The 124,530-nt window shown below is 31.6% G+C and overlaps 6 protein-coding genes, 1 long non-coding RNA gene and 1 pseudogene across 17 annotated transcripts; 3 read left to right on the top strand and 5 right to left on the bottom strand.

The window, feature by feature from the left end:
* The first annotated feature begins 57,801 nt into the window (after positions 1–57,801).
* On the top strand, positions 57,802–60,156 carry LOC149512478 (uncharacterized). 4 transcript variants are annotated; one of them, XR_016332010.1, is made up of 3 exons: positions 58,115–58,462; positions 59,096–59,617; positions 59,911–60,156. It is a non-coding gene; the product is annotated as an uncharacterized LOC149512478 (long non-coding RNA). The 4 variants fall into 4 exon arrangements; XR_016332008.1 differs by having other exon boundaries at positions 58,116–58,462; positions 59,919–60,156; XR_016332007.1 differs by lacking the exon at positions 59,911–60,156 and having other exon boundaries at positions 57,802–58,462; positions 59,096–59,843.
* A 112-nt stretch (positions 60,157–60,268) lies between these two features.
* On the bottom strand, positions 60,269–61,492 carry LOC111307707 (endochitinase EP3-like). The gene is made up of 2 exons (XM_022905819.2): positions 61,018–61,492; positions 60,269–60,832 (listed from the first exon to the last, which is right to left on the bottom strand). Exons 1-2 carry the CDS (start codon positions 61,427–61,429, stop codon positions 60,426–60,428), a joined length of 819 nt encoding a protein of 272 aa, XP_022761554.1. The 5' UTR covers positions 61,430–61,492; the 3' UTR covers positions 60,269–60,425.
* Positions 61,493–63,777: 2,285 nt separating this feature from the next.
* LOC111307706 (endochitinase EP3-like) lies at positions 63,778–65,125 on the bottom strand. The gene is made up of 2 exons (XM_022905818.2): positions 64,792–65,125; positions 63,778–64,308 (listed from the first exon to the last, which is right to left on the bottom strand). The coding sequence occupies exons 1-2, from the start codon at positions 65,075–65,077 to the stop codon at positions 63,902–63,904; spliced, it is 693 nt and encodes a 230-aa protein (XP_022761553.1). The 5' UTR covers positions 65,078–65,125; the 3' UTR covers positions 63,778–63,901.
* Positions 65,126–67,439: 2,314 nt separating this feature from the next.
* LOC111307705 (endochitinase EP3-like) lies at positions 67,440–69,239 on the bottom strand. Its single transcript, XM_022905816.2, has 2 exons — positions 68,791–69,239; positions 67,440–68,041 (listed from the first exon to the last, which is right to left on the bottom strand). The coding sequence occupies exons 1-2, from the start codon at positions 69,197–69,199 to the stop codon at positions 67,635–67,637; spliced, it is 816 nt and encodes a 271-aa protein (XP_022761551.1). The 5' UTR covers positions 69,200–69,239; the 3' UTR covers positions 67,440–67,634.
* Positions 69,240–70,648: 1,409 nt separating this feature from the next.
* On the top strand, positions 70,649–71,641 carry LOC111307007 (uncharacterized; annotated as a pseudogene).
* Positions 71,642–73,103: 1,462 nt separating this feature from the next.
* LOC111307704 (lysine--tRNA ligase, cytoplasmic-like) lies at positions 73,104–80,539 on the top strand. 5 transcript variants are annotated; one of them, XR_016331920.1, is made up of 18 exons: positions 73,104–73,274; positions 73,409–73,487; positions 73,951–74,019; positions 74,107–74,272; positions 74,384–74,477; positions 75,498–75,583; positions 76,200–76,309; positions 76,392–76,454; positions 76,882–77,007; positions 77,099–77,381; positions 77,497–77,593; positions 77,682–77,838; positions 78,610–78,753; positions 78,843–78,911; positions 79,005–79,148; positions 79,310–79,361; positions 80,157–80,239; positions 80,334–80,539. XR_016331920.1 is itself a non-coding variant. In XM_089751498.1 (17 exons), the coding sequence occupies exons 1-17, from the start codon at positions 73,189–73,191 to the stop codon at positions 80,159–80,161; spliced, it is 1,830 nt and encodes a 609-aa protein (XP_089607624.1). In that variant the 5' UTR covers positions 73,104–73,188; the 3' UTR covers positions 80,162–80,539. The 5 variants fall into 5 exon arrangements, 4 of the variants coding, with proteins under 4 accessions (XP_089607624.1, XP_022761550.2, XP_022761548.2 ...); XM_089751498.1 differs by having other exon boundaries at positions 80,157–80,539; XM_022905815.2 differs by lacking the exons at positions 80,157–80,239; positions 80,334–80,539 and adding an exon at positions 79,616–79,892.
* A 708-nt stretch (positions 80,540–81,247) lies between these two features.
* LOC111307006 (5'-3' exonuclease family protein) lies at positions 81,248–103,573 on the bottom strand. 4 transcript variants are annotated; one of them, XM_089751262.1, is made up of 17 exons: positions 103,420–103,573; positions 102,589–102,840; positions 101,847–102,063; positions 101,253–101,332; positions 100,714–100,752; positions 99,403–99,421; positions 97,097–97,150; positions 91,766–91,893; positions 91,612–91,680; positions 89,663–89,748; positions 88,258–88,367; positions 86,505–86,555; positions 84,973–85,031; positions 83,757–83,801; positions 82,310–82,384; positions 81,889–82,044; positions 81,248–81,662 (listed from the first exon to the last, which is right to left on the bottom strand). In XM_089751262.1, exons 2-16 carry the CDS (start codon positions 102,745–102,747, stop codon positions 81,925–81,927), a joined length of 1,311 nt encoding a protein of 436 aa, XP_089607388.1. In that variant the 5' UTR covers positions 102,748–102,840; positions 103,420–103,573; the 3' UTR covers positions 81,248–81,662; positions 81,889–81,924. The 4 variants fall into 4 exon arrangements, with proteins under 4 accessions (XP_089607388.1, XP_089607390.1, XP_089607389.1 ...); XM_089751264.1 differs by lacking the exon at positions 97,097–97,150; XM_089751263.1 differs by lacking the exon at positions 100,714–100,752.
* Positions 103,574–116,425: 12,852 nt separating this feature from the next.
* LOC111307005 (uncharacterized) lies at positions 116,426–124,202 on the bottom strand. Its single transcript, XM_089751775.1, has 5 exons — positions 121,686–124,202; positions 120,446–120,961; positions 119,991–120,324; positions 116,949–119,880; positions 116,426–116,866 (listed from the first exon to the last, which is right to left on the bottom strand). Exons 1-4 carry the CDS (start codon positions 124,185–124,187, stop codon positions 117,005–117,007), a joined length of 6,228 nt encoding a protein of 2,075 aa, XP_089607901.1. The 5' UTR covers positions 124,188–124,202; the 3' UTR covers positions 116,426–116,866; positions 116,949–117,004.
* Between the last annotated feature and the right edge of the window lie 328 nt (positions 124,203–124,530).

The following is a 124,530-nucleotide window of genomic DNA, read 5'->3' as shown; positions in this document are numbered from 1 at the left end:
AAAGATATGAGAAGGTAAAAGTATATAATGGTGATTCACACCAAAAAGGAAATGTCCTAAAAATGCATCATATCTACCACTTTTATTAAAATAATAAAAAATAAAATAAAATCCTAGTACATAAAAAAGATCATTATTCTAAAGAAATCTCAAAATGATAGGAAATTTTGATCAGTATTTTCGTATCCTTTTCAAAATTATGCCCTTAAGTGATCAGACAGAAAGCTTTTTATTGGCATTCAACTCTCTTGATTTGTTGAAGTTTATCGAGCTTGCTCAGATCAAACTTTGTACCTTATGCTTGAAAGTAGGTAGGTTTTCTATAGAGTGACCACATTCTTATTATGGTAATCATATGTGGCATTAATATTGGTAATCACATTTGGGATAAGGTGACTTCAATGGTTCCAAATAAATTGAAGATACTAGGTTGTTTTTAAACAACTTTGAGAATAGCTCAGTATATGTTATGGGTATAGGATCAATGTGAGCTTTTTTTTTGTTGTTTCTAGATCTTCTCAAATAACTCACTTGGTTGTTAAGCCTTCAAACTAATGTAGTGACAAGATTAGGCCCCTATATAAGTGTTTGAAAGGCTAGTTGGTAAACGAATGTATTAACTAGTTGTAGAATACGTAGGTAATGGACTTGTGCAATATTATTGATATTAATGTAGTAAACAAGATGAACAGGTTGTAGATATGGAGCATAACTTTTGAATTGTTGCCTATTAAAACTCACAGTTTGGGCTTTAACTTCTTTCTTTTTAGGCATCCCACCTTTTTTGGTACTGCTGGTCATTTCTTCCGCAAGCTTGCTACTTTTGATGATATTTTCAATAATCTCTCTTGATATCACCATATCATCAAAGTTCTTTTTATGTTTCTTATCATTTTTTCATGATAGGCTACTTTTAGAGTGTTAATAAATAGTACTATTATCTCTTTCTCAGTCAAAAGTGGTTAACTGAAGCAACCATATCCCTCCACCATTGGGCATATTCTTTAAAAAATTTTGTTGCTTTGTTTTCCATGCTTTGTAAAGAAAAACGATCAAGAACCAAGTCAATAATGTGATAGTACTAATTAATAAATGCCTAGGTTAGCTCCTTCTAAGAGTGGATGTGGTTTTGGTCTAACTAGATATATTACCTTACAACTGAATCAATAAGGCTATCTTGAAACACGTGCATCAATAATTTTTCATTATTGGTGTAAGCAACTATTTTTTTTTATAGTATATAGTAACATATGTGATCGAAAACTTAGTATCATCTTACTTTTCAAACTTTGAAACCTTAAATTTTAGAAAAATCATAATATCTAGGACCAAACAAAGCTAATAGCATCCATGAAGCCATAAAAGTCTATACCTTCAATGACCCATAATCTTTCTTCTAGCAAGTTCATCTTCTATTCAAACTTTAAGTCTTCTAAACTTTTAACCATTTTTAATTTCAGCTTTTTATCCTCATTTGGGTTATTTAAGTTGGGGATTAGGTTTGAAACTGGTTCAATTGCCATTTTTGTGAAGACAAGATTAACAAAACTTTGAAATTACCTTTGAGTCAATGCAGATGGTATCTAAGGCTGGGTATATCTCGCAGGGAATGTGAATTGTTATGAAAGAATTCTTTGAGTGGACTGGCCCTGATATAGACCATAGTCTAGAGGATACAGAGGAGCAACAATGTCTTACGACATATGGTCTTTAGGGCTAGCATATTCTTTTATAGCTTTCCCTCTATTTAGCTTACTCAATGCTCAAAAGATTTTGCTTAACTTTCTTTTGAGCTCTTTTCGGGCCCTTTCTATTTTTTCAAAACGGTTCATGTTCTCTTACTCCATTCTTCGACTTGAACTTTAGTGTTATACTAGTGATAAGTTGGTTAAGCTATCCTTGAACCTTAATTTATCATAATTAGGATACATATTTAAAGTAATGTTTATGAAATCATCCAATTATGCATGAGAATGAATGTAGGAATGCATGAATGCAATAAGGAGAATTTACCACATAACAATTGTTAACAAAGAAAATCTTTATTAAATTAATCATTATTTCTAACCAAATCCAAAATTCATGAAAAGTCTAGAGTTTATTGAGGAAAGAAATCTCTAATTTATCAATATTAACTTTACACTTCATTAAGGAAATCTAATAGTTCTTGGCCATGTGCTCCCACTGGTGGCATCTTTGTCTTCCATTCTTCAACATTTTCTATTATATCCTTGGTTTTGTAAGTAGCCACAATGATTTGGTCAAATAGGTACTCTAATTGGTCATGCTTTCTCACTTATACCTCATTTACTTGCTCACATTCTTCAGTCACAACCTCTATTTGTGTATCAATTTCAACCACAATCCCATTCAACATTTGAATGTGCTTTTATGCCTCAGAGAGTGCTTCCTTACTTTCTTGCAACTTTGCATGCAACTATCTATTTTCTTTCAAAAGTTAGGCCAGCTCTTAAATGATGGATGACTGTGTTGTGTTAAGGTCAGCAAACAAACTTTTTCATTCATCCTTTTCTTGCTTGAGTACTTGAACTTTCCTTTTCAATTTTTTGTTTGCAAGCTTTAACTCTTCAGGCTATCTTTTCAGGCAATTAAAAGACTTTACTAAGCTTTCCATAGATGTAACTAAGATTTTTCTTGTTAAAATTATTTTATGACAATTACTCCTTATGATAAATCTAATGATGTGAATGCATGCATAATAAAAGAAAAGGGTTGTGTACACATAATATATACAAAAAAATCAATACATAAATGCACAATCAAAATAATAATAAATGTATCATTATATGTCATATTTAGGATTTTCTAACTTAAGGGGGGTAAGGGTTCTAACTTAAGTTTGTACCTTTAGAATTTATTTACATGCTAAGTTCAAAGGTTTGACAGTCTAAACGTTCTCAAATTATTCCTTATATCGTTGTCCACTATAAACTAGTAAAGTGCCCCAATCATTGCCCACTATAAACTACAAATGGAAAGAGTTCAATTTGAGTGGGAGTATTTCGCTAGCCCATGTAGAGATATGAAATCTCACGAAAGTGTAAGTACTTTAATCCCTTCTAAAAGACAAAGCTCAAATATAGAGCTCATGTTATGCATATACAAGTGAATAAAAGATAAGAGAACTAATAATAATAATAAATAAATAAAACATAGACAAGAAAAAGAAAAAAATTTTAAATTTATTAAGTTAGACTTGGATAACAAGAAATCATTTATTGGCCTGACTTTTACCTATCTCTAATAGAATCTCCAAACTATCATAACGTATAGATTTGTAGACCTATCACTAGACATCGATTTAAGAAGCCGCTACCAATATTTTTTGTTTATGTGCGATTAGCCACCTAACTAAATTTGTCCTATTTTAAAAAAGAGTCCTAGCTTGACTTAAGTATCTTTAAATGGTAAATTCTAATATACAAAACTAGATTTAGATTCAAGTGTGTGATTACGTGTGAGGAAGGTTATAGCACCCTCACAACGCCTATCCAAAAGATGGCATCAGTTTGATTTCAAGTTATCGAAGCATTAAAACATCTTTATAGTTTACCAAATAATTTAATTATTGGAACTTGATTTTAAAATTACTCAAATAGTTTGATAGCAATTTAAGATAATTTTTGCATCTCAAGAGTATGGAAACTAATGTCCCACCCTGAAAAAGTTTCGTTATTGAATTCATTTAATTTTTGTAATAACAAGATTTAGAATCTTAGTATCAAAAATTCTTATATAAATTCTCCAATATGTTGAAAAAATTTAGAAAATATTTTCTCACCTAAAAATTCACATAGATATTGTTATTTGCAATGCTATTAGTAATTCCATCATTGGAGATTCAAAATCTAATTTCTATAAAAAAATTATTTTTAGAATATCTTCTAATATGTTGACAAGATTTTTGGTCAAAAATTATCTTCCAATATGTTGGTAGAATTTTATGAAAACTTTTTTTTTCACAAAAATTAGGTTATGAAATTTGTCAAATTTCATAATGTAATTTTTATGAAATAAAAATAGTTTTATAAAATTTGATAAATTTCATAACCTAATTTTTATGAAAAAAAATAGTTTTCATAAAAAAATAGTTTTCATAAAATCCTACCAACATATTAGAGGATAATCTTTGACAAAAAATCTTATCAACATATTAGAAGATATTTTCCAAAAATAAACTATTTTTTATAGAAATTAGATTTTGAATTTTTGATAAATTTCATAACCTAATTTTGTGAAAAAAAATAGTTTTTATAAAATCCTACCAACATTTTGGAGGATAATCTTTGACAAAAAAATTTTATCAACGTATTGAAAGATATTTTCTAAAAATTTATAGAAATTAAATTTTGAATCTCCAATGATTGAATTAGTAAAAGTGTTACAAATAGTAATCTCTATGTGAATTCTTAGGTGAGAAAATATTTTCTAAATTTTACTAACATATTAGAGAATTTATATAAAAATTTTTTATATCAAGGTTCTAAATCTCATTACGACAAATAAAAGTTTTTTAAAAAATTGAATGAATCTAACGTAAACGGAGCTTCTTCAAGTGGGATACTATTCTCCATAAATATTCTTGAGGTGAGAAAATGATTTTAAATTGCTACCAAACTATTAAAGTAATTTTAAGATCAAATTTCAATAATTAAATTATTTGCTAAAGTATAAAGATATTTTAAGACTTGGATAACTTGAAATTAAACTAGTACCATAATTTGGATAGGCACTGTGAAGGTGCTATAACCTTTCTCATGTGTAATCGCATTTTCAAATTTAAATATAGTTTCGTATACTAAAATTTACCATTTAAAAATACTTATGTCAAGCTTAGGACTCCTTTTTAAAATAAGACAGATTTAGTTATGTGGCCACTTGCACTTAAACAAAATATTGGTGGTAACTTTTTAAATCGATATCTATCGATAAGTCTATGGATTTATACGTTATGATAAATTTTACATTGTTTATTTATTTATTTATGTTACAATAATATTTTTTACAATTGTTTTTACCTTCCATTAAGTTTATAATTATTATAGCTCTTTCTTAATGTGTATTACGACACTTTTTACTTATTTTATGTCAAATGATATCAATTTTATATTTTTTTAAGTTGATTTCGTTGTTTCTTTGTTTTTTTTAATTTTTAGCTATTTTGTTTATACATTTACAAAAACAATGAATAATTAAAATTTTACATTGCCTATTTAATTTACATTACAGTGATATCTTTTTACAATTGTTCTTACTTTTTATTACATTTAGAATTGTTATAACACTTTTATAGTGTGTCACAATTCTTCTTACTCATTTTATCACAAATTATACAAATTTTAGATTTTTCTCACTTGTTTTCATTACCTAATTGTTTGTTTTTATTTTTAGCTATTTTCTTATATATTTATAAAAGAAATAATCGATTAAAAGTTTACATTATCTACTTAATTATTTATATTATAATAATATTTTCTTATGTTTATTATTCTCCTATATTGCGTTTAGAATTGTTATAACTCTTTCTTACCAATTTTACATCAAATAATACAAATTTTATGTCTTTTCTTACTTGTTTATGTTACCTATTTGTTTTGTAATTATTAGTTATTTTTCTTATATATTTATAAAAATAATAATTAATTAAAATTTTATATTGTCTACTTAAATATTTACGTTACAATAATATCTTCTTACATTTGTTCTTATTTTTCATTACATTTAGAATTATCATATCTCTTTCTTAATGTATAATGACACTTATTACCCATTTTATGCCAAATGGTTTTAATTTTATATTTCTTCTCACCTATTTAGGTTATCAATTTATGTGTTAATTTTTAACTATTTTCCTTATATATATTCAATAACAATAATTAATTAAAACTTTATATTATCGTTATAATTGTTTACATTACAATAATATATTTTTTACAATTGCTTTTACTTTTCATTATAATATTTAAAATTGTTATAGCTTTTTTGGAGTATTACAACATTTATTATTCATTTTACTCCAAATGATACTACAGTTATATTACTTCTATTTTGTTTATGTTATCAATTTCTTTTTTAATTTTTAGCTATTTTCTTATATATTTACAGGAATAGTATTTAATTAAAATTTTACATTATCAACATAATTATTTACTTTATGATAATATATTCTTGTAGTTATTTTTACTTTTTATTATATTTAGAATTGTCATAACTTTTTTTAATGTGTTACAACATTTTTTACTCATGTTACGTCAAATAATATTAATTTTACATTTGTTCTCACTTATTGCTACCAACTTATTTTTTAAATTTCTAGCTATTTTTCTTAGATATTTCCAAAACAATAATTAATTAAAATTTTACATTGCTAATATAATTATTTATGTTTTAATAATATATTATTATAGTTGTTCTTAATTTCCATTATGTTTGGAATAGTCATAACTCTCTTTTAACATATTACGACAATTCATACCCAATTTATATCAAATTATACTAATTTTATGTTTTTCTTACTTGTTAAAGTTACCAATATATTTTTTTAATTTTTAGCTATTTTTATATATCTACAAAAAAGAATTAATTAAAATTTTACGTAGACAACTTAATTATTTATTTTACAATAAATTTTTTATGATTATTCTTACTTTAATTATATTTAGAATTGTTATAATTTTTTCTTAGTGTATTACGATACTTTTTTACCCATTTTACATTAATTATACTAATTTTATATTTTTCTCACTTTCTTATATTACCTATTTTTTTTCAATTTTTAGTCATTTTTCCTATATATTTAAAAAATAATAATTAGTTAAAATTTTATATGGCAAACATAATTATTTATGTTACAATAATATCTTCTTATGATTGTTCTTATCTTTTATTATATTTAGAATTATCATAACTATTTCCTAATGTGTTACGAAACTTTGTACTTATTTTACATCAAATGGTATTAATTTTATGTTTTTTTTCACTTGTTTGCATTGCCAATTTATTTTTTAATTTGTAGCTATTTTCTTTATATACACAAAAATAATAATTAATTAAAATTTTATAGTGTCATCATAATTATTTAAGTTATAATAATATATTTTTACAATTATTCTTACTTTTCACTATAGTTAAAATTGTCATAACTCTTTTTAAGTGTATTACTATACTTCTTACCCATTTTACAATAATTTATACTAATTTTAGATTTCTTACTTGTTTACATTATCAATTTGTTTTTTAATTTTTAGCTATTTTTCTTATATATATACAGAAGAAAAGTGATCAATTAAAATTTTACGATATTAATATAATTATTTACTTTACAATAATATCTTCTTTTGGTTATTTTTACTTTCCATTACTTTTAAAATTATTGTAACTCTTTTTAGATATGTTACGACATTTTTTACTCATTTTATGTCGAAAGATACTAATTTTATATTTTTAATATGTTTAAAATTATTATAATTTTTTTTTAGAGTGTTATGATACTTCTTATCCATTTTATATCAAATGATAGAAATATTATGTTTTATCTCACCTATTTACGCTACCTATATTTTTTATTTATTAGATATTTTCTTTATATATTTATAAGAATAAAAATTAATTAAAATTTTACATTGCTAACTTAATTATTTACATTTCAATAATATCTTCTTATAGTTATTCTTATATTTTATTATATTTAGAATTAGCATAATTCCTTTTTTGATATTATAGCACTTCTAACATATTTTATGGTAAATAACGCAAATTTTATGATTCCTTTTACCTGCTTACATTAATAAATTTGTTATTATTTTTATTCTAAAATATCATTTCTTTTGTGGTATTCTCTTTCTTTAAAGGTATTTTTTAACTATTTTTTAATATAGTTATAAGAAAAATAAATAATTTAAATTTTATGCTGTTAACTTAATCATTTATGTTAAATAATTCTTCTAACATTTTTTTCTTACATTCAATTATATTTAAAATTTTCATAACTCGTTTTTAGCGTGTTACGACACTTTTATTCAATTTTATACAAATTGATATAAATTTTATTATTTTTCTCATTTATTATGTTAATAATTTTTTTAGTTTTATATATATTAAAATATAAATTCTTTTAAGTTAATTTTTTTTAAAAGAATTTTATGTTAATAATTTTTAATTTCTTTAGATTTATTTTTTATTTTATAATACTTTTTAGTTATTTTAGAAGATAACAATTAAATTAAATTTTTAAAAAAAGAATATCTTTAATTATTATTTTTTTATTTTGAAGTAATTTCATGAACATGTTATAAAATAAAAAATAAAAGACTATTATATAAAGTAAAAATTATTTAAATTTTGTAAAGATTTCATAATTTTTATTTTACAATCTCATTACCTAATAATACATTTTATCCTTTTTTACTTTTAAATTTAATCAATAATTAATATTTAATTATATAAATATAATAATTATTATTTACGAACCTCATTGTAAGGCTAAAATCGTAAACTTACAATAAAATCTCCCTATAGCAAGTTGTTACAGATTTCAAAAACTTAATTTACGGTAGTAACAGTATTCATAAAATAAATAAGTAAAAGGCCAAGTCTTTTTTTTTTTTTTGGAGATTAAATAAAGAGGTCACATCTACTCTTTTTTAATATATAAAATTTTTTTATTTATATATTAATTAAAGACCTAGAGGCTAGACGTACGCAGCATATTCGAATTTTTTTGCAACAATTTGTCATTTTTTTAATTTTTAATATAGTAAGAGAAAAAAAAAAGTATAAACAAGTTAACAAATGCCTATGAATTTAGAGTTGTTTTAGCATCAAGTTCGTTGGCAAAACTACAAACCAAGGTTACAAAAGACCTCAGAGGTTAGTGATAAGTAACATATTCATAATTTTTTTTAATAATTTGTCATTTTTTAATATAGTAAGAGAAAAAAAAAGTATATAAAACAAGTTGTGACGTTTTATTCAAGAAGAAGAACAAGTCAATGCTGTAGCAAGCTACAATTGTTACCGACGGCACAAATTCGTCGTAACTTAAATCAAATTTTTGCAGATTAAATAAAGAGGTCACAATTACTTTTTTAATATAAAATTATTATTTATTAATTAAAGACCTAGAAGCTAAAGGTACGTAACATATTCATTTATATTTATTTAACAATTTGTCATTTTTTAATATAGTAAGAGAGAAAAAAAAAAAGAAAAACAAGTTGTATCAAAACAAATGACTATTAATTTAAAGTTGTTCCAGCATCAAGTACGGCGGCAGAATTCCAAACCAAAACCAAAGAGGAAGGATTCTACCGGCATTGTATTGATCGCTATAATCTACGTGAAAAAAGAACAAATTTTATGTGAAGATATTTGAATAAAATTTATGAAGTTTTTTTTTTAAAAAATAATTTAATAAAAATTTTAACTAAAAATCTAAATTGATAAATTAATAAAGTTAAATGTGAAAATCAATAATGTGTAATAAAAATTATTAAGAATATTATTTATAATTAAAATTTAATTGATACTTATTCAATAATATAAATTTTATCAATATTTTTACTAAAAATATTTATTTAATAAATATATCAAAATTTATTGTTTGTCGAATTTTAGATGCTTAGTTTATTTGGCAAATTTTTTTAATTTTAATTTTAATTTATTCTCTTTTAACAAAGATTTTTAAAAACTTCACTTATAAAATTTTATATAAGCTTTTTCTGTAAAAAGTTGCATAGCAGTGCACTGCAAGTTTTAAAGGACCACAGCAAATGGAATGGGAAAAATTAATGCTAAAACAAGTCTAAAGAATTAAGAAATGAAAACACACAGCTGCTCTAATATCATGTAAAAAACTTCTATATTTAAAATCTAGAACTGAAAATTTGTATTATGAAATTTTCAATTAATTAGAAGATTTTCATATAATTTTTTTCACAATTTATTTATTTATATTTATCCAATATGCTGTTGTTCATACAAATCATATGATGTTAATGTAGTAAATATCTTAATATTATAAAAATTGCACAACATAAATATATATATATATATAACATAGAATGTAATTTGTTAGCCACAATATTAAATCATATGATACAACTCAATTGAAAAAATTATAATGCAAATATATATTAATAAAGTTGTAATAGTATTTTCATTGTTTTAAAGTAGAATGAGACTTTAAATGTTAAAATCAACCAATACGCTTTTACTTGTTTTTTCATTTTAAAGCCAAGTACTTGTAGTTATTTTTTGTGCCTTTCTCGATTGCGTATAGACTAGTATGATCGAACCACAGTATTCTTTAAATTCTTGACATTTACCTTATCTATTATTAATTCTTTTTACTCTCGTTATCTTATTTATTCTCTATCATATTACAATTTTTTAATGAATCATTTTCTAGTAACATACATATTGTGTTTTATTGGGTTTGTGGTACGAGTCAAATGAATCAACTCAGTTAAAAATATACTTAAAAATCAAAATAAAATTATAAAACTAAAAAATTAAGACTATTTATATTTATATATATATATTTTACTAAAAACACATTTAAAAAAAAATTTGCTTCTTTAAAAAACATTATCATATTTTTATTATGTAACTCTACATTTTCTTTGAAAACATAAATAAATAAATATATATATATATATATTTAAAACACTCATTACTAAATTCTAGAAATCCATATAGTGATTATACCAAATTCTAATTAATTAGTAATGTTATATTCTAGAATTTGGGGGAAAGGCCTTTGCCCTAACTATCATTCGTCACTGAAGATAATTAATCTTTCTTATAATTTTAATTTTCTTTTTTGATATAAACTAAATATGATATATGATAATTATCATCTTATTTTATTTATTATCTAATGCACTAAACATAGATTGTAACATAGGTTGTGTTTGGTTTTTCATCAACCTATGGGGAGTTGATTGGAGGTGGCAGTGCCACCTAACTTTAGAGTTGCTTGATCTAGTTGATTATTTCTGTTTTAAAAGGTTACTTTGGGGTGGAATGACTGGTGGATTCTTGGGTGGCTAAAGCCATTTATTTATTGGAAGCTGAGGCAGTCATTGTGAGAAGTCAGAGATGCTTTCAATAGAGGATGCAGTGAACAAAAGCTTGCTAAGATTGAGTGACCATATGCTTACATGTTCGAGGTTCTATTACATTATGGTGGAGTATTTGGAGCTTTTTCTTCATAACTTATGAGTATAGCATCTTGGCCATGATTACTGTTATGAAAAAAAAAAAAAAACATAGAATGTAATGAAACTAAAATGACTAGGAACCCCAGATCCTTGCTTTTATTCATGGGCATGCTACATCATTTGATTTATCAAATTATGTAAGGGACTATTCATGTGATTTCTATATCTTCTTCAAACCAAACTATTGATTTTTTTATTGAATACATTTTCTGTGTATTTCAAGAGTTAATTAACAATCTCAAGTTAAAATCTACTGTACCTCTGTAAATTTAAAGATGAATGTTAATGTAATTATTATAATTTAAAATTATGATACAATTATTAAATAATCAGTTTCATTTTATTTAAATTAGTGAAATAATCTTGTAAATATAAACTCTTATACAAACTTTTTACATTAGAATACAAAAAATTCTTTTCTGATAACAAGTGCAATTAATCATGGTAGATATTGTTTGGTCTTTGGTGCACCAAAAATTTAAAAAGATTTTGATTGGTCCCTATCTTAATGATTCGACTAAGAATTTGGCAGGATGCCACGACGATGGAATTTAACTTTTAATATATTGGTGCAATTGTGGAATGTTATGGAATTTGACATGAGTCGGACTAAAATTATTTATTCAAAATCCACTCATTCATCATGATAAAGACGATTATTCTCTAAAGTGCTTACTTGGAGAAAGGTATTAGTTAAATATATACTATTGAAACAAAGATTTTTTATGGCTATCATTTTTAAATTTTTTATTAAAAAAGATTTTCTCTCTTTTTTTAAGTTAAAAATAAAAGCATTAATCAATAAATCCAATGTTCGAATGCCTCTTATTATAATTAAACAAGCTACCGTAAAATCAAAATATTATATAATTAATATGTGTAGACACCTAATTTGGTCCAGACACAGATCAATTGGGCCTGGTCCAAATAGGGCAAATTGGCCCAATTTTATTTTTATTTTCGTTTTTATTTTTTATTTTTTAAGGTTATTTGTTTTGAAATTTTTTTGAATTATAATTTTTTAATATAATTTTTATTCTAAAAGATAATGGAAAAAAACAACAAAAAAAAGAAGGTTTTGCCGATTGGTAGTAGAATCATAGATGGATTAAATTTCTCTAGGATAAGGAAAAAATTTAATCAAATGTGGGACTTAGAGTTAATTTGAAAATCTTCTAATTTAGCCTATAAACATAGGCTTGAATAGAACAGAAACACACAAAAGAGAGAAAACAGAAGCAAACAGTGTTTGGAAGGGCTAAAGCAATTTTAGAGTTTTTTAGGAATTTTTCAAACTTTTTTTTGGTGATTTTTTTCTAGAAATTTTTTAGAAAATTTTAGATTCCGATCAATTTTTTGGCAAGATTCATATTTTTTGGTGTAATTTCCTAGTTTCCGACATTGTTTCCTAGTTTTTGGTAGAACATTCAACCGGATTCTGGGATTTTGTAGAGAGAAAAGAGATAAAAGAAATGAGGAGAGAGAGAGAGAGGGGAAGGGGAATTCTGGTAAAAAAACTGAGATTCGGGCATATATACCCATTGCAAAGTGATGTCATTTTGTCATTAATAAATCCCAGAGGATCCGTGCATTTTACTTAGGTCAACCCAACCCAAGCACCAACCCGTTTGACTGACCCGCGTTTCAGCCAGCCTCTTAGCTGAGCTGTGCACCCCTGAGTCATGTTTTTAAGTTGTTTTCTCTGTCTCGAGCCGAGCCAATTTAAGAAGCAAGCCGAGCTGTTTTTTGGTATTTTTTATTTATTTATTTTATGTGTCTATTTATTTTTCTTAGTATTTTTACATGATTTAATTTAATAAAAAATAAATTTTAAGAATAAATATTAATTATCTAATGACGGAGTTTATAGAAATTTCAAATGGTAAGTTTCTATAAAATTTTTAGGTGAAAAATTTTGTCTAAATTTGTCCCAAATGGTAAAATAATTTAGATAAAATTTTAATAGCAATAATTAATATTTATTTTCAAAAAAATATAAAAATATAAAAATTTTGGAATTAAATACAAATTACCCAAGTATGAGATTCTTAAAAATTTTAAAATGGTAAATTCCTAAGAAATCTCTAAGTGAGAAATTTCTTCTAAATTTAGCCCAAATGATGGAATAATTTAGATGAAATGTCAATAAAAATAATTGTATTATTTTTCAAATAAAAATTTAGGTTGAAAATATTTTATAATTATCCAAGGATGAGAGTCTTAGAAATTTCAATTGGCAAATTTTTAAGAAATCTCTAGGTAAAAAATTTTCTCTAAATTTGTCCCAAATGGTGAAATAATTTAAATGAAATTTCAATAAAAATAATTGTCATATTATTTTCTTTCCAAGAAAAAAAAAGAAAAAAATTTTCTAAATTTACTCAAATGGTGAAAAATTTAGAAATAAAAAATAATTAAAAAGAATTTCTAAATAGACCTAAATGGTAAAAAATTTAGAAATTTCAAAAGAGAAAATATTTTTAATTTGGCCCAAATGGTGGAATAATTAGATATATTTTCAATAAAAAATAAAACCAACAAAAATCTTTCCTACGATAGAGCCTCTTCAAGATATCAAATGGGATTCTTAAATACTCTTGAGGTGATAAAATATTTTTTTTAAGATTTCTACCAGATTGATGGAGAATCTTAAAAATTATTTTCAATATTTAACATAAAATTTAAAGCCATTAGATTCAAGACCTTATGATAAATTTAAAATAATATAGTACCATCCTTCGAATGAGCATGTAAGGGTGCTATAACATTTCCAATGTATAACCAGACTCTCAAACTTTTTTCTGGTTAGTAGACCTAAACCTATTCTTTTAGGGACCATTCATCAAGCTTAGGAACTCCTTAGAGGAATAGATTCCTTAGGTGGCCAATCACACATAGTAAAAAAGATTGGTGGTGACTTTATTTGTTAAATCTAGCTATAGATTTACGGATCTATATGTTATGACATTATGGCGACTTCATTGGGGACACTAGAAAGTCAAGCCATAACTTTTGAATTTATCCTATCCTTTGGTCTAATGGTTTTAAATTGTGATTATTTGTGTTATTTGTTTACTAACATTTTTTTTATCTTGTATTTTATTTTTGGGGCATAAAACCTATATGTTCCTTCACATACATTATCACATGCATTTGCATTTCATGAGCTCTATACTCAGGCTCTGTTTTTCTTAGAAGGGAGTAAAGTACTTACGTTCTTGTAAGATGATAATATTTGCAATGGCTAGTGAAATACTTTTACTCAAATTGAATCTTTTTTGTTGGTAGCCTGTAATGGGTGAGGATTTGACTGTCTTGCTAATTTCTGATGGACGATGATGTAAGGAACAATTTGAAAACTTTTAGTGGTTAAAATCACTTAACCCTGCATATACTTCACCTATAAAAGGCCAACCTTAGGATAGAGCCCTTCTTATCCATCAATAAATATAACCCAAAATTAGAACATAAGAAGGAACAGTCTGTTATCTAATCATTTTGTTTGTTTAATTTTATGCATCTTTCATATCATTTTATTCTATGCATCATTTTCATCCTCATGTTTTAACATTATCATATTATTTCATTCGATGCATTATTTTTCATGATCATGCTTTAACATTATCATTTGCATCATTCTCAAATAAGAAATATTTCTTGCATATCAGTTATTGATAAATCAGATCTTCCACTTATATCTATGGAAAGTCAAATGTAATCAAAGTCTACATCAGTCCATTATGAGTATGCTCATTAACTAAAAATCAAGTCAAAAAAAGGTCAAAGAAAATAAGAAAATTGTTTGCCTGAAGGTTTTATCTCATCGTTGCCTAAGAGAGTTCATCTCGAGCTACAGCAAAATGATCTAGCTGACTTAGGTAATGTCTGGGGATGCATGAGTAGAACAAGGCAGGAAGCATTTGAGAATAGATATGGAGACATAGCATCACTATTCCAAGTGGATGTGGATAATAATCTGATTAGGGCCATCATCCAATTTTGGGACCTTCCGTATAGGTATTTCATCTTCAATGAAGCAAACATGATGCCCATAATTGAAGAGTCTATGGTCCTACTTTGTTTTGATTTGCCAAACCCGAACAAGATCTGCTAGTTAAATAAGGTGGGCTATCATAAAAAGCTAGTGCAAATGCTTGGACTTAGCTTGCATTAAGTTGATGCATGTGTCAAGACAAAAGGTGAAAGCAAGGCTATCCTATAAAGTTTTCTATGAGATTTCATCCAGGGGCATATGGATGATGATCAAAGGTTAGTGGCTATGGCTATAGCTTTATATGGACTAGTGATTTTTTCAAAAGTCATCGGGTATGTTGATATCACAGTGATAGACTTTGTTGATCAGTTAGCATACCAAGTCAATGCAACACCAACTACTTTGGCAAAAACAATTCATTTTCTAAATTTTTGTCATCGAAATGGTAAAGGTCAATTCAATGGGTGCTTACAGTTACTTTATGTATGGATGAATAGTCACATTGAATGCAAAGAAAGTTAGTTCTGTAAACCATACCTTTATTTTAGTATCCCAATAAAGGAGTTTATTGTAGCACATGACCTCAAGCAAAGTCAAAAGAAGAATAGGTTTCCTACTTTTGAGCCTTTGATGGTCAAAGGATAGTTTGGAAAGCACTTTGGAAACGTCATGATACAGTGTTATACAATTATGGGGATCAACCATGGGTGTTCCTATTAGGCCTATGGGGTGCTGTTACTTATGCCTTAACTTTAGTGAGAAGACAATCAGGATGTGAGCAATTCATTTCAGAAACTTATGGACTTAACCAGTGGGAGTTCTTATTCACTAATAAATGAGCATATGGAATGGTTGAAAGGATAAAAAAGGCATGGAAGCAAACCATTAGGGTTAACCAAAGAAGGTTTACTTACGACATCACCCCAAAATATAGTGTGTGGCATGCGAGGAGGGGTAAGGACATTATGCTTCCTAGTGAACAAATAAGTGACTCCTCAAAGTGTCATAACGTCTAGATCCGGGGATTTATCGTTAGACATTGACTTAAAAGAGTCGCCACCAATCTTTTTTTATCTAGGTGCGATTGGTCACCTAAAGAATCTATCCTTTCAAGGAACACCTAAGTTTAAGGGTCCCTAAAAGAATAAGTTCGGGTCTACTAACCAGAATAGAGTTTGGGAGTTCGGTTACATGTGAGGAAGGTTATAGCACCCTCACAACGGCCATCATAAGATGGTACCAGCATAATTTTGTATTATCCAATAAGCCTTAAAATTTTACCAAGTAATTAACTATTGGAAATTATTTTCAATTGACTCTAATACTTTTAGCAGAAAATTAAAAAAATTACCTCACCTCAAGAGTATGCAAGAAAACTATTATTTCACTTTTAGAGGCTCCATCGTCAGATTATTTTAAAAAAAATAAAAAGAAAAAAATGACTGTTTTTTTGCAAGAAAAATTGATACTTTCAACTTTTCCCTAAAATATTTTTTGAAAACTTTGATTTCGAGAAAAATTGATACTTTCAATTTTTTCTCAAAAATTCATTTTTGAAAACTTATTTTTAAGGAACATTGATACTTTCAACTTTTCCCCTAAAAATATTTTTTTGTGGAAAGCTTAATTTCAAGGAAAATTGATACTTTCAACTTTTCTCCAAAAATATTTTTGAAAACTTTAATTTCGAGGAAAATTGATACTTTCAACTTTTCCCCGAAAATATTTTTTGAAAACTTTAATTTCGAGGAAAATTGATACTTTAACTTTTCCTCAAAAAAAACCTTTTTTGAAAATTTATTTTTAAGAAAAATTGATACTTTCGACTTTTCCTCAAAACTTTTTTTTTAAAAAAATTTATTTTTAAGGAAAAATATTTTTTTTAACTTTATTTAAAGAAAATAAAATAAATAAAAATAAAAAATAAAAAACGAAAATAAAAAAATAAAAAAAATATTAAACAATCCTAATATAATAATAAATAAATAAATAATAAAAATAAAAAACAAAAATAAATAAATAAAAATATTAAACAATCCTAATATAATAATAATAAATAAATAAAAATGAAAAAAAAAAAAACTTGGGAACGGTTCGGCTCGGCTTGAGGAAGAAAAATAGCTCGAAGACTCGGCTCGGGATTCTAACACACCAAAACTCTTTTTTAACTTCTGTTTCTTCTCTGTGTCTGTTTTTTTTTTTTTCTGTGTGTCTTCTTCTGTTCTTCCAGCACCTATTTATAGGGATTGATCAGAAGAGCTTCTGATCAATCCCAACTCTTTCTGGGATTTGGATTCAATCTTTGAATCCAATCCCAACTCTGCTAATTCCCAAATCATAGCCAAATATTCATTTCAATTTTTTTATCCTAATCTTAACTGAAAATTAATCAAAATAAAAAAGATAAATATATTAATAGATAACAAAAAAACAAAAAAATTAGATTAATAAAAGAAATAGATAAATGATAATAAAAAAATAGATAAATAATAAAAATATTAATAGATAAAATATATATATAATGAAAATAAAAATAAAAGTCCATTGGGGTAAGCTAATTGGACCCTAAATCGGGTCCAATGGGCTTAGACTCAAATCTTATTGGATCAGGCCCAATAGGCTTGGGTCCGGACTGAATAGGGTGTCTACAGCTGCCCCTCTTTACACATTTTCTGTTAAGCAAGAATTATGCAAAGACGTAGATACCCATTTAAGACTCAACTTGACACTTTTTTTTGTTTTTATTTTTTTATTTTTTTTGTTTTGTTTTGTTTTTTTTTCTCCTTTAAGCAGAGGCTTAATGACTTTGAGAAACATAAACAAAGCTCCTCTAATCAGAGACTCCATGACTTTTGAAAAATAAATTGCTCTTCTAAACAGAGGCACCATGACTTTGAAAAGTAAATTGCTCTTTTGAAAAGTAAATTGCTCCTCTAAACAGAGGCACCACGACTTTTGGAAAGTAAATTGCTCCTCTAAACAGAGGCAACGAAACTTTGAAAAGTAAATTGCTCCTCTAAACAGAGGCAACGAAACTTTGGAAAATAAATTACTCTTTAACAATCATATTCAAAGGAGTTATAGATCGTGACTGAAGGAATTTTGTAATAGGAACTCAAGAATTCACAATTTGAGTTCAACATTCAGAGGTTTAGATTCGCAAGAACCTTCCAACTTCATAAGAATTTACTGAAATTTGATTCTCAAAATTTCAGTTTTGTTCAAATTTGCAAGATCTCAAGATTTGTATTTGCAACTTGCAAGACTCGCATTTGAATTTTGGAGATTCACATCCAAAAGTTTGAGGCTTTTCAAAGATTCTCATTTTGCAAACTTGGAATTCATATCCAAAAATCTAAAGCTTTTCATTTGAATTTTGGAGATTCACATCCAAAAGTTCAAAAATTTGTTCGACGATTCACATTCGACAAACTTTAAGGTTTCACTCCTCAAAGATTCTCATTTGAGTTCTCAAAAATTTTCATCAAAATATTCACAATTTTTTTTTCAAGTGACTCAAAAATTTGCATGAATGAATGTTATGACCAAAGATGCAAATACCTTCTTAATGATGCAAACGCGGCAACCTATATTTTCATAGTGCCATGCATGTCCAAACAAAGTTTAATTCATCAAATTATGTGCATGTACTATTCAAGCGATGATGCCACCATGATGCATGTAATGCGAATGTCAATAATGTCATGAAATCCTAAATAATTGTGGTAATATGGCTCTCAAAACTCCACCATTTTGTATGTCTTCCTTGTTCAGTTTCTCAATACTTTGGAATAAGTTTCATCAATCGATCATCACTTGACCACCATTCATAGACGTCTCAACACTAAAAAAATTTCAGAACAAGTTTCATCCACCATCACTGAGTCATTACTCATAGGTGTCTCAGCATTAACCATTCCAAAACAAACTTTGTCCACTGATTGTTTTCATCATTCAATCATAACTTGCAAGTCATATCGACCAATTCATCCTTGTGCTCATCACTTAGTTATACCACTTTTCAAGATTTGCCCCATCATATTCTCCATTTGGTCACATCATATATCCTTCCAAATCATCTCTTTTAGGTTTCTACCATTTTTTCATTTTGTTACCACCATCATCTTAGATTTCTTTTCAAATGAATGCAAGACTCTTTTAAACACATATTCATTCATTCATTATCATTTCAATTCTTGATAAATACAATGCAATCAGATATTCTCTCAATTCATTATAGGGGTGTAACAATAAGAGAACACAAGGTGAATTATGGTAAAGATAATCAATGGAGAACTATTTTGGTACAAAACAAATGGGAAAGGAAATAAATTGGATACATGTCATAAGGATGAATGGTATGTCTAAATGATGAATATTCAGACAATTCTCAACATTAATCTAGGATTCTTTTTCAAAAACTCATTCCATTTATTGTTGGAGTCATTTTGAGCTTGGCGAACTTTGTCCCAATCTTTGAGGGGTCTTCAGATGTCGTTGATCTTCCATCCATGTGAACCATTTGACCTGAATCTTTTTCTACCAAAATCACCCTTTCAGGTTTTCAATTTGAATATCTTTTTTCATTTTCTTTCTTTTTTTTATTTTTATTTTTTATTTCTTTTCATCATCTTTTTTTTTTCATTTTTCATCCATTGTTGATATCTTTCATACATCAAACTTTAGAGTAATGTAGCATGATTCCATTGTTTCATCATGAGCATGTCTTTGCCCAATATATGATCATTCAATTTGAGCATTCACACTTGATCCAAATGGACTTTTCAAGGTTGTAACGTAGGTCAAAGTGAAGGGTTATGAAAGAAATGGACATAATAGGCTCAAAACATGTATTAAAAAGGTTCAAAACCAATGATCATTTGATGCAACTTGGCATTTTGCCCCACATCATTTCACCATTTTTTTTCTCACACAAAGGATTCTCATTATTTTACCCCAAATCATGTGTGGCATTTATTTATTTTTTTTTTTTGCTTTTCTTTCTCTTTCCATCTTTGAGAGCTTTTATGATTTTTTTTTTCAAAAATTACCCTCCAGTGTAGAGGGTGATCCTTGGTTGGGGTTCTTCAGAAAAAGAAATCATAATAGGCTCAAAGGGGTAACAATAAATAGTTTTTCGAATGGTAAAAAAAATATGGCTATTTTTCATCTCAATTGTGAATGCCTTTCTTGAACATCATCTATTGAACAAAGCTCATGAACCTGTATAAAAGATTGCATATCTTCAAGACATATCTACTTCACCTCTGGTAACAGCTTACTTTTTTGCTCAAATCATCTCCTCATATTAACATGGATGAGTTCTTAAAATTAAATCCTAGAATTATTGTTATCATTGTCTAAATATTCATCATCTGAAATTTGAGAATGGGAATGTAAATTTATAAAAGGTAACAGAGCATGGAGTAATGGTCGAGTGAAAGAGAAAATGTAATGAAATGCATTAACTTACCTTTATTAAAATGATAACAAGTGAAGTCATATTGCAAAAAGAAATCTAACATTACTCGAAAAGAAATCCTAAAATGATAAAAAAAAAACCTTTAACCAGCTTTTTCTCCATTCTTCAAAATTGTCCCACTATGCGATCAGGTGAAGAATCTCTATTGACATTTTGCCCCTTAATTCATTGTGACTCTCCGGACCCTTTCTGTTCTTGACTTTCATTCAGAGTGTTAACATTAGGTGTTGTTGCTTTTCCTTGATCAAAACTTACCATTCCATCATTGATTAACCATTGCACCTTATGCTTTAAAGTAGTGTAATTTTCAATAGAATGGCTAGTAATTCCATAGTGGTAGTCGTAGTTGGCTATAAAATCATACCACTTAGGATAAGGTGGCTTAAGCGGCTCCATATGGTTGGAGGCAATCAAATGGCTATTATAGAGTTCTGATATAACTCTGTATAAGTCACAAGGATTGGATCAAATACAGGTCTTTTTCGAGTAGTCCGTTATTCTCGTGAACCACTTGCTAGGTTAGTAGAGCGAATTTGGGTTCTTGTAAGAACTTGAATGTTAAGGCTATATGTAAGATCTTGAGGGCTAAAAATTGATCGGTATGTGGATGAATAAGGTGGTTGTGGAGCTAGCTGGTATGGGTAAGATGAGGTATTATTCACAGCAGGATAGTATGAAGAGTAACCTTGGGGTGGATAAGGTTGATAACCCTTGAATTATTGTCTATCAAAGCTCATAGCTTGAGCTTGAGCTTCTTTCTTTTCTGATGCCTTCTTAGTTTCTCTTCCTTTTAACTTGCCATTTTTTATGGCACTTTCAATAATTTTTCCAAAGATCACCATGTCGACGAAATTCTTTATTACATTCCCTATTATCTTTTTATAATAAGGAGATTTCAAAGTGCTGACAAACAACACTATAGTTTATTTCTCAGTCAGAGGAGGCTGTACTTGAGAAGTAATATCCCTTCACCTCTGGGCATACTCTTTAAAAGTCTCATTGGCTTTTTTCTCCAAGTTTTGTAAAGACAAACGATTAGGGGCCAAATCCATGATATGTCGATATTGACTGATAAAATCATGGGCCATATCGCTCCAAAAGTGAATGCGGGTTCTGTCCAGCTGAACATACCACCTGCCCGCTGAGCCGTAAGGCTATCCTGAAAGACATGCATCAAGAGTTTTTCATCATGAGCATGAGCTACCATTTTTCGGTAATACATGATGATGTGGGTTTTAGGGCACTTCGTACCATCATATTTTTCAAATTTTGATACTTTGAACTTATGAGGAATGACCACATCAGGGACTAAGCAGAGCCTAGCAGCATCAACTAAACCATAGAAACCAAATCTTTTCACAGCCCGTAACCTTTGTTCTAGCATACTAATCTTGGAGCTTTCCTGAGTTTCCACCCTTATCTTTTCTTTCTCCTTCTTTTTCAAATAATCTAGGTCAGAAATTAGTTATACTACCTTTTCAGTAAAAATAGGATTTACATAGCTATGATAATGCCTTGGGTTGGAAGCTGATGGCATTCTAGGATACGTTGGATATGCGAAGTGTTGTGGTAGAACCTCTTATGCAGATTGGGCTTAAGGTAGGCCAAAACCTGGAGGATACAAAGGATCAGCCATTTCTTGCAATGAGGGAACTTGTTGGCTTGTATTTTCTTCAATTCTTTTTCTCTTATTCATCTTATTGAGAGCATCTAGAATCTTGCTCAACTCATTTTCCATCTTCTCCTGTGCTTTTTCTATCTTTTCAAATCTGTAAAAAAATTTTTACTCCATTTGTCTAGTTCTGGATCTTGTATTGTATCGATGGACAGGGTTCTTGTTAGATGGAGTTATCCCTGAACTTTTAGCACCATAATTATGATTAGAAATGTTATGCTATGCTTTATGTATGATGCTTTGATGCACGAATGAAATGTATATTTTTTTGAATGAAATCTAATGTGAAATGGATGCAAATTATTATGTTAAAACATGATCGTGAAAGTAATGCAGATGCATACAATCAGACAAACAAAATAGTTAGTTCCATGAATGAAATGAAAGTGATGCTGATGCATAATGTTACATATGATAATGAAAATGATGCACAAAGTTAAATAATTAAAATGATTAGATAAACACCCTTTTTGTGTCTTAATTTCAGGGTATATCTATTATTGGATAGAAAGAGCTCTATCCTAGGTTTAGGCACCTCTAAGGTTCACTATATATGGTTCAAGGCTAAAATTTAAAGGTTTCCAAATTGCTCCTTGCATCATTGTCCATTACAGACTAGTAAAGCACCCTAATCCTCACCCATTACAGGCTACAAGCGAAAAAATGTTCAATTTGAATGGGAGTATTTCGCTAGCCACTGCAGAGGCATTAGACCTCATGAAAGCAATAGGTACTTTACTTCCTCCTAGAGAGACGGAGCTTGGGTATAGAGCTCATGTTATGCATATGCATATGAATAACATAATTAACAAAGTAAATAAACATGAATGAATAATAACACATATATACAAAAAGGTTTAATTTTATTAGGCTTTTTGATAACATAAATTATTTGCTGGCCTGACTCTCAGAGTCCCCAGTGGAGTCGCCAAGCTATCATAACGTCTAGATCCGAGGATCTATCATTAGACATTGACTTAAAAGAGTCACCACCAATCTTTTTCTATCTAGGTGCGATTGGCCACTTAAGGAATCTATCCTTTTAGGGAACACCTAAGTTTAAGGGTTCCTAAAAGAATAGGTTTGGATCTACTAACCAGAATAGAGTTCAGGAGTTCAGTTACGTGTGAGGAAGGTTATAGCACCCTCACAACGCCCATCAAAAGATGGTACCAGCATAATTTTGTATTATCCAATAAGCCTTAAAATTTTATCAAGTAATTAGCTATTGGAAATTATTCTCAATTGACTCTAAAACTTTTAGCAAAAAATTGAAAAAATTCCCTTACCTCAAGAGTATGTAAGAAAACTACTGTTTCACTTGCAGAGGCTCCAACGTCGGATTATTTAAAAAAAATAAAAAGAAAAAAATGATTGCTTTTGTGCAGGAAAAATTGATACTTTCAATTTTTCCCCAAAATATTTTTTGGAAACTTTAATTTCGAGGAAAATTGATATTTTCAACTTTCCCCCAAAAATATTTTTTTGTGGAAAGCTTATTTTCAAGGAAAATTGATACTTTCAACTTTTCCTTAAAAATCCCTTTGAAATTTTATCTTTAAAAAAAATTGATACTTTCAACTTTTCCTCAAAAATATTTTTGAAAACTTTAATTTTGAGGAAAATTGATACTTTCAACTTTTCCTCAAAAAAAATCTTTTTTGAAAATTTATTTTTAAGAAAAATTGATACTTTCAACTTTTCCCTAAAAATATTTTTTAAAAACTTTTAATTTTGAGGAAAATTGATACTTTTAACATTTCCTAAAAAAAAACCTTTTTTGAAAATTTATTTTTAAGGAAAATTGATACTTTCAACTTTTCCCCAAAACTATTTTTTGAAAACTTTAATTTCTAGAAAAATTGATACTTTTAACTTTTCCCTAAAAATATTTTTTGGAAACTTTTAATTTCGAGAAAAATTGATACTTTCAACTTTTCCTCAAAACCTTTTTTTCTGAAAATTTATTTTTAACAAAAAATATTTTTTTATCTTTATTTAAAGAAAATAAAATAAATAAAAAAATAAAAATAAAAATATTAAACAATCCTAATATAATAATAAATAAATAAATAAAATGAAAAAAAAAACCTGGGAACGGCTCGGCTCAGCTTGAGAAAGAAAAATAGCTCGGAGACTCAGCTCGGGATTCTAACACATCAAAACCCTTTTTTAGCTTCTGTTTCTTCTCTGTGTCTGCTTTTTTTTCTATGTGTCTTCTTCTGTTTTTCCAGCACCTATTTATAGGGATTGATCAGAAGAGTTTCTGATCAATCCCAACTCTTTCTGGGATTTGGATTCAATCTTTAAATCCAATCTCAACTCTGCTAATTCCCAAATCATAGCCAAATTCATTCCAATTTTTTTATCATAATCTTAACTAAAAATTAATCAAAATAAAAAAGATAAATATATTAATAGATAACAAAAAAACAAAAAAAAAATTAGATAAATAAAAGAAATAGATAAATGATAATAAAAAAAGTAGATAAATAATAAAAATATTAATAGATAAAATATATATATATAATGAAAATAAAAATAAAAGTCCATTGGGGTAAGCTAATTGGACCCTAAATCGGGTCCAATGGGCTTAGACCCAAATCCTATTGGACCAGGCCCAATGGGCTTGGGTCTGGACTGAATAGGGTGTCTACACAAAGCCCATTCTTCAAGATCCTTTCGTTAAAGTGGAAACAGCTAAGAAAAAGCTCCAAACCGAAAAAGATGAGTTAGAACAAGAAAATAAATGATTAAAGTTAGAAATGAAAAAGAGTTCAAAGCTTCAAGAACTAAAAATTTAGAGCCTTATGGAGCAGAAAGACCAATAGAAAGCCTTATTTAATGATTTAGACATGACACATTCATCAGTCACACTTGAGTTTGCCCGACTCTTAAAAGAAAATGAATTGCTAAAAGCGAAGGTGGATGAAAGATAAAAAGCTACTGTTAGGGCATACAGACATAGTCAGATACTATAAAAGATAGTGGATAGACACACAGCACAAGTAGAAGCTTTGTCTAATGAATGCAGAAGGCAAGCTAAATAGAGTGAGTTATAAAAAGATATATGCACAGAAAAACAAAGGCATCTAAGGCATTTGTTCAATCAGTAATGCATTGTTGCAGATAAAGTATCAAATATGAAAAAAAATGAAAGATTTAAAGGCTATGGTGCAATCAGTGGGAGCACATGGGTGACAATTGCTTAATTTCCTAGATGAAGCACAAAATCATTACCAACAAGCTATGAAATTTATAAGGAGACATTAGAAACAACTGAAGATGTTTAGGACTTTAGAACATTGCTTTGACTTTGTTAGGATGTAATTTTGAAATTTTATTAAACAAAGTTTTAAGTGGAGATTTCTTTTATCAATAGTGGTGATGTGGCAAATATTAGTTTATTTTATGCATACATTTGCATACCATACATAGAACACATAATTTCTAATAATCATATAATTATGGTACTTAAGGTTCAAAGATAGCTCCATCCAGCAGAAACTTCACTCATTGATATAACACAAGAGCCAGAGCCAAACAAATGGAGTAAGAAAACTCTCATCAACTTGAAAAGATAGAAAAGGCAAAGAAAAAGCTTGAAAATGAGTTAAGTAAGATTTTGGATGCTCTCAACAAGTTAAACAAGGGAAAGAGGATAGAAGAGAACACAAGCCAATCCCTTCATAAAAAAAAGTGACTGACCCCTTATATCCATCTAGTTTTGATCCACATCAAGCCTAGTCTACACATGAGGTTTCACTACAACAATTCATATATCTTATGTATCCTGGAATGCCATCAGCTTTAAACCCAAGACATAACCATAGCTATATGAATCCTGTCTTTACTGAAAAAGTAGTAGAACCAACTTAAGTTCTTGATTTAGATGAACTGAAAGAAAAAGAGAAAAAAAAAAGAAAAAAGTAGTTGAATCTCAAAAAGACTCAAAGATTTGTATACTAGAACAAAGGTTACGGGCTGTAGAAGGAATTAGTTTTCATGGTTTTGTCGATGTTGTTGGGCTTTGCTTAGTCTTTTGAATGTGGTTATTCTTTCGAAGTTCAAAGTATCAAAATTTAAGAAATATGATGATACGAAGTGCCTAAAGACTTATATCACTATGTACTATTGAAAGATGGCAGCCTATGCTCACAATAAAAAGCTACTAATACATGTTTTTTAAGATAGCCTTACGGGCTTTACCATTAAGTGGTATATCTAGTTGGACAAAACTTGCATATGATCTTGGAGCGATATGGCCCATGACTTCATCAATCAATATTGACATATTATAGATTTGGCTCCTAATTGTTTGTCATTGCAAAACATGGAGAAAAAGGTAAATGAATCTGTCATAACGTCTAGATCCGGGGATCTATCGCCAGACATTGACTTTTGGGAGTCGCCACCAATCTTTTATCCAGGTGTGATTGGCCACCTAAGGAATCTGCCCTTTTAGGGAACACCTAAGCTTAAGGGTCCCTAAAAGAATAGGTTCGGGTCTGCTTAACCAGAACAGAGTTCGGGAGTTCGGTTACGTGTGAGGAAGGTTATAGCACCCTCACAACGCCCATCAAAAGATGGTACCAGCTTAAATTTGTGTTATCCAAAAGCCTTAAAATTTTACCAAGTAGTTAGTTGTTGAAAATTATTCTCAATTGACTCTAATACTTTTAGCAGAAAATTGAGAAAATTCCCTCACCTCAAGAGTATGCAAGAAAAACTACTGTTTCACTTGCAGAGGCTCCGTCGTCGGATTATTTAAAGAAAAATCAAGATCAACCAATTAATTAATTATCGAAAATTATTCTCAATTGACTCTAATACTTTTAGCAGAAAATTGAGAAAATTCCCTCACCTCAGGAGTATGCAAGAAAAACTACTGTTTCACTTGCAGAGGCTCCGTCGTCGGATTAATTAAAGAAAAAAAAAATCAAAATCAGCCAAGTAATTAATTATCGGAAATTATTCTCAATTGACTCTAATACTTTTAGCAGAAAATTGAGAAAATTCCCTCACCTCAGGAGTATGCAAGAAAAACTACTGTTTTTACTTGTAGAGGCTCCGTCGTCGGATTAATTAAAGAAAAAAGAAAAAAAAAATCAAGATCAAAATCAAAGTCAAATAAAAAAATTCAAAAAAATTCAAAAAAAAAAAAAAAAAAAAACCTGGAGCGGCTCGGCTTGGTGCGGCTCGGCTCGGCTCGGCTCGACTCGGAGGGGCTGAAACGCGCGGGTCAGAAAGCGGGTCGACGCCCGGGTCGGGTCGGGTTTTCGGCAAAACGCGCGGATCCTCTGATTAACTTAAAGCCAAAACGACGTCGTTTTGGGAGAGTATAAAAGGCACTACCCTCTGTTTTTCGGCAGACCGCCCCTCCTCTCTCTCTCTCTCTTCTTCCTTCTTTCCTCTGCCTTCTCTCTAAAGACTGAAGAACACCGGTGGGATTTCGTCGGATTCTGGAAATTCTCGCCGGAATCTGGAAAATTTCACCGGAAGTTCGCCGGAAGTTGCCGAAAGATCGCCGGTTTCTGGGATTCTTCGCCGGAAACTGGGCTGGTTGCCGGAAACTTCAAGTTTGGCCGGAACTATTGCCGGAAAATTCAAACTTCGTCGGAATTTTTGCCGGAATCTGGAAATTTCCCAGAAATTTCCAGAAAATTTTTTCGCCAAAAATTTCTAGAAATTTTTTCTCACTCCCAGACCACTCCTAAACTTTTCCTAGCTTCCTATACGCCTCATTTTCTCTCAAATCAGTAGCTTTGCTTACTGTTTTCTGTGTGTTCTTGAACTGTTCCAGGAGGTGCTTTATATAGGGATTGATCAGGAGTTTCTGATCAATCCCAATTCCTCCTTGGACGGGAATTCAGTCTTTGAATCCAATTGGACTCTCTTGATTGAATTCCCATTCCCGGTAGGATTCTTCAGCTTCAATCTTAGCCCTCCAAAATCGAAAATAAAAAAATACTAGATAATAATCAGATAAATCAAAAGATATTTAAAAAAAAAAATCTGATAATCAGGAAAAATCAGAACAGATAATTAAAAAAAGATAAGAATAATAATATAATAATAATAAATATATAACTATATACATATAAATCTATTCTAATGAAAAAAAATATATATATATATACATATATTAATACATAATAATAAATAATAAAATACACAAGAGAGAGAAAAAAAAAATAAAAAATAAAAAATACGGGTAAAAATTCAATTGGGCCTTGCCCATTTGGGCCAGGCCCAAATGATCTGGGTCAGGCCCAATTGATCCGGGTCAGGCCCAATTGATCTGGGCCCGGACCTGATTGGGTGTCTACAGCTGCCCCTCTTTGCGTATTTTCTGTGAAACAGAAATTGCGCAAAGACGTAGACACCCAGTCAAGACCCGACTCGACTTTTTTTTTTTTTTTTTTTTTTTTTTTTTTTAGCTCCTCTTGACAGAGGCTCTACGACTTTGAAAAATAAATTGCTCCTCTAAACAGAGGCACCACGACTTTGGAAAGATAAATTGCTCCTCTAAACAGAGGCAACGAACTTTGGAAAGTAAATTGCTCCTCTAAACAGAGGCAACGAACTTTGGAAAGTAAATTGCTCCTCTCAACAGAGGTACCACGACTTTGGAAAAATAAATTGCTCCTCTAAACAGAGGTACCACGACTTTGAAAAGTAAATTGCTCCTCTCAACAGAGGTACCACGACTTTGGAAAAATAAATTGCTCCTCTAAACAGAGGCAACGAACTTTGGAAAGATAAATTGCTCCTCTAAACAGAGGTACCACGACTTTGAAAAATAAATTGCTCCTCTAAACAGAGGCAACGGAACTTTGAAAAATAAATTGCTCCTAGTCAATCATGTCCGAAGGAGTTGAAAGTTGTGTTTGAAGGGATTTCAGGAGATTATGCCTAAAGGTCTTATAAATCAACCCTGATACCAAAAGACATCCTATTTCAAGGATTAGGAACTTACCTGACAAGTTTCTTCTCAAACTTGCAAAGTTTTTTCATATCTGTCTTTTCCATGTGGGATGTTGGAACACCCCTGCTTCTTGAATTTGTACACTATACTTTCCTGAAAGTAGTGTATGCTATGCAATGTGCATGATTTTCAATGCATGCTATGCAAATGTTGGCCAATTAATTCCTGTTCAATGTATGGTACTCAAGTTTCTCAAGCTCTTTTTTTCTTGGGTGTCAAGCCCTTTGATTCCTCAAGGATCCAATTACACTGCTCTTCTAAGATCGAACCAGTGTAGCTCTTAATTGTCTCTTCCACTCAGATTCTTCCTTGTTCTGTTTTTCAATACTTTGGAATAAGCTTCATCAATCGATCATCCCTTGACTATCATTCAATGAATTTCTCAGCACTAGCAAATTTCAAAACAAATTTCATCCACCATCACTGGGTCCTTGTCTCAGCCTCAACAATTCCAAAACAGACTTTGTCTACTGATTGTCTTCATCATTCAATCATATCTTGCAAGTCATATCAATCAATTCATCACTTTTCAAGATTTGCCCCATCATCTCTTTTAGGTTTCTACCATTTCTTCATCATCTTAGATTTCTTTTCAAATAAATGCAAGACTCTTTTAAGCACATATTCATTCATTCATTATCATTTCAAATCCTGACAAATACAATGCAATCAAGCATTTTCTCAATTCATTCTAGGGGTGAAACAATAAGAGAACAGAAGGTGAATTATGGTAAAGATAATCAATGGAGATCTATTTTGGTAGAAAATAAATGGGAAAGGAAATAAATTGGATGTCATTGAGGTGAATGGTATGTCCAAATGATGAATATTCAGACAATTTTCAACATTAATCTAGGATTCTTTTTCAAAAACTCATTCCATTTACTGTTGAAGTCATCTTGAGCTTGGCGAACTCTGCCCCAGTCTTTGAGGGATCTTCAGATGTCTTTGATCTTTCATTCATGTGAGCCATTTGACTTGATTTTTTTTTACTAAAATCACCCTTTCAGGTTTTCAATTTGAATCTCTTTTTTTTATTTTCTCTTTTTTTCCTTCTTTTTTTTTCTCATTTTTTCTTTTTTTTCCTTTTTTTTCTTTTTTTTTCATCATTTTTTTTTCATCCATTGTTGATATCTTTCATACGTCCAACTTTAGACCATGATTTCATTGCTTCCTCATGAGCATACCTTCGCTCAACATATGATCATTCAAGTTGAGTATTCACACTTGATCCAAATGGACTTTTCAAGGTTGTAATGTAGGCCAAGGTGAAGGGTCATAAAAAAAATGGATATAATAGGCTCAAAACATATATTAAAAAGGTTCAAGACCAAAGGATCATTTGATGCAGCTTGGCATTTTGCCCCACATCATTTCACTGTTTTTTTCTTTCTTCACACAAAGGATTCTCATTACTTTGCCCCAAGTCATGTGTGGCATTTATTTTTTCTTTTGCTTTTCTTTCTCTTTTCATCTTTGAGACCTTTTGTGGTTTTTTTTTTTTTTTTTTTTTTTTCAAAAATTACCCTCCAGTGTAGAGGCTGATCCTTGGTTGGGGTTCTAAAAAAAATGATAAGCTCAAGGGGGTAACAATAAATGGTTTTTCAAATGGTAAAAGAAAGATGGCCATCTTTCATCTCAATTGTGAATACCTTTCTTGAACATCATCTATTGAACAAAGCTCATGAACTTGTATAAAATATTGCACACCTTCAAGATATATCTCTTTCATCTCTGGTGATGGCTTACCCTTTTTATTTTCGCTCAAATCATCTCCTCTGTGAATGAGTTCTCAAAATTAAATTCCAGAATTATTGTTATCATTGTCTAAATATTCATCATCTGAAATTTAAGAATGGGAGTGTGAAGTTATGGAAGGTAACAAGGCATGGAATAATGGTAAAGTGAAAGAGAAAAATGTAATGAAATGCATTGACTTGCCTTTATTAAAATGATAACAAGTGAAGTCATATTAAAAAAAATCTAACATTTTTGAAAAGAAATCCCAAAATGACAGAAGAAACCTTCAACCAGCCTTATCTCCATTGACATCTTGCCCCTCAATTCATTGTGAATCTCCGGATCCTTTCTGTTCTTGACTTTCGCTCAGTACACTAACATTAGGTGCTGTTGCTTTTCCTTGATCAAAACTTACCATTCCATCATTGATCAACCGTTGCACCTTATACTTTAAAGCAGTGCAATTTTCAGTAGAATGGCCAGTAATTCCATAATGATAGTCACAACGGGCTGTAGGATCATACCATTTTGGATAGGGTGGTTTAAGTGGTTCCACATGGCTGGGGGCAATCAAATGGCTATTATAAAGCTCTCGATATAACTCTGTATAAGTCATAGGGATTGGATCAAATACAGGTTTTTCTCGAGTAGTCCGTTGTTCTCGCGAGCCACTGGCTGGGTTAGTAGGGCGGATTTGGGTTCTTACAGGAGCTTGAATGTTAAGGCGATAAGTGGATGAATAAGATGGTTGGGGAGCTAGCTGGTATGGGTAGGATGAGGCATTATTCACAGCGGGATAGTATGGAGAGTAACCTTGAGATGGATAGGGTTGATAACCGCCGAATTGTTGTCTATCAGAGCTCACAGCTTGAGCTTCAGCTTCTTTCTTTTCTGATGTCTTCTTGGTTTCTCCTCCTCTCAACTTGCCATTTTTTATGGCACTTTCAATAATTTCTCCAGAGATTACCATGTCAGCAAAATTCTTTGTTGCATTCCCTATCATCTTTTCATAATAGGGAGGTTTTAAAGTGCTAACAAACAGCACTGTGGTCTCTTTCTCTGTCAGTGGAGGTTGTACCTGTGAAGCAATATCCCTCCATCTCTGGGCGTATTCTTTAAAAGACTCATTTGACTTTTTCTCCAAGTTTTGCAAAGATAAACGATCAGGGGCCAAATCGATGATGTGTCGATATTGGCTGATGAAGTCATGAGCCATATCGCTCCAGGAGCGAATGTGGGTTCTATCCAACTGAACATACCACCTGGCAGCAGAACCAGTAAGACTATCCTGAAAGACATGCATCAAGAGTTTTTCATCATGTGCATGAGCTGCCATCTTCCTACAATACATGGTGATGTGGATTTTAGGGCACTTTGTACCGTCATATTTTTCAAATTTCGGTACTTTGAATTTATAAGGGATAACCACATCAGGAACTAGGCAGAGCCCAGCAGCATCAACTGACCCATAAAAGCTAAATCCTTCTACAGCCCGTAGCCTCTGCTCTAACATGCTAATCTTGGAACTTTCCTCAGCCTCTACTCTCATCTTTTCCTTCTCCTTCTCTTTTAAATCATCTAGATCAGGAATTGGTTCTGCTGCCTTTTTAGTGAAGACAGGATTTATATAGCTATTATACTGCCCTGGGTTGAAAGCTGATGGCATTCCAGGATAGGCGAAATGTTGTGGCGGGACCTCTTGGGCAGACTGGGCTTGAGATGGGCCAAAACCTGGAGGGTACAAAGGGTCAGCTACTTCTTGTAAATGGGGAACTTGTTGGCTTGTATTTCCTTCAACCCCTTTCCCCTTATTCATGTTATTGAGGGCCTCCAGAATTTTGCTAAGTTCATTTTCAATCTTCTCCTGAGCTTTTTCTAGCTTTTCAAATCTATGAGAACTTTCCTCCTCCATTTGCCTTGCTCTGGATCTTGTGTTGTATGGATGAGCAAGGTTTTCGTTAGATGGAGCTATCCTCGGACCTTGAGTACCATACTCATGATTAGAAATGTTATGCTGTGCCTTATGTATGATGCTTTGATACACAAATGAAATGTACATTTTTTTGAATGAAATCTAGCATGAAATGAATGCAAATGATTGTGTTGAAACATGATCATGAAAAGAATACAGATGCATACAATCAGACAAACAACATAGTTAGTTTCATGAATGAAATGAAAGTAATGCTGATGCATAACATTACAAAAAATAATACACAAAGTTAAGCAATCAAAATGATTAGATAAACACCTTTTTTGTGTCTTAATTTCAGGGTATATCTATCATTGGGTAGAAAGGACTCTATCCTAGGGTTAGGCACTCTTAAGGTTCACTACATGTGGTTTTAAAGTCAGAGTCTAAAGGTCCTCAAATTGTTCCTTACATCCTTGTCCATCACAGACTAGTAAGGCACCCTAATCCTCACCCATTACAGGCTACAAGCGAAAAAGGTTCAATTTGAGTGGGAGTATTTCGCTAGCCACTACGGAGGCATTAGACCTCACGAAAGCAATAGGTACTTTACTCCCTCCTAGAGGGACGGAGCTCGGGTATAGAGCTCATGTTATGCACATGCACATGAATGACATAATTAACAAAGTAAATAAACATGAATGAACAATAACATATATATACAAAAATGGTTCAATTTTATTAGGCTTTTGGATAACACAAATTATTTGCTGGCCTGACTCTCAAGTCCCCAGTGGAGTCGCCAAGCTGTCATAACGTCTAGATCCGGGGATCTATCGCCAGACATTGACTTTTGGGAGTCGCCACCAATCTTTTATCCAGGTGTGATTGGCCACCTAAGGAATCTGCCCTTTTAGGGAACACCTAAGCTTAAGGGTCCCTAAAAGAATAGGTTCGGGTCTGCTTAACCAGAACAGAGTTCGGGAGTTCGGTTACGTGTGAGGAAGGTTATAGCACCCTCACAACGCCCATCAAAAGATGGTACCAGCTTAAATTTGTGTTATCCAAAAGCCTTAAAATTTTACCAAGTAGTTAGTTGTTGAAAATTATTCTCAATTGACTCTAATACTTTTAGCAAAAAATTGAGAAAATTCCCTCACCTCAAGAGTATGCAAGAAAAACTACTGTTTCACTTGCAGAGGCTCCGTCGTCGGATTATTTAAAGAAAAATCAAGATCAACCAATTAATTAATTATCGAAAATTATTCTCAATTGACTCTAATACTTTTAGCAGAAAATTGAGAAAATTCCCTCACCTCAGGAGTATGCAAGAAAAACTACTGTTTCACTTGCAGAGGCTCCGTCGTCGGATTAATTAAAGAAAAAAAAAATCAAAATCAGCCAAGTAATTAATTATCAGAAATTATTCTCAATTGACTCTAATACTTTTAGCAGAAAATTGAGAAAATTTCCTCACCTCAGGAGTATGCAAGAAAAACTACTGTTTTTACTTGTAGAGGCTCCGTCGTCGGATTAATTAAAGAAAAAAGAAAAAAAAAATCAAGATCAAAATCAAAGTCAAATAAAAAAATTCAAAAAAAAAAAAAAAAAAAAAAAAAAACCTGGAGCGGCTCGGATCGCGGCTCGGCTTGGTGCGGCTCGGCTCGGAGGGGCTGAAACGCGCGGGTCAGAAAGCGGGTCGACGCCCGGGTCGGGTCGGGTTTTCGGCAAAATGCGCGGATCCTCTGATTAACTTAAAGCCAAAACGACGTCGTTTTGGGAGGGTATAAAAGGCACTACCCTCTGTTTTTCGGCAGACCGCCCCTCCTCTCTCTCTCTCTCTTCTTCCTTCTTTCCTCTGCCTTCTCTCTAAAGACTGAAGAACACCGGTGGGATTTCGCCGGATTCTGGAAATTCTCGCCGGAATCTGGAAAATTTCGCCGGAAGTTGCCGAAAGATCGCCGGTTTCTGGGATTCTTCGCCGAAAACTGGGCTGGTTGCCGAAAACTTCAAGTTTGGCCGGAACTATCGCCGGAAAATTCAAATTTCGCCGGAATTTTTGCCGGAATCTGGAAATTTCCCAGAAATTTCCAGAAAATGTTTTCGCCAAAAATTTCTAGAAATTTTTTCTCACTCCCAGACCACTCCTAAACTTTTCCTAGCTTCCTATACGCCTCATTTTCTCTCAAATCAGTAGCTTTGCTTACTGTTTTCTGTGTGTTCTTGAACTGTTCCAGGAGGTGCTTTATATAGGGATTGATCAGGAGTTTCTGATCAATCCCAATTCCTCCTTGGACGGGAATTCAGTCTTTGAATCCAATTGGACTCTCTTGATTGAATTCCCATTCCCGGTAGGATTCTTCAGCTTCAATCTTAGCCCTCCAAAATCGAAAATAAAAAAATACTAGATAATAATCAGATAAATCAAAAGATATTTAAAAAAAAAAATCTGATAATCAGGAAAAATCAGAACAGATAATTAAAAAAAGATAAGAATAATAATATAATAATAATAAATATATAACTATATACATATAAATCTATTCTAATGAAAAAAAAAAATATATATATATATACATATATTAATACATAATAATAAATAATAAAATACACAAGAGAGAGAAAAAAAAATAAAAAATACGGGTAAAAATTCAATTGGGCCTTGCCCATTTGGGCCAGGCCCAAATATCCGGGTCAGGCCCAATTGATCCGGGTCAGGCCCAATTGATCCGAGCCCGGACCTGATTGGGTGTCTACAGAATCCTTTAAGGAATACGTCTAGAGGTAGAGGGATGTAGCTTTTCAAGTGTAGTCTCTTCTGATTTAGAAAAAAACTATAGTGTTGTTTGTTAGCACTCTAAAGTCTTCTTATTATGAGAAGATGATAACGAATACAATAAAGAATTTCGTTGACATGATGATCTTTGACAAAATCATTGAGAGTGGCATCAAGAATGGCAAGTTAGAGGGAGGGAAGGCATCTACTAAAATAGCCCTAAAGAAGAAGAAGATTGAAGCTTAAACTGTGAGTTTTGATAGACAATAATTCAGGGATTATCAATCCTACACACTACAATGTTACTTTCCATATCATTCTACTGTGAATAATGCCTCTTCTTACCAGTACTAGTCAAACTTATAGCCACCTTACGCCCAAACCTATCAATCCCCTTTCAGACCTTAGACTGCCACATACAGTCTTGATGTTCCACTTTCTTCAAAACCTCAGACTCGTCCTATTAGCCCAACAAGTGGTTCATGAAAGTAATGAACTACTTACAAAAAATCTGTATTCGATCCGGTCCCTATGACTTATATGAAGTTATATCGAAAGCTTTACAATAATCACTTGATTACTTTTAGTCAAGTGAAACCACTTAAGCCACCCTACCCTAAATGGTATGATCTTATAGCCCATTATGACTATCATTATGGGATTACTGGCCATTCCATCAAGAGCTATACTACCCTGAAGCATAAAATACAACGATTAATTAAAGATAGAATGATCAATTTTGATACAAGATGGGTAACTGCACCAAACATTAGTGATAATTCTTTGTCAAATCATAATGTGAATGCTCTAAGTGAGGAGTGGGATCGTCAATTGAAAAAAAATGGCAAAAATTAAAACCTATCTCAGCCAGTTATTTGATGCTTTATGAAAAGTCGATATGATACAACCAGTGAGTCCATACACTTATTATGAGGCATATGTAACAAGAAAAATCTATAAATATCATAGTGGGGCATTTGGCCATTCTATCGAAGCCTATGAGTAATTTCATCAAGAGGTACAAAAACTTATGGATTCATATCAGATTCAATTTTATAAGGAAAAAAATAATTCAAAGAATGCTGATGTGTCTATGACCGATCAACCACCCAAACTATTTCCAAGGTCGTTAACAATTTATTATGGGGATAGGCCAAAGTCGACCATAGACAAGTTCACTCATAGGCTAGTAACCTTTAAAGTCCCTGTTTCATTCCCTTATAAGAGCAATAGAGTTGTGCCATAGAAATACAGATATGACACAATAGTCTAGGGGCAAGATGAGAATGTCTCTAAGCCTAATACTGCCAATCCAACTGGTGTGAAGGCATCACTCAAAGCGAAATGTGCTACACTTTAGAAATGCTGAAAAGGGCTAGAAAAAAAAAAGCCAAGAAAGGTGAAGAAAGAAATAATCCAAAAATGGTACCTAAAGAGGATTGCCCGAAATCATTGTTAGAAAAGGAGGCTTATGAATTCTTAAAAGTGATCAAACACAATGAATACTCAGTAGTGGAATAGTTAAATAAGATGCTGACATGAATCTCATTGCTATCACTATTATTGAATTTGAAACCACATCGAAATGCCTTACTGAAAGTATTAAATCAGGCATATATGGCATATAATATATCTGTTGAATACGTGAACCACTTAGCTAAAAATTTGATCATGTTGAACTATATTTCATTTAGTGATAATGAAGTTCCTTCAGAAAGAATGAAAAACACTAAGGCTCTGTATATCACTGTCAAGTGCAAGAGCCATCATTATAGCCAAAGTTCTCATCGAGAATGATTTTGCTATTAATGTCATGCCTATGTCAACTTTGGCAAAGCTACCTGTTGATTACTCATATATGAAGGATAGCTAAATAGTTGTCTAATCATTTGATGGGACCAAACAAGAAGTTCTAGGAGATATAAAAATGCCCTTATAAATTAGGCCATACACTTTCAATGTAAAATTTCAAGTAATGGATATCTTCCTAACTTATAGCTACTTGCTGGAAAGGTCATGGATTCACATGACAGATGCTATCTTTTTACCCTGCACCAAAATATCAAGTTTAATGTAAAGGGTTAGTTGGTGGTAGTGTTTGGAAAGAAAGACATGCTGGTAACCCAGCCACTGAATGCTCCTTATGTAAAAACTACTAAAGAAGTGATGAAATGTTTTTACCTATCATTTGAGTTAGTCAATTTTATGGGTAAGAGACCCAAAAACCAACACTTTTTAAAAATAATGATGTGTTAAGTCATCAACAAAAGTTGGTATCTTAGAGTAAGACTAGGTAAAAATTTATAGGGGATAAAGGAGCCTCCGACAATTATGGATAATAGGGAAAGATTGGGTCTTGGTTATGAAACAAAAGATTGAGAAACTAGGGGAAAATAGGCCAACAAAACAACAATAATCATCATACACTTGTATAAGACCTTCAGGCCTGAAGGATTCATGTACTCAGATGCGAAAAAAGATTCTGAACTAAGCATAAAGAAGATATTTGCTAAGTTGTCCATCCAAACGATCGAAGATGAAAATGGGTATGAGAAGAAAACGTGGGCTCGTCTTTATCCACCAAATTATGAGCTAAACAATTGGAGCATTATTGAAATGCCTACTATCCTTGATACCAATTCAATGTAATTGAACATCCCAATAGCTTATGCTCAAGGCTTTAGGGTGGTTTTTCTTGTTTAGGCCATTTATCTATTATTATTTTAATAAAAATTAAGAAAATGCATTTTCATTCATTTCTTTTAGTACTTTTTTTTCATTTTTCCCATACATTTCGCCATTATATCCCATTTCATTTACTTTCAGATCCTTAAATGAATAGAAAAATAATTATGATAATGATCAAAGGGTTAATTTTGAAAAATCAATTAACATTGATGCACTTGATAATGGAGATGAAATTGAAAAATATGTTATTCCTCTGAATGTAATGAGATTGATTGAACAAGAAAGTATACCAATTGAGCCTCATTAGGAGATGATTGAATTGGTGAATTTAGGAGATAAAGAGAATAAGAAAAAAGTTAAATTTGGCATGTCACTGTCATCGATAGATAGGCAATGATTTGAAAATCTACTTTGAGAATTCGTAGATGTGTTTGTTGGTCTTATCAAGTTATACCTAGGCTCTGTACAAAAATAGTAAAGCATAAACTACCTTTAAAGCCCGAGTGTAAGCTAGTCTAGCAAAAACTAAGGTGAATGAAACCTAAAATGTTACTAAAGATAAAAAAAAAAAAAGGTGAAAAAATAGTTTGATGTAGGTTTCTTACAAGTGGCCACGTATCCAGAATAGGTAGTCAACATTGTACCAGTTCCTAAGAAGGATAAAAAGGTACAAATATGCATAGATTATTGCAATTTGAATAAGGCTAACCTAAAGGATAACTTTTCGTTACTTCATATTGACACGTTGGTAGACAATATAGCCAAACATTCAATGTTCTCCTTTATGGATGGGTTCTCAGGGTATAACCAAATAAAGATGGCTAAAGATGACGTGGAAAAAATCATTTTCGTGACCATGTAAGAAATGTTTTGTTATAAAGTAATGCCCTTTGGTCTAAAAAATGCGAAGACAACATATCAAAAAGTAATAGTGATGCTCTTTCATGACACGATGTACAAAAAGATTGAGATGTATGTAGATGATATGATTGTAAAATCTCGATAAGACGAAGATTATGTCACCAACCTCAAAAAGCTATTTGAAAGGTTGAAGAAATTCCAACTTAAGCTAAACCCAATGAAATGCACTTTTGGGGCAAGGCCAGAGAAGTTGCTAGGCTTTGTAGTCAATGAAAGAGGGATTAAAGTTGATCTTAATAAAATATAGGCCATTCAAAATTTGTGGCCTCCAAGCACACTAAAAGAAGTTCAAGGTTTTTTGGATAGATTGAACTATATTTCTCGGTTCATCTCTCAACTTACCTATAAGTGTGATCCCATATTTAAGCTTCTTCGTAAGAATAATTCTGGAGAATAGAATGAGGAATGTCAAATGACTTTTGATAAAATTAAGCAATACTTGTCAAATCTTTTAGTATTGTACCGCTTGTTTCAAGGAGACCTTTAATTTTATTTCTGACAGTGTGTGAGAATTTAATAGGATGTGTGCGATGGTAGCAAGATGAGTCTAGCCGAAAAGAGAGAGCTATTTACTATCTGAGTAAAAAATTCACATAATACAAGTCCAAGTATTTTTTTTTTGAAGAAAATGTGTTATGCATTAGCTTGGAATGCCAAAAGACTTAGACAATATATGCTCTATCATACCACCTGGCTTATAGTAAAATTAGATCCAATTATATAATCTTCAAGAAGCCCTCTTAGTCTGGAAGAATTACTAGATGGCAAGTGATGCTTGAAGTATGATATCGTATATGTAAGCTAAAAACCAATAAAAAGAAGTGTTATAGCTAAGTTTCTCGCAGATCGTGCTATTGAAGATTATGAGCTAATGAGATTGGAATTTTTTTATGAAGATTTGATGATTGTTTTCCAGCTAAAAAAGGAAGGGCATAAAGAGAACCATTGGAAAATGTATTTTGATAGAGCTACTAATGCCTTAGGACATGGAATTGGAGCAATCTTGATTTCTCCAAAAGAACAATATTATCTTATAACAGGGAGGTTGTATTTCAGTTACACAAATAACATCGCTAAATATAAGGCATGTGTTATAGGTTTACAAGTTTCTATAGGCAGAAGTGTTGAAGCATTAAAAGTGTTTAAAGACTCAGCTCTAGTTATATATCAATTGAAAAGAGAATGGGAGACAAAAGATTCAAAACTCATTCTATATTGCAAGTATATCATAGAGTTGATCAAGCAATAGGCATTATTTTTTTCTTCCAAAAAATAATTAGGAAATACTCGTGGTAACTATTAAAGCTGATAAAATTAGTAATATTATCCGTGAATGTATTAAGCAATATAATAGAGAAGTAAAGATTGTAAATACTGGTATCGTACTTCAAGTGGGCGACGACATTGCTCGTATTCATGGTCTCGATGAAGTAATGGCAGGTGAATTAGTAGAATTTGAAGAGGTTACAATAGGCATTGTCCTGAATTTAATGGCAAAAGACTTAGACAATATATGTTCTATCATACCACCTAGCTTATAGTAAAATTGGATCTAATTAAATAATCTTCAATAAGCCCTCTTAGTTTGAAAGAATTGCCAGATGACAAGTGATGCTCAAAGTATGATATTGTATCTGTAAGCCAAAAAGTAATAAAAAAAGTGTTATAGCTAAGTTTCTCGTAGATTTTGCTATTGAAGATTATGAGCCAATGAGATTGGAATTTTTTTATGAAGATTTGGTGATTGTTTTCCAGCTGAAAAAAAAAGGGCATGAAGAGAACCGTTGGAAAATGTATTTTGATGGAGCTACTAATGCCTTAGGATATGAAATTAGAGCAATCTTAATTTCTCTAGAAGAATAACATTATCTTATGACAGGGAGATTGTATTTCAATTACACAAATAACATCACTGAATATAAGGCATGTGTTATAGGTTTACAAGTTGCTATAGACAAAAGTGTTAAAGCATTAAAAGTGTTTAGAGACTCAGCTCTAGCTATATATCAATTGAAAAGAGAATGAGAAATGAGAGATTCAAAACTCATTCTATATTGCATGTATATCCTATAGTTGATCAAGCAATTTGAAGATATTCAATTTGATCATTTACCTCGAAAAGAGAATTTGATTGCTGATGCCTTATCTACTTTAGTAACAATGGTTTGAATTAATGATAGCGTTGACATTCAGCCCATTGGGTTAGATGTCAAGGACATGCTAGCTCACTGTTCTAATGTAGAAAAAGAGAAGGATGGGACACCCTAGTATTATGATATTTTGTAATACATTAAAAACCAACAATACCCAATCCAGGCAACTAAAATGATAAAAAAGTCATCCGAAGATTAGCTAGGAGTTTCTTCCTAGATAAAGATGTTATTTACAAAAGAAGCCATGATCAAGTATTATTGAAGTGTGTAAATAAGGTCAAGGTTAAGAAAATTATTGAAGAGATGCATGATGGAATATGTGGGGCACATGCCAATGGACATATGATGGTAAAATAAATCATGAGAGTAGGGTACTATTGGTTGACAATTGAGATAGACTACATTAACTATGGTAAAAAAATGTTACAAGTGCCAGATCTATACTGTAAGATTCATGTTTCATCATCTGCTTTACATGTTTTGGCACCACCCTAGCCATTTTCTATGTGGGTCATAGATATCATTGGTCCTATTACCCCAAAATCTTCTAATGGGCATAGGTTTATTTTCGTGATGATAGATTACTTCACGAAATGGGTAGAGCTAGCATCATTTAGAAATGTAACACAATCTATGGTTTGTAAGTTCATAAAAAGATAGATCATTTGCAGACATGAACTTTTGAAGATAATTATTTCAGATAATGCCAAGAACTTGAATAGCAAGATGATGTAAGAAGTATATGCCCAATATAAGATCAAGCATCATAATTCAGTGTCATACCATCCAAAAATGAATGGGACAATTAAGGCAGTTAATAGGTATAAAAAAATTCTTGAGAAGATGACTGAGACCTATAAAAACTAGCATAAAAAGTTACCATTTGCACTGTATGCTTATCAGATGTCAGTGCATACCTTTACAAGAGTAATCCCATTTTCTTTGGTTTATGAGATAGAAGCTATACTGCCAGTAGAAATAGAGATCCCATCTTTGAAGATTTTAAAGAAAGTTAAACTAGAATAGGCTAAATGAATTCGAGAGCACTATGAATAGTTAAATTTCATTGAAGAAAAAAGATTGACAGCGTTATGCCATGGTTAGCTATAATAAAAAAGAATGATGATGGCTCATGATAAAAAAGTATGACTTCATTATTTTCAAAAAGGAGAGTTAGTCTTAAAAAGAATTCTCCCAAGCTAGCATGATAATAGAGGAAAGTGAACTCTGAATTGGGAAAGGCCATATGTCGTGAAACAAGTTTTCTTGAGTATAGCGTTAATATTAGCTGAGATGGATGGAGATGATTTACCTTATCCTATAAATTTTAATGCTGTAAAGAAGTACTACACTTGAAAAAAGAGAAAAAACAATAAAAAAAGAAAAAAAAAGAGGACTTAAGGCGAAAACCTCCAAAAGGGTAGTTTGAATCAAAAGAGAAGTTATCTAAGTTAAAAACCTAAAAAGGTAACTTAGATAAGGAGAATATAGTATCAAATTTAAAAATTCATTAGCAAAGAGGCTAGCATGTTATGAGGAGTTCTAAGTTGTTAAATGTATCAGGTGGTTAAATTTTTTGAAAAGATTTCGAGATATGTTATCATGATTGTCTAATTGTTTATTTTTGGGCATTGTCCCTCATATATATCTTTGTAATTCTTTCTTTACCCACTGGCCAAGTTTGTTATCATTTTTGCTAATAAATGACATTCCATTTCATTCTTTGTGTGTCTCTTCTCTTGATTATTTCCTAGCCATTCTTACTATTTTCTCTTCAATACCTTACAATGGATGAAATGTGTGAATGCATTCTTAGTTTTTGAGATTGAAATAATGATTGATAAATGAATAATAGCATGAAAGATTTTTACATTACATTAGAAAAGTTGAGAATGATAAAGGTAAATTTGAAATGCTCAGTTCTTGATAAGGGCATTGAATTTGGAAAGAGATTTCTTGAAATAGAAAAAATGAGAATTAAATGAGAAAAATGATTAAGAGTTACATTGATTTGGCTATAGTACTTAAAGATTGAGGGGTTTGGGGCCTATGAAAAGAGTTTGAGAAACTTGAGTACCACAATTGAATGGAAATTAATTAACCAGTATTTGCATAGCATGCATTGCATTTTTAAATGTCTAGTGCATAGCATACACTGCATTTGAAAAGGTCTAGTGTAGGGATGTTCCAAGATCCCACATAAAGATGATAGATGTGAAAACTTTTTGATGAAAGAGTTTCAAATTCTCATTTGATAAGAAGCTTGTGAGGTAAGATTTTAATCCTTGAAAAAAGATATTTCTCGATATTAGGAATGATTTGTAAGACTTTTAGGCTTAATCTAGTAAAATTTCTTCAGACATGATCTATAACTCCTTTGGACGTGATTGTCAATGAGCATTTTATTTTCAAAAGTTGTGGTTGCCTCTGTTTAGAAGAGCAATTTACTTTCCAAAGTTGTGGTGCCTCTGTTTAGAGGAGCAATTTATTTTTCAAAGTCGTGGTTCCTTTGTTTAGAGGAGCAATTTATTTTCCAAAGTCATGGTGCCTCTGTTTAGAGGAGTAATTTATTTTTCCAAAGTCGTGGTGCCTCTACTTAAAAGAGCAATTTATTTTTTCAAAGTCGTAATACCTCTGTTTAGAGGAGCAATTTATTTTTCAAAGTTGTTGAGCCTCTGTTTAGAGGTGCTTTGTTTATTTTTTTCAAAAAAAATGGAAAAAATGAAAAAAGATGAATATGTTGTGAAGGTCACGTGCAGGTGTCTACATCTTTGCGTAATTCTTGTTGCATAAGAAATGCGCAAAGAGGGGCAGCTGTAAACACCCAATTTGGTCCAGGCCTTGATCGATTGGGCTTGGTCCAAATGAGGTAAATTGGCCCAATTTTATTTTTATTTTTATTTTCTATTTTTTGGGTTATTTGTTCTAAATTTTATTTTAATTATTATTTTAATATAATTTTTATTCTAGAAGATAATGAAAAAAAAAAAAAACAACAAAAAAAAGAAAGTTCTGCCGATTAGTGGCAGAATCATACATGGATTGAATTTCTTTAGGATAAGGCAAAAATTTAATCAAAGGTAGGACTTAGAGTTAAGTTGGAATTCTTCTAATTCAGCTTATAAATATATGCTTAAACAGAAAAGAAACACACAAAAAAGAGAAAATAGAAGCAAACAGTGTTTGGAAGGGCTAAAGCAATTTTAGAGTTTTTTAAGAATTTTTTAGAATTTTTTTGGTGATTTTTTTTGGGGAATTTTTTGGAGAATTCCAGATTTCGATCAATTTTTTGGCGAGATTCATATTTTCCAATGTAATTTCCCAGTTTCTAGAGTTGTTTCCTAGTTTTTGATAAAACATTCAACCGGATTTTGGGATTTTGTAGAGAGATGGGAGAGAAAAAAAACGTGAAGAAAAAGAGGGGAAGGGGAATTTTGGTAAAAAAGTTGAGATTCGGGCTTATATACCCACTACAAAACGGCGTCGTTTTGTCATTAATAAATCCCAGAGGATCCATGCATTTTTACTTGGGTTAACCCAACCCGAACGCCAACCTATTTGATCGACCCGCATTCCAGCCAGCCCTTTAGTCGAGCTGAGCCGAGCCACGCACCCCTGAGCTATGTTTTTGAGCCATTTTCTCTATCTCGAGTTGAGCCAATTCAAGCCACAAGCTGAGTTGTTCTTTGGTTTTTTTATTTATTTATTTTATATATTTATTTATTTTATGTGTTTATTTATTTTTCTTAGTATTTTCGCATGATTTAATTTAATAAAAAATAAAATTTTGGGAATAAATATTAATTATCCAATGATGAAATTTATAAAAATTTCAAATGGTAAATTTCTATAAAATTTCTAGGTAAAAATTTTGTCTAAATTTGTCCCAAATAGTGGAATAATTTAGATAAAGTTTTAATGACAATAATTAATATTTATTTTCAAAACAAAAAAATAAAAATAAAATTATAACATAAAAATATAAAAATTTTGAAATTAAATACAAATTACCTAAAGATGAGATTCTTAGAAATTTCAAATGGTAAATTCCTAAGAAATCTTTAGGTGAGAAATTTTTTTATAAATTTAGCCCAAATGGTAGAATAATTTAGATAAAATTTCAATACAAATAATGGCATTCTTTTTCAAATAAAAATTTTGGTTGAAAATATTTGATAATTATCCAAGGATGAGAGTCTTAGAAATTTTAAATGGTAAATTTTTAAGAAATCTCTAGGTGGGAAATTTTCTTTAAATTTGTCTCAAATGGTGGAATAATTTAGATGAAATTTTAATAAAAATAATTGTCATATTATTTTCTTTTCAAGAAAAAAAAAAGAAAAAAAAGAAATTTCTAAATTGACCTAAATGGTGAAAATTTTAAAAATAATAAATAATAAAAAAGAATTTCTAAATAAGCTCAAATGGTGAAAAATTTAGAAATTTCAAAAGAGAAAATAATTTTAATTTGACCCAAATGGTGGAATAATTAGATATATTTTCGAAAAAAAAATAAAACCAACAAAAATCTTTCCAACAATGGAGCCTCTTCAATATATTAAATGGGATTCTTGAATACTCTTTGAGGTGAAGAAATATTTTTTTTAAGATTTCTACCAAATTGATGAAGAATCTTAAAAATTATTTCCAATATTTAACATAAAATTTGAAATCATTAGACTCAAAATCTTAGGATAAATTTAAAATAATATAATACCATCCTTCGGATGGGCATGTAGGGATGCTATAACCTTCTCCATGTGTAACCGGACTCCCAAACTTTGTTCTAGTTAGTAGACCCGAACTTATTCTTTTAGGGACCCTTCATCAAGCTTAGGAACTCCTTAAAATGATAGATTCCTTAGGTGGCCAATCACACCTAGTAAAAAAGATTGGTGGCGACTCTATTTGTTAAATCTAACTATAAATTTATAGATCTATATATTATGACAATATGAATGAACAAAATTAAGATGCTTACTAGTAAAATTCAAAAAATGAAAGGTATTTTTTGAATTGACAGTAACTCGAGGACACATCTACTTGCATTCACGGTTGCAAATAAGAAGAGCAACTTGTTTTATTCCATTCCATGGCTTAAAACAAAAGAATGTATAAGAGAAAAGCAAGATGCATGAGCATCAACAGTCAATTCCACAATTCTAGGCCTGGCAAGTCAAGGTCTCCTCTCTCTCTCTCTCTCTCTGATCATTACTAAATTTCAATTCTTTGTAGTTGAAGGCAACTTGAATGAACTAATCATCAAAATTAGATTATCTCCAACACCATTTAGAAAAACTTTGCATTCCAATTCTTTATAACTGAAGCCTACTTGAATGGACTAATCATGAAAATCAGTCTGTAATTCCATTTTGGAAAAATTTGCAATTCAAATCATTATAATTGAAGGTAGCTTGAATGAATCAGGGATGGATCCACATGTTTAGTTACAGTGTTCATGGATACCTTTACAAATTGTAAAACAAGAAAATTTGAAAAAAAAAAAATCACTGAACATATATTTTTTCATTGATACAATTAATAAATCTGTTGATAGCTTTCTTTGTATATTATAAGTAGACATTTCGAAAAAAAAAAAACTTAAATCCCGCATTGAAATTAAGTAATCATGAAAATCACACCATCCCCCACACCAAAGAAAATATTTGCAGTGAGACCCGTTTTGTTTGGAAAACCAAGCACCGGAGGTTATAATTTTCAACGAACTAAAACTCTATTCAAACATGAAATTCACTTTCATTTGAATCATGTATGGAGTATGAAATAACATTACGGGTCAACCAAGTTAATTTTTCAAAAGGACCTAATTTCTATTAGGCCTAACCAGCTCAGGTCAATGTCAGTGTCATTAACATCACACTCTTACAAAAGTGGCTCACATAATTTAAAAAAAAAAAATTAATGAGACAAATACGCGTTAAAAACCAGGCCAAAGACATTGTTTTTCAAAAATTATACTTTGTTCACGAGGATTGAGGTCTTGGAACCTTTGGATCTCATAATTGAATCTCATCGTATTTGGACCTAAGTCAACTTTCGCTTTGTTTTTGATTGAATTGTTTATTGATTTTGTCTATGAATATACTATTATATTAGTTTTCAGCATGTAGGGGGATGTTAATGTAATTTTATCTTTAAAAATTTTATTTAATAAATAATTTTTTGATATTATGATAATAATGATAAATATTAACAATTTAATTTCAATTTTGGTATCAAATGAGTAAAATTTGATAACTTTTTATGTAATTTTAATTTGGATTAATATAATGAATGGTCTCCAAACTATAATGAAATGTTCAATATAATACTAAGCTTTAAGAATTTTTAATATAATATCTAAATTATAAATCTATAAATTAATGTGGTACTTGAAAAATTATTTATCTATCACGTGTTATCATTTGAAACTAGTCACATCAAGAGTGAATACTATATGAGTTAGTAAATTCATAATTCAAGTACTACATTAGAAAATTTTAAATTTTAAGTACCACATTTAACATTTCAATATAGTTTAGGGGCTATTTATGACATGAATCCTTTTGATTTTAACCACCTTTGATATGTTTTGGTAACCTTTGTTAGAAGTTTGAAAACTTTTGATAAAATTTTGATAATTTTCGATATAATTTTGGTAACCTTCAATTAGTTTGGTAACTTATTATATAATTTTAGTAATCATTAATATAATTTTGATAATATTTGATAAAATTTTAATAACATCTTGATGTAACTTTGATAACCTTTCATATATATAATTTGGTAACTTATAATATACTTTCAGTAATCCTTTATAAAATTTGTGTCATTATATATTTAAAAATGGATTCCCATTGTAAAGTGTGGGCTTTATTCTAGCATAAGATAATTTCTTTTTATATAATTATATTATTACTTCATTCAAATTTTAAATTTTTTACTAATTTTTTTATTGAATAGGTTCATGATAGGCTTATCCCAACATTCCAAGATAAAAGTTCTAGCTTCATTTCTACTAGACTTGGTGATTCATGTATTCATATCATATGAAATACTAAAATTTGTGTATTGGTACTATGTTTTACACAAAAATTGTGTCATAATTCATGTTAATACGAAAACATGAAATACATTTTTTTAGTTTTATTAAACCCATATATAGTTATTGCTAAAATTTTAAGCTGTGTCACTTTTGTGTCCTATTGTCATATCATGTTTGTGTCATGTAATCATGTTATATTTTAAATTGTCATGTCTAATTTCTATTAGTAACTAAGGTTTAATTCTTGATAACCTTAGGTATAAAAAAAATCAATAATTAACAATTAAGTTATTATTGATTTACCATTATGTTATCAGTTATTTACTATAAGTTTTCAATAATTTATTATTAAATTAGTATTAATTTACTATTAAGTTATGAATAATTTATCATTAAGTTTTTAATAGTTTCCTACTAAATTGTTACTAATTTTCTACTAAATTTTGATGGTTTATTAAAGTTATAATTGATTTACTATTAATTTAATGTTGATTTACTTCAAAATTATTAATAACTAACTAATTTACTACTAAATTATCACTGATTAATAACTAAATTATCATTGATTTGTAATTAAGTTATTTGTAATTTACTATTATATTATTAATGGTTTGCTACTAAATTATCAATAATTTACTATTAAATTATCAATAATTTAATATTATATTTATTATGCATTTATTACTATATTATCATTGATTTACTACTTAATTTTCAGTTATATACTACAAAATTATTCTAGATTTATTACCAAATTATCTCATGATTAACTATCGAGTTATCACTGATTTATATTAAGTTGTACATGATTTACTATTAAATTATCACTGATTAACTATTAAGTTTTCGATAATTTACTAAATAATTTACTAAATTATTATTGATTTACTACTAAGTTATTTATGATTTACTACCAAATTTATCAATTAGTTACTATTAAACCAAAATCAATTTATTATTAAATTATCACTAATTTACTATTAAATTATTACTTATTTTTATTAACATATCTTTAACTTATTAATATGTTGTCATACATTTACAACTATGAAACATGGATTATAAAATGTCAACTAACAAAATAAGAGATAATTTTCTTTTTATGTAATAAAATTATAACTTTATTCAAATTTAAAATTTTTTATTAAATAAATTCGTGGTAAGCTTATCCTAGCTCCAAGATAAAAGTTTTGCCTTCGTTTTTGCTAGATTAGGCTTCAATCCTTGATAATTTCAACTATAAAAAAGCTACCAAAGATTGACAACTAAGTTATCATTTATTTAATACTAAGTTATCAATGATTTACCTTTGATTTAAATGATTTACTATCAAATTATTGGTGATTTATCATAAAGTTATTGGTAATTTATTATGAAGTTATAATTGATTTATTATTAATTTATCAATAATTTACTATAAAATTATCAATGATTAACTAATTTATTATTAAATTATCATTGATTTATAACTAAGTTATTAGTAAACTGCTATACTATTAGTAATTTACTACTATGTTATTAATAATTTACTACTAAATTATCAATAATTTATTATTATATTATTATGTATTTATTATTATGTTATCATCGATTTACTATTTAATTTTTGATTATTTACTATAAAATTCTTACTGATTTATTACTAAATTATCAATGATTCACTATCAAGTTTTCACTTATTTATATTAAATTATCCATAATTTACTATTAAGTATTAATTATTTATTAATAAGTTATATTGATTTACTTCTAAGTTTCCAATGATTAACTACTAAATTATATTATTTACTACTATCAATTAATTACTATTAAACTTATATTGATCTATTATTAATTATCACTAATTTATTATTAAATTATTATTCACTTATCAAGTTATTAATAAGTAACTACTAAATTATCACTTATTTTTTATTAAACTATCTTTAATTATTATTAATAACTAACTACTAAATTATCACTTTTTTTATTAAATTATCTTTAATTTATTAATATACTGTCATGGATTTACAACTATAAATATAATTGATTTATTCTAAGTTAAAATCTACTTATACCTCTTTATTATTAAATTATCTTTAATTTATTAATATACTGTCATGGATTTACAACTATAAATATAATTGATTTATTCTAAGTTAAAATCTACTTATACCTCTTTAAATTTAAAGATGAGTGTTGATGTAATTATTAAAATTTAAAATTACGATATGATTATTAAATAATCAACTTCATGCTATCTAGACTAGTGAAAATATCATGTAAATATAAACTCTTATACGAACTTTTACATTAGAATACAAAAGTTCATTTTCTTATAACAAGTGCGATTAATCATGGTAGATATTGTTTGGTCTTTGGTGCACCAAAAAAAAAAAAAAAAAGATATTGATTGGTCCCTTTCTTAAAGATTCAACTAAGAATGTGGCAAGCAGCCACTAGGATGGAACATACTTTTACAATTTATTAGTGCAATTGTGGAATGTTATGGAATATGATATGATTCAGTGGAATAAAATTATTTACCCAAAATCCACTCATTCATGGTGCTAAAGACGACTATTCTCTAAAGTGCTCATTTGGATTAAGTTGTTAGTCAAATAAATATCATTAAAAACAATGACTTTTTATGGCTATCATTTTTTAATTTTTTTAATTGAAAAAGATTATCGCTATTTTTTTAAGTAAAAAATAAAAGCATTAATCAATAAATCCAATATTCGGATGCTTCATATTATAATTAATCAATCTATCATAAAATCAAAATTTTATAAACCAATATGAATGAAAAAAATTAAGATACATATTAGTAAAATTCAAAAAATAGAAGGTTTTTCCTGGATTGATAATAACTCAAGGACACATCTAATTGAATACACGGTTGCAAATAAGAATAACTAACTTATTTTATTCCATTCCTTGTCTTAAAACAAAAGAAGGATAAGATAAAAGCAAGATGCAAGAGCATCAAAAGTCAATTCCACAATTCTAGGCGTGGTAAGTAGATTTGGCGATTCATATATTCATGCCATCTAAAATATTGAAATTCATATATTCATATCATATTTTATATAAAAATTACATGTCACAATTTATATCGACATGAAAACATGAAATATATTTTTTTAGTTATATTAAACCCATATATAGTTATTGTTAAGTTTTAAACCGTCACTTTCATGTCATATTTTCATATTGTGTTCGTATCATATCAATATGTCATGTTTTAAATTGTCAAGTCTATTAACAAGTCAAGGTCTCCTCTCTCTCTCTCTCTCTCTCTCTCTCTCTCTCTCTCTCTCTCTCTCTCTCTCATCATTACTAAATTCCAATTCTTTATAGTTGAAGGTAACTTGAATGAACAAATCATCAAAATTAGACTATCTCCAACATCATTTAGGAAAATTTTGCATTCCAATTCTTTGAAATTGAAGCCAACATGAATGGACTAATCATGAAAATCAATCTGTAACTTCATTTTGGAAAAATTTGCAATTCAAATCCTTATAATTGAAGGCAGCTTGAATGAATTAGGGATAGATCCACATGTTTAGTTAGGTTGTTCATGGACAAATTTAAAGATTGTAAAACAAGAAAATTTGAAAAAAAATTTTCGTTGGACATACTTTTCCGTCGATAAAATTAGTAAATTCATTGACAACTTTTTATATATATTATAATTGGACACTTCAAAAAAATCATAAATCCTACACTAAATTTAACTAATCATGAAAATCACAGAATCCTCCAACACCGTCAAGAAAAAATTTGCAGTGAGACAATAACGCGTCTTGTTTGGAAATTCAAGCACCAGAGCTTATAATTTCCAATGAACTAAAACTCTGTTCAAACATGAAATTCACTTTCATATGAATCAAGTGTGGAGTAAGAAATAACATTGCAGGGTCAAGCAAGTTAAATTTTCAGAAAAATTTACGTCATATTTTGTGTATAAGATGATGGATAAGATAGAATAATAATAATAATCTTATGTTATATTTATTTTGCATTTAAAAGAAAAAGATAGGATTACAAAGAAAATTAATCATTCTCTTGGTAAATAATGATTCAATTCTCTCAAATTGTAGAAGATTATTTTTAATCTATGGATTAAAGTTACATGTCCTAATATATCTTTAAAAATTAGATTAATAATTTAAATTGTATAAATTTTGAGAAATGATAATTTTAATCAATAAATAAATTATTTTATTATAATCATTGCATACATCAAACATAAATAAAATGACATTATTTAATTTAATCTTATTCATAATATCATCTTATTATATCTTATTATAATTTTATGTATCAAATACATCTTTAATTTCTGTTAGGCTTAATCAACTTGGGCCAATGTCTGTATCAAAAAGGTGGATAAATTACTCATTTTATCACTCAATTGTTCGAAAACTTCTATTTCGGTAATGTAACTTTGAAATCATTTCCAAAAATTAAAGATGAGTGCTAAACTTCTATTTTGGTCACTTATTTTTTTATTTTCCACAAATTAAAACGTTATTCACGCTAAAGTAAAACTAATGGTGCAGATATGACTATAAATAATGTGAAGTGTCAAGCAGGTTGGAGTTAATTTCTCAAAAACTTTCTTTTGGGTTTGGCCAACAAGCAACATTGCAGTAGCTTTTAAGAGACCAAAATTTACTTTTTCTACTTGTTTTTCTATGTATTTTACTTTTTTTTTTACTTTTTTTAATTCATTTTTTCGTGTGTTAAAAGCCAAAAGTGCAATTTGATATCAAAGTATGTATTTTGAAAAATTAAAAATTAAAGATAAAAATATTTTTTTATAAGTGTTATTATTTACCATGTCATTCAATTTAAAATTATTTTTATAAGTAATTTTTAAAAAAATATATATCCCATACAAAGCAAGGACTTCATTCTAGTGATATTATAAAAGTATAAATTTTTTTTATCCTTTATTAATAGCTTATCTATATTTTTACAACTACAATTATGAAATTTAATATTATATTATTGATCGATTACTGCTATCTTATTCATCATTTACAAAGAAATAAAAAAAATGAAAAACTCTTAGAACAATCACAACATTTTTTCTTCATATACACTTTAAGAATCTAAGTTATATTTTAATTAAACAACGTGGGTACGAAGCAAATGTGAATTTCAAGGTTGACGCCAATGTCAAGATCCACTCAAACAATGCAATATTTGATGTTATTGTTTCATAAACTTTAATATATATATATATATAAATATATCTCAAATGGTACTCGCAATAAACGTTTTTTCTTTTCACTAAAAAATAAATGTCACAGGAAACTACTTGAAAAAGGTGGAAAGTATTTTTTAACCCAAAGTACTCCTTGATTTCATGTACAAGTCACATTATGGGCAAAAATATTAATTAAAAATAAAAAAATGAAAAATCAAGTGTATTATCTACAATCATTATAATAACTAATCATAATTTAAAATTGTATGAGGTGGATAATTGTAAAATTATAATAAAAAGGATTTTAGGTGAAAGGCATCCAAATTGATTTACTCATTTTAATTAAATTTGTTGTTAAAATGTTAAAATATTTTTATATTAATATTTGCATATTAAAATTTAATTAAAATATATTATTTATTAATATAATAAAATTCTCAAGTTGATCTCAAGCCTAAAAAAATCATATGTAAGGCTGGATCCAAGTTTTTTGACCGCTACTCTAGAAAGTAGTTATTGGGTCTATAAACACTTAATAATTAACAAGTACTCCAACTATAACAACAACGAGAACGATTGTGAAATCAATTATTTTTAATCGAGTTCGATTGTTGGTACCAAAAAATTAATAATAATCAAGATAATTGAATAATATAAAATTAATATATTTATAGAAAAATCAATAAACAAACCAATCTAAACCAACATAGAATTAAATTAAATCCAACATACAATGACATTCGAACATAAACTCTAATGCTTCCAATCCCTCTTTCTTATTATTGAGACAAAACCTCATTGATAGCATGAACAAAGTTTTAATTTGTGGAAAATAAAAGTCATTGTCTCACTGCAAAATTTTTTCTAAATTATGTTGGCCACTTTCGAGAGGGGGTGATTTTAGTGATTAGTTTATTCAAGTTTCATTTCTAAGAATAGTAGAATTTACCACCAATGGGAGAAAAAGAAAGAGACTAACACTCTTTTTGGTAAGAAGGAAAGGAAGAGGGAATCTTTTTTTTCCCTTTCCTTTTTCTTTCTATCCTACAAAATAGAGTCTCAACGAGGACCTTAGGTTGCCAAAGTTTCCTTGACTTGATTTCCTTACTGCACTGTCAATAATTGTTGATTTTGAATAAAAATAATTAACCTAATTAAAAATATTTAACGAAATATTCTATAGACAAAATTTCATCAATTTATATTCGAAAGCCATTTTGTAGGAATGTCTGTTATTGCCTAACTCCATGATTGTCTATATATATTAAGCTCGATGCAAGGCTTATTGTTATATATTTACAAGTAGCAGTTGAGAGAGAATTGAAATTATAGAGATATAATAGAGAAAGAGGTGATGGAAACCAAATGGTTGTGGTTGAGTGTGGTGGTGTTGTTGTTTGAAGGATGCAGATGGAGTAGTACTGATGCGTGTAGGGAGGATGAGAGGATTGCTCTCTTGCAACTCAAACCTTTCTTCAATGGTTATAATAATCTGAACGGCTGGGTGGAGGAGGTCAAGGATTCAGATTGCTGCCAATGGGAAAGGGTCGAGTGCAACACCTCCTCCTCCCCCAGGCGACTCATAGGACTCTTTCTTAATTATACAACATGGTTCAACAACGAAGGATGGTATCTTAATGCCTCTTTGTTTGTTCCTTTCAAGGAATTGAAGCGTCTTTATTTGCCAGCGAATAACATCACTGGTTTTGTCGAAAATGAAGTGTAGACACCTTATTTTGTTCGTAGTTCTTTATCAATCGAAATTAATCTAAGTTCGGTTATAGGAATTTTTATTCATTTTCATTTTAGGTTTTTTTTTTATCATTTTTATTTTTTTATGGTCTATCTATTGTTTAATTTCTTTTTCTTTCTCCATTATCTGATTAATTTATAAAAAAAAAAAAAAAAAAAAAAACTGAAAGAATGAAATTAGGATTGGTGCTAATTTTTAGCTTTGGATGATATTGCACTAAAACTCAATCACATAGTTTTATAAATGATTGCAATTTACAGCAAAAAGGACGGCAACAGCAACAGGGGAGGAGGGATCAGGGAAAACAAACAAAGAAACAGATTACATAGAAAGACCACGACCTTCACCCCACTGCAGCTCAATCATCAACCACTGCCATCAACCACCGTTGCAACCGACTATAGAAGGTCTTGAGAGCTCATCCTCCACCACCAAAAATACCATTCTGTTCCACACCATCAATCCCATACTGTCACCTCTGCCTGAGCGTCTAATCAAGTCTTGCCAGCCATGAATTCCAATTACCAACCATGAATTCCAGCCTTAGATAGTGACCGCAAATCACCTAGCCACTCACATGCTGCCATTGCCACAATCATCAACACCAACCGACGAATCAATTCCTTCCAGAGGCAGAATCGGTTAAGGTTACATCAATTTCAAAAACAGAAAGCAACAAACCCAAAATAGAACCAACACGGTTCAGCAATCAAAAGAAGCAGACACAAAAAAAGTAAAGAGAGAGGCAGAAATCAGAGAATAGCTACAGTGCTGGCCGATTTGACATTCCGAGACTGAGTCCAACGAGAGGATCATTAATCTTGGAACAGCCTGATATTGTGTCGTCTGCATCAGTTTCAGAGGATCTTCGAACTTTTTATTACCCCCAAACACTTGATCACTTCAATTACAAGCCTGAAAGCTATTCTACTTTTCAACAAAGATATGTGATGAACTTCAAGTATTGGGGCGGAGCCAATGCTAATGCACCAATTCTAGTAAACCGTATATTGGCTGTACCAAACTCTAATAAATATTGTATCTGAGTCTGCTTTTTCCGCACTCTTGCTTTGTCGTCTTGCTAACGATAGGAATCTTTCCTCATTTCATGTTAACTTCGAAATCTCGAACTAATTAGGATACTGCGCGTTCCTCTTCTAATTGCATCGGCTTGAGCCCGGAAAAGAAGTCTCTGATTTGCTGTTTGCTAAGATCAGAGGGAGGTAATTCTTTTCGTTCATTTCATGGAACTGAACTTTATTCTCAGTGGGCCGTCACTGCTGTTTTGTGATTCTCAGTTGTTGTGTTCTTGTGTTTGCAGTTCTGTTACTTGGTTTGCTTCACCTCAACTTTGTACAACTTCAAAAAAATTAAAAAAAAAAAACTCTAACTCTTGATTGCTAAAATCGGTGGAAGGTAATTTCGAAATTTCTTTGAAATCATACCGCTGTTTGTTTGCTTGTTTGCTTAGATCACGGTATGTACTGCCCCTCTAAGCATCGTTATGTAAATCAAGAAATTTAATTACAGTCATTGAGCAGAGACTATACGTGAGGAACACTGAGCTGGCAGACAAATTTGGCCAGAAGAACAAACTTCCATGTCCTAATCTGCAGAACGTTTTTCCCTGTAAAATCATGGATAAAGTTCAGATTTTTAGCTATTCCCCCACGGCAGAAATTTCCCATCTTAGCATCTTGAAATTTTCCAAAACAATTTTAAAATAAATTTCATATCCAAAACAAAATTGGTTTTTTTTTTTAATTATGCAATTTTTTTATAGACATGAATTGAGAGTCAATCGGCACCTAATCTTTACTGGGTAGTGTTCATAAAAAAATTTGAAAAATTAAAAGAAGAGAAACGTGACAAAATAATATATATATATATATATATATTTCTTTGGTGTAATTGGTTGTAAGAAAAAAAAAAGTTGAAATATCCATTACATTGGAAAATGAAAATAAAGAAAATAAAAATTATATGATTTTTTTAAAATTATAATAAAAAATTTAAATATAATAGATAATTTTATAAATATGTAACACTTACACGCACTAACGAAAGAATCATTTTGTTATAATGACAAAAGTATAAAAATCAATATATGATCTTTTAAATTGTAGGGATCAAAAAGTTACGTGATCCAAACAATATCTACATATTATATATCTAAATTTAGGGTCTTTGTTCTTGTTTCTTTGGTCAAGTGGTCAAATAACTTTTAAGAGGATATAAAAATTTTGATTTCAAAGCAAGATTCATTCTCTTTTCTCATGAATTATATCCACTGATATACCAAGAAAAAAAAAGATTTAAAATCTTTACATAGCAATTAATAGTGAAAACCAAATAACTATACGCATTAAAAAAATCAATTTCAATTGAAAAAAAAAAGAAAACTTTCATAAGATACGGACAACTCAATTTAACTAAAATAGTAATAAGTAAAATGAAGAGTCCTAAGATATTGTCTTGTTGGTTTTAATAATTTCTTGTCGTAGTGAGCACTTTATAAATGTTTGTTTAACATTATGGAGGTTTCATAAATTATAGGAACAGAAAAACATAAGATGTAATCATATTAATTTCAATTATCCGTACATAGATTAAAAATAATCTCCTATCTCACTTGTACTATCCACATTTTTAAAGTCATTAAAAAAGTTGAAGGTTAATTTGAGTAATAAAAAATTGCTTTGCTTTGTTTTCTCCGCCTCCAGTTGTCCTCTCTCGCTTTTTTTCCTGTCTTCTTCCATTATGCTCTACTTTTCTTCTTCAAATCCGACCATCAGCAACGCCGGTGTATGGATCATCTCTATTGGGGTCAAAAGCAAGGCTTCGCAGATCAAATGCTGAGTGGAGTTGGACGGTTTTAGCGCTGTAAAGGTGGGTGTTGGAGCTTGAAATCGCAGGTGAAGCTAAGATGTTGAAAGATATGATAATAGATAGCAATGTTACTAACGTTGTACTTAACGTCAGTTTCAGTTTAATGTTCATAGCTTTTATATATATAGATATATATATATATATCTTGGATTTGCAGTCTCTGCATATTTGAAGTGTTAGGATAAGTTCTGTTGTGAGGATTTTTTCTATGTTTCTCAGTTTTTGTGTTTTCAATGTTAATCAAATTTTGCATGTCTGATTTTTTACTTTTTTTTGTCATATATCAGATATGATTTATACTGTTATCCATATTTTTTCTCAATTTAAGAAAAAGAATAATAAAAAAAATTTAATCCTAATTTTACTTGGAAGTTTATTTAAATCTTAATTTTATTTTTTCCTCAACTAATTCATTAATTGTTTTGATTTATTTTAACTTTTATTTTTTTTAGTTAAAAAGAAGTTCGAGTTTTCGTGGCTGTTATATTATAAATAAACGATGACAATGAAGAACATTGAAAGACTCGCCAATTTGGCTCTAGCAATTTGCCTTTTTTATCTATTCTGGATTAATTTTAGTTTATTAATTACATTTTGATTTATTATTGAAAATTACCCTTATTTGTATTGAAGGGACAACTTAGCGATGGAAGGTTCAAAAGATTTAAGAGTAATTTTGGTCTTAAAGGAAGCTTCTCCAAAAGCTTCATTTGCTTTCATTCTCCAGAAGTTTTATCTGATAGAAGGGTAATCGGAGAAGGGGGAAAAGCATGCTATACACACTCTCAAAAGCACTCCAAAAAACAGAGAGAGCAGCTTGTACCAAAACTATGTCAACGTGGACCACTAGGGCTAGCCAGGCCACCAATCTGGCACGGCTGTCCTCACCAAAGTCAACTTATTCAACTCCTCAAGCTGCCACCCTCATCCACTACCGTAGCCTCACCGCCAGTGGCGGTGGTACTACCGTTTCACACTTTTATCACCATTTTATAACAATGATAAGAAAAATCATGTCTTTCTTCATTTTGAGTTGATTTCAATAAAACAAATGTCTTTTTTTGGTGATTGGGTTTTGTTGCAGATCGTTGTGGACCTCCAAAGTTGAATTTTTGGGAAGACCCCTTGAACCCATCTAAATGGAAAGAAGTGCATGTAAGTTTTTTTTTTAATATCTTTTTAATTGTTTAGTTGCTTTTTTTTTTTAAAACCCAATTCCTATGCCTCGTTGAAGTATGAATCTATAATATTATTAATTATAGATATCTGTATCATGTAAAACATTAGCAATTCATGTATTTGTTACATGTTTTACATAAAATATATTTTTTATTTTTGTTAAACTTACATATGATCTTTATTAAAATTTTAATTCATGTCACTTTCATATTTTTTTTATCATATCACAGTTTAGTAGTTTAAATTATCTGATTTAATTAATTGGGAAGCTGTGAAGGAAACAAAAAGGCATACAGGGTGTGGATAAAAAGGCTGTATAAGTATATGGAACCTTATGCTCTCAAATCTCCAAGGGCTCCCTATTTGAACTAGAGGAATGACATTAAATTCACAAAGATACAAGCTAGGCACAGACATCGGTTTTGGGCGTCAAATTCTTTGAGAAAAATTTCAAGAGACTTGTTCATGTAAAGACTTCAATTGATATATTTGAAATTTAATTTGGGGTTTCAACATCCACATCCACGACTTGGCCTTTTAGAAGATCAAGACCATGCACCAAAAATGAGGTCATCTATATGACTATATTATGAAACTGCAATCTGTATATAAAAGGGAAAGCCCAAGTTATCCGAATCAGAGTTTTCCATATATAATAGGCGATCCAATATGATTACATATAGTATTCTATTTCAACCGTACCCCAAGTAACCAAAACAAGAAAAAAATTATTGAAATTGAAATTCATAGAAAAAAGAAGGCTGCAAGTGACAAAAAATGAATTCTAGCAGGTTAGATTTGGCCCAGGATCAACACCAAGCTGGTTACAGTAATCGGTATAGTACTCAATCCGTCTCTGAACTGTAGCAGGGTTTCCACCATCGCACTCAAGAGCCCCATTAATGGCACGAATAGTTGCCCCGAAGCCTTGGCCTATGACAGGTTGAACAGAGTTCACCCAGTACCACAAGGCGGTCTTGAAGGAGATAATAGGGTCTGTGGCGACGGTTTCAGGTGAGTTTAGTCCATCGAAGCCGATGCTCTCCCCAGCTGGTCCATAGTTGAAATTCCAGGATAGTTGGATTGGTCCACGGCCATAGTAACCTTTATCAGGGTTGCATGGATACTGGGTATTGGTCTCATCACAGTAGTCCCTTGTTGCACCGTTTATCTCTTCAATGTAGCAAAAATCTGCATAGACAAAAAGATTTTGCTCAATCACTATTATCTAGTAACTTTTAGGTTCTTATAAATATATATATATATATATATATATCCATGTCTGTCAGGAATGTGTCGGACACGAATACTTAAAAAAAATAGAGCAGACATAGTCTCCAAATTTGAGTTTATGAAAGGAAGAGAGGGATCCTTACGTCCAGTCTCATGCGTGACATGTCCAAAGAAAGCTGCAATCTCACGCTTGGAATCATCAATTGATCCAATCCTGCCAAACTGAGGATAAGAATTGAGCGCTTCAAGAAATGCTGCTCTTGAGTAAAAGTTCTTCCCTTCGCAACTAGCTTCTGCCACTTCCAAAATGCCATTAAAGAATTCAGGTGTGACTATTTCAGCCACTGAAACATTGTTTAAAGTTGGTGGTGGATTACAAGGACCCTGTTGGCACCCGGTGCCACAGTAATCATCGCCAGTACCACAATACCCCCATCGGCTACAACATAGCCCTTCTGCACAGCCACAGTTTTGAGCCCTTACGGGCATTGCTCCAGCAATAATTCCAGCCAGAACAATGGCTAGTAAACCATTTTTCATATTGGCAAATAACATTTTGGAGCAGAAATTTGGAGTCAGATTGAAGGTGGGTTGTGTTTGATGGAAAAAATTGTTGAGGGTGAGAATCATATATAGTTGTGGGATTGAGAAAACAGGGGGCAAGTTGCTAGCGTTTGAAAGTCAAAATTGAGATGCAGTAGTGTTTCCAGAAGGAGCAAGTGGTCAGACTTTGACTTGGTGCGCGTTTGCTTTCTGAATCACAGGACTGTACGGGCATATTATGTCGTGATTAATATTGTTAAGAGCTCTTTTGAATGATTCAAACCATATCCTTAAACAAACCCAACATGCTATAATTCCTACTCTTATAATAATGAAAAATACTGTACCCGTATACTAGTTCAATTGCTTAATATAATTATTTTTGAAAAATAATATCAATAAATTTTAAATTCAAATTTTAACATTTATATTTTATAATTTTTTTATATTTATAAAAAAAATAGTTATGAGAATTTAAGAAGTAATAATTGATGCGGTAGGTTTGGTAACTTAATTAATTTAAAAGAAAAAAAACTTTAAATTTAATATAAACTATGTAATAAAGTATATGTAAATGTAATTTTGAGGATTATTATTTATTTTTTAATTTATGAATTTGTTGAATTTTTATGTAATTGTGAATTCGAAATAATTATAAATATTTATAAATTTAAAATTCGGCTTCTTATACCGTTTCCAAATATAGAATACAGTAAATTTTAATTAATTTATTCATAATATGTGCAATTCATATAGCAAATTAAATTAAAACCCACACTCTCAAATTTATTTTTTAAATATAGAAATATTTTTAAAATTTTGTTTTTCATCGATTAACTGATTGAAGTACATAATTTTTTTTTAGTTTTTATAAAATTAGAATGGTAGCTCAAAAAGCCATAGCCACCTCATTTCAACGAAAGTTTATTCCATTTAGTTGACTTTTCAAAGAAGAGGAGAGATTCCATTAACACGATCACCGCCACTATCAATGATTGTGGCTTATTTTTCTAGTCAAAATCATTTGCGTTGCCTTTGATGCCAGCCCTAAAGTGATCATTCCTAACTTCTGACTTTTTCAGAAGTCATAAAAGTTTATCAATCCTAAAGTCAACCAACCAAAATTAGTTTGTCAAATATATATTTATATATATTGTTAAAAATATTCAAAACTTAATTAATTCCTATATTCACTTTTTATATATCACGTACAAAAAATTTAATATTTAAATTTTAACGTCTATATTATTCAAGCTTAATTTCATATTATGACCTATTTTGAATAAAAAATTCCTTTACTTATATGATTATTTTAATAATTAATATATATTTACACCAAAAAAATATTGTATATTAACTAATAGACAAAAACTTAAATGAAAAATTTTTTTATTACGATTAAGACATGCATGCATTTCATAAAACTGAAAAAGTAACTTATGATGGGAAATAGAACGAACGTTAATGTACGTAAAAAGAATAGAAGTAAAAGATATAATTGAAGATTTGAAATAGTCTACAACTAGGGATGGCATGGGTACTTATGAATTAGAAATTTGCCAAATCCTAACATGCATGATGAAGCCATGCATATATATATATATATATATATATATATATATATATATATATATATGGGGATTGGCAGGGGCCATGACTCCCAAATTTTTTTTTTAATATCATTTGTAGAAGAATATTTTATTTCACTAAAAAAATATTTAGTTTTTTTTAATAAAATTATTATTTGACTCTTCTTTTCTTATATTTCTAGCTTCGCATTGATTATACTCATATATATATATATATATATCAATAAGTTAATAAGTCATCCAATTTATAAATGATATACTACAAGAAGATAATATTTTTCTTTGTTTTACATAATAAGAAATAGTAATCTCTCATTATAACTTTCTCAAGATTTGAGCTTGACTTGGAGTATCTCGTTTGGATATAAGTTTGAACATTAAATTACATAAACTTTTACTAAGAAAAGAAAATATTTTTAAATATTAAAAGAAAATGTTAAAATAATAAAATACTCTTAACCACTATCACTTAGATAAGTTTATATATTTTTGTTGCAATCAAATAAATCATTAATTTTTAATTTGCACTCAGATAAATATTTAACTTTTAATTTATATCCAAATAAATTCTTAATTTTTAATTTAAACTTAAATAAACTTTTAATATCAATCTTTCATTTGAATATAAAAATTTATGTAGATACTCATCAAAGAATAAAGATTTATTTGGATATAATAAAATTATATGAGTTTATTTTTTTTTAAAGAAAAGGTAAAACAGTTTAAGAATTTTTTTTTAATATTTTAGCTATAAGAACACATCACATAAAATTTGATAATGAAAGGCAAAGTAATTTATTGATGTTTAATGATATTTATTTCATTTCATGGAACAATATTTTTTTTATTTAGGGGAGTAATTAAAGTAACAAAAACAAGAAATTAAAAGCAAATTCTAGCAGGTGAGATTTGGCCCGGGATCAACACCAAGCTGATTACAATATTGAGTATAGTAGTTAATCCGAGCCTGAACCGTATCAGGGTTTCCACCATCGCACTCAATAGCCCCATTAATGGCGCGAATGGTTGCCCCGAACCCTTGACCTATGACAGGTTGAACAAAGTTCACCCAATACCACAATGCCGTCTTGAACGAGATAACAGGGTCTGTCGCGACGGTGTCAGGCGAGTTTAAGCCGTCGAAGCCAATACTCTCCCCTGCTGGTCCATAGTTGAAATTCCAGGATAATTGGATTGGTCCACGGCCATAGTAACCTCTGTCAGGGTTGCATGGATATTGGGTATTGGTCTCATCACAGTAATCCCTGGTTGCACCATTTATCTCATTTATGTAGCAAAAATCTGTACAAATAAAAGCAGGAAAATCAGTAAAGTGAAATGACTGAAATTAATGTTTATTTACATACTTGCTTATAATCTTATATTTTTGCATGTAAACAAAGAAATTTTTTTTATAATGAGGTCTGGGTAGGCCTAATTTTCTTTTCGGACGATTTTAAAGGTATACTCTTCTATATCTGACTGATGCATTCACGATTTTAACTATTCAAAAATACTCATCTCCTTACTACTTAGATTAACTCTTGTGTAACAGCGGATTCAAATGGTGAAATAGTGGAAAAATAAAATTTAAAGTAAAATTTTCTCTTGTGCATGCTCAAAATTCTCTTGAACATTCTTTTCGTCATAATTGATAAACTGTTAACAGTTTTTTATTTATATTATAAATAATCAGTCTTGAAAAAAATTTTAGATCCGAAACTGTGAATTAACTTATAAAAATATGGAATTCTGTTTATGTTTGTGAGAGAAGAGAGATCTTACGTCCAGTCTCATGGGTGACATGAGCAAAGAAAGCTGCAACCTCACGCCTAGTATCATCAGCTGTACCAAACTGAGGAAAAGAATTGAAAGCCTCAAGAAATGCAGCCCTTGAGTAAAAGTTCTTCCCTTCACAACTTGCATCTGCCTGATCCAAAATCCCATTAAAGAACTCAGGTGTTACTATATCCGCCACCGATTGAGCCTTTACCGACACCGATCCGGCAAGAAATATTCCTGCCACAACAATGGCTACCAGACCTTCCCTCATATAACTGGGAAATAACATTTTCACACAATCAATGTTAATTGCTCTACGTTTGATGTAGAAATATGGTTGAGAGTGGGAGTTATTTATAATTGAGCAAAGAGTATGAAAAACATAAATAGACGATTTTGAAAGCGTCAATATTGACGTTCAGGAATGTTAGAAAGCGTAAACAGAAGGGAACAAAGAGATTTGTTAGGCTTTTGACTTGTATGCCTTTGGTCCTAATCATGTAACGTTGTTGATAATTGAACCTTGTAAACATTATCTCTTAATCATAAAATATATTCATTCCCCTACCCTATATTTGAGGTGATGTTGTTTTACTTTCTAATAATTGGATTCTTAAACTAGGAAGGAGAGATTTTGATTTCAAGTTTCATCCAACTTCAATTTTTTTCCAAATCTTCATATCAAAATTATGCTGGTTATGACAATCATTGTGAAACTCAGTTGATATATTCAATCAAAGATTGTGTTTACACAGTTACCGTCACAATTAATGGCAACGTTAGTGTTATATCTAAGTCAAACGCAACCTAACAAAATAAATATAGAAGCAAAAGAAGGTGTGTGCACTCCATATATCTCCTTTACCTTTTCTATTTTTTAAAGTATATGCTCTCTGAAAACCATAAAATTATTAATGTAGTTATGTAATTTGTTGATAGACTAATAATTTTTTTATTTTGATAATTAGGGTTCAATCCATGCAATTTTAAATAACAAACTATCAAATATATTGACAATAAAATTTTTTAACTCTACAAACATGATTAAGATGATAACATATTTTTTTTATATATTTAAAAATATTAATTTTAAAAAAGATATATTTTATCATCTTAATGTAACTTATAAAATTAAAAAATTTTACTGTAATGCATCAAATAATTTCTCATTTTAAATATCTTAAAAATATAAAATTTTCAGTCCACAACAATAAGTTGTTACTAAAAAAAAAAAAACTAATGAAAATTTTTATGGACAAAAAAATCTTGACCGTCGCAATTTAATAATTTCATATAGGTCCTTCTTCTCACGAAAATAACGAGATTATTATGTTTTCATGGTAATTTAGATCCTTGATAATAAAATCAAATGATGGTCAAAATTATTGAATCTACTATGTCAAACATTATAATAATTAATTTTCATATTACTGTCAAATTTCTAGAAATATTTTTAAGTTACCCAATACCGAATAGCCGCCACTAAATGTCAACTTGAAAAAGTAAATAAATTAATAAAAAATAGAATGCAAATGAATCAGGGAGATGGATTTCAAATTTAATAATTATTGAATCTATTAATTAATAAGTGATTAATTTAATTAATTAAAATTTATATTTTTTAATAAAAAATTTTAAATTTAAATTTTATTAGTGATTTATTTGTTGAGATTATATCAAAATATAATTTATAATTATATATCTTATTTTAATATAAAATATATCTTATTTTATAATATAATATATCTTATTTTAATATAAAAGACTAAAACTTATTTACCTTAAATTTTTCTTAAAAAAAAAAACAATTATTGAATCCACTACTTCAAACGTGATAATAATTAATTTTCATATTACTGTCAAATTTTTAGAAATATTTTTAAGTTACCCAATACCGAATAGCCGCCACCAAATGTCAACTCCAAAAAGTAAATAAATTAATAAACAATAAAATAAAAATGAATATTTCAAATTTAAATTAATTAAATTTTCGTTTTAGTTTGACTTGCATGATATCATTTTTTTATTAAAAAGAATAGTAATAATTAATTTTAAAAATTTATATTTAATATATTATTAATATATAAATGTTATAGTTTATTTATAAATCAAGTGATGATACATTATATCATTTTATTAATGTGATAAATTAAATCATATCATTTCATTAATAAATAAATTTTTAAAAAATACATTAATTTTATATATTTATTTTAAATACATACATTTATTCATTAATAAAGTACTATCTTATTCATAAATAATATATATATTTTATATACTAAAAATACATCAATTATAAAATCTTAATTCCGATATTTTCTCTAGCCAAGCCCTTTTTTTTATTCTCATCTGCTCAAGCTATTGATGCCAAAATTGTTGGAAAAAGACAATGCCCCAATCATGAAGAAAATATTGCCTTTTTGACCATTTAAATTTGTACGCCAATAAATTTGACCCTCAAATCCGAAGTTAAGCTCAAAATTAAGTTAAATTTCTTTATTTTGCTTTTCTTTTTATTTAAAAGTCAGCAAATGGCCATCTTATATAAAACAAACAATCATAAGCTAAAAGGATTCCTTGCCTCATTTAATCTTGGCCAGCAATGATCCATTATTTCAAGGTTTTTCCCAAGATCCCAAATACATGGCTTTAGGGAAACATCCCTTTCTCATTAATTTCATAAATATTATTACTCTCGTTCTAAGATTTGAATCCAAAACTTTTGATTAAGTATTGGAGTCATTTCCTTTTAAGAATACATCAAATTATTAAGGCAAGAAAAGGATATGACTGAAACAATATTGGAGAGAGAGGGGTGGGAAGCTGCTAATTTAGTATAAATTCTAGCAGCTGAGGTTATCACCGGGAGCAACACCAAGTTGGCTACAATATTCTGTGTATAAGTTAATCCGACTCTGAACTTTAGCAGGATCTACCCCATTACACTCACGGTCACCATTAATGGCTCGAATAGTTGCTCCAAATCCTTGGTTCATGACTGATGCAACACTTTCCATCCAAAACCACACGGCAGCCTTGAACGCTACAAGAGGGTCATTGGCCACGGTTTCTGGTGCGTTTAACCCATCGAACCCAATGTCATTACCAGCTGGTCCGTAGTTGTAATTCCATGATAGTTGCAGTGGTCCTCGCCCATAGTAACCTTTGCTTGGGTTGCATGGATAGTCTGTTCTGCTCTCATCGCAGTAGTCCTCAGAGGCGCCACCTTCCTCTTCTATGAAGCAAAACCCTGAAAAGAACAACACAACATATTGTTTCTTATTAAAATTTTGTAGCATTAAGATTATAAATTTATTAGTTCAAGAGTAATAAAAGGATTGAAAAGTTCATGGAATTCACCAGTTGCAGAATTATTTTCTATCAAGCAAGAGGAAAAAAATCAACGATAAAGATGGAGTAAATGGACATTCTCAGCCGACAATTATGTATTCTATTTTTAAGATGTTGGACTCTTAATTTCAGTAATCAGGATTTAAATCTTGACATCTTAAGTATAAAAAAAATGGACATTCTCAGGAACTCAAGTACCATTTTTTGCATTTGAGTTTAAGGTTAACCCTAATAAAAACTAAGAATTCAGTATTCTGTAATTAGAAAGCACAACCTTTGGCCTCTCATATATACCATCTTAAAGAGAGAAGTAATAACCTATCATCCCACGAGTATAATTTTTTATGACCAATCACTCTGCTTTTGTCTTTTGGTGTGACATACACATATAACAGAGAAGAGGAACTAGTTTCATTTCTTTTCAGGTTTTTGAAAATACTAATAACTTTGATTTCAGTATTGTCCATGGGCAGAAATTATTCCTTTTAAGTTTTTGAAAATATTTCAGAATTCAGATATGAAATTGCAACTATGACTAGGGAGGTATCTGTTGGTAAATACTGTGCATCTAAGTTTTGGAAAAGGATAAAAGAGATCTTGGTAAATACTGTGCATCTAAATTTTGGGAAAGGATAAAAGAGATCTTACTTCCAGTCTCATGGCTAGCATGTGCAAAGAAAGCAGCAATCTCACGCCTGGAATCCTCAACTGAGCCAATCCTGGCAAACTGAGGATAAGAATTGAGAGCCTCAAGAAATGCTCCTCTTGAGTAAAAGTTTCGTCCCACACAAGTTGCAGGTGCCTGATTCAAGATCCCATTAAAGAATTCAGGTGTAACAATGTCAGCTATTGAAACACCATTGTTAACACAAGGACCCCCTCGGCAGTTTACACCGCAGAAATCAGAACCTGTTCCACAAAAACCAAATCGACTGCAACATTCAGTTGCTGAACAACTGTTACCACATTGAGCCTTGACCATTCCAGGCATGGCTCCAGCAAGTATTCCTGCTAGGATAATAGCTATAAAGCTTTTTTTCATGGTGAGGGTTGCCATTTTTGCTGGAAGTTGTATTTGGATGTGAAACTTTGCTAGACATTGAGACTTATTTATAGCTTTGGACAGAGCAAGAAAAGCAATGAAGACTACGGGTCTTTCGGCCTAACTTTGTCTAGTAATGATGAAAACAGTGGGTCTTGTTTTGGAAGGTGATGGGAAATTTCTTTGGTCATTGATACTGAAATTTCCACTTTGATTTTTCAATTTTTTGTTATCCCTTTGTACGGTTGCAGCAATAAATAATCAAATTTGCTTAACTGGGAAGAACTTTCATTCTATATTATTATTACAAGATTTTGGGGTCGATGAAGCTTCCAATATCTATGGAAATTATTACAAAACACCTGCAACGTATGGAAAATGTTATCATTTTTTTTTTTTTTTGCATCATTTAGCTATGTTATTATACAGGAAAAGCTGATAAACTCTCTCTCATCCATTTACCATTTCATTACGTTTCAAATTTTTCAGTCAGTTTCTTCTGTTGACGGTTCAAAGAAGACAAGTTCAATACGATTTTGCTTCTTTTTATTCACGTTTTAAATTGAACTCGATCACCAGGGTCTGAGATAAGGTTAGCTTTCAATTTCTATAGAACTATATGTTAAACTAAAAACCGTAGAAAATAAAATGGGTAATATTTAATATTAATCAATAATTGTCAAATATAAGTTTTATTTTTATTTTTATTTTTATAATGAAGTAAGGAGAATCGGTGTCTCAAATTTGGGTATAACGAGTAAAAAGAGTTAATTACTGTATATATGTTTAAAAAATATCTATGTTTAAAAATTCACATTTTAAGATGAATATAATTTAAAAGAACTTTTCAAACTCTTTCCATTTGTGTATAAAATACTATATTATATATGTTCTTTTTGCTAATTTCAAAAAAATTATTTTTATATTTTAGCTAGTATTTTGGTGAAAGGTAATATTAAAAAATAATATATATGTTAATATTGAATATTTATACTTTCAGTATTATCTCAATAATTATTAAAGGTTATAAGTGTTCATATACTGATATTATTTTCTTTTTTTTTTCTTTTTAGTTGTTATATATGAATTAGTGAAAATCAAACAAATATGCTTAAGGATTTTCTAAACTAAAATATCTTTATATATATATATATATATATATATTTGAAATAATGTCAAGAGGTTTTGGACTTTATCTAATACATCACCATTTCGGAACCATTCAAGTAAATTTATTTATGTCGAGTCTAATGAATTTATACCTAAACTTTACTCTATATATTGCTAATATATAAAGTAAATATATTTTGTTTTATAAAAAATATATGTATATTTTTGGAGAAGGAACATTATTATTTTTAGAAATATCCAAAAGTTTGTAAGATGGACATTCAACTTCACTTGAAGACGGTATTCTTCAATGAATTTTCTTCCACTGAGTATACAAATATTTATAACCTTTGTTGTTGCATACAATCTTGGCTTCTTGTTCTTCAGCCTCGAAGATCAGACAGTTAAGTGGAAGTGAAATTCAGAAGCACAAAACAAACTGAAATTCTGAACTTCATCAAAAATGTCAATGGAAATGAAATATCTTGATTGCATATCGGTTCCAATAGGAATCCCAACAGTGGTAGCCTACCATATTTGCCTCCTCCATAGAATCATCAAACACCCCACTGGCACTATAGTTGGTGTCAATGCAATTAGTCGTCGTTTTTGGGTTCATTCCATGATGGATGTTCGTTTCGCAATCCTTTTTCTTTCCCGTTATTTCAATAGGTTTAACGGTTTTAAGTTGGATGTCCATCTCTGATCGACTTTTTTGTCTTCAGGATGTGGGGAAGAATGGAGTTCTTGCAGTGCAGACGGTAAGAAACAACATCATGGCTTCAACAGTGTTGGCATCGACAGCAATCATGTTAAGCTCACTCATTGCACTGTTGATGACGAGCAGTGCAGGTGACAAATCCGCATGGAATTTGGCTTCGGAGACAGAAGCAAACAAGCTTTTTCGATCAAGTATTTTTCAATATTGGTTTGTTTCATGACGGTGTTCTTGCCCAATGTACAGTCCATTAGGCACTACAGTCATGCCAGCATCCTCATCAACATACCTTTCAAAACGATGTATTCGGATCAGCACCACCGCAATCTAACGGCTCAGTAAGTGGCGGCGACTGTGAATAGGGGCAGTTATTTCTGGTCATTAGGACCTCGTGGGTTCTACTTCTCTTTGCCTCTTTTTCTGTTGATCTTTGGACCCATTCCTATGGTTTTGAGCTGCTTTGTCCTTGTTTTTATGCTCTATTTCCTCGATTTCAACGTTGAATTCGGTCCAGCAATTGGCGTTTCGGATGATAATCGTGATGGCAACGAGGATGGTGCGGAGCTCGGTGGCTTAAGTTGATCCATCAACATTTAGAAGCTGCGTACAGATCAACTGCTAGTTTTAGCTTAGCAGAATAGTTAAAAGACTGATAATGAGCGATTCTCATTCAATCCAAGTTGAATTGATTTCTTTTCACATAAAAATGACTACTGGTTTCCCTGTTTTTAATGCTCTTATTAATGTCCGATGTTTAAATAAAAACCTGAAAACTTCTTCCACTTACAGATGTGTTAAGTATTATATATATATATATATAGATATAGATATAAATTTATTTATTTGAATAATTCGATTTTAAAATCCGAACAATTTTTTGCAATTGATTGAGGTCTTCACATTATTAATAAATTAATTTGTGTCAAGTATAACTAAGTTCCAAAATTGTTATTCCTTTCCCTATATAATATATTTGTTTGTCTAATAATGTGTAATTTGAAAAATTAAACAAAAATCATCATTATTTTCCCTTATTACTTTTAATTATACCTACAACCTCTTTTTTCTTTTTCAAAGTAAAGGAGGGGATATTCCATTCATCTCAGTCTCTGATTCTCTCCCTTTTCCCTTGTGTTCATGGTTCGGAACGGAGTATGGGAATTGTTTGACAAATATAGTTACACCAAATCAGACACTTAGAACAAAATGAATGAAGGGCAGAGTGACACATCTATTGAGGAATCTAAACTACATTCCATGGCTATCACTTGGTTTGATGTAAGCACAGTTTTTCCAATTTATGGTAACAAACCCTTTGCTTGCATAGAACTATACATAAGCATTTATATGCCATGGGCTCCATCAATACTCCAAGCTTTTGTTTATCTCTATATGTAAGGGCATCTCAATCACACTTGAAGTCTTCTTTTTCTTTTTTTCTTTTTAAACTTTAGTTTACATTTCACATCAGGATTTTTCATCAACTAATCTGCATGAATGGTTCCCTTTCAATCACGGCTATGAAATACATGCATTATGTTTGTATATTTCAAATATGTGCCTGTATCGTTCATCATTTCCAAATGTGTGGGACTTTTCCCATTTCTGGAAATTGTGGCAAAAATAGAAAATTTTTGGAAAATTTTCTGGAAATTGAAAGAGAGAGCAACGGGAAATGATCGCAGATGGCAGGGGTATTTATAGAGGAGCTGTCGTCGGGTTCGATTTTCCGATTCTTAACTTAAATGGGCCAAAGGCCGGAAACAGTAGATGGGCAGATTGGATCGATGCTTATAAAGTGACCAGAATCCGGTCCAGCTGGAGATTGGGGCCCTGTTGCTGGGCCGCTGCTGGTTTTAAGGCCCAAAAAATATTGATAATACTAAAAATATATATTTATTGAAAATTTACAAATCCACATAATTTAAAACATTTACTTTTATTGATTTTATTCAAACATGATAAAAAATTTTATTTCAACTTGGATACTTGGATTTACCGTACGGTTACAGAAAAACTGCCCAGTAACTGTCTAAAACTACGCCATTTTGAAGGACAATAAATAAATAAACAAATAAAAGAAAAAAAAATGTTAACGTTTGGGGTTTTGCTTGTTTTAAAACCCTAACATTTTGCTTCACCTGAAAGCCGACGCTCTTTGTCTCAGTCACTTAAAATGGAAGGCTCCGTCGAAGAAACGGCGAAAACAGTTTCCGATTTAGCAATGGATTCCGCAGATCCCGGTGAAACTCAGAGCAAAAAGTATGTCTCCTTTCCACCCTCTCGCTACTTGCTTGTTTGGCTTCTGAGAAAATTAGTAGGAAATCAAAAGAGGACTCAATCGGATATTTTGATTATCAATCTTATTTTCTTATTTGTATGAAATGTGTTGACAGCGCTCGTAAGAAGGAACTTAAAAATAAGCTGAGGGAAGAGGAGCGTCGCCGTAAGGAGGAGGAAAAAGCCGCCAAACAGGTACTTGATTGTTTTATGTTTTTTTAAAAAATTATTTTTATTCTATTTATTAAGCAAAATGTGAACTTTAATACAGAACTAAACTATATTTTTGAATACTAGAAATTAAAAAAATTATCTTTTTTAATAACAAAATTTTATTTTTTAGTTTTATATGGAATGATTATCTATTTTTAAAAATAGAAAAAATGTAAAAAATTTTGAATAGAAGGTTAAATTGTAATTTCTCAAAAGTTATATTTAAGTGTTTTATTAGTTGCTTTTACTTTTTAGCCATTTTTGAGAAATTAAAATTTAAATAGTTCAAAACACAAGTAGTACAAGTAACAACTGAATGAAGCCTTAATTTTCAATACTGGAAATGTATCACCAAGATTATCTTCCTCATAGTGTTATTTATCGTTACTGGAATCTTACTATTTCATTATGATCTTTTTGGTAACCAAAATATATTTTTCTTAAGGCTGCAGCCAAGGCAAGCTCACAAAGTCAGAAACCTGTGGGAGGTGATGATGAAGATATGGATCCCACGGTATAGACCTATAGTTCACTGATTGCTATAGTAATGCTTTCAGTAAATTTCTTGGACATAATGTTTAATATAACCTTTTCTTGTCAGCAATTCCATGAGAATAGGCTGAAATTTCTTACAGCCCTGAAGGTCGAGGGAAAAAATCCATATCCTCATAAGTTCTTCACATCAATGTCTATCATTGAATATATAGATAAATATGGAAGCTTAGGCTATGGGGAGCATATTGAGGATGTATCAGTTTCTTTGGCTGGTATTTAAATCAGGCACTTCTACTCCCATCGAATAGCATCCAACGCATCATGGTTGCTTTTCATTTACTTGTTTTTGAAATGACTATCAATTTGTGTTTCTTTTATGCTAGGGCGAATTATGAGCAAAAGATCATCCAGTTCAAAGCTCTTCTTTTATGACTTGCATGGTGATGGTGCCAAAGTCCAAGTTATGGCTGATGTGAGGTATATGATCATATTTTAATCATAGGACTTGCATGTTCTTATTTCTTTTTCTCCAAATTTCCTCTTGTTATGGAAAGTTTTATGAGAAATTTGAGGTAAAAACAATTTACTTTATCCTTGATGTTAAGATTTTCTCTGCATTTTACACTTATTGCAACAAAAAAAAAAAAAAAAAACTACGCTTTTAGGTGCATCATCCAGCTAAATAATTGAGCACATTGTGAATATTATATGTATTTAATTTCAATATACCACTCATCGCAACAAAAAAGCTACTCTTTTAGGTGCAATATCCAGCCAAATAACTGAGCATGTGTTGAGTACTTTATGTATTTTATTAAGTATATCGTCTGTTTTTGGATCTTCTTATGATCCCTTTTAGAAGAAATATACCATATATAGTTGGTTTGCTATATGTATTTGACATCTATATCGTGTGAAGAAGATTTACCATGCTTTAGGGTGATGTTTTAGTTTTGACCTTCTCATTTGTATACACGGAACAACTAGAAAATCTTGCATGTATATTTAACTCCAAGAAGGCTATGACTAATGTTTGAAAGGCTTTATTGCTGACATAAAAGCAAGCTTGTATTAACCACTGAAAAATGCTATAGTTGATATATAGCTGGCTCTCTTGCCAGACATAGGAGCAATGGTTGGAATTTCATTTTGATATGATGTTTTCTGTGCTCTCCTATATGCCCTGAATAATTTCCTGTAAGTATAATTCTTGTGTCTCCTATTTCTAAACATTTAGATATTTTTAATCTACTGAAATCTGTATGTATTTATCATTAGTGTGTGCATGAATAGATTTGTTGAATATCATCATGTTAAATACATACAAGTTAAATATTTTGGAGGCATTATCCTGGCATCCTGTGAACTTATTCAAGTTGAGGTTAGTGATTGTTAATGTGCCTTTCTGTCTCTTGTCCTGTTTCCTTTCCTTAATTTTCACTGCCCAACTCCAAACTCATACCTTTCTTTTTATATTTGTTTCTTCTGTTGCTGCAGCAAGTCTGGCTTGGATGAAGCTGAATTCGCAAAATTCCATTCCAGTGTGAAGCGTGGTGATATAGTTGGTGTCACTGGGTTTCCAGGTTGGGAAAATTATAAATTACTTCCTTAGTTCCCAAATGTTGGTCTTGTTTTGCCTTTTCTTGTCGAACTCCCTTTTATCATTGCTCTTTTTATTAAAATTTATTATTAATGACAACATGAAAATAAGCCTTTTCCTACAATGTAATGTTGGATCTATGGATCATATAGATATATTATTGATTAAACTTTCAAAAAATAATCATTAAAAACTTTTGAGTTTTAAAATATATATTAAAAGATTTAACTTAAAGATATGATGGCATGGGAGGCAAAGAGTACATTTATATCACACTGATAGTAAAACTTGTATGACTTGTGATTGTTCTTCATGACATTATGGTCCGTCTTTCTATTCTGGTAGTCTTCAGTTTTTGGTTGATGACTTCTTAATATGTCTCCATGTTTAAATTCCTTTATAGTGAGCTTTATTAGTTAACATTTCTCATAGCATTTTGTAAAAGATGGTGTGGAATTTTCCTCCTACCTCTATTGACAATCCTTTTTTTCTTTTTCTTTCTGTTCTTTTTTAGGTTAATGTGAACAATTTTCTACAAGATTTCTGCTCCTGCTAGCTCTGTTTTTCACTTTTTAAATTTTGTTCTTTGCTTCTTCTAGGCAAAACCAAGAGAGGGGAGTTGAGCATCTTTCCAAATTCATTCATAGTTTTATCCCATTGTCTACATATGATGCCTAGGCAAAAAGCAGGTCCTGATGCCATTGTGAAGGTAAACCAATGCGGTATGATTGTCTGATTTTTTCTTTTTTAAGATCTTTTGATGATAACAATTTTTTCTCATTTCTTTGCAGAAAACTGATGTATGGGTCCCAGGAAGTACTAGGAATCCTGAAACATATATTTTGAAGGATCAGGTACTATTTCATATTTAATCATAGAAACTTTGCTGGATATGCTGAAATTCTATTGGTCTCCTGCCATCAACTATTTCAAATCTTTAGCAGTCTTTGGCATCTGTCACCTAACGTGCCAGCTAAGCCTGTTAATTGAGGTTGCTGTAAACTGCAACAAAATTCAAACTTACATCAAGAAACTTGTTACATTGAATGAAGAATGGGATGGTTATTTAGGAACTGATCTTGTCATATATGCCAAGTTATTATATTTTTCCTCTTGCCTTTTATTTTATTTATTTATTTATTTATTTGTACATCCTGTTGGATGATATTACTCAAAACTGTATGTTGCAACTTTGGGGAAGTCATTCTATCTTATATTGTCAATCCCTGATACTCCACCTAATTCAGTTGGGTTTACATTGGCTTCTATTTTCGACACCAGGAAACTCGATATCGCCAACGCTATCTTGATTTGATGTTAAACGTGGAGGTTCGTCAAATATTCAAGACCAGATCTAAGATAATTTCTTATATACGGAGTTTTCTTGACAATCTTGATTTCTTGGAGGTTAGTCATCTGCTCAATGCATCAAATTATCACTTTCCTTCATATTTCTTCTCTTTTGGCAGTTTAATTAATATCAAATTTTCATCATTAGGTTGAAACTCCCATGATGAACATGATTGCTGGAGGTGCAGCTGCCCGTCCATTTGTAACCCATCACAATGAATTAAACATGAAGCTCTACATGCGTATTGCACCCGAGTTATATCTTAAGGAGCTAGTAGTTGGTGGACTGGACCGTGTTTATGAAATTGGAAAACAATTTAGAAATGAGGGTATTGATTTGACTCACAATCCTGAGTTCACTACCTGTGAGTTCTATATGGCTTTTGCTGACTATAATGACTTGATGGAGCTCACTGAAAAATTGTTGAGTGGTAAGTAACGAAAATGGCTTGACATTGGAAGATATGTTTCTGTTTGTTGATTTTATTCTCATTTTCTCATTTCTGAATTTGTTGGATTTTTTTTGACTCGATTAATCTGCAACAGGGATGGTCAAGGAACTTACAGGTAGCTATAAAATTAAATATCACGCAAATGGCCTTGATAATGATCCAATTGAGATTGATTTCACTCCGCCTTTCAGGTTTATCACCTTTACTCATGATGTGAACAAAACAGAAAACAGCCCTGAAAGAGAGGTTTGCTAATAAATTTAGCACTAATTTTTACAGGAGGCTTGACATGGTAGAGGAGTTAGAGAAGATGGCTAACCTCAAAATACCCAAGGACTTTTCCAGTAATGAATGTAACAAGTATTTGTTAGATGCATGTGCAAAGTTTGAGATCAAATGCCCTCCTCCTCAAACAACAGCACGTTTGTTGGATAAAGTATGTCTTGTGTCTTTCCTCTTTCTATTTGAATATTTTTTATGTGATATCAAGGCACTTTGGTGGCTTTTCATTTAGTAATAAGCTTTATGCAATCTGGAGGTACCATCTAATGTCCCTCTTTGAGGGAGTTCCAGGGTCAAGTGCTTTACTTTGCTAGCTTACCAAGCAGGATGGTACTGAATCTGTCAATTGGTTTATTTCCCATTAAATTGAAATGAAAGTTAAAAATGCAGGAGAACAAAAACTGGCTTAAGGGATCATATGCGAGTGTCCATTGATGTAATATTTTCTGGTCTCTATTTTAACATCGTTTGGACTTTTGTATTATATTACTGGTTGAGTTATACCAGGCAAGACATAGAGCAGTAATAACTGTAACTTTAATTCCGTTAGTGTTTATCTTTCCATAGTGGACATATGGCTGGTTGCTTAGGCAACTAGAATCTGACGTGGTTGCCCTGCCCTGTACCTGAACAATTATTTAATAATAATCCCAGTTCCCCTCCGGTTCATTTGTTCACATTGTGATTGTATATGTCAAATTTGATTCTTGTAACCAGTTTTTAGCTTCTTGGTGTGTACGGACGTGTAGTTGGACTGAGTGGTGATGTTAGGAGATGTCCATTGGGGTTGTGAACAACCAGAGCAGGATAAAATGTTTCTATGCTCACCTTTTCTGGCAACAAAGAGACCTAAGGGAACAATGTTTACTCTCCGGTGCATATGCATTGCCAATGCATGAATGCTAATGTTTTTCTGTGATTGCAGCTTGTGGGTCATTTTCTTGAAGATACATGTGTGAATCCTACTTTCATCATCAACCATCCTGAAATAATGAGTCCTTTGGCAAAGTGGCATAGGTCAAAACCCGGGCTGACTGAACGTTTTGAACTGTTTATCAACAAACGTGAAGTATGTTTATTCAACATCATGAATCAAGTGTGTTTTCCTTCTCTCCTATTCACTTAGGCTTACAGTTTCTGTTACTTCTAACTGCTCAGCTTTGCAATGCATACACTGAGTTGAATGATCCTGTTGTACAACGTCAACGATTTGCTGAACAACTGAAGGTATCAAACACTGTTACTAGTGTTATGCAGTAGTGGCAACATTAATTATATTATATAGGAACTTTTTGTCATAGAGATGTGTTGGAATTTCAGGATCGGCAATCAGGTGATGATGAAGCAATGGCTTTGGATGAAACATTTTGTATTGCACTTGAGTATGGATTGCCACCAACTGGTGGTTGGGGATTGGGTATTGATCGGCTAGCTATGTTACTAACAGATTCACAGAATATCAAGGTTCTCTCTCTTTCTCTCTCTCATCTGTGTGTGTTTGTGTTTTTATATCCACTAACCCATACTTACTGCTTGAGATTATTTCTTTGGCAAAAATACTCCATGAGATTCAGTAGTTGAATTTTTATTGGGCACACATAATCTCATGCATGTTATTCAAACAGGAGGTTCTTCTCTTCCCAGCCATGAAACCTCAGGATGAACCATCTGCTAAAGGTAATTAATTCAATTTCACACTGTTTAATTTCCTTGTTATTTGTTGGTTCTTTTTGGTGTCCCCGTTTGAATCTAGAACATTGTTTCAGTTTCATGTTTGGCTTGACAAAAACAGCATATAGTATTCATCGGCTAATGCACATGCCATATCTGCAAAGCTGACTCCCATGTATTTTGTTTAGTTCTTGATTGGTAATAATGTTGATCCGTCTTACTTTGTATTATAACACTGGATGGTTTGATGGTTTTAGCAGCTCCATCAACTTAGGGAGTTCAACCTGCTGAAATATGACAACTTGGCTTTGATCTACCGTGTTTTTGGTAATCCCTGTTGTAAGAGCTGTCAATTTTTGGATGTTAATTTTTTGAAAGAGAGTTCTTCAGTTGTCATTCAACTCTCTACATTAAGATAAATATTGCAAGTATAGATGTTTTGTCATATATGATTAGAAAGTCACCTGATTTTACTAAACTGAATATTCATGTCGAATGGTATCAAAATATTTAAAGCATTTTGCATTTTCTTACAAACTGACTCCAGCCAATATTGAAATGAGAATGATGTGGACTTGTTCGGAGCCTTTTGCTTTATTTGTTCTTGCAGCCATTTTTGTGGTATTAGTGTCACAATCTTAATGAGGAGTCATGAATCTTACATCTGACTGTATGTTAAAATTGATCTTGAGATATAAGTGTTTATACCACTTTCAACTTGTGAGGTAAAACTGTGAGATCCAACGGGTCGAAATGAACAATACCTCACAAGTTGATGTGAGTCACCGTTTCTTGTGTTAGGTTGATATGGGATGCGGAAGAGTTCATACTGTGTCTTGGAGTCGCATGAATTTGGAGATTTGAGTCTTAGCTATTGACAAATGGTATCAAAGCATTCCAGCATTTTCTTGTTTTTTTTTTTTAACTTGCATATTCTGCTTTTCTAGTTGGTTTAGTACATGTACGCTTGTTTTATAGGTTGACTTAGGCATAAGGAATTAAATCCCAATTTAAGGCTGCATGGATTTTGGCTTCAGATCAGAGCCCGTGACATTAGGAGGTGGTTTAAAATGCATTTTGCATTTTAAAAGTTCAATGATTTCATTTACAATTTTTTTAAAAATGCGCTGAATTCATCCATTCCTTAAATTACTGTTAAAAATACAGCATTTCATGTTGTTGTCGTCTAATTGTTTTTGCATGGATCCATTAAATAACAAACTATTTCATATTTTGAGATCGATTGTATGAAAAAACAACAAAAAAAAAAATTTATGTTATATCGTAATTTTAAATTTTTGTATAATTTATTTCTCAGTAACTTTTTTATTTATTTTATTAACTATCATTTTATTTTTTAGTATTTGTATTCATCTTTTTCATGATTTACCTTTAAAAGTTAAAATTTTAATATCTTTTAAATCTAAAAATTCATTTTTCTTAATAGATGCACATAAACCTATACCTTAAATGTTTAAACTATCTCAAATGATTTTTCATTTTTTTTCCACTCAAATTACTCTTAATTTTTATTATCTTCATATCTGATTTTTTCTTTTAGTCTTACCAGACATTTAAGCATTTTCAGTTTCATTTCAAATATGTAGTACATTATCAAAATTATCGTTTCATACTGTTTCTTAATAACCAACACTCAATTCCATAAGCCTTACAATGTTTTATATAATTTTACCTTTAACTTTAAAGATACATTATAATCACACTATAGTCCAACGGCATTTTGTCACCTCACTCGTATTTTGCGGCCCCAATGTGAAATGAGTTCATATTATTATTATAACAAAAGTCAAGCATGTGATAATTTACTCGTCTAAATTTGCGAAGGAGCAATGCCTTAAAATCTATTTGGCGCACAGGGAGAGTCGTGCATTGCTTGGTCACCATTGTGCAAGTAAAAGGCACCCAATGTGACCGTTAGAAAGAGTGAAAATAGAGTTGCAATATTCGCTTGGTACAAAGTAATGGCAGCTTCTATCAAAAATATCAATCTCGAATCACAACTACTGTTTCCTCACAAGAATTGGTCACGTCATACAGCCTTTTTTTTAACCGCTATCTGACGAGAAGGAACCCAAGTGGACTACATCTTCATTTGTACTAACCTGTCAAATTACTAAGAGGCTTCGATCACAAAATTTAGATTCTATATATATTTCACAGCCATCTAAACAGTGGTAGCAAAATGTCATCATTCATATCTTCATCCCTCTCCACCTAAATTCACCTTTTCACACTTTTACTCAATCCCATATTTGTTGACAATCTCTAGTCTGGAAATCAGAGGAACTAGAAAAAAAAAAAACAGATTTTTAGTTCTCAGATCCACAAGCTAGATAATATGAATTCAGGGCCATGAAACATATAATAGTGGTTTTATAGTAAATTTTATTACATTATGCAGTTGAATGTATAAACTTAGTTCCAAAATCAGCCCATAATGAGGTTAGCTATACGACGAAATGAAAAACTGCTATTCTCTTTACCAAAGCTATGCGCTCCCTTCTAAACATACCTGAATAGCCTACAGTGCTTGAATCTCAAATGCAAATCAATGTGCTTCAAGCTTCTTCCACAAATAGAATGCTCTTCTAATTATTGGATCAGCTGAGAAGCCTTCTGCATATGCACTGATGGCATTCAAAAGGCTTGTGAATTTCTCACCATTGTCCTGTACAAATCAAAACACAGTCAAGGTTTCTCAATAACAGAACAATAATAACAAGCAAATAACACAACTTATCAGGACATTCATTTCACTATTAGGTATTCTTTCCATACCAGACATGCAATATTCAGGTGACTAGCTTAATATCTTAGAACATCATGCCACTCATAGCAAATCTTTCACCAAGAGTGAATTTCAGCAAATCGCATATGTTTGAGCATGAAAGCATGTAAATCTTTCAAAACTAAAATCAACTCTGTCTACAAACCTCTGGTTTCTTAAATGTGAGATCTCCGGTGGCAAATGGTACCATGTAGAATGGAAGATCACATCGCAGCATTGCCTACAATAATATAAATAACATTTTAAGTATTAGGATAGGTTTCATAAATCACAAAGAACATCTGTTCCAACTCCTGTCAAAACCCACAGTAGCTAAAGTATTGAATCAGGTGTAAAGACTTTTCACAGCTATTCTAAGTTTTTGAACGAGGACTATAATCTCTTCAGTAAGCTTTAAAAGGCATTTTACGGATTCAACATCAGTCTGAACTGAAATGAATATTTGGCCTTCCAAAACGAATCAAAAAAACCAGCAGGGTATGAAGTTTTCGAATGGGCAGGGCTTTTGATCTAAAAATGAATTTTCAGTTTTTATATGGTTTCAGTTCAAGCTCTTAATCTAAAAGCTTTCTAGTCACACACAAAATATGAAGCAATTTACTCTTTTCAGCTCTTACTAAAGCTTGCATTACTTTTGTAACACGTAACATATGCTCAAGGAAACAGATGCATGCTATGTTTGAGGGGTTATGCTGCATGTGATCTATTAGGGGAATCTTTTAGTGTTTGATATGATCAATAAAATAATTTTTCTTTACGGTGTATGCACACTTAGAAGATGCCAAGGTTCGATCTGTTAATAACTAGATCCATCAGATTTACTGCTTCTAAGTAACTTCACTTTTTCTTCAGTCCCAATGTTGGACTGTAAAAATATCGCCTTGTTCCTCTAAATTTGAGAGAGGAAAGATCATCTACAGGTTGCTAATTCCATCATACTTGGTCAACATAGGATAGCAGCCTAGGTCTGTCTTAGAAGGCAAAGACATTCACCAACTTATCTCCCTCAATATCATATTACTTCACAAAGTTACAACGAAGGGAACCCATGAATATCAAAGGCAAAGGCTATGACTGTTTTCTGATTTTTCTATAACTTTGTAAGCCAAGTTGTCAGCATGGTAGAAGCACTTCCTCATCATTCAAAACTCAAACCACTTTGTGGCTGTTTCTAGACATTAGTAGGCTAACTTGTTAGTACAGTGGAAGCACTTTCTCATCTACAACTTAAGAAACGATGCAGCCTTGATGGTCACAACTTTGTAATAAGAGGTGCCTAACCAACATCTCCATGAGAAAAGATGTTGATGGTAAAAGATCTATGTATTTTAATAACGATAGACAGGCATTTTCATTGTCAGATAAAGGAGCAAATCATCTAGTGTGGCTGAACCATTAAAAAGGAGGTGCCTAGGCAAGAATTATATCATAAGAAAAATAATAATAGGTACTCCACACAATAAACATTCAATTTTATGAACATACATTAGTCATTAACAAAAATTTATCGAATGGAAAACACATAAGATAAAGAAACTTGTTATCACTTCAAATAGTTGTTGTCCATGAGGAGCAAAGGACGAAAAGATTACCAAGTTCTTGCTTAAGACAGCTTGATCAGCATTTGCTATCAAGGTCTGCAAAACATTATAGATAACTTTGGATCATCAGTTATTTGCTTAGCACAACAGAAAAAAAGGAAAATAGAGAAAGACAGAGACAGTGACAGACAGACAGACAGACAGATAGAGACAGAGGAGGGGATAGGGGACTAATGAACCTCATTATTTCACATTAAAAAGGAATTGAATATAATTTAAAGACACCCAAGCAAGCATGCAGAAGATTCTCACAGAGCTATAACTATATTTAGTGGACACCACACCCCATTTCCTTCCACCACAAACCAAAAAGAAGAAAAACCAAAAAGAAAAGCCACCTCCATTAGAATAAAACATGTCTTCTCATATTAAATACTAGAACAGTCTATTAGTGAACATAAAGCTTCTGCTTTGGCTAACAGGAGATTTTCTTTTTCTGGTAAGATGAACAACAATTCACCATGGAGCAGTATTGAGTCTCTTGTTGTTTGTAAATTCAGGGTATTAATTTAGGCCCTCACTAAAAACTCACTAAAAGTTACGGTTAACCAAAAGTACTGAAAAAAAAAGGAAATTTAAGGCAAATACTGTTGGCAATAAATCACAAAAAGCAGATGAACTGCCACAAGAATAAAAAATGGTGCTTGATTTGGAATATCCATTTCTAGTAATCTTTTCATAATGTTTTCCTATTTACAAACCTTCAAGAAATTTATAACATACTATTTGACACCTGCACTTTTAAAAGGGCAAATTTTTTATATCCAACAAACTAACCCACTCAGATCAAACATGACCCTGGAATTAAAGAATCATTTCTTGCAGCTTCAGCTTTAGGGCATTAGTTGCTTCTGATATGGCTAAAACTAACCCATATGAACCACAATTCCTAGGTGTTTGAAGTATTCAGGTTCGAAACAAGCAACAGATACCAATAAGCTATCACATATAATGAATCCTGAAATGATTGAATAAACATAAACTATAGGTGGTCTGGTGCAAGAGAAACTAAGTTATTGGGCAGTTCATGTAATTGCTGGGAATCAGGATGTGCTTGAATATATATTCAAATCACACCTGAACCAAGTCTTCAGCCTGTGCCATTCGCCTAGATATCTGACCAATGAGATTACAGATAAAAAAAAAAAAAAAATCTTTTAGTAGCATGCATTCTATTCATGTTGTGTTCATCCTAAGATGATTCTACCTTCCTGATGTGGTCCTCTTCAACTTGATCAACACACTGTAGTAAATTCTCCAATGTGCCTGCATTTGGAATTAAAGATCATAACCAAATACCACAAAACAGAAATAGACTAGGAGAATGTAGAATAGAAGAGAGTACAAACAGTACATGAAAATTGGCAGCTCTAAAATAAATGCAAAACTGCAACCCACAGCTACAACTTATTGTACTTTGAATATAACATTAGAAAATTAGAGCATACTGAAGTCCACAAAATAGTTTCGAATAGAATGGTTCATAATATCCACATATTCATCATTATCTATATTTCAGGAACAATATATTGGAATTACTAATATGAGTCACATGGATTCCAATATCCACAAACATGCCAGATACTACCAGTATATGCACAGGTTAGAATCTTCAACATCAGTATTAATAATAACATTACTTCATAACCTTTCCACAGGGAGGAATCAGAAGTTTTATTAGCTCTGAAATGGTAGTTTCTAAATGTGTACAATCTGAGCAAGTGCTGGAACCAACACTCAACCTAGCTATAATTTGAGAAAGGATTATTTTTAAAGAAAGGATTATTTTTAAAAAGAAAGCACACACTAATAGATACAGTAATCCAACAGCCAAAAAAATAGTTACAGTAATCCATTATTCCAGAACCCATTCCATAACAGTATCGTACTCATATCACATATTGATACATCTCTAATTTGGAAGTGCATATATATTTGCTACGTATATGCTATGACAGATATATGTCGTGGACATTGTATATCTTTCTAATATTAATAAATTTCATTGACAAGAGTACTTGACTCCATTTTAGGTGACAAGAGTCATGAAGCACACTTATCAAGTTTACATCTGCTACTCAAGCAACTTTGTTTTTCTCCACTCTTTTCAATGGAATCAGGTAAAAGATTAAAGTTATTCTGTTAAGGGATTATTAGTAGCCACTGGTATCCAGGTCTAGGTCTACCAGTAGCACAAGGCTTGCTGCAAATCATGGTGATAATTGCATGTGCTAAGATAGCTTTTTAATTCACAAGAAGGAGACGAGGTACAGACCATTTCTCAGACACTTAAGAGTATATATACAAAGAAAATGAAGCTTTCAATTGATTTTGCATATGACAAGCCACTTTCCTAAAATCCATGAAAAGGATTTACAGAGATAACACTAGAACAGAAGTCTACATAACAATCAAAATTATTTAAGTTAAGGCTACCCAGGGGCATCATATACCCAAGAGAACCTCCACAAAAGGCCAGTCAAACATTGCTCAAAACTGCAACACATAGAACATATTTCCTAACCTGTAAAACAGCACCAACTTCCTTGCTTACATGCAGGGTGAAAAAAATTAATTTTTAGTTTATTATAGTTCCACGAGCACTGGCATACTCATACCGGTCTTCCATTCATCACAAAAGAGGCCGGAAAAGAAATTACTAAAACACGAGAAAGGGGTAGATTGTTCCATCTGATAGAATAATAAGTGCAGCTTTTCATTTCTTAGTTAATAACATACCAAATTTAGTGATCAATTGCACAGCATGGACATTTCCAATTCCATCAACTCCTGCACTTGAAAGAAATTAATGAATCAATAATCTGCGGCACTGTCTGATGGCAAAAGGAAGTAAATTAGAATGGAAAATTCCATAGTAAAATCCAAGGTAATAAAAAGATATGCATGTTTATCTTAAAGTTGTAAAGAACTCAATATTCAAAATAAACTAGAGTGTAGAAAAAAAGTAAGTCACTCCAACTCACTCCAAACTGTGCTTTGAGGAACCTTAACAAACATGCATCTAAATAACATACTTGCATTGTATCACTGCCACTATACATGTTGAATCCAGAATTCCAAAGACAAAAGGTCCAACCCTCATATAAATAAGAAAATAAGAAAGGATCGAAAAGAGTTGCAATTAATTTCAGCAACCAATCACCTCTTTCTAATGTACATCATGTTTCCACTAGTATCAGATAAGTAAGACTCATGCTATGGCTTCTGTCTTTCTGGAAACCAACTTTTACATGTCTTTCACTTGAATAAAACATATGGACCTCATATCTCCTTTTTATGCTTCCTGACATGATACTCTAATACTAACAAGCTATCATGCTTTAACTCCAGGCATGGTCAGCAAATTGGATCCAGCTGAAGTTTAATAAGACCTCCACTTCTAAATAAAGAGAAAATCCTATCACAAGACTCTACACCAAAGAACATAGCCCACCTATCTTTTCTATTGAATGACTATGACGAAGGATTTAAAAGCATAAACAGTATTAGTTCACATCTGTTTAATACAAAAGATATACAAATAAAGTCTTAGTCTTCCATATACAAATTGAAAAGTGAAGATGCTTATTTTTTGTCAGTTACATATACCAATTTACCATTCTTCCCCAGGGTCTTGCAAATACCTCCTAGCATGATTAAGATAGCAGGTTTAACCCCAAGACAAATGGCAGGTTCATTCCTAAATTAATTTCTCGTTCTTGGGGTGACAAGGGAAGTTAACTTGATGGGGTCCATAAGTCATAATCCACAGTGGCATGTCTCTACCATTTGTCTCGGAATTACAGCACCAACCAATCACCCTAAAATATGAAGTTCTCTGTAGTATAAAGCTAGCTGGCAACTTATTAGCTGCCTTACATGTGCCTCATGGTGTACAGAACCAAACTCATTTCAGGAGGCAAAGACCACACATACAGAGCTCCTCCTCTCTCTCATGTGTTTCAACCTCTGATTCCAGTCCTTAGTTCTCACTTCTCACCAGTTATTTCCTAATTACAACATCCTATTCCCTATTCCAACATCCCATTCCTCACATCCAATTCGTACTTTCTTCATCATTTAGTCCAAAGTCTGTCCCGATCCTCCTTCCATCCTCTCCACCTCATCTCATTTATTCTATTTTCATACTTCCAAACCCTATCAACAAAAGAACCATTTACAAGAAACATAGCTCATCCAAGAGATGGTGAATGCAAACATAGAAAACTTGACAAACACCTTAAACAGGAAATGCTTGATATCGCAAATAACTTTAAATTTCTATATCATGAATAAATAGAAAACATATAGCTTCCGTAACAGAAAGATAAAGAAACTAGGTTACTGCATAAAAATATTGCTCAAGTGAATTTGTTGATGTTTCTCCATGCTATAAAATAATTTAATGGAATAATAAAAAATGCTGGAGAAAAAGGTGGTGCATGAATTCTTTCTTGTTTTATTGAGTATTTGAAACTAATATTATGACAACCTGGAATATTATCACTTCTATCACCCATAAGAGAGACTATATCAACAAACTGAGAAGGTTTCAAATCTCCATATCTTTTGGAGAAATCCTCCAGCCCGAATGAAACCATCCTGGGAAAGCAACGTAATAAAAATCAAATCCCTGGTCCTTAAGAACAAGACAGAATATCTAAAACAGAAAAATAAAACAAATTAGTTATCTTAGGCACAAGAAAGCACAATAACTAATATCTAAAAGTTTCACAATTTTCAATGTATCAGTAATTGAGTAAATTCTATGAGTTCCACTTTTCAATTCAATTAATTACTTAGTAACCATCACATTACATATCTACACAGTTGACAAAAACACCTTCGGTACGTAATACAGAGATCCAACCCTAAAATGAATGACATGCGATATAACAGGTAACAAAACTTCCTTGGCAAATAAGATAGTGGCGCAAATCTAGTTTTACTTTAATAAACCCCAACTGTGCACCAGTTGGGGTTTGGATGGTTAGGACATGTGAAACGCAGGCCTATCTGGGCACCAATTAGGAGAAATGAGCTTCTGGATTTGGGAGAGACCAAAGCTTTTAGAAGTAGGACACAAAAGACGGGGATGCAAGTAATAAGAGATAATATGAGGGTTAAGGAAGTAGATGAAAAGGTTGTTTTTGATAAAAATGAGTGACGCAAGAAGATTCAAAACTACGATCTTACATGATTCCTTTTTTTGGCCTTTCATACAGTCGACCTTAGATTTATGGGATATAAGGCTTAGTTTGTTGTTGTTGTTGTTGTAAACCTCAACTGTATCAAATACTGGCCTCAAATGAAGTATCTTGATGAGGGTATCTAATTTCATAAACTAATTTTCAGTAAATAATTAAGGAGCCTAAACAAGCAAAAAAAAATCAAACTGTTAATTATTAGTTTATTATTACAATATCATCATAACTTTACGACGAGAGTGAACAAAATAACAAAAAGGTTTTTGGGATATTTCATTGTAAAACTTACTATTTTAACCGTCTCAAATGGGCAGGTTCCACCATATTTAGTAGGAAAAGAGTCAAAAGACAAGGGTAAGCCTAATCTCTCAATAACCCCAAATTCAGATACTGCATTCAGTGTTGCAATTAGTAAGGCTATGCACACATCTATGGTAGGCAGCTTAGAGTATCTTCAACTGACAAATTTAGAACCATATACTTGACCAAAAGCCCTTCTAGCTTTAGGTTATTCAAACACAAGTACACAACCAATTTCATACAAAGAAACATACATATATATATATATATGGAAAATGTGTATTACACATGCAGAGAAATAAACAAGCTGCCAAATTTATAAAAAAGGGACTTTATTACCCACTACAATTGAGGTTAAGAATGATAATGCATCAAAGAATGTATACTAACTCATAGCCACGTGGTGCAATTCGTAGAAGGCGTAATGAAGGAGATAGAATCTGAAAGAAATCTTTGTCTGGGGAGACGATTCGAACCTGTCAGTAAAGAAGTAAAATCCGAAGTACCTAATCAGAAGGGAAAATACTAAAAAGCATTCCTATTCTGACTCTTCGTAGAAAACTAATATTCTGTGCCCCTAGGGATAAACAATAAATCATAGACATTTAATAAACTGAGTTCTAGATAGCATAATACTTAATCAAATCTTATGAACAAACCTATCTACAAAAGTAGAAGCCCATTAACTTTAGACCAGAAGATCAAATTTCTATTTCGAAGAACTCCCTGGAAACGGGACCCCTAATCACCCCCTGGCCTGGTAGTGATACTTTTATAAGCAGTAAAAATATGTGAAAAAAGAGGAAGCAAAAGGAATCCCGATTGTCTAATGCTATGTTATGGGAGAAATTTTTGAAAGGCCAATGTGAAGGCTGTAAAAGAACATAACATAGACCCTGTAAAGCTTACAGATTCCTGGCCACTATAGACAATGCGCACAAAATTCTTCCTCAATACATTTTTCACATATAATTTTCTTGAGTATCCACTGTCAGTGTCAGCAGCTTCAACATCGAACTTCATAAAGCAAGCTAAAGATATGCATTTTAACAAAAGGTATTATTATGTTGAGTAAGGACTGGCATAGTTGCTTCTTGCAACCAAGTACAGTATATCAATGATGGACAGTGAGAGAAAATAAGTTGAAAGCAATCGGGGAGACATTACTAGGGGGACAGGAGCCTTAAACCATCACCCCTCCCCCCAACCTTATATATGGCAATAGTAGCGAAACTTCCATCACCCACCCATCCCCCCAAGTGGAAAATTCATTGGCTGAAATTTGATCCAGAAAAAAGAAAATCATAGTTTATACCGATTTGTTTTTTCTAGATCTTTTTCTTTTAAATTTCTTCCTATAATGAGTTACTTTGTCTTTCACCCTTTAAATTTAGCCTCAACAAATGTTACCCTTCAAATTGTAGTTTGTTTACATAATTCACATCCACTTATTTCTTTTCTTTTTTTTTTATGGGAATTATTAGGGGTATGTTACATGTGTACTCAAGAACAAGAGTTTGCATCTGTCCAAAAAAAAAAAAAAGAACAAGAGTTTGCAAAGGAGAAAAAAGAGAACTCCTTTCTTCCTTTCAATTGCTTCAATATTTTGGTTTTGTCCCTTCTATCACTAAGCCTTGGCTCTTTCTCTCACATATAGTCGGACAGAGAACTTTTAGAAGCAGAAAAATTTTGTCATTGTTATTGCCTCCTTAATCATTTTAGCCATTTTAAAAATTACTGCTTAATGCACATTAATTAATTAATTAATTATACAACTGCAAGAATTTGTTTAAAAAGCTTAATTTTTTAATTTAAAATCATGAATGTAATTCAAAAAGTTGGGTTTCACCCATGAAACTGACTAAAACATCACTGATTATTCAATTAACATACCTCCAGCATAAGCAGATAACAGAGGAACACCTACCTAAATAACTATCAAGCAAACAAAAAGTCAAAAAGAGAAAATTCAGACCACTTTCAAACTTTTGAAAGAGTTAACTCTCAAAATAGCTCCAGCACGAGGTAACTTGATGCCTTTCCCTAATTAATGTAAGAAAAGCACATGAGATGAATTGGGCTGCTAATTTTGAAATAGTAAGCTCCTTTTCCTTATTATTCTTATTAATAAATGCTAAATGGTAAAATCTGACGATAGTTCCATGTAACTTTTCCATTTTTTCATGTGATAATACCCAATAAATTGAGCTACAAATTGTCATATTAGAAGGCAATAATTTTAACCTGGTGAAAACTCTTTGCTCCCAACAAAGACAAAAGTCCAATAACCACATCAACAGGCAAGCTCATGTTTTCCCAAAGAAACTTAAGATAATTACCTTAAACCCAGCATCAACACTCCTTGCAGCCAGTGTTCCAATCACATCATCAGCTTCTACCCCAGGTACCTGTCTTAGACTAAATTCTTAATTACTTGCTATACACCACATCGATCAACCAAATCATAAGCATCTTTAGTGTCTAATCATTTACCTCGATCACTTTAATGGACATAGCTTTGACGGATGCCTTCAAATATTGAAGTCCCTGCACTATGGTATCAGGTGTAGGAGGGCGGTTGCTCTTGTATGAAGGGTACAGAGTATGACGAAAGTTTAAACCTTCGAAACATTAAGAACATGATTAGACAGTTGTTCATATGAAAAAGCCAAAATGTGCCATATTACTAAGTATGTTTCTTTACTTGCAAATGCTACAATTAATATGTAACAGTCAAAGATATTTTAACAAGAATCAATGCAGCAATGCAAAGGGGAAAGAAGACCAAATTAAGGGCCCTAAAAAGAGCCATATTAAAGATAAAGCATTGTGAAGTCAACATCCAAATATGACATACTTGACATAACAGTTAATGCTTATCATAAGTAATAAGTCCATGTATAAAGCTAGCAAGACAATAAAAAAAGGCTTGCCCAAAACCTTTTTAAGTTCTAAAAGTCATTGGCCGAGTAGGCAGTAGCTTAGAAAGGCAGACTAATTTATTTAGCATAGGCTCTCTACAAAAGCTCCAGCAGAGATTTTTTTTCTTTTTCATATGAAAAGAAATTGGGAAAAGGATTGGTACAGCACTAAAGAAAAAGTAATAGCAAACAATCAAGATATCCATAATTATGCCTAAACTTCATAGATGACACCAATCCATCAATTACATATTATACACTTTATTACAGTTACGTAATTGGTTAAAATGGCCACTGCTCTTTCTTCACTTACATATAAATTATGTTAATTAGCAGACATATTTCTTAGGCATATGCATTTTTATTCCAGTAAATGAGAATTTAAATTAAGCAAGTATTCTCTGTCATTCAAGAAATTCATACTTCTTAAAGTCTTTCTCCAAGTCATAGTCATAGCAATGTTCAACTAAAAATCTAAATCCCTGTGTTGAAATCTCCTAAAGTTAGAAATTAAAGGCATCATAATATTGCCTGAAAGGTGGTGCCTTCAGAAGGACCACAATTATATGGACTGCAACCCATAAAAAGGAATCAGCAAACATATTGGAGATAAGCTTTCAAATGGAGTGACATGATTGTGAAAAAGTAACAGAAATGAAAGCAAAAGCAATCAATAGGAGTACTTATTCACAAGATATGAAGAGAGTGAGGAAGTCAATTAGAGTGGCATTATTTGTATTTACATTTGAAAAAAGGTAGGGATTTATCAAGTCATGGTCCAGAAAATTAGAGCTCTAGAAGAGAAGAATTGGGATTTGGGTAATTACACCAAATCCATTAGATATTTTCCTATTATGTGTAGGGAGTAAATTAATCCTTTGATTAGCTGTTTTAATGCATGAAAATCTTGGGTTTTAAGGCTGAGAATATTCAGTTTTTAGCCTACATATTTTCATGCAATTCTAGCATTGTAATGAGAAAAATATAGAAGAATAAAATAGTTTTATTCTAGATATTTCTTCATGGTATCAGAGTCAGATCACAGATTCGAGTCCCAGTGGCATTGCTGTGGGGAGATTGTTAGCAGATCAAAGGTTGACCCTATCCATCAACTTCATGTGCTCGAACACCAATATCAAAGTGAAAGGTTCAATTTGGATGCAACAAGTATAGGATAATATGCAGAAGCAAAACACCTAAATGGGCAATAGTATTAAGTTAACCCGGAGTGCAAGCTTGAAGGAGCACTAAAACAACCTAGGTGGCAAGAGTTAGTGTTGTGACTGAACCTAAAAACGCACTAGAGATATGAGGTTGTCTAGCCCAAAGGAGGTGTTGATAAGGGACTTCACTCGCAAGCGGGATGGGACTTGATCAAAACTTACAAATAAACAGGAAGATTGTTGGAATAAGGTTCATATGTGAGCAAAGAATCCCACATCACAAAGAAATCTAAATAAGATGTCCTATATATAAATATGTGAAGGATTCAAGAACCCAATAGCTTAAGCTTTGGGGCTCAAGTGATGTCCAACATATATGCATGAGCTTTCTAGTGTGCTCCCGTGGACTCCAAGTGAAAATTTTCAAAAGTTCAAATCATGCTCTGATACCAATTGTTGGGAGATTTGCCACACTTGAAGCCTACGGAAGCACACCAAAGAACCAATACATACAACATCACTTGAGCCTAAAAACTTGAGCTATTAGGTTTTTGGATCCTTTATTTATATATATATATATAGAGAGAGGACATCTCATTCAGATTTCTTTGTGACGTGAGATTCTTTACTCACATGTGAACCTTATCCCAATAATCTCCTCATTCCCTTATGAGTTCTAATCAAGTCCCACTTTGGCTCCCCCGTGCAAGTGAGGTCCCCTATTAACACCTCCTTTGGGCCAAACAACCTCACATCTTTAGTGCGTTTTTAGGCCCGATCACAACACTTAACCTTGCCACCTAGGTTGTCTCAATGCCCCATCAAGCTTGAATTCTAGGTTGACTCAATACTATCACCCATTTAGGCATTTCACTTCTGCATATTATCATATACTCGTTGCATCCAAATTGAACCTTTCACTTTGATACCAATGTTCAAGCACATGAAGTTGATGGCCGCGATCAACTTTCAATCTGCCAACAATCTCTCTCCACCAATACCACTGAGACTCGAATCCGTAACCTTTGGCTCTAGCACCAGGGAAAACAAACAAAGAATTGATTGTCTATTCAAGAAGACATAAAACTTAGAAGGATCTATAAGAATGTACACCTTCAAAGCAAAACCAAGAATCTGAACCGATTTCAAAGATACTTGAAACCAACACAGGTAACACTCTTACTGAATTTGATTCAATTGAATCTTTTGATGATCTTGATCAACCAATTGCCCTAAAAAAAATGTGAGATCATGTACTCAACACGCAATCCATAATGTTGTTTCTTATGAAGGTTTATCACCTACTTATCGGGCTTTTGTTACCACACTAAACAATATGTAGGTTCCCAATAATATTCATGAAGAACTCATGCAACCAAAATGGAAGATGGCTGTTTTGGAAGAAATCAAAGCCCTAGAAAAGAACAAAACATAGGAGATTTCAGAACTAACCAAAAGGAAAATTCCAGTTGGGTGCAAATGGATTTTTACTGTCAGACACAATGCAGAGGTAAGTATTAACAGATTTAAAGCTCACCTTGTTGCAAAAGGATTTACTCAATCTTATGGTGTTGACTCTGAGGATACATTTGCTCCGGTTGCTAAACTTAATTCAATCCGAGTGTTATTATCATTGGCAACAAATCTAGATTGGCCACTCCATCAACTAGATGTCAAAAATGCATTTCTTAATGGGGACTTAGAAGAAGTTTACATGGAAATCCCTCCAAGACTCAAAAACCAGGACAATTCTGGCAAGTTATGTAAGCTTCAAAAGTCCTTATATGGTCTCAAACAATCCCCACATGCATGGTTTGATAGACTAACAAAAGTGGTAAAAAAGTATGGTTTTTCACAATGCCAGACCGATCACACCATGTTTGTCAAACATTCACCTAAAGGAAAAATAGCCATTCTTATTGTCTATGTGGATGACATTATTCTTACTAGAAGATTTTCTTGGCAATTAGCAACCTAAAGAACCTCCTAGCAAAAAAATTTGAAATCAAAGATTTGGGACACCTAAAATATTTTCTTGGCAAGGAATGGCATCTCTGTTTTACAACGTAAGTATGTCCTAGACTTATTGAAAGAAACCAGAATGCTTGGATGCAAACCTGCGAACACCCCTATGGACACAATGAATAAAGTCGGAATGGAAGAAGGGAGTCCACCAAAAGATAAGGGCAAATATCAAAAACTTGTTGGGAAACTCATCTACCTTTCTCATAGAAGACAAATATCAGTTTTTCAGTTAGCATGGTAAGCAGATTCATGAACAACCCAACCAAGAAACACTTGACAGCTGTGTATCGAATCTTACAATACCTAAAGAAAAGTCTTGGCAAAGGGTTATTTTTTAAAAAGATATCATGCCAAAATGTTAAAATTTGCACTAATGTTGATTGGGCTAGATTCGTTATTGACCGAAGATCAACTACTAGTTATTGTACCTATGTGTGGGAAAATTTGGTTACTTGGCAAAGGAAGAAGCAATCTGCGGTGGCTAGAAGTAGTGCAGAAGCTAAGTTTAGAATTACATCTCGTGGCATATGTAAGGGAATTTGGCTAAAAAGATTAATAAGGGAGTTAAAGGTATTTGCAGAAGAATCCACAAAGATATTCTGTGACAACAAAGCCACCATAAGTATAGTAAAGAATCCTATTCATCATGATAGAACAAGGTTGTGAAGATTGATTGTCACTTCATCAAAGAGAAGATAGAGGAAGGAATTGTTAGACTAGTTTATACTCCCAAATGTCTCCAAACCGCAGACATGATTGACATCTATCACCCAACTTTAGGGGGAGCATGGAAATCTAATCTTCATTATTACTTGATTAGTTGAATGTTTATTTTAGTTAAGTCTCTTATTTTTAGAATAAGGAGTGATTTGGGTAATTACACCCAATCCCTTAAATATTTTCCTATTATGTGTAGAGAGTAAATTAGTCCTTTGATTAGCTGTTTTAATGCATGAAAATCTTTGGTTTTAAGGCTGAGAACATTCAGTTTTTAGCCTATATATTTTCATGCAATTCTAGCACTGTAATGAGAAAAATATAGAAAAATAAAATAGTTTTATTCTAGAAATTTCTTCTTATATGTTTATATTTCATTCATTTTTGTTTTTCAGTTGGCTGAAAGGGTGTAATACATGCATTTTACAAAGAAATTTATACCAGCGTAAGGAAGCATTGGTATTTAGAATAAAGCAACAAAAAGATAATCTTGTAGCAAATGCTGAAGGGCAAAATGGTGAGGATTTGGTGATAAAGGTTGGTTGTGCAAAAATGTCAAAAACCCCAATGCTTATTCAAAAAAAAGAAAAGACACATAATTAAAGAATCAGCAATTCCCAGTGACACAAGCATCACTGTTGCTTATCAAAACAATATGTGCTGATGGCATATCAGACTCCAGAATTCTCACTTTAAACAACTACTGCATGCAAACACTACCTCTCAAAAAGATCCAGGGAGTTAAAGATCTGCTCTTCTTTTCTACATGGGCAGATTTGGCCTTTAGTACCCTAATATAGTATGTACATATGTAATGTGTGTATGAGTGTGCTAGTGTATAAACACACATGTTTCGCTCAACACCTCGAAGCTGCACCTTATTTACCCAGTTTTACCAACTCATATTATTCCAAGTTTCACAAGTGATTTCTTAGAGATAAGTCTACCCTCAGCAACTTGACCACACAATAGAACAAAAATTGCATCAAAAAGCATACCTTTTGCCATGACATTATCTTTTGAAGAAATAGAAGTATGACCAAATGGAATTCCTGAAAAGAAGAGGCCTTTTTATTAAAAAAAAAATGCTTAAAGGAAGAGATTCAGAAACCATGGAACTCCATGCCACTGACTACAAAAGGGATCATCATACTAGATGACCATATACAGCACATTGAGAGCATTAATCGCCCAAAAATAAACTAATGTAGATACATAGCAATCCAGAATAGTTTCAAATAGCATTAAAACGTTATATTCTGACCATCTAGGGCATCTCAAAAAATGCCATAAAAAAACTTCAATGGACAAGACTATTGTTTAGATTTCATCAACTGCTTCAAACAATATTTGTGCACAAATAGAAAACTCTAGCCTTAGACAATATTTCTACCTCTCGTATTAAATCATTAGTACAATTAATTTCAAATTTGTAACCATTTCTCAGGAAAGCTCCTATTAGTTATTTCCACCAAACTTATCTACTCAGGAAACCAAAGTTAAGATTGGAAAGAGTTTCAGATCTTCATACAAGGAGATCTCTTTTTAATTCAAACTTAAAGACCTTTACACTTAGATGGCATAAGCATTCAAAGGTTTTAGCATACAAAAGAACATTTAGGCACAAAAACCAGTGAAATTTCAGCCTTAAAAAATGTATTGTCTTTGCTTCAACAGTGAAAAGTAGAGAAGAACTAACGGGGGCTGTCAAGCTTAGTGTGGGTGAATGAATTCCAAGTCCCTTGATATCAACATGCTAAAAGGTGAGAATCAGTGTGCAAGAGAGATAGAGAGAACCTTTTAAAAAGAAAATATACTTATGTAACACATTGCCCTAAATAATTGAAAGAAAATTTAAGAACTTCTACACAAACAACACCAGCAATCACTAAAGAACACATTTGACACTTAAAATTTTCTCCAAAACATCAAAGTTAGTCAGAGTTTCTAAGTAGGTCTCATCTCCAAGTAGACATAATCTGAAATTTGAGGCTATACTTGGTACTATTGGAATTCACATACACAAATATGCATATAAGTACATCCCACATACATATGTAGATGTGTGTATGAAAGCATGGTAGATGCGTGTAGAAAAAAATCAACCCAATAAAATTAGCACACAAAATTATTTAAAATTAAGACTACTTTGAAGTTTTTTTTTTTATTAGAGATCCAAAATTTATCTCCTAACCAAAATCTTTTACAAGTGGCACTGCACCAGAAAATGTATTCTGTTAAACTATGAAAATTAGGAATTTAATAACCCCCAAGGGAAATATAGGTTTACATGGCAACACAAAGGAGAAGCAAAATCTTCCATGGAGAAATAAATGGCATTAGAGAAAGTATAATAGATACTCTACATATTTAAATGGAATTTGATATAAAGCTAACCCTTCTTTGGTAGTCAACATCCACTCAATACCTTAAAGACTATAAAATATAGGGAAGGGCCTCAATTTTAGAACAGAATTTGAAATACTAAACAAGCATGAGATAGCACAAAAAAGAGATCAGGTAGGGCTACAAACAGGTATAAGTGCATATCAGCATGTTTGCCATAGAAGTTGTGCACTAAAGATGGTTAACAGGATTACCTAGGGAACAAATCTTAGGACAGTGTAATTAAAATGAATATAAAGGTGTCCAATAGTTCAACAGAGCCAATGCTTTAGATTGTTTAAGTTAGGGTTTTCAAATGAAGGCAAGGACCAACTGAAGCAGAAACCAAGCATATATAAGTTTAAATAGGTCAACTCAGATGTATCTAATTTTTTCTACTCTTCAGTTTGATTTAGTTATTGTTATTAAAACATGATTAACTTAAATCAAACCAAAGCGCAAATTTGTCTCACAAATTTTTTTATAATTTATTAAATAATAAAATTGAATGTTTTATCATAATTTTGGAATTTTCAGATAATAATCGTAACTGAACCAATTTTCACCCTTTTAGCTAGGTTTTTGAGTACTATGTTTAATTCAGCCCAATATGATTAGTCCAGTTTAGGTTTCTTCCAAAGACCTTAACATAACAGTCCTACCAGCAACAGCAATCTATATGAAACAAAAACAGATTAAACAACGGAAAATGTTCCCATGGGCAGCAGGAGCAAAACTAGTTGAAATCAGTTTCATTCAAAATCCATTTCAAAAAGATTAAAGATTTATTTAAATAGTATGTACGTAACACATATAAGGATTAAAAGTAAATTATTTGGTGAGTTGAGAGCATGCAAATGAAGTGATCTAAAAATTCAAAATACAAGGAAAACAAGTATTACTGAACTTTAAATCTCACCATCATGGTCAAACACCACCTGCAAGAGAAAGGGGAAAAGCGGGTAAGAAACACTAGGTACTTGGAAAATCATACAGCTATGAACAGTAAAGCAAAAATGAAAAACAACTGCAAAGACAAGCCATAAGATAAAAATAACAGCAAGGAATACCTAAGGACACCCTAGCAAAAACCATAGAAAAGAAATTTCCAACAATACAGCTTAAAAGACTATGCACATTATGCAAGGAACAATTTCCAAGAGAGAAAGCTACTGAATAGTCAACAAAAATACTCCATATACATGTGTGGTAACTTTTGAGAATAACTCATAAAACTCATTACATTAAGTCCCTTAGTTTTCCAATTTTGAAGTTGCCTTATGGCTGAGTAAGCAATTTAAAATGTTTATATTTAAAAATTAAGGGGCTTAACATAAAGAACTTCTTATAAGTTTTCCGCCTAGCTTTTTCCTTTCAAAGAAAAAGGAGTGCTGATATATTTTTCAGTTATACATGCTCCAAAGGCCATCTTAATGCCAGTATTCCAGTAGAAAACCATAATTCAATTAACTCACTAAACTAGTTCATACCCTAAGGATGAATATTAGACCAAAATATCTGCATTTCTACATAGTCAAATGCAATAGGTATACTGACATGGTAGATCAGCTGCCACTTAAGAAGAGTAAGATTAATTTTTTACAGGATACTAATATAAAACCAATCCTTGCTGATTAGTATATAATCAAGCCTAAAGCTAATAAAACTATTGGCCATTCAAACCAACAAATTAGTAAGTCATTAATGTTTGATAAATGAAATCAGAATATGAGCTTTTTAGTTTGCCTCCCCCTGGCCCCCAATGAAGAAAAGTTTTGACTGCAGAACTGAACCAAATAGGCAGATTTCAAATTTGAGGTCAAACAATGACAGTTCAGGGTTAAAGGTTGAAAATGTTCTGTACTATTAAACTTCATAGTGGCCCATACTTTTAACCAAGTAATTTGCTATATAAATATGGCACCAAAACAGATGGACATCATATTTAAAAATCATTTTTATCAACTTCAGATCTTTCTAGTAAGAAAGATTTAGTCTTAGAAAAAGCCTTCTATTAACACAATTGTCTTTATGTCTTCCCATCAATAATGTCAGACTCCGGTTGTTTCAAGAACTTCCAAGTTCCAAATTATAATACAAACTTTATATCAGGAAGATGCTTTGAAGCCAATCTGGAACAATTGTGAAGTACATAACAGACCAGCATCTCTAAAAATCCTATTGAGAAAGACAAAAAAATTTTAGAAACCAAAATAAAAAGAATACATACCGCTACATGTGAAGGAACAAATTCCAGAACATCAATTATCTGCAAGATAAAAGAATTAGAAATGCCTTAGACCAATATGAAAAAGATGAAATTTGAAATTTTTAAAGATTCAAAACAAGTAAATAAAATTTCAAGATTTTCATAACTTTCCAAACAACAGAAAATGTCTTTAAGAATGTCATCTAAAAAAGATAAAATTTTCAGTTCTGAAAATTGCTTTTTAAGAAATATATTTTCCTTTGGAGTTGTTATTTTCCATGAAACAAACACAGTGCATAAAATGCGACTTCCAGATCTCCTGGAACCATTAACAAGAATTATGCCACCTCTGATAGCTTATCAAAGAATCAAGTTTTTTCATTCTGAAAATAATGCATACAGTAGCAATCGCATGATTCCACCATGTAATCTCATTATAAACTAAAATTGATAGCAGCAAGCAACAGGAATACATCAAATGAATGCTTTCAGCATAAATACAACAGAAAGAGAAGCAAGTACTTTCCTTAATAACATATATATACATATATATAACTTACAAGTGATAAAGCAGTAAATATAGTTAAAACCCAATCTCCATTGCCATCAGCATGTGATAGATACCCATGGTGCAATTTTGCTACTCTCAACCATACATGAACAGATAGGGGGAAAACAAAAGACCAATCAGTGTAAGTAACATATGAGGCACATAACAGAAAGAAAATTAACTTGTAAAATGAAATTTAAACTACCTAGCTTTAGGCTATATAGAAGTATAATTATGTTGGAAGCTATCTACAATGACTATTCCACTTTTTGGAAACAAATGATATGTGTAAGGTTTTTGTTTTTTCATGTTTTGCTTAAGAAATAATTTAGTCTCCGTTTAGTTAGTGCTTTTGCTTTTCGCTATTTGTCCCTTGTTTTTAGTTCATTTTTTATTTTTGCTTTTAACTTTTCTATTTAAAAAAAAGCAAAAAAAAAAGCCTAAACGGAGCCTTACTATTTGACACCAAAAACCAAAAGCGGCAGCTGTAAAGAAACACCTAAGACTAGTAGCAGAAAAGAAGAAAACAAAAGTAACACTACTTTCAGTATGATGAAAATAAAACCTTTTACAGAAAGCAAAAAACAGGAGCAACATGAGTTACCTAGAAGTTTGTAGTAAGCCCTGTAAATGACTGATGTGCCATCAATAAGCATTACTCTACCATTAGAGAAATTAGCATTCGCTGCTGTTTCTTGAAGGTTTGCTCTACCAAGAGCTGCCTCTTGGTCCAATATTTGTTCCCTTTTTGTAGGAATCACAGCATTGGCATGGGGAGCTGCATGAATAGCAACAGGTAAAGTAGATAAACTACAGTACCCCTGTCAAAGAAAAAGTGCACAAATAACATCAGGCCATAGTTGCATAACTTCAAGATAGTATTACAAGGAATCTATCAATTATCTTCCAAGATAAAAACAGGAGTGCAAAAACTAAAAAACCCTAGCCACCTGTCAATCATCAAGCTGATGCATGCTACTAACTGTACTCTGTTTTATGTTCGCCAGCAATTATTTATTCTCATTTTCCATAAGAAATGGTATTTTGCAGTTTCAAAGCCTAAGTTCAAAAATTTTTAACCTATATCTGCGACAATGTTTGTACAAGCAGGCCATGATTGGCCTCAAAGCCAACATTTGTTCAATGAGTATAATCAAAGCAAATATATAATAATAGGCTACATGTGTCTAATAAGAATGATGTATCAACTATAATTCAAATAATTGTCATGTTTTCTAATAAAAAATAAGATGCTTGACACCTGCAACAGTATAAGGCCAATAACAAGAAAATGACCTCTTTAAGGTTTTTATTCTCTTTGTCCAACAGATATAGCTGAGCAGTACCTTGATGGTTTGAAAGGGCGAAGGGCGAACCACATAGAATTTCTTAAAACTTGATAAGTTATTTCGAACCCTCAGGGTCCTTGAGAAGTTTCTTTGAAAGCAATGAAGATTCCTCCATAAGGAATGAGCTTGAAGATTCAAAGACTGATAACAGGCCATGAATTCATAGCAGCATTCTTTTTTTCTGATTATGAAATGAAAAGAGATACTTCAAAAACGAATTGATCAGAAAGCCGACCAATGTCAATTCTCCTGCAACGGAAATGAAACGATTAAATGAAACAACCGAAACGAAAAATAAATAAATAAATAGCCAGCGATTGAATAAATTCTATCCAAATTTTATTATTTTTCACTCTTCGATTGCGTCAAAAAAAAGTAAAAATCTCACATTGAATCTCCGTCAATGGCATCAGAAAAAAAATAGAATTTAAAGTTTTAACCATATAATTCACCAATTTAAACATATTCATTCCCATTTTCATGTTTTCCTTGGCATAATAAATCTAAGGGTTTTGCTAAATCAAAGATACTCTAAACCAAAAACCAAAAAACAAAAAAAAAGCTTCTTTTTTGGGGCTTTTTCTTACAAAAACTTTCACATTTTACTTCAAATTTTCTAACCAAATAATAATCGCACAAAAAACAAATAATTAAGCAATAATATAGTGTAAAATATAAAATTTATTTTTAAAATAAAAAAAGCTTGAGAAAAGTGCAAACAGTCCTTTAGAAGTATACAAAAATAAACAGATTAATGATAAATCGATCATGGAAAAATGCAAAAAGAGCGAAAAAAATAGTTTTTCTTTTTTTTTTTTCGCTCAATACCTGAAGTGGGGATGAGAGTGTCGCAGAGTTCAAAGGGCTTTACCAATTGCCCGCCAAAGCCGAAAAGGGAATTTTTTTTCTCAGCACTTTATTTTAGGGCTCGGTTGATTTTTCTTAGAGTAAAGAAAATTTATCTTTGATGAACTACGTATATCCACCGTAGAAAGATACATATATACGGAATTTTTGCTACCACCAGAACTAGAGGCGAAGCCTCACTATGCCTCAGGGGCCAAACACTGAAGCAAAGGGGGAAAGAGGGCCGAGAATTATGGTTGGTGGGCCCAAAACTGTACAATAATGGTATAAAAAATTTTTGGGCCTGGCCCATGCCTGCCCTCAGATTCGCCTCTAAAGTCGAAACCACAACATAAATTTAGCAAAAAAAAATTAATTAGTCTTATGCTTTGTGGTCTAGTGATCGCGGAAACCTTTAAGAAAATATAGAGGCTTAATTTAACCAAGCTTCTCCGCTCGTTCTTCCAATAGGATTTTGATTTTTTTTTAAACAAAAAAAATATATATTAAATATAGTATTACACCATATAAATATATATATGTATATTTATTATTATTATTTAAATTAAAATAATGTGCAAGACTTAAATAGATTTTATTAGGCGAATTTTATGTTTTTTATGTTGATTAAACCTTTTAATTTTCATTGATTATAAATATACTCCAACGGTTAGGAAATAAACTTTTTAATATATTGACATAGGTGAGTTTTTTATTTATTTTAAGTATTTATATATATGTTAGTATTTATGAGCAAAATAACAAATTATTATGAGATATGTGATTTATTATTGATTATTTTTACTTAATTTATTTTTATTTTTAAATTTGTTTACATTTATGTGAAATTTAGTTAATATATAAGTCCATCGCTCATATCTAAACTTAAATTCCAAATGAAATTTCAAATAATATATATTTATGAATATTGTTAACAGAACACGTTAAAAAAAAAACCAGAATAAAATGAGGGACAAGCAGCCAAATCCCAATGGCATGGTCTCAAAAAACTTGTGTTCATATTTGACAGTTATTAAATGCTCAAATGGAGAACAATTAATTAATCATAAGAATTGAAAGAGACTCATTGGCTATGAGTGCTTCTTAGGAGATGAATTTTGGGTAAAATGGTGGAACCATATTTATTATGTTCCTTTTTTTAACTTTTGTAAATACTTTATCGTGGTTATCAATATTTTATTTTTATATATTTTTTTAAAATTATTAAAGTTTAAGATATATCATAATATGTAATAAGATTATTTTAATAAAAAATATTTTATAAAATAGTTATTCGTGAAATAACTCTTTTACAAAACAATTGTTCACGAAACAATTATTTACAGAATACGTCATTCACAAAACAATATCTTTACAAAATAGCTATTCTCATAATAACTTCCTTAAGAAACAACAGTAACACCTTTATTGAAAATTATTTCATCAAAAGTTGATTTACTAAGAGTTATTCTATAAAAGACACTTTACTGAATGTTATTTCACCAAAAGAATAAGTGAAAATAATGCCTGAATATGACAGGATTCTTGAGTTAATTCACTATTGGGATGTTTCAGATAGTTTGGCTTGATGGATCAAATATGAAGATAGTTAAGAGGTTTTCTCTTAACCTTTTCTTGAAATATGAGTGCTTCTCTTTTTATTTCAGAACAAATAATAAACTTTTATATTTACTATATCTATCACCAAAAACTAATTAGACTTTCATTAACCAATACATTAATACCTTTTGTAATAGCTAATTTCCTCATTATTCACTATTATTCATATTTAATACATTTTATAACTATTAATTTCACAATTATTACTATTCAATACTCAAGACATGTAACTCATATTCTCGAAACCTGTAAATAGGAGTTTCTAGAGTTCAATGAAAGGACTTTTGGAAACTTTTAGACTTTGGCAGACTTTTCATCATTTTCTCTCAAACTGTCTCAATAATCTTATTTTTCTAAATCTTTTTTTAAGCCTTACTTTCTTTTCTACTCTCTTTGCTTCATTACTTACCACCATCTACCGATGTGCTTAATATTCAAGGTCTACTTCAATCTTCCTCTTCGTCATCTTTTAGTACATCTTGTTTTACTTGTCTGTAACATTTCCTCGCCTTAACAAAGAACCCGTTTGCATTTTAATGATTCCGCTGGGGAAAAACAATTACATTAGGTAAAACTTTACCATAAACATTTGCACTATCGAACAATATGAGCGACTACCAAATATGAAAATTCCTAATGCTATAAAAATATTCAATGGTAAAGCAACAATCCGGTTAAAACGTTACTCTTTCATATTAGAAGTTTAATCAATTGCAAATATTTAATCTTTACCTCTTACTATTTTCAACTTTCTAAGCATTTTCTTTACTAGTATCATTTAATGCATATACGTTTAAGAATTTCAATCAATAATAAAAAAAAAAAAGCTTAACATGAGAAAAGTGAAAAACGCATATCATTTCAACAAATATCTATTCTAATGCATGCTCATTTATCAAATATTATAAAAGTGTTGAAAATATTTGCCTTTCTATAACTTTAAGAAAAAAAAAATCATTACCCTAAACTATATTGAAAGTTTTATTTAATTATACATAAGATTAATCTTCTAAATCAAATTAAGATATAAAGTTGATATAACCATTGTGTTAAATCCACTTTTATTGGCTGTAATTTAACACTTCCTATTTTGAATCAAATTAATCTCCTTAGTACTAATTTGAGAAAAAATTATCTGTTCAATATATAGTGAAGTTTGATCTCTTTCTTTTTAGGTTGAGAATTCACCTCCCTAGTAGGAAATTGAGAATAGTTCATTGGTTGTAGCTTTATCGCTCATTCTTTGACTGCTACTCTATTGTAGATATTTGCTATCAAATGAACCTCATTAGTACCAAGTTGAGAATTATCTCCAAATTGAAAATTATTTTTTGGCAGTAGCTATATCACTCATTTTTTTGCCGCAACTTTATTGTTTGTATTGCTATTCAATGAGCTTCTTTGGTACCAAGTTGAAAATTTTCTTCTTATAAATTAAAAATAAAATTATTGGCAATGACTTTATCACTTATTTCTTGGCCTCAATCTTTTAAGTACTATGATTTAAATCATTTTGATACTTTATACCCGTAGTTTCATCGTTTTTATTTGGATTAAACATCTCCTTTGTATTGGGGTTGAGAACTTATCTCCCTAATATGAAGTCGAGGGTGGCCACATATACAATTATATTAGTGTTACTATTATACACCTTACCTACCTCATAAGTGAAGATATTACAATTACAATGAAATGCTAATATTATCGAGACTTTTTAAACATCAAAATTGAAAAATCTCATGAGTACTACATTATATACATATTATTATATCACATAGTTTTTATATGTTAAGAAGTTCACACCTTGCTACGAAAATAATATGCATATGAAACAATTAAAAACTCTTTGGAATATAGTGGAGCAAAAATGCATAGTGCATACATGTGATGATAGAAATTTGAAAGAACAATTAATTCCAAATTTGAAAATTTTCCTAAAAAATCTTTCTAAAGGAAGCAAAACATCTTAAATCTTACTATTTTATTTAGTTTATGTACAAGTTCTTCCAATAAAAAGTCTTATGGTTTTGTACTATTTTTTTTCACTATCACATATCAAATTTTTCAAAGAGAAAATTTTGTAACATTGCATCATTCTCATTTATAAGCTTTTCCCAATAAACAAAAGTTTGATGTTGTGATCTCTTGAGTTTCTTCTATAACTCTTCTAAAAAAAGAAAGTTTCATGTTACTCTCATATACAAGTTTTTTTTAAATGAAATTGATTGATATATTATTTTCTACTACTCCATTACCTTATAGATAAGTACTTCAAAAAAAAAAAAAAAAAACCATTAAAGTCTTATATATTACTTTCTTATTATTACTACTTTACTCTTATGTAAAAATTCTTCCAAAAGAAATCAATTGACAAATGAAATCTCTTGTATACTTTCTATTATGAAAAACATCTTGTGCAATAGCTCAAAAAACATTATCATTATCCTAAGAAATGTTTGTTATCTAGCATTCTTTAAAAAAAAAAAATTCAACATGCTACTTCAAAAGCCATTTATTATACACTCTCTAAAATGTATTTTAAAAAAGTTATAATGAACCTAGATGTTTTTCTTATAAGAACTTCTATATTAATTTAATAAGTGTTTCCTAACATTTAAAAAAATATATTTCTTTAAAAAGTATTCATTGAACACACTTCTAAGAAGTATTTCCCATGAAGAATTTTTCATTCATCATTATTTAAAAAACGATTTTCATACATTACTTCACGAAGCTCATCTCATTATAAAAGAAATCCCCAAATTGCTAGCATATTATCTTAAGAAACAATTCATGAACGAAACTATACTTAAAAAAATTGATTTAATTTATCAGGTGTCTTTTAGTTATTTTGATTTTTTTAAAAAAAATTGTTATTCATTGCTTGTTCTCCTAAACAATACTTGATTTATTTTACAATTTTTGTTCTCCAATTCTTTTAGAAAAGTATTTTCATGACTTATTTTTTTATTTTTTTAGGAAAATATTTCCATTACTTGTTTTACTATTTTTTAGGAAAATATTCATTTTTACTTGTTCTTCTAAGTAAACATTCTCATTACTTATTCTTCTATTTTTAAAAGAAACATTCCTATGAATTGTTCTCCTATTTTTTAGGAAAATATCTTCATTGCTTATTATACTATTTTTAGAAAAACATATTAATTACTTATTCTATCATTTTTTTATGGACAAACGTTCATTACTTATTCTCTTATTTTCTTAAGGGAAACACCAATTACTTGTTCTTCTATTTTTTTAGGGAAACACTCACATTATTTGTTCTCTTATTTTTCTTAAGGAAAACACTTTTATTACTACTTTTCTTATTTTTTAGGGAAACACTCATTTACCTAATTCTTATAATAATTTCCCTATTTTTTAAGGAAACACTCATTTGCCTATTTCTTTTAATATTTCTTCTAATTTTTTAGGAAAATACTTCCTTACCTATTCTTTTTAATAATTTTTCTATTTTTTAAGGAAACACATCCATTACTTATTTTTTTTAATTTCTCTTATTTTTTAGAGAAGCACTCTCATTACTTGTTCTTTTTTTGGGGGAGAAATTTTTATTACTTATTCTCTTTTTTTTTAAAAAAAAAAAAACACTTCCATTACTTGTTCACCTATTTCTCTATGAAAACACTTTCATTACTTGTTCTTTTTTTTCAAAAAAACACACATTCATGCATCACATGTCTAACAAGTAATTCTTTGATTTACAACATTAAAATTTGCTTATTCTATCATGAAACATTTTTTTTATTAACATCAAATAATTTTCATGTAGAGGGCAATGAATCCACACATATACAATTACAAAATATATATATGTATAATTTTTTTTGTGTGAAACTTATATCATACATCTTTAAATTACAAGAATAAATATGTTTTTTATTTTATTTTTTAATTTTTCTCTTTCGTTAAATTAATGCATGAGAATTCCTTATACTAAGAATTCTTATACAGGGGGCAAAATATAAATACTTGATTTTAATTACTAATATTTTATTCTTATAATTTTTTCTAAAGTTGTTAAAGTTGAAGATAAATCAGAATAAATGATAAGGTTTTTTCAGTGAAGGATATTTAATGAAATAATTATTAATGAAATAACTTTTTCACAGAACGGTTGTTCACGGAACAATTACTCAATGAACAACTCTTTCATAGAACAATACCTTTACAGAATAGTTATTATCGGAATAACTTTCTCAAGAAACAACAGTAAAACCTTTATCGAAAACTATTTCATCAAAAGTTGCTTCATTAAAAATCATTCTACAAAAGATGCTTTACTGAATATTATTTCACTAAAAAAAAAAGTAAAAATAAACCTGGATTATGGTAGGGTTCTTGGCTTAATTCCACTACTGAAATATTTTAAAGAGTTTGACTTGGTAGATCAGATATAAAGATAGTTAAGAGGTTTCTTTTAACATTTTCCTGAAATATAAGTGCTTCACCTTTTTATTTCAGAATAGATAGTAAAATTTTATGTTTACTATACCTATCACCAAAAATTAATTAGACTTTCACCTAAAGCTAATACATTAACACCTTTTGTAACAGTCAATTTCCTCATTATTCACTATTATTCATATTTAACACATTTTATAACTGCCAATTTCATCATTATTACTATTCAATGCATAAGACATGTAACTATTATTCTTGAAACTTGTAAATAGGTGTTTTTAAAGTTCATTGGGGGGACTTTTAGAGACTTTTAGACTTTGACAGATTTTTCACCATTTTCTTTCAAACTCTCTCAATAATATTTTTTTTCCTAAATTCTTTCTAAGCCTTATTTTTTTCTCTACTTAGCCTTATTTCATCACTTACCACCACCGACCGTTATGCTCAATACTTTAAGGTCTACTCAAATCTTTCTCTCCGGCCATCTCTTGGTATATCTTGTTTTACTTGTTTGCAATACTTTCTCACCTTAACAAAGAACTCGTTTATGCTGTACTCAATATTTTAAGGTCTGCTCCAATCTTCCTCTCTATCATCTTTTAACATATTTTATTTTACTTGTTTGTAATGCTTCATCACCTTAACAAAGTACCCATTTACAACTTTCATGCCTACAATGCTAACCATTTTTGGCAAGCATGTCATTACTATTGTTGGCTTCAGTTTTATTATATATTACTCTTCAACCATGGAGAAAATCTCATCTTAGCATTCATCCACTCTTAACCTCACCTAAAAAGCACTAAACGAAGAAAAAATGTTACTTTTACTTTGTAATAAAAATGATAGTCGGGCACAACATAATGAGTTAGAATCAAATGGCAAATCATTTGTAGTCCCAAGTCAAAAAGGGGCTGGGGTTGAAAGATATCTTAACATGGAACCAGAACTATGTGATCATAATCAATCATTTATGGTCTTCACTTGCACAAGTAAGATCAATATGCATGGCATGGACACAAAACTATGTGATCAAAAGGGAAAGCTTATAGAATGTGCCAATCCTTCAAAACAGGAGTTAGAGTATAAGAAAAGTGTTACAAATGAGAAACATTGCTTCTAGGATTTTAATGTCAATGGAGGGTTGCTTAAACTATCATGCTGGAGCTATATAGGAGGAATTAAGACATAAACAAGAGAAAGTTGGTTGGCATAGACTTATTATCATAGGCTAAGGTTTCTCTCAATGGAGTAATAGACCGTGCGACACTTGGATGGACGTTTTCACATATGTTAGCCAAGGATAATTCAATATCTGAATAGGCAACCAACAAGCAACAAGTTAATCTCAAGAATATATAATGATATACCAGAATATATAATGATATACCAGGGTATAATGGATGCATACCAAGGTGACCCCCGACGTTTTCGTAAGAAAAAATATTTTATTAATATCGAGAATAGTACAATAAGTATAAAACAAGCATTGAGTCTTTTCACCATCGTTGAGGTCAAAGAGGTAGCCCTAGATAAGTGATCTAGCACGTACCTTAGCTAGTGAGGTAGCCTAATAATACACCAACTATTCACCTCCTCTAAAGAACTTAAGACATTTTATAGCTATGCTATATAAAATCATTACAATATTTGAAATAAGGATACATTTTCCTAACACATGGGATCTACCCTCTCCCTTGATACATCTACCTAGTCATAACCCTATACATGAATGGCTCATGACATCTTATGCCCAGTTATGGCCTTATACAGGGTTAGCTTATAACATCTTTCCCCACCTATTTTGTTAATGCCTTTGTCGACTTGTTGGCTTAAAATTCTTCAATCTTCTACTTGAATGCTCAAAGATCCTGGTTTCTCTTCCAATCGATTTCTTATTGTCCTAAGCCTTCTTATTTCACTAAATATTCATGAATTATTTTTTGAGATACTCAAGATACTTTATCAGTTAAAATCTCTTTAACTAGATGTTCTAATGGTGGCTTCATGATAATAACAGCCTTGGTTAATTCATCGTGACTTACATCTTTGGGGTCTACATTATAAGGCTTTAAGTTGCTTACATATAATACTAGATGTACCTTCATCTATTTTGACGAGTTGATTTTGTAAGAAGCATTCCCCACTTTAGAAAATATCTTCACTGGACCCTTATACTTACACATTAACCTACAGTTCTGCTTTCTTATAAACTTGGTTTATTTGGGCACTAGTCTGATAAGAACAAGATCACTAACTTTGAATTGATGTGCCCTTCAGTCCTTATCTATCTATTTTTTCATGCATTTTGATGCCTTCTCTAAGTATGCTTGCGTAATTTTTATGTTTTATCTCTATTTTTTACTAAGGTTGAAAGCTCGTAGATTTTTCTTTCAATATGGCTCAAGGGATGTATGCGGTAGTCTTAATAATTATCCAGTGATCACTTCAAATGGACTCTTATTTGTGGAAGAATACTTGTTAGAATTAAAATAAAGTTGAGCTACATCCAACAATGAAGGCTAATTCTTTTAATTAGCTTAAACAAAATGTCTTAAATATTCAGCCAATAATTCATTAAATCATTCAATTTGACTATCAGATTACGAGTGACAACTTGAAGAGCTAAGATCTCAAAATCTTGCAAAGCTCTCTAAAAAATGACCTAGTGAATCTCAGATCCTTGTTATATCTTTCACGATTTAATACTTATAGCCGAGAATAAATGTAGCATATTTTGAGAAACGATCAATTACTATCAGAATAGACCCAAGATCACTAATCTTAAGCAGGCTCAATATGAAGTCAAAAGAGATACTTTTTCAAGGTCTTGTGGGCACAGGTAGTGGTTCAAGTATACCTATTAGTTTTTTTTTTTTTTTTAACTTTGTCTTGTTGGCAAACAAGGTAAATCTTTGTATGGTCCATCACATCTTATCACATGTGAGGCCAATAATAACCTTGTTTTAGTAAAGTCATAGTAAGTTGCCAACTAGAGTGACTCACCCACAATATGTCATAGCATTCCCTCATTAGCATCTATCTCAGACCTTTAGCTTTCGACATAAACAACCAAGGACCCTTTGTCAATAAGATCTCATTTTCTTACTAAAAGTATTTAGACTTTCCTTCTTTTACTAGCTTCATGATGGTATTGGCATGCGAGTCTTTTTTTATATTATCTTTAATTAGCTTGTGAATATTTGTCATGACTTTACTAGCTGTTATTGGGGTGATTTTGCTAAAGGCAGCCAACTTTACCTGTCTACTCAATGTATCTACTGCTTGATTGATTCTTCCAACAATATGCTCAAAACAAAATTTAAATTTGACTAAAAACTCCAACCATTTAGTTTGCTTAGCCATAAGCCTTGGCTAGGTGAAAAAAGGACTAACTGCCAAATTGTTTGTCTTAACTACGAATTATGAAGCCAACAAATAATGCCACCATGCTCTCAAACAATGGATTACTGCTATTCTTTCTTTTGAGCCATATATCTCCTTTCGATTTGCTCATCTTTTGACTTTCAAATACTATCAGGTGCCATTCTTACAAAAAGCACTCATTCAATAGCAAAATCATATGCATCTATTTAAATTTCAAAAGGCTTCTCAAAGTTAGGGAGAGCTAAAATAGTGTCATTCATTATGGCTTCTTTCAAGCCCTTAAAAGCCTCTTAGCATTCACTTATCCAACACCATTTATGCTTTTTTTTCAATAGCTCCATGAGAGCCATGATTCTATAAGAGTACCCTTTTATAAATCTCTTATAATAGTTGGTCAATCCTAAAAATGAAAAAAGTTTACTGATATTTTTTAGTGTTAGCCACTCCTTGATAGCCCTAACTTTTTTCATGTCCATTCTAATATGACCTTGTTCAATAATATAGCCTGGGAATGGATCCGTGTTTGAGCAAATGCACATTTCTTCCATTTTATCATACAATTGATGGTCTTGTAGTATTTGAAACATAAAACACAGGTGCTTTTTCAAGGTAGAACTACAAACATTTATGTCATCTAAATAGATGATCACAAACTTGTCAAAATAGTCATGAAACACTTAATTCATCAATGTACAAAATGTGGCAGGGGCATTACTCAATCCAAAAGGCATAACAAGAAATTTAAATGCACCATACAATATTACACAAGTGGTTTTTGGCTCATCTCTTTTAGCAATTTTAACCTGATGATAGTCAGATCTGAAGTCTAATATGGAAAAGTATTTAGCCTGGCTTAGTTGATCAAACAAATCTTTAATAAGAGGAATAGGATATTTGTTTCTTATAGTAACTTTATTCAAGGCCCTGTAGTTCACACATAACCGTAAACTCTCATAATATTTTTTTAACAATAGCATGGATGCCCTAAATGGTGCTTTCGATGGTCTAATGAATCCAACTTATAAGAGCTCATCTAATTATTTTCTCAATTTAGCAAACTCTGGTGGAGCCATGTGTTATGGGCCTTTTGTTGACGACTTAACTCTTAGGAGAAGCTTAATTTCATGGTCCATCGATCTTTGAGAAGTAAAACCTTGGGCTAAGATGAAATTACAGAGATAAAAAGTGCAAGATATGACCACGACCATGGCTGCAGTTGAATATCTTAATGACTATAACAATTATCCCTTAAAATGAAAGAATCCTCCATCAGGTGGCAGTAACTTCAACTTTAAAAATGGGAGAAAGATGGCCAAAGTGGATTAACCCTTTAGTGGGGGATCAGATAAGAAATCTTCTGGTCAAGATAATTCCTAACTCAAGGCAAACAATGCATCAAATTTCAAGTTGAAACAACCGCTAGCTTGCTTCTTAGGCTAGGGCCCCATTAGCTGAATTGCACATAAAAGTGCCTTTAATGCGTTGAGAGCCTTTTCTCAAAAGTCTTTCAAAGCATCTAAAATTGTTGAAAAAATTAAGGAAGAGCCAGTAAGGATGGGCTCAATACGGTTCCTCAATGTCCTTCATACCCAACTAAACATAATAAAAAAATAACCTATGAGAGGCCTAATGTATGTGAACTTAGTACTCAATAATAAAACCATAAAGGTTATGGTAGATACGAGTGTAACTGATAACTTTATCATAACAAAGAGGTAAAAAAATGTGGTCTCAAAGTTAATAAAGACTATGGGCAAATGAAAATGAATAACTTATCAGCCTTTGCGATTAGTGGAAGCTCCAAGAGTGTGATTACCAAGTTGGGGCCATGGAATAGAAATGTAGACTTCACGATTTCCCCCATGGATGACTTTGATGTTATATTAGGATTGGACTTCATGATGTTGGCTCAGGCAATCCCAATCCCCACTGTTAGTTGTCTATTATTCTTGGAGCAACGTCCGTGTGTTGTGCCTGCCACAATCTTCCCTAAGAGTGGGAAGAAAATGATTTTAGCATTACAATTCAAAAAAAAAAGGTAAAGAGAGGGGAACCTTTCTATATGGCCATATCGATTTACAAAGATAGGGTTGAGCTAGAACCAATACCCGATGAGGTGCAGAAAGTCTTGGAAGAGTTTAAAAATGTGATACCAGTGTCATGAGCCAACCTTGTATAGGCTATGACCAGGTATAGGATGTTATAAGCTACCCATGTATAGAGTCATGATAGAGTAAAGGTGCTAAAGGGAAGGGTAGATCTCATGTGCTAGAAAAAAATATCCTTATTTCAAACATTGTAATAGTTCTAGGTAGCATAGATATAAAACCTTTTAAGCCTTTTAGAGGGGTGAGCAGTCAGCATATTATTGGATTGCACGTGCTAGACCACCCATCTAAGGTTACCCCTTTGGCCCTTATGATGGTAGAAAGACTCGATGCTTTTTTTGTACTCATTGTATTATTCTCAATATTAATAAAACACTTTTTATCTTAGGAAACCTCGAAGGTCACCTTGATGTACTCCATTATGTCTCGGTATATCGTTGTGTATTCTTGAGATTAACTTGTGGCTTATTGGTTGCCTATTCAGATATTGAACTATCCTTGGCTGACTTATGTGGAAACATCCATCCAAATGCCTCACAGTTTATTGCCTCATTGGGAGAAAGCTTAGCTCGTGACACATGGTATCAGAGCACAGTTGAGAAGTGTTAAAGAATTGATAAATTGGCTACGAGTGATGGATTTAATGACTAATAGAGGATCGAGGAGCTTGAGGCACGGTGGTTGCCCTAAAAGCTCATGTGGTAACTCATGATTGACTAAGAAAGATTGAGACATCCCAACAAGAGTTGTCCCATACTCTACATAGCTTGGTGAGGCAACCCAACAATATAACAATTACTCACCCCTTCTAAAGTGCTTAAGAGATTTTATAGCTATGCTACCTAGAGCCATTACAATGTTTGAAATGAGAACACTTTTTCCTAGCACATGAGATCTACCCTCCCCCTTCGCACCTCTACCTGATCATGGCCCTATATATAGATGGCTCATGACATCCTATGCCCGGTCATGACCTTATACAAGGTTGGCTTATGACATTTGTCTTGTGTAAGCCACTTATACCTAAGTGTGCAGTTATCATGTGGATGGCCATTCTTAATAGGCTCCCTTCTAAAGACAGGTTGAATGCATGGGGATTGCAACTGATGGGTGCTATATATTGTGTAAACAGGATGATGAATGTAGGAATCACATTTTCTTTATGTGTAGCTATTCTAAGGCAGTGCGGAGGCAGGTCTTACAGCACTGTCAGCTACGAAAGGAAGTTGAAGATCGAGAGAATGAATTTCAGTGGGCAATTGCTAGACTCCGAGGAAGGGCTCTACTCTCTGTTATATTGAGACTGGCTTGGGGAGCTTACATCTATTTGATTTGGAACGAACGGAACAAAAGGCAATTCAAGTCAGAGGAAAGAAACAGTGAACAGATTAAGGAGATAGTCAGGCTAAGAGTAGCTGAATTAAAACATGTTTATTTGGATCAAATGGGACCTAAGCAGAGAGATGTTTCTAATGTAAATAACTGATGTGATACAAATTGTACAAACTGTTTTACAGTAACATTGATTTGCTGCTTCTTGGATGATAAAACTACAATTTATCCACACACACAAAAAAAAAAAGCACAAGCAGCTGTTGTTTTAACTTTTAGTTGATCATAGTTTTGCATGTCAGAAAAGAGGTGCATATCAGAAACAACCACGTCACCAATCCCATTTTCATTGCCGTTTGAGAAGGATCCGCAGGCATATAGGAAAGGAAACTCTGAAGCGTCTCTTCTTTGCTTTCCTTACACTAGATTCTGCCATACGGACTGATTGTAGATGAGGCCTTTTACATCACAGCAGCAGTATTACGGACCTTTCAATGGCAGCAGCAGCAGCAGTCTCTTCTATCATTGCTTTATTTCAAATGCTGATCCTTAGCAAGCTGGAAAAAAAAAACTTTACTGATCATCAACATAAAATTAGGGAAAAAAAAATCATGCTTCAATATGGGCAATTAAACAAACCTGCCAGCCTGGATTCATTGTATGTTGGGCAGAACAACCTCACAACTTGGGAAGTCTTAAGAACTATGTACACCACCCTCGCCAATAGGAGTGAAAAGGGCTTCAAAATGCGAGTGAATCCCATTTTCCTCCCACACTAATTCATCCCACCAATCCTTTTCGGCTCTAATTCCCCTCAGAGTCTGTTTCAGCTCTGAGTCTTTACAAATCTGCTTCAACTGAGGGCAATCGTAGACACTAATGTATTCAAACAAGAGCCTAGTCTGAGCATCTTCCCAAATATGAACCAATTTAGGAAGATACTGAAGTGTTAAACTTTTGAGTGAAATACAACAAGATTCAGTGACCTCTTCCACAGAAATGATCTTTTCGATTGCTTCACAGTCATCAACCAGCAACTCTTCTAAGTTGGAAATGAATTGCAGCATTGAGCTTTTGAAAACATAAGTCAACTTTGGGCATGCATACAAAGACAAAGTTCGTAAAGCTGCAAAGCTTCCTTTGGGGACAACACCCTTCCAAATGCTTGTCAAACTCCATGAATAATGAATACTTAAGTACTCCAGGCATGGAAATACACTCTCAGTTCCCTCCTCGCTGTCCACAATAGTTTCAAGGTCGGGACATTCACTTATTATACAATATTTCAACTTCTTAATGTTGCCAATCCCAAACTCAGACAGCCTGTGGACGTCAAGATGATGATGTAAATAAAAAGCAGTACATCGAGCCAACACATTAACAATTGCATCAGGTATCTTCTCACTGTTGACAAATCTCAAGCATTGACCGGATATTAGACCATAATTCAGCTCTACATGCTGTGGGACTCGTGATGCATTAAACTTGATGTCAGCGCCAACAACAAATTTGAACTCTGTTAAGCTTTCTTCCTTCCAGGATGCACTATCTCCGAGGAACTGCTCAAGAAACTTGACCTCTGGGAAATAGAAGGAAAGAGAAGTCAACAATTTCAAGTTGATCACTTCCTTAATGAAGGATTCGACACTCTTATTCCACCAATTATCTCCTGGGTACACACTTATGCTTAGTGTTTCCAATGCTTCAAGTCTGGAAATCAATCCAGGTGGCAGCTTAGCATGCTTGCTGTTGGTGCTAGATCCATAGAAGGATACTTCCAAGTAGCTTAGAGAGTCCAGCTCAGCAATCTCTTCAGGTAATTCAATGATCTCCGTGCCCCGAAGATCAAGTACTTGAAGAAGTTTAAGAGATCCAACTTCAGAGGGGAGCTTGACTAGGCGTTCGCAATCACGAAGAATAAGTGTTTCTAGTCTTTCAAGATTTGAAATTGACTTGGGCAAGTACTTGATTCTAGTCTTGGATAGGTTCAACAATTTAAGGAGAGGCATGTTGTGAAAGAAAAGATCGGGTAACACTCTCAGCTGATAGTTCCTTTGCAGAAACAATGTGACAAGTTTAGAGCAACTTGGTTTGTCAGGCAGAGCGGACAACTTATCATTCATCAAAAACATAATCTCGGATTGTTCCCATTCTTCCTCCGTAGGCGGCTCAGTTAGACCTGCAACAACTCTTGATAAATACTGACCATCAGCGCTAGTGGATGAGGATCTATCTTCTGGCTTCAATGGTTTTGAATAAGTTCTCTGCAGAAACTGACAGCCTTCAGTGTCTGATGACAAGATTTCCAACGCTAAATCTCTCATTACATCACGCATTTTGATTAATCGACCACCTTCAGTAGTTTCCAACAGTAAAGCACGTAGAAGAGCATCAAGAATATCATGTCCCCTCTCATATGCATTAGACCAACTTCCAGCAATTAAACCTTCTTGGATGCAATAATCTACAAATTCGCTAGGACTGATCTGTTGATCTTCTGAAAACAAGGCACGATAAAGAAAGCAACTCTTTAAGCTACGAGACTTCAGGCGGTAGAAGCTGAATTTTAATAGCTGGACTAGGTCCTCCATACGAGATTTGACATCTCTACCAGGCTCTGAAAATTCATTCAAAGCATGCTCCCAGACAGGGACATTTTTTTCATCAACCAGGGCCCTTCCAGTAACAATAATTAACAAAGGCAGACCACAACACCCTTCAACTATACCTTTTGCAAAGTGGTTGATACTTGGCAAGTCAACTACCCCACCCACTTGCTCACGGAACAGTGTCCAAGCTTCTTCTTTGGAGAGAGGTTCAATCTGGACCACTCTAATCTCCCCCGCATCATGACAAGCCTTCAATTCTCTAGTTGAAAGTATCATCATGCTACCATTTTCTTGGCTGGGATCAGGAATGCCCATTTCCTGTAGATCAATCCGCTCCCAAACATCGTCCAGCAGAAGCAAAAACTTCTGGCCCTTCAAAATTTGGAATGGTTCAGCATTGGAAGATGCAGGCGGCAACTGCTGTATAATTTGATCTTGTATCTTCCTTCTGCTCCAGTATTTTGAGACTGTCACCCAAATGATCAAATCAAACTTGTGTTTTGTTTTGGGATTATTGACTAATGCTCTCAGCACAGTGGACTTGCCTACCCCACAAACTCCATGAACAGCAAGTTTTCTGACAGTTTCAGTACTGCCCATGCATTCCAAGATCCTTGACACACTGTGCTCAATATTTGTCATTGCAGCTACTCTTGTTTCATATATCTCCTGAACTTCTCCACTTTGAGAAAGAATCTCAGCCTCTGCTTCATCCATTACTGGAATATCATCTTTTGCTGGAGGAATTGCTGCAACTGGTTCCACTATCTCTCTATTACTAGGCGTGGATAATGCCAACGTTGAAGCAGGTTCACTCGGTTGACTGACATTTTCCGTCTCTTCAAGATCTTCTTCCTTCTGACGATGAGCAGCCTCCATTTCTATTTCATGGCTAGAGAATGTCCCTTCATTTTCATCGGGAATAATCTCCAGATTTTCTGCTGCCAAAGATGGTACATGTTCTGTTTCAAAAGGAACAAGGCTTGATTAGATTTTGCTCGGGTAAGAAAACTTTTGGCAAAGAAGATATTGTATATTGTCATTGCTACTAAACTACATGCATTAACCTCACCTGTTGCCGACAAGGGTTTCTCAACTGGAGTACTTGTTCTTTCTCTGTTCACTTCAACATCATCAGGTAAGCGTTGTATCTTTCCAAATTCAGGATCACGTTCTGAAATCACTTCTGCTTCATTGATCTCCTCGGCCTTTTCTGGTACAGCTCTCTGATCTTTTTCATATTTAATTGCACGGCTAGACATATCAATTGGTGATGATAATAAGATCTCAATTTTTTTCTCTTTTAGCATTGCTTCCTGCTGTACAGCTTCCTCTCCTTGTTTGCCTGATATTCCAACTTCTACCATAAGCTCACCTTCTCCTTCGGCTTTATCCCTTTTTTTTAACTTCCAAATTGGTGACAACAAAAAGCACAATCAGTATGTTTGTCTTTAAATTAGAACCTAAGAAAATGCGGATAGATAAGAAGGCTGCAAGACAAGGAGAAAATCATGAATCAGACTGTACCTTTTCTATGTCGAACTGCCGAATGGCGGTGTTAAGATCTCCCACCCGACACCCTATATGTTCCCTTTCAGATATCTGTACATTCCTAAGCTTTGGCGTTTCAAGAACTCCATTACAGAAGATCTTCATATTGGGGCAGCATTCCACGGTTACTTCTTCTAAGGATGGGAATACAATATTATCATTTCCTGAGTAGAATCCGGTGAGCTCTGGAAGATCTTTTATCTTCATGGTCGTTAGACAAGGGAAGGAAATCATATATGCTATTTCGTATAGCTTTTCCTCTGTTTCAACAACTTGTACCATGCTCCGACAGTCAATTATCTCAAGACGCCTGAGCTGCACTAGACATCTAGCCACAGAGAGCGATAGTAGATATTTCAAATTACCACAACCATCAACAATCAATGTTCTCAAACTTGGAGCGAAATAAGACGTTGTTGCAAGTTGAATAGGCCATATCCTTTCAATGTTGAGTCTGGACAAGTGCAAGTCCTCCAAGCTGGGGAACACAATCTGTAGATACACATCTTGTTCTATGAACATAACATGTATAAATACAAAAGAAGGTGAAAGAAAGCAATAGCTTTTGATTTCTAGTGAGATGACACGACGGGGCCTTATAGTCACAGGGAAGTTTGGAAAAAAAAAAGACGTGAAAAACGGAAAACCGATATAAATATTAAACATATTTATTTGGTTTGATTTCATTTTCAATCCATAAAATGCATTTGGTTCCGTTTCATTTCAATTTTTGATAACCAAAATACAGGACATTAACTAAAACTTTTATTTAAAATCAAACCAAACGATATCACCCTAAAATTCTGCCAATGAACTGTTTTGCCTAATTATTAGTCCACTTGTAATTGTCCAAAAAATATATTATAAATTACTGCAAGCATGTTACAAAGAAAAAAAAAATAGCATGTTGATTATTGATGTGTTTTGAATTCTTTAAAATGAAACTCATACCAATTCCACATAACATTTCACTGGTTAATGCCTTAATGTTATGTGTTTGGACTATTTGTATATATAAATGTAAATATTTATAAAATATAAAACATGAAGCATAAATAATTAAAATTTTAATTTTAATTTATAAGTAACTTAATAATTCTTAGTTGAAATTTTTATTAACTATAGCAATTCAATATATATATATATATATATAGATCTATATATCTGTGAAAATTATAATTAAGCCATTGAATGCTCCATAATAAATAATAAATACCTGTTCATTGAAAAGTGGCTTGGTGCTTGCATTTCCATGCTTCTGCAGGTATGTCTTCTCTTCGGAGCTAAAGCTGATGAGCTGTGGCAGCTCTTGGAGTGTCATGGACTGTAACTGAGAAAACTCATTATTTTCTGTAGCAATATACTGGACTTCCAAACCATTTTGGATGTGAAGTTTCTTCAAATGAGAAAAATCCTCCCCACTATTTAACTCAGTAAGTACATTCTTGATACATTCAAGTTGATCTAGATACAAATCTTCCGTCTTCTCCAACAACATTTCCACCCCATGGCCCAATGAAATGCTTGTATATAACCTGAATTTCAGTGTTCTTGAGTATTCAAACTCACTGGACCAATCCCACGCATCACCACCAATAAAAATCCTGTATCTCTTCAGTGTCTCAATGAACAGGCGTTCTGGAATTATTTGGGCATTAGGAATATGAGCATACAAAGTTGTTAGATGAGACAAATAGTTCAATTCGCCAAGGCTAGCATTTCTTCTTTTACTGCCAAGTGCTTCATCTTCCCATTGAACAAAGCTATTGTCCATGTATAATTCTTCTAACATGGACAATTTCAACAAGACATTTGGTGGGATGATTTCGAGTTTAGTACAATTACTCAAGTCTAACAAATTTAACCGAGTCAATTGTGCTATCTCCCAGGGTAGTGCATTTATATCTGATTGCGCAAGGCTAAGGACTTTTAAATTCTTGAGTCCTCCAATAATGGTTATGTCTTTCAGTGCACACTGATGTAGACGCAAAGTGTGAAGGTTTTTTAGGGGATAAATCGACCCAGGTAGGTATGAAAAATGCATTCCGGTTAAATCCAAGATTTTGAGTCTTTTTGTTTGTTCAAAGAAGGTGGCTGGAATTTTCACGGAATTGTCAGTGGCCATGCAGAAAAGGGAAAGATGGGGACACTTCACCTCATCAGGAAACTCACGTACACGAGGATAACGTAAATTAATCCAACTGCGATTTTCCATCTCCATATAGCCCTGCTCGAGCACAACACCATCTCTCACCAACACATTGTAGTCCCTTGATGCAATTGACATAGCAAAACCCAAAACAATATTATGGATATCAAACCTTTCATTATCATTACTATCGAGCAACAAACAAGACGCTTTGAGCACAGTCACTGCTGTCAGTACACTATCTCTCGCTTCTTCTACTGTCCGGACGAAGCGTAAACATCCCAAACCAAAAGCGTACTTCAGCAAGTCTTCAATGAGCCCGTGATGACCGATAAAACCACAAAGCAAGAAAATCGCTTTAACCTCCTCACTTTCTAAACAATTATAACTCAACTCTATAGCTGAATATAGGTTGCCCGCACCGATACTTCTAAATGAAAGATTCTTCATTTGAAGCAAAGCATTCTTCCATACAAACAAACTTTTGTTTTTCAAAGTAGTTGCAACAGTTGTAATGGCGAGTGGCAGTCCCGCGCATTCCTTTGCTACCTTGATAGCTATAGGCAGTAAATCCCTGCTTTGAACATCGTCACCAGCCGTCTCTTTAAACATATCCCAGGCTTCTTCCTCATTTAAAACATGAACTGCAAAATTTTTCTGGGTACCCATCCCACTCGATAAAACATCAAGAGATCTAGAAGTTAGTATTATCTTGCATCCCTCATGCTCATTTCCAAAAGGAATCCCAACTTCCTTAACATCTAATCTTGCCCAAATATCATCTAAAACAACAAGAATTTTCCTCTCTTTGCTTAATCTTTCTCGTAGTTGAAGTGCCCTTACAACCATACTTTGTTCCTCAAATTTTAAACCCAATAAGTCCGCAATTTGTGTCTGAATTTCCTTAACATCAGGGGTCACAGTTACAAATGCCATAAGTACGGAATCAATTAAATTTCTCTCCATGACTAGTTGAGCGACTTCTTTGACCAGCGTGGTTTTGCCTACGCCAGCCATACCGTAAACCCCTACAATTTTGATACTATCATCTTGCAGTGCCTCCATGATTCCATTCAAAATCAGCGTCCTTGACCCGAATGCTTTGAAACCTTCAAATGATGCGGCTATGATACCATGTGGGCCGACACGATATGAAACCCTATCAAAATTTCTCTGACTGAGTAGCTTAGAAACAGCCTTCGCCACCTTTTCTGCTTCCATACTAAGCTTGGAACGAGCCCCTAAATTGGGGCACAAGCCAACGAAACACTTTTTCTTTGCTTTTTCTTCATATTCCATTACTTTCCTTACATCTTCAGCGATGATCTTGTCGACAGTAGTCAGCCACCTTTGGACATCATGTTCAATCTTTTCTCCTTTTCTAGTAGCAGCATCAACAGCATGCAGCACTCTTTCTCTAGCTTCCTCCAGGCTCACAACTTTATGCACGAGACTCTTAACATTGTTCTCATGATTGGAAATGCAGTTCATCTGATTTTTAATTGGATCGATCACATACTCCTTTGCTTTGGCGACAATGGAGCTAACGATGTCAATAACAACCGCCATTTTTTTCTTCCAACCACTGTGAAACAAAAGAGAATGAAACAGATTAAACAATTGAGAGAGAAAGAAAAAACGAGATCAGGGAAAATTGTTGGGAATATCGACTCAAATTTCATAAGAGATTTGTTTGAGATTTGTTAGAGATTTGTCAGATATTATTTGATGGACAAAAAGACTTGCAAAAGAAGAATTCCAAGAGAAAGAGGATTCTTAATAGGCAAGTTTGACTTACAGGAGAAGAATTCTAAGAGGAGAGGGATTTTTAATGAGCAAGTTTGTATGATTATAAATAGGTGAAGTCTTTACAGGGTTAGGTATGAGAAAAAGATGTAAGAGAGTTGTAGGG

The sequence above is a fragment of the Durio zibethinus genome, chromosome 22 (genome assembly GCF_047325235.1).
Source record: "Durio zibethinus cultivar Kanyao isolate XHJ-2024 chromosome 22, ASM4732523v1, whole genome shotgun sequence".
Classification (NCBI taxonomy): Eukaryota; Viridiplantae; Streptophyta; class Magnoliopsida; order Malvales; family Malvaceae; genus Durio; species Durio zibethinus.
This window is presented reverse-complemented; position numbering and strand designations above follow the sequence as displayed.

Excerpts from the sequence above, each read along its gene's own strand:
- LOC111307707 (XM_022905819.2), bottom strand. The coding sequence starts at position 61,429 with ATGTTATTTGCCAATATGAAAAATGGTTTACTAGCCATTGTTCTGGCT. Across the intron at positions 60,833-61,017 it reads TGTCACGCATGAGACTGGAC|ATTTTTGCTACATTGAAGAG; the intron begins GTAAGGATCCCT and ends TTGTCTATGCAG.
- LOC111307706 (XM_022905818.2), bottom strand. The coding sequence starts at position 65,077 with ATGTTATTTCCCAGTTATATGAGGGAAGGTCTGGTAGCCATTGTTGTG. Across the intron at positions 64,309-64,791 it reads TGTCACCCATGAGACTGGAC|ATTTTTGCTACATAAATGAG; the intron begins GTAAGATCTCTC and ends TTATTTGTACAG.
- LOC111307705 (XM_022905816.2), bottom strand. The coding sequence starts at position 69,199 with ATGGCAACCCTCACCATGAAAAAAAGCTTTATAGCTATTATCCTAGCA. Across the intron at positions 68,042-68,790 it reads TGCTAGCCATGAGACTGGAA|GGTTTTGCTTCATAGAAGAG; the intron begins GTAAGATCTCTT and ends TGTTCTTTTCAG.
- LOC111307704 (XM_022905813.2), top strand. The coding sequence starts at position 73,189 with ATGGAAGGCTCCGTCGAAGAAACGGCGAAAACAGTTTCCGATTTAGCA. Across the intron at positions 74,273-74,383 it reads TGTATCAGTTTCTTTGGCTG|GGCGAATTATGAGCAAAAGA; the intron begins GTATTTAAATCA and ends CTTTTATGCTAG. Across the intron at positions 78,912-79,004 it reads GATTTGCTGAACAACTGAAG|GATCGGCAATCAGGTGATGA; the intron begins GTATCAAACACT and ends TTGGAATTTCAG.
- LOC111307006 (XM_089751262.1), bottom strand. The coding sequence starts at position 102,747 with ATGGCCTGTTATCAGTCTTTGAATCTTCAAGCTCATTCCTTATGGAGG. Across the intron at positions 100,753-101,252 it reads TATTTACTGCTTTATCACTT|ATAATTGATGTTCTGGAATT; the intron begins GTAAGTTATATA and ends TTTATCTTGCAG. Across the intron at positions 86,556-88,257 it reads TAGAAGTGATAATATTCCAG|GAGTTGATGGAATTGGAAAT; the intron begins GTTGTCATAATA and ends TTTCAAGTGCAG.
- LOC111307005 (XM_089751775.1), bottom strand. The coding sequence starts at position 124,187 with ATGGCGGTTGTTATTGACATCGTTAGCTCCATTGTCGCCAAAGCAAAG. Across the intron at positions 120,962-121,685 it reads AGCCACTTTTCAATGAACAG|ATTGTGTTCCCCAGCTTGGA; the intron begins GTATTTATTATT and ends GTGTATCTACAG. Across the intron at positions 120,325-120,445 it reads GGCAGTTCGACATAGAAAAG|TTAAAAAAAAGGGATAAAGC; the intron begins GTACAGTCTGAT and ends CCAATTTGGAAG.